This window comes from Schistocerca gregaria, chromosome 9, assembly GCF_023897955.1.
Source record: "Schistocerca gregaria isolate iqSchGreg1 chromosome 9, iqSchGreg1.2, whole genome shotgun sequence".
NCBI classification, from domain to species: Eukaryota; Metazoa; Arthropoda; class Insecta; order Orthoptera; family Acrididae; genus Schistocerca; species Schistocerca gregaria.
Window position 1 is genome coordinate 197,486,635 of NC_064928.1, and position 144,179 is coordinate 197,630,813.

At 41.2% G+C, this 144,179-nt stretch overlaps 1 protein-coding gene and 1 non-coding gene across 2 annotated transcripts; both read right to left on the reverse strand.

The window, feature by feature from the left end:
- Nucleotides 1–52,707: 52,707 nt before the first annotated feature.
- Trnas-cga (transfer RNA serine (anticodon CGA)) lies at nt 52,708–52,782 on the reverse strand. Its single transcript has one exon. It is a non-coding gene; the product is annotated as a tRNA-Ser (tRNA).
- An 11,204-nt stretch (nt 52,783–63,986) lies between these two features.
- LOC126291991 (protein roadkill-like) lies at nt 63,987–92,216 on the reverse strand. Its single transcript, XM_049985763.1, has 3 exons — nt 92,117–92,216; nt 80,127–81,217; nt 63,987–66,705 (listed from the first exon to the last, which is right to left on the reverse strand). The coding sequence occupies exons 2-3, from the start codon at nt 81,143–81,145 to the stop codon at nt 65,640–65,642; spliced, it is 2,085 nt and encodes a 694-aa protein (XP_049841720.1). The 5' UTR covers nt 81,146–81,217; nt 92,117–92,216; the 3' UTR covers nt 63,987–65,639.
- Nucleotides 92,217–144,179: the final 51,963 nt, after the last annotated feature.

Consider the following 144,179-nt stretch of genomic DNA (forward strand, 5'->3'; position numbering starts at 1 on the left):
TACTGAATCATATGCTTTTGTAAAATCTATGAAAAGATTATGAACTGGTTTATTGTATTCCCATTTCTTTTCCAAAATTTGACGCAGGGTGAATATTTGGTCTTTAGTTCATCTGTTCCTCCGAAAGCCGGCTTGGTAATGCCCCACAATTTCATCTGCATATGGTGTAAGCCTGCTTAGCAGAATATTCGAGAAAATTTTGGAACATACTGGTAATAGCGATATCCCTTTATAATTACTACAATCCATTTTGTTGCCTTTCTTAAAAATTGGGATTAGAATCGACTCCTGCGAATCTTCAGGTATCATCTGAGTTCCATACTTTAGTTGTCACTTTGTGAACTACTGCCACCAATTCCTGTCCCCCATTTTTAACTAATTCTGCTGTTATGCAATCTGATCCTGGTGCTTTATGGTTTTTTAATTTGTTGATTGCATCTGTTACTTCCTTTAATGTTGGCTCAGGTATCTGGGGTTCTGCTGTATGTATTTCATATGCCTGCTCATTTCCCGCTTCCTGGTGTAGATTTAATAGATGCTCAAAATACGCCCTCCATTACTTAAATAGCACTGGGGTCTGTCAGTATTCCCAGCATCCCCTAGAAGTGCATTTGTCCTAGCCTTGAAGCCCTTTCTATACCCATTTATGTCTAGGTAAAGTTCCCTATGTTTTTTGTTTTACTGTTTGTTTCCATTTTAGTAATTTGATTGTTCAAATAATCCCTCTTCTTTGCCCATAGCCTATGACAAACTTCCCTTCTCAAGTTCAAGAACTCCTCTCGTTTTCTGTCTCCCATTTGACCCCAATCTAATCGCGCTTTTCTCCTTTCCTCTACCAATTTTTTGCATTCCTCATTAAACCATGGTTTCCTCCTGTTCTTCTTAATTATAGCTATTGTGATCTTTGCTGCCTCTTTGATATTATTCCTCACAGTGATCCACTGTTTATTTACATCTTCATCTTGATCTTCGTGTGTCCTGAGAGCATCAAACCTATTTGAAATTTCTATCATGTACCTTCTTCTAAAGTTTTCATCATTTAGCTTGTCAGTGTCGAACCTAACAAGTTCTGCATTGTGGCACATTGATGTTGCTGTAGATAGCCGTTTGTGAACTTTGGCAACTACAAGAAAATGATCAGAATTGCAGTCTGCTCCCCCCAAAGTCCTAACATTTTCTATACTAGTGTGCCATCTCCAATCTACAAGAACATGATCAATTTGGTTTCGGGTGTTTTTATCCGGAGAGGCCCAAGATGCTTTTATGAATGTCCTTCCTTTTGAAATATGTGCTCTCAACAATTGTCTTTTGAAACCTCAAAATTAACCACCCTTGTGCCATTATCATTCGAAAAGTTATGCAAACTTTCTTTCCCAATTGTAGGCCGGAATGCTTACTCCTTCCCTATCTTCGCATTAAAATCACCTATGATTAATTTTTTGTCATACGAGGGAACTGATCCCACAGTTGATCTAGTTCTTCATAAAAGCTGTCTTTAACAAGTACCTGCCCCACTATCTGATCGATGCTACCTCTCTCGTCTTTATGTTCACAAAATCCATATTCATATTTGCAATACCAAAACCACACACATGTTAAGAAAAAACAGAACAGATAGGATGTTCATCACTTACATTATCATGTTCGGCAGAAATGATTAGCATTTGAACCACGGTGTCCCACAAGTTGAAGGTCTACACTGATATTGTAGCGCAACCCTCTACTGGCAAAATGTGCCTCTGGCTTTCGTTGTTGTTCTAAACCGAAAGTAATAGATCAATGTGACTTTAGCAGACATGCAGGATGCCTCACAGATGTATGTGCAAACCTTATCAAATCGGTGAGATTGAAAAAGGGTGCCTTACTGCCATGAGAGAATGTGATGCATCCATTCAGGAAATTGCTGATCATGTGGGACAAAGTGGGGTCAGGTTGCATCACCCACACCACTGTCCAAGGAAATTGACACATCATGCAAATGGCAGTACAGAACAGATCTGCAACCACCTCAGCTCTAGAGCAACAGTGTAACACACTACATCTACATCTACATCTACATCCGTACTCCGCAAGCCACCTGACGGTGTGTGGCGGAGGGTACCCTGAGTACCTCTATCGGTTCTCCCTTCTATTCCAGTCTCGTATTGTACGTGGAAAGAAGGATTGTCGGTATGCTTCTGTGTGGGCTCTAATCTCTCTGATTTTATCCTCATGGTCTCTTCGCGAGATATACGTAGGAGGGAGCAATATACTGCTTGACTCTTCGGTGAAGGTATGTTCTCGAAACTTCAACAAAAGCCCGTACCGAGCTACTGAGCGTCTCTCCTGCAGAGTCTTCCACTGGAGTTTATCTATCATCTCCGTAACGCTTTCGCAATTACTAAATGATCCTGTAACGAAGCGCGCTGCTCTCCGTTGGATCTTCTCTATCTCTTCTATCAACCCTACCTGGTGCGGATCCCACACTGCTGAGCAGTATTCAAGCATTGGGCGAACAAGCGTACTGTAACCTACTTCCTTTGTTGTCGGATTGCATTTCCTTAGGATTCTTCCAATGAATCTGTCTGGCATCTGCTTTACCGACGATCAACTTTATATGATCATTCCATTTTAAATCACTCCTAATGCGTACTCCCAGATAATTTATGGAATTAACTGCTTCCAGTTGCTGACCTGCTATTTTGTAGCTAAATAAGGGACCTATCTTTCTATGTATTCGCATCACATTACACTTCGCTACATTGAGATTCAATTGCCATTCCGTGCACCATGCGTCAATTCGCTGCAGATCCTCCTGCATTTCAGTACAATTTTCCATTGTTGCAACCTCTCGATACACCACAGCATCATTTGCAAAAAGCCTCAGTGAACTTCCGATGTCATCCACCAGGTCATTTATGTATATTGTGAATAGCAACGGTCCTATGACACTCCCCTGCGGCACACCTGAAATCACTCTTACTTCGGAAGACTTCTCTCCATTGAGAATGACGTGCTGCGTTCTGTTATCTAGGAACTCCTCAATCCAATCACACAATTGATCTGATAGTCCGTATGCTCTTACTTTGTTCATTAAACGACTATGGGGAACTGTGTCAAACGCCTTGCGGAAGTCAAGAAACACGGCATCTACCTGTGAACCCGTGTCTAAGGCCCTCTGAGTCTCGTGGACGAATAGCGCGAGCTGGGTTTCACACGATCGTCTTTTTCGAAACCCATGCTGATTCCTACAGAGTAGATTTCTAGTCTCCAGAAAAGACATTATACTCGAACATAATACGTGTTCCAAAATTCTACAACTGATCGACGTTAGAGATATAGGTCTATAGTTCTGCACATCTGTTCGACGTCCCTTCTTGAGAACGGGGATGACCTGTGCCCTTTTCCAATCCTTTGGAACGCTTCGCTCTTCTAGAGACCTACGGTACACCGCTGCACACTATCAGGTGTGCATCGTCTACTTCTCCGCCTACCTTTGATGAATGAATGAGCTACCAACTGATGGCCTTATGGTGCTATTGGGTACACCCACAAATCATTGTTAGTGCATGTCCAGGACAGTGTGAATGACATCCTGCAACCCATAGTCATACAATTTCTACATAACACCCCAAATGCCATTATTCGGCAAGACAATGCACAACATCATGTTGCTGCACAAACATATGCCTTCTTGGTGTCAAAGGATGTCAGCCTTTTGCCTTGGCCCACCAGATAAGTAGACTTGTCAGCAATCAAGAATGTGTGGGACATGGTGAAATGACGGGTGCAGCACTGTGGTCGAAGATCAACTGCCACAGATGAAGTTTGAAACCAGGTGAAGACAGCAGGAATTGCTACACCACAGAAATCCATTTCTACTTTATCTGCGTCGATCCCATCATGCGTGGAACTAGCTATCCGGGCCCACGGCAGACCCTGTACCTATTGGGTAATAAGACACATGCTGAACCAAAGTGACTGAAATGTTAATCATTTCCGCAGAACATACCAATGCACACGTCCTGTGAATATGAACGTCCTATCTCTAGTCATTCAAGGTGTTCTGTTTTTGCTGAACTGGAGCACAATTATATCTACATCTTTTGAATCCCTTACTGAAACGATCTTTTCTAGTTTGTGTATGGTCACTACACATAATGTCTCTCAAATACTAAAATTGTGTAAATAAATTATCATACATGTGCACTGGACAGCATACAAAATCTTGTTGCCCATTATTTCAGAAACTGCAAATCCTAACTATTCCCTCCACATACACCCATGAAATTATAGCCTTCCTCCAGAGCAGACAAAAATTATTGGAGAATTATTTTAACAACACACATAACATGATAAATAAAAAGAATTTTATGCTGCCAATGCACTAGTTTAAATTATACACACTGACTACACAGTACATGGGGATGACATTATGCAACACGTTAATGGGCAAAAACGTATTTTATAAGAAGAAAGAGATTCTAAAATCAAGGCTACGGCCTATTTTATGGAGAAATGCTCCTATTCAATAAAAGAATTCATAGAGGATGAAATGAGTTTGGGTGAGAGGTAATTAAATATTTTTATTCTATGTATACATAACAATATATTATTATTATTATTTATATTATTATTATTATTCCTTCTGTTACAATCAGTTGTTCTATGTTTTTGGTGAAATTTTACCACAATTTTGATAAACTGTCTCTTGTACCTGAATCAAATGATTAAAATAACAATTAAAATTTATGTAATCATATTCTCTTGAAGCCTGCTTATCAATTCATCTGAGACTGAATTATCTGAGGTCCTATTCACATTTATACCAGAAAAGTACATACCATCCTTACCTTCTATTATTACATCCAAACTTAAATCACGTATGGCTCAGCAGTGTCATAGTTCAAGTTCAGAGCTCCATAGTTCCATCTATGGCCAATCCAAGGATTTCTTTCTGTCATTGATCACTTCTTTTGCCTCTGGCAATGATTTGTTAATGCAATTAACCAGGTCTGGATTTGACATCAAACTGCAAAACTCCCAAAATTTGGCTGGGTAACACAGTTCAAAAGTCAAAGACAAGGACATACCACCTCCAATACAGTCATGTCTAGTAAATCACTGTTGCGTTCAAACCAACCTTAGGATTTGTGGAAGCTTGATCTTTTTTCCATTTACATTTCAATTTCGGGGCAGGAAAACTTATATGCATTTGAAAACATAAATAATAATTTTTCCCAGTTTAGTTGATTAACCCAAAGAAAATCAAAACCAAATTATTAGCATTAAAATTTATTTTGCTGGCACATAAAATTATACACCTTCCACATGACAATTATCAAAACTCTCTAATGATTTGTGGACGGACACACTCTGGAAGATGGAACAGGTTGTTCAAAAATGAGTTCTTAGGGAACCACGCACCAAGAAAAAATCATCTTTTTGGCAAATGCAGGTAAGGTACGTGAAGTTCAGAATGTTGGAGAGAGATGCCAGCGTAAAACTATGAGGGGGTGTCACAAGTTAGATATCATTGTCAGTAAGAGCATTGCCTGTGAATGGCAAAGATCTCAGTTTCGAATTTTGCTCCAGCACACCGTTTTGGTCTGTCAGGAAGTACACTCACTATACTGACAATCACTGTAGTACTTAATACTATTTGTGCTCCTGGTAATTAATTCGAACCACATCATGTGATGATCAAGTAACTTAATTTTTTTTGTATTGCTGCTGTTTATATGATACTAGTAGCTAAACATTTACATGAAAAAAATGTACATCGACCATCCAAAACACTATGCCCATTGCCTCCTGTGATGTTGGAGGGGAGGGGGGAGGGGGAGCAATCACCCTAGTGAAGATATGGCCTGCAAATGAGGAAATCCATTGAGATACGCTATTTTGACAAAGGGTGGATTATTATTACTATTACCATGCAGAGCCCATGAAAGAGTAATTCGAAAACAATAAAGCTGGTCAAATGTTCATATGAGCACCTATGGAAAAAGGTAGGACAACAGCGCACCATCATTAGCCACTGAATGGTTGGATGTCCATGACTCTACATAGACTGTGGGATTTGGAACTTTTCCATTCTGTGAAGTAGGATAGACAGTGATCTGTGGCATCTTTGCTGAAAGAGCACAATGCTTTTGCACGCAAAAGTGTTTGAGTACACCGTTCATCGTATGTTGTTGAACATGCAGCACCTCAGCAGGCCAACCCTACATATTGTCAATTAAAATTGCAGTGGGCATGGGACCATCAGGATTTGACCATCTATCAACGAAAACGTGTCGCCTCTTTGGGCGAATCAAATTTTTGCTACACAGGCTTGACTGTCGGCTTCACCAACACCACCATCGAGGTGATTGGTGGCTCAAAACACGCAGTGTGCCGTGGACGCAAGCTCTTGCGAGCAGTATTATGATGTAGGAGACTTTCTCCTGGGACCTATGGTAGTGACTGACAACATGCTGACAGCTGTGAACCACTTGCATCCCTTCATGCCTGATATGTTCCCCGATGACAGTGTCATATTTCAGCAGTTGTAATTGTCTGTGTCTTACAGACAAAACTGTGCTACAGTGGTTTGAGGAGTGTTATAGTGAATTCACACTGATGTGTTGGTAACCAGATTCGCCTGATGTAAATCCTATGGAACTGAACCGGATCGCCATTGGGCACAATTTCTGTGTATGCGAATCAGCGGCCCGTTGTTAATGAGAGTTACATGAGCTGTGTGTAATGCCACATACTTCCACAAAACTGCCAACAAACTGTCGGATCCCTGACGTGCAGAATCAGTGACGTATTTTGTTCCAAAGATGGACAAACAATGTATTAAAAAGGTGTTCATAATATTTTGGCTCATCCGTGTATACATACTGAACATAAAATGTAAATTATAGTATGGTATAAGTTATAGTATTAGGAAGCATTTTATGGAAATAGTTGTTGGCAGTGTTTCCTGGTACAGAAGCGAAACAATGACGACGAGCAGTAAAAACAAGAAGGAAACAGAAGCTTTTGAAATGGGCTGCAATAGGATGCTAAAGATATCATGGATTGATCTGTTGCACCACAGCCAACCCTGGTGCAACAAACTGCTCCTCCGCTGATTCAGCGGAACACTGTCATAAAGGGAGCAACACATGTCCGTCCAGTTAACTAGGTGCCATGAGACAAGAATGCCTGTTTAGTACACAAGACGACTTACTCAGTACATTGACGATGCTGAAATAACCAGCCAGCATCACAGAAAGCCAAAGATCTGACATCTTACAGCACCAATGGAAGAGCTGACCTGAAGGGAAGTCTTAATTGTCCAACAATTATGCACGGCCACTCCAGCTGCTTCTGACTTTCACACCAAGAATGCCACCATCGAGGAAACACTAGACAGCACAGCTCACATACACTGACTGAAAAAGATCTCAACACCAAAAAATAATTCATCTACAGTGAGAAAATGTCAAGAATAAATTTGTCTACATAACATATTTATCCCCCCCCCCCCATGAACCATAGACCTTGCCGTTGGTGGGGAGGCTTGCGTGCCTCAATGATACAGATAGCCGTACCGTAGGTACAACCAGAACGGAGGGTATCTGTTGAGAGGCCAGACAAATGTGTGGTTCCTGAAGAGGGGCAGCAGCCTTTTCAGTAATTGCAGGGGCAACAGCCTGGATGATTAACTCATCTGGCCTTGTAACATTAACCAAAATGGCCTTGCTGTTGTGGTACTGTGAATGGCTGAAAGCAAGGGGAAACTACAGCTGTAATTTTTCCCGAGGGCATCCAGCTTTGCTGTATGGAATGTTGGAACATGTGAGGCAATACTGACCCTAAGACTAATCTTAGAAGAAAGATTAGGCAGTTATAAGAGTCGAGGGGTATGAAAGGGAAGCAGTGGTTGGGAAGGGAGTGAAACAGGGTTGTAGCCTATCCCCGATGTTATTCAATTGAGCAAGCAATAAAGGAAACAAAAGAAAAGTTCGGAGTAGGTATTAAAATCCATGGAGAAGAAATAAAAACTTTGAGGTTCACACGATGACATTGTAATTCTGTCAGACGGCAAAGGACTTGGAAGAACAGTTGAACGGAATGGACAGTGTCTTGAAAGGAGGATACAAGATGAACATCAACCAAATCAAAACGAGGATAATGGAATGTAGTCCAATTAAGTCGGGTGATGCTGAGGGAATTAGATTAGGAAACGAGACAGTTAAAGTAGTAAAGGAGTTTTGCTATTTGGGGAGCAGAAATAATTGATGATGGTCGAAGTAGAAAGGATATAGAATTTAGACTGGCAATGGCAAGGAAAGCGTTTCTGAAGAAGAGAAATTTGCTAACATCGAGTATTGATTTAAGTGTCAGGAAGTCTTTTCTGAAAGTATTTGTATGGAAGTGAAAGATGGACGATAAATAGTTTGGACAAGAAGAGAATAGAAGTTATTGAAAGGTGGTGCTACAGAAGAGCGCTGAAGATTAGATGGGTAGATCACGTAACTAATGAGGAAGTATTGAGTAGAATTGGGGAGAAGATGAGCTTGTGGCACAACTTGACTAGAAGAAGGGATCGGTTGGTAGGACATGTTCTGAGACATCGAGGGATCATCAATTTAGTATTGGAGGGCAGCGTGGAGGGTGAAAATCGCAGAGGGACACAAAGAGATGAATACACTAAACAGATTCAGAAGGATGTAGGTTGCAGTAGGTACTGGGAGATGAAGCTTGCACAGGATAGAGTAGCATGGGCAGCTGCATCAAAGCAGTCTCAGGACTGAAGACCACAACAGCAGCACAGCATATTTATGTAATTAATATCGCAGCTTAATGTGAATATGATATAAGCCATTAGCAAATGTGATATGCTGGTACACCAGTAACCTGTCAAACCTACGAATACTGAATGCGAGCATGCAAACATGCTTGCATTGCATTGTACAGGTGCCAGATGTCAGTATTCAGGATGGAGTTCCATAGCAGGAGCACTTGGTTGGTCAATAAAGGGACAGTTAATGCAGTTTGTCCTCCTCAGGGGACACCACCTTAATGTAGCACTGTCCGTGCAGGCAAGGTGGTTTGCATGGATCCAGAGGGCTATGCCGGCGGTAGTGTAGCTACCAGTAGGTCCACCAATGCTGGACAGGTCAATGGGGAGGAGGCAGATGAAGTGTGACCTATCTCCTGTCTGATCCTATCCTAAGCCTATCCCTTTCCCTTATCGTACTAACAACATAGGGCAGTGAGGGCTCTAGATGTGTGGTGAAGCCAGTCTCCCTAAGGGAGTAAACCTGATACAAATCACCTGCTGCCTTGCAGTTAGTAGAGGGATCTACAAAGGCTAAGGATGCTCCCCTGAACATGGAGCCAGCTAACCTGCGAGCTGTAAGGGGCAACCCCACAAATGGTTGGGTGGAAGATTCACAATCTCCCCCTGTAAAACATCAATTGTTGTGAATGCTAGCAAAGGAATAAGCCTGACAGATATTTCGGTGACGACCCCAGCCAACAAAAAAAGGATGAGTTATGGACATAGGAACATGGAATGTGCAGAGCCTATACCAAGCTAGAGTTCTACTCAGCTGCTAATGCAAGTAAAGAGCTTCAGTATAAAAATATTGGCCCTCCAGGAAATTAGGTGGAAGGGGAGTGGCATAATGGACACAGGAAATTTCACTATCTTCTATAGTGGCGGGAGGATGAATACCTTTGGAACTGGTTTTGTGGTCGCTAAAGAACTGAAACATTCGGTGATGTGCTTCCAGTCAAGCAATGAACAGATGTCCATATTAATGGGAAAATGTTTCAACGTTACAATGATAAATCTACATGCACCCACAGAGGAGGCAGATGAACAACAAAAGAATGAGTTTTATAGGAAGGTAGAACTGTATTATCAGGCTCCCAAGCATGATCTCAAGATATTAATAGGAGGCCTGAATGCAAAAATAGGAAAAGAGAAGGCCTTTCAGCCAACCATCAGAACACACAGCCTCCATGAAATATCAAATGAGAATGGACTTAGGGCTGCAGATTTTGCTATAAGCAAAAACATGCTGCTGGCAGTACATGTTCCCACCCACACCCACCCACACCCACCCACACCCACCCACACCCACCCACACCCACCCACACCCACCCACACCCACCCACACCCACCCACACCCACCCACACCCACCCACACCCACCCACACCCACCCACACCCACCCACACCCACCCACACCCACCCACACCCACACACACCCACACACACCCACCCACACCCACACACACCCACCCACACCCACACACACCCACACACACCCACACACACCCACACACACCCACACACACCCACACACACCCACACACACCCACACACACCCACACACACCCACACACACCCACACACACCCACACACACCCACACACACCCACACACACCCACACACACCCACACACACCCACACACACCCACACACACCCACACACACCCACACACACCCACACACACCCACACACACCCACACACACCCACACACACCCACACACACCCACCCACACCCACCCACACCCACCCACCCACACCCACCCACACCCACCCACAAACCTCGTGGATTTCACCAGATGGACAAACCAGAAATCCGATAGACCATATATTGATTGATCGGAGAGACAGATCGGACATAATGGATGCTAGGAGCCAATATGGAACTGACTATAATTCAGACCACCATCTAGTGAGAATTAAATATAGACAAAGAATTTCACTATTGAGTAAACAAAAAGGCCACAAACAAAAAAGTTTTGGCATTAAGAAACTGAACTTAGAAGAAATCCGGAAAGCATATCAGACAAAAATAGAAGAGGGATTAAGAATGATACCGACACATCAAATGAACATATAGAAGTGATGTGGAAACGATGTAAGGCTCCAATCCTCGAGGCAAATGAATGGCTTTTAGGACATTGACGAGCTCAAAGGAAGGAAGATTGGTTTGACTAGGAATGTATGAGAAGAATTGAGGAACGTAATACAGCACGAATGAAATTATTGCAGAGCAAATCTGAATGAATATAATGAAAAGTGCCATATAGTGAAGAGGGTCTGCAGACAGAAGAAAAGAGCTCTAGAAAAGGAAAAAAGTGGAAGAAATTGAACAGCTAAGAGCAGAGAAGCAAAGTTGTGAAATGTACCAAAAGATTAAAGAAGGAAAGACCGGGAACCAAGCCAGAACAAATATATGTAGGAACAAAGAAGGGGATTTGACAAGAGCGAGTAATAAGACACTTGAAAGGTGGGAAGAATACTTCCAAGAGTTTCTGAACCTAGAAGTAGAAGGGTTAGAGTGAGAGGAACAGGTGGAACTAACTTAGTATGGACCAGAGGTTTTAAGACCAGAACCTAGCAAGCCATTAAGACCTTACAAAACAATAAGGTGCCTGGAGGAGATCAGATCCAAGTCGAACTTCTCAAATATGGTGGGGAAACGCTGCGGAAAACAATTCATAAAATAATACTGAGTATCTGGCAAGAGGAGAGCATGCCAAGGGAGTGGAAAACAGCTATAATGTGCCACATACATAAAAAAGGAGATAAATTAAACTGCCAGAACTATCGAGGAATCTACCTACTAAATACTATGTAGAATGTTTTCTCCAAGATTCTAACCAACAGGCTTACTCCATATGTGGAAGAGAGAGTTGGAGACTATCAGAGTGGCTTTATGAGAAAAATAGGTCAACAACTGACCAGATATTCACATTGCGCATACTACTTGCAAAATGTTATGAACATCAAATTAACATTCACCAGCTTTATATCGACTTTAAACAAGCCTATGATAGCATCTCAAGAGTGGCACTGCAGAATGTAATGGAAGAGGCTGGAATACCTAAGAAGCTCATTAAACTGTCTATGAAGACCCTCAGTGAATCCAATTGTAAAGCAAAAATACAGGGCAAAATCTTCAGAGAAGTGGAAGTGAAGAAGGGACTTAGACAGGGTGACAATATCTCCTCATTGCTATTCAACCTTTGCCTAGAAAAAGTTGTAAGCCAGATAGTCAAATAAAGGAAGAACCTTCTTAAATCGTTCACTTCAGTACCTAGCCTTCGCTGATGATGCGGCATTACTCGCACGAAACACTGCTGTGCTAGGCGAAGCCTATCAACAACTGAAGAAAGTTGCGAGAGAACTTGGCGTGACAGTTAATGTGAAAAAGACCAAGTATATGGCAATGACCAACCAACAAAACCTACCATATCTCATGATAGCGACAGGGAGTTTGAAAGGGTGAGTGACTTCAAGTACCTTGGGTCGACTATCACTGAGACAAATGGCATTGGCAGTGAAGTGAAAGCCACAATAGCAGCAGGTAACAGATGCTACTTTGCCACTTTACCCATGCTTAAGAACTTGTTCCTATCACCAAAATCCAAAATCCTCATTTACAAAAAACAATTATAAGACCAGTTGTTATGTATGGTGCTGCAACGTGGACCATGACTGTAAATGAGGAAAGGATCCTTAGCAATTGGAAGAGAAAGTTGCTACATAAAATATATGGCTCAATATATGATCAAGAAGGTTGGTGCATTCGCACGAATGCAGAACTACACCTTTTTGAAGAACCTGACATTGTCAGTACCATTAAAATAAGAAGACTTTGGTGGACAGGGCACATGGTCGGAACGGAAAATGACAGAGCATGTAATAGGAGTTTTGATGACAAGGCTGGAGTTGAAGGAGACACGAAAAAGCTGTGTGTCAGAGGATGGAGATGGAAAGCCGTGGATCAGATAGAATATTGTGATGCAGGCCAAGACCCTTCAAGGACTGTAGAGCTGAGGATTAAGTAGTAAGTAATGCAGTTTAAGGATGATGCTAGAGTTGTCATCCAATGATATGCTATATGTAATCGATTGGAGACAAATCGGCCGATTGAACAGACCAAGGCAACGCTATTGCTAGAGCATGTTGGGTTACAACAGCGATATGTGGACCAGCATTCTTTCAGATGCAGAAAAACTATACCAACTTTCATTTATGTCACAGAACTCTTTTTTGCTGTTGTTACTTTTTCCATCAATACACACCACCTAACTTAGACACACTGTCTCAGTGTCCAGTTGTACACAGTATATCCATTGCCCAATAATGCAATTAACGCAAGCCAAAAACTAGGCACAGAAGACCGCTCACAGCCCTAATTCTGCAGCCAGTTGTAGCAAACAGACTCTGATGCCAGTAGCTGTAAGCCTGTGTCTGAGAAAAGTCTGCATGCAGTCAACTTAGTGCTTTGCGACATCACACCCACTGAGCGTCCAGCATCTGCTGAAAGCCACTTCCCCGGTGAGCTGTGGATTCAAGCTACCCGGCAGAACTGTTGCTGTCCATCACCCCATACTGGCCTACACTGTCACTTCCACGCATACCACCGTCATCAGCCCTGGCGGTGTCCACAGTGTGACCTCAATGTTCAGATGTGCTCTAAGCCGCCGCTATGTAAGCGAACCAGCAGCCAGGACTGTCTTCTGTTGTCAGTCACCAATAGCAACTGTAGTTTTGTGCCAGCAGTGTTCTGCTATGCTAACTGCAGCTTGATGAGACAGACCAGTCACCACATGCCACACTCCTGGCGGGCACCTGTTGACCCTGACACACGCCAACTACGGTGGCTAACGAATAGCTCTAGCTTCAGTTCTTCTATAACTATTATAAATAAGACTTTCTTAACCACGGATGTTTTTCTGGTGGACACCATTGAACTCCTGTCACCACAACCATTGTAGAACACACCCCAGAGAACTGTACTTCATCTTGATCTACCAGCAGCCTATTTCACTCATTGCCATAGGAGTCCCAACTTGACCCCTAGATCGGATGACTAGTGGGGTGGTAATAAATCACACTTGGGAGAAAGTAAGTTTATGGTACAACTTTACCAAAAGAAGAGATCAGTTTGAAACTTCCTGGCAGATTAAAACTGTGGGCCAGACCGAGACTCAAACTCGGGACCTTTGCCTTTTGTGGGCAAGTGCTCTACCCACTGAGCTACCCAAGCACGACTCATGCCCCATCCTCACAGCTTTACTTCTGCCAGTACCTCGTCTCCTACCTTCCAAACTTTACAGAAGCTCTCCTGCAAACCTTGCAGAACTAGCATTCCTGAAAGAAAGGATATTGTGGAGACATGGCTTAGCCACAGCCTGGGGGATGTTTCCAGAATGAGATTTTCACTCTGCAGTGGAATGTGCACTGATATGAAACTGTGAGGATGGGGCGTGAGTCGTGCTTTGGCTAGCTCAGTTGGTAAAGCACTTGCCCGCAAAAGGCAAAGGTCCCGAGTTCGAATCTTGGTCTGGCACACAGTTTTAATCTGCCAGGAAGTTTCATATCAGCGCACACTCAGTGTAGAGTGAAAATCTCATTCTGGCCTGCTCAGATGAGTCCCGATTTCAGTTGGTAAGACCTAATGGTAGGGTTTGAGTGTGGCACAGGTACGACAAAGCCATGGACCCAAGTTGTCAACAAGAACTTTGCAAGCTGTTGGTGGCTCCATAATGATGTAGGTTGTGTTTACATGGAATGGATTGCGTTCTGATTGTTTGGCTACTTTGAGACCATTTGCAGCCATTCATGGACTTCATGTTCACAAAAAATGGAGTTTTTATGGATGACAATGCACCATGTCACCAGGCCATGATTGTTCGCAACTTGAGGAACACCCTGGACAGTTTGGGCAAATTATTTGTTCACCCAGATAAATCCCATAGGACATAATCAAGAAGTCACTTTGTGCTCAAAATCCTGTACCAGCAACACCTTTGCAGTTATGGATGGCTATAGAGGCAGTGTGGCTCAATATTTCTGCAAGGGGCTTTCAACAACTAATTTAGTCCACTTTATTTGCTTTACATACACACTCTGGAAGAGAATTTGAACATAAAATATGCAAAGTAAGCAAATGTCCTTCTTATTAGGTTAACATATAACAGATGTGATTTTTCAGTTTCTCTCGGCATAGTTGTTGAGTGAACAGAACACAGATGTGATGCCTGTCCATAGTGTCTGATAGACTTATAATTTCAGTGATCAGACATGTTGCGACCATCAGATGCACTGGCAAAGTAAGCTCCTGAGGGTACATGACTGACTTATATGTCCTCCACCAGTGAGTTGTTTCCTCTGAGGTCTGCAACTGAGGACACTTGTCAGCAGCCATGGAGGTGACTGAATCAGCATCTGTGATAGTGTTGTCACAGTTGCTCTGAGACCTGGCCACAAGGTCATTGTGTTTACTTAGACCCAGTGCTGATTCCCAAGCCTTGATGATTCTATAGCCACAGCTCCTGTTGATAATACTATACCTGGTGTGAATTTTAATTGATTTTCTAATGACACAATCACAGTATTTTGAAGTCTGTGCTGATATCCTCCTATGTTCACAGTCCATCACACGATTCTCTCATTACTGGAAAAAAAAGACTGTTAAAGCCATGAAAGGAATAATAGATGTCATGTCTGTCAGAAATGCAGCATATCTATATGGGATATAATATTGTGGTTTATTTGAGACTAAAAAACAATAACACAGTGGTAATTAAACTGAGTGATAGTAATTAAATAAACATCACTAAAAGGTTGTCACCCTAAGTATAAAAGTCAAGTTCTCACTGCCGAAAGAGAATGTAAGCTTTATGACCCTTAAAAGTTAAAAATAAGAACTAAATGTACAAAATATTGTCACAGAAGAAGCTGAGTATCACAGTGGTGTAGCGGTTATGATACTAAACTGTTGCATGGAGAGTCATGAGTTCAAAACTCACCTGGACTGTACAATTTCAATTTCTATATTCGGTTCGAGTACATTCCAGAAGTATCCACACATGTCAAGAGTCGAGTCGAGTCTGGAGAGGAGAGTGGAATGGGGGAAGCAATGACAGAGTGGCGGAGAGGATTGAGAGGTAGGAGGAGAGGGGGGCGACAGAGTGGGAGAGGGGGGGCGGGCGCGACAGAGTGGGAGAGGGGGGGAGGAGAGAGGAAATATGGGAAGACAGGGGTGAGAGAGGGTGAGAACTTGCAGAGGGGAGAGGCAGATGGGCTAAACTTTACGAATTGCACATCCATGTGAGGTGGTTGTTCGTGTTACAGAGAAGATATTGTCAATGCATCTCCTATCAAGCTGGAGGCAGCCAATGGGAGGGTAGTCTATCGTAGCCCTGAGAACAGTTACTATCCTGATAGAGCTTTACACCTTTATTGTATGAAATAATTACATTTTGTGACCAGCTTTCCCTTCACTTTCTGGATTTATTGCATTCAGAATTTGTATTATGGCAAACTTGCGTATTTTCTCCAAAAAGCTAGTTTGATCACATTCTATCAGTGTTGGTCATCACCTGCTATAAATATTGAGCCACATCGCCTCTATAGCTGTCAACAAGTTGTGAAAGTGTTGCTCGTGCAGGATATTGTGCACAGAGTGACCTCTTAAGTCCCTCAAATGTATGATGGGATTCATGTCGGGTGACCCGGGTGGCCAAATCATAGGTTCAAACTGTCCAGAATGGCCTTCAAACGAATTGTGGTCCAGAGACATGACACTGTCAGCCATAAAAATTCCATCACAGCTGGGAAACATTAAGTCCATGAATGGCTGCAAATGGTCTCACGTCGCCAAATTTAACCATTTTCAGGCAATGATTGGTTCAGTTGGATCAGAGGACTCAATCCATTCAATGCAAACACAGCCCACACAAATATGGAGCCACCGCCAGTTTGCACAGTGCTTTGTTGACACTTGGGTCCACAGCTTTGTGGGGTTTGCACCACACACTAACCCTACCATCACTCAACCCACCAGCCCACAGTTTTCTATTTGCTTAGGGTCCAATCGATAGGGTCGCAAGACCAGGAGAGGCACAGCAGGTGACGTGTTGTAGGCAGTGAATTTCATGTTGCTTGTCTGTGGTCATAGCCCATTAACAGCAAATTTTGGTGCAATATCATAACAGATATGTTTGTATTATGTTGCACATTGATTGGTGTGGTTATTTCACATAGTGGTGCTTGTCGGTTAGCACTGACAACTATGAAAGCTTTGCTGTTCTCTGACACTATGTACCTGTAATCTGGTGTTCTCGGCGCATTCTTGAAACTGTGAATCTTCGAATATTGAATTCTACATTTTTCAAAATGGAATGTTCCACATGTTTAGCTTCAACTACCATTCCGCATTCAAAGTCTTATTACCATCATGTGGCCATAACTGTGTCATTAACCTCTGCACATTAATCGCCCGAATATAAACTACAGCTCCGCCAATGCACTACAGTTTTGTACATTGTGTATGCAATACTACTGCTATCTATCTCACAAGTTGTCACCTCGGTGACTAAACATTTAAATACCTAATTAACATTCCAAATGTCGTGGAAAGTTTGTCGTATGTAAAGGTATCTTTACCTCTCTGATCCTTCGGTGACCGATTCACAGATGGTCTTCGCAGCCTCAGGATACCTGTAAATGATGTCTGCCCAGCCTCTGCTGCGAACCACTAGCTCAAGATTCTGCTTAATGAAAGCCACACACACCTTTTGCAGGAAGCTGCAGGTGTGAGCAATGGCAAGGGCAGCAATATCAGCAGCACTGTCTACTGTAACTTATCTCGCCAACTTCATCTCACACCTCAACTTGGCATCCTGGAGCCCGTACTTGTCAAGGACCACCAAGAGCTGCTCTGTCACATCACTCGGTACACATACTTTGTCTGTGTACATGTAGCGCAACATCTCTCACGACTTGTGGTTCAGTGACAGAGATCTCCACGAGGCCTTCCAGAGCCTCCTTCGTGTCATGACTCAGCATGGCTCTGAAAACAGGGCTACGTGTACACAGTATCGCTCTGTGTTCATCCTGCTGGACCCCTCCAGCACTCAATGTGATATCTGATAAGAATTTAGAGTCCATCAACTGCTCCAGATCCTTGGCCATGGCTGACTTGAGCTCTTCCTCAGTTGTCCCCTGCTACCACTTTTACAATACACACTTGACATTCAAAACTCCAGTTGTCACCCAGTACTTCAGTGTTAATGTTGTCTGTCTGACACTGCAGAGAAGATCTCTTGTTTACTTCAAGATTGTGGTCTTCAAGTGAATACACACTGTGTTTTGTACCATCCTGATATGACACTAAAGCTTCAAGAGCTGCCGTCACAGGCAGAGAATCATCACTAGCCACAAGATGGAAGCACATCATCAGTCTGCCGTTGTCATTTTCAAGTTCCATGCACCATTTACTCAAATTTGGGTGAGAGAACACAGGAGACCCAATCTTTGCAGCATCCTCAGAACAAATATCAAAACCAGAGACTGTCCAGTGGTAGATGGCTGTCAATTTTTTCAGTGTTGTGGTTCCTGGTAGTTGCACTGTCACGTCTACTAACAGGAGATACAGGCAGACTGTGCATCGTAGTTTCTGCAACAGCGTACACTGGAGAACTGAGAATGTTGGCAAAACCTGCCTACTGGCACTTTAAGCCCTGTTGAAAAAGAAAACAGATAAATTAGTACAAAGGGAATAATGAATTTCATACATACACATATAATAAGGACAAAGTAACAAACATTCCTAGCCTCGTACTAGAATTCATTCATGTTTCTATGAAAACTTTATAGTACGAAAAAAATTAAACTCTCCTCACTATTTTAAGAATATTAAATCTACAATCTTTTCAGTTCTGACATCTGACCAAGTGAGATGGCGCAGTAGTTTGCACGCTGGACTCACATTCTGGAGGACGACGGTTCAAAACCACATCTGGACATTCAGATTTAGGATTTCCGTTATTTCCCTAAATCAGTTTAGGCAAATACCGGGAAAGTTTCTCTGGAAGTTCCTTCCCCGTCCTTCACACAATCCAGGCTTGTGCTCCATCTCTAATGACCTTGATATCGATGGGACATTAAACTCAATCTTCCTTCCTTTTGACATCTGCTTTCTGGATAGGCTTCAAATTATGTGGGATCAATACTGGTTTTGTTCAAAGTAAAAGGAAACACCAATTTTTAAAATATTTTTTTTGTATTTATTCACGAATACACCGATAAGCCAGAATATTATGACCACCTGCTTAATAGAATGTCTATCCTTCTTTGGAACATAATACGTCCCTAATTCTGCATATCCGACGGTCTGCTGTTAGGTTTGTGGAGGTATGTGGCAACTGATGTTTAAACATGTCATATAATTCGTGTAAATAACAGGCTATCAGTTTAATAAGTCACAGCCGCAAAATACTAACGTGAATACTTTACAGAAGAATGGAAAAATTAGTAGAAGCCTACCTCGGGGTAGTTCAGTTTGGATTGCATATAAATGTTGGAACACGTGAGGCAATAATGACCCTAGACACATCTTCGAAGCTAGATTAAGCAAGGGCAAACCTACGTTTGTAGCATTTGTAGACTTAGAGAAAGTTTTTGACAATGTTGACTGGAATACTCTTTTTCAAATTCTAAAGGTGGCAGCGGTAAAATACAGGGAGCGAAAGGCTATTTACAATTTGTACACAAACCAGATGGCAGTCATAAGGGTCGAGGGGCATGAAAGGGAAGCAGTGGTTGGGAAGGGAGTGAGACAGGGCTGTAGCCTATCCCCGATCTTATTCAATCTGTATATTGAGCAAGCAGTGAAGGACACAAAAGAAAAATTCAGAGTAGGTATTAAAATCCATGGAGAAGAAATAAAAACTTTGAGGTTCGCTGATGACAATGTAATTCTGTCAGAGACAGCAAAGGACTTCGAAGAGCAGTTGAATGGAATGCATAGTGTCTTGAAAGGAGGATATAAGATGAACATCAACAAAAGCAAAACGAGGATAATTTTAGTCAAATTAAATTGGGTGATGCTGAGTGAATTAGATTAGGAAATGAGACACTTAAAGTAGTAAAGGAGTTTTGCTATTTGGGGAGCAAAATAACTGATGATGGTCGAAGTAGAGAGGATATAAAATGTAGACTGGCAATGGCAAGGAAAGCGTTTCTGAAGAAGAGAAATTTGTTAACATCGAGTATAGCTTTAAGTGTCAGGAAGTCATTTCTGAAAGTATTTGTATGGAGCATAGCAATGTATGGAAAAAAAAGAAACATGGATGATAAATAGTTTGGAGAAGAAGAGAATAGAAGGTTTCGAAATGTGGTGCTACAGAAGAATGTGAAGATTAGATGGGTTGATCACATAACTAATGAGGAGGTATTGAATAGAATTGGGGAGAAGATGAGGTTGTGGCACAACTTGACTAGAAGAAGGGATCGGTTGGTAGGACATGTTCTGAGACATCAAGGGATCACCAATTTAGTATTGGAGGGCAGCGTGGAGGGTAAAAATCGTAGAGGGAGACAAAGAGATGAATACACTAAGCAGATTCAGAAGGATGTAGGTTGCGGTAGGGACTGGGAGATGATGAGGCTTGTACAGGATAGAGTAGCATGGAGATCTGCATCAAACCAGTCTCAGGACTGACGACCACAACAACAGGCTGCTGATTTGTTTACACAGTGATGGCAACTGATAGTGACCCAGATGGATACCATACGATTCACATCAGGCCTATTTGGTCGCTGAGACATCAACACGAGTTTAATGTGATGCTCCTCAAATCACTGTAGAATGGTTCGAGACATGGAAAATAGTACTGCTTGAAGAAAATGACATCAAAGACGAAAGGATGCAGATGGTTCAGTTGTCAACATATCTTTGATCACTACCACAGTTCCCCTGCTTGTGCAGGAAAATGTCTCCCATAGCATAATACTACTCGCACCAGCCTGCATCTTTGATGCGCTGCACAATCTGAGCCACTGTTCACCTCAACAATGATGTTTGTGAAGACAACCTGTGAACCACTGTAGCAAGAATGTGATTCACCCGAAGAGCTGAAATTTCCAATGTTCGACAGTTGAATCCTGAAGGTCGCTCGGTCACTGCAGTCTTAACCGATGAAGTCGTTGGGTCAACAAGTGAACATGTAGGGATGGTCTGCTGCAGTTACAAGCTCAAAATTGTACGATGAATAGTGTGCTCCGAAAGCATTGTGTGTGCACCAGCATTGTGCTCTTTTGGCAAAATTGCTGAAGATCACCATCTAAACTACGTTACAGAGCAGACAAGCCCCAGAACCTCATGTTCTGTGAAGAATCGATCCATTTAGTACGTAGTGATATTTTCACTGCCCTCCTACCTCTTCCCATAGATGCTCACAGCAGCATGTGAACACACGACCAGCCTCACCATTTTCAAGACATTTGTTCACAAGCTCTGCTTAATAATAATCAGCCCCTTGTCAAAGTCACTTATCTCAATGGATTTCCCCATTTACAGCCCATATCTTCGCTAGTGTGATGCCCCGTCTGTATCTGCTCTGCTGACATACTTTTGTTGCCATATCATGTGCCCGTAACGACACCTGGTGGCATCCAACAACAAGGTGGGCAGTGGTCATAATGTTTTGGCTGATCAGTGTATACCAAGGGAAATATCCCCCATGAACTACAGATCTTGCCGAGGCATGGTAGCTTGTGTGCCTCCTCAATATAGATAGCCATACCATACATGCAACCACATTGTAGGGTTATCTATTGAGAGGTTAGACTAAACTTTAGGCCCTGAATAGGGGCACTAGCCTTTTAAGCAGTTACAGAGAGATCTGTCTGGATAATTGACTTGATATGGCCTTGCAACATCAGCCCACAAAGTCTTGCTGTGGTGGTACAGTAAATGGCTGAAATGCAAGGTTGTAGAAGAATGCATAACTAGGGAAAACATAGATGCTGTCTTTAGGGAAATTACAGATCCCTTATGAGAAAAGAGAAGCAGCTGTACCAAGATCAAGAGCCCGGATGGCAAGCCAGTACTGAGCAAAGATTGGAAAGCTGAAAGGCAGAAGGAATATACAGAAGAGCTATATAAGGGGAACAAACTTGAGGACAAAATTATAGCAAGAACTGAGGAAGTAAGTGATGAAGAGATGGAAGATATGATAACGCAAGAAGTATTTTGCAGAGCATTGAAGACTTAAGTGCAAAAAAGGCTCCAGGAGTGGACCACTTTGCCTCCTGGAGTGGACTACATTGCCTCAGAATTATTGAAATCGTTGGAAGAGCCAGTCATAACAAAACCATTCCACCTGATGTTCAAGATACGAGACAGGTGAAACACCTCAGACTTCAAGAAGAATGTAATAAATCCAATTCAAATATATTCAGATGCCGAATGATGTGAATGCTAACAATCAGTTTAACAAGTCTTGCAAAATACTGACACCAAATACTGACACCAATTACTTACTGAAGAATTAAAAATCTGTTAGATGTCAACTCTGGGGAAGATCAGTGGTTCCAGAGAAATGTAGGAACACACAAAACAATACTGAACCTACGACTTAATTTGGTCGAAGAAAGGCAGACCTACATTTTTGACATTTGTAAATATAAAGAAGTTTCTGACAGCGTCGACTGGACTAAAAGCCATTGGCCTACTTATGCGAATACACACGCTGTGCCTCCAACTCGTGCAGGACTTGTTAGGTTAATCTGCCATGAGTAATGGGTGTGATGGGCAAACATCTATTAGGCCATCTATGAATGTAGTGGTGTGGACATGTTGGAAATATGGGTCTCACGGAGAGCATGCAAGGAATAAGTCCCTGCAGGCACACTGTCCTTTGTGCCCTCAGTGGCTTAGATGGATAGAGAGTCTGCCATATAAGCAGGAGAACCTGGGTTCGAGTCCCGGTCGGGGCACACATTTTCAAAATGCCTGTTTTCAGCTAGGGTGTCGATTAATTATAATTTCAGTTGTAGCAAAGACACATTACCAAGCATGGCTAACATTTCTACAAATTAGGTAAACATGTGTTAGATGATACAGTGGGATAAGCTTGGAAAGGTAGAAAGATCTGGATTATGTTCCAAATGAGATGACAAAACTTATAGGCATACCACGTTGGATGTTCCAGTAATGTAAGGGCACAACCCGGCCAACTTTCGTATGTTAACATTAAGTATTGTCAGCTAAGTAAATATGCAAATAAAACAATGCCAAAAGTAAAGTTTAAAGTAGGCTTTCTCAACATTCAGGGTATGGCGGATAAAAACTTAATAGTTAACGAACTTTCAAATGAAAACATGGTGGATATTTTATTTTTATGTGAACACTGGTGTAAAGAGGATGATCTTGGGTACAATGTATTGAATGGTTCACATTACTTAGTTGCTGTAATAAAGGACATTATTGAAACAGTGGGGTAGCAATATAAGTAAAAACAACCTCTTGCATCAAACTGTGGTGGGACAGATCTCAACACTGTGATAAACTGCATTTTGAAATATTGGGTCTAGTAATTGAGTGGCACTAGTAGTGAACAGAAAACCCAGGGGTGACCCTCATATCTTCAATGAGAAACTTTAGGACCTTTTAACACACATCTGCACACCAAAAATGGAAAAATATGATCATTGGAGGGATGTCAATTCAAGTTTTATGTCCTGCTGGACAAATGAAACCTGTGACAGATTTCACAAATTTGCTTAGACAATTTAACCTATACTATGTTTCGTGTAAACTTACAAGAGGCTCTGAAAGTCCTGAAAATATATCTACAAATTCTAAAAAAACTTTTATGTCCACTGATGTAATTAGTTTCACTTTCTCAGATCATGATGCAGTATGTATTATTCTTAAAGAGTATTTCTTAGAATTTCTAAATATATTAGAAAGCAACATCCCTCTGAAAAGACGTACAGTACAGGGAATATTAGTAGTGATTACAAAAAACGGAAAACCAAGGAATGGTATACTCCACAGTTAGGGCAATTGAAAAGTATTATTATGCTGTATTCTATTCTGGTCTGTACAAAATCAGTATATGATAACTGTATAATGCATTATATACTACAGCTAGTGTAAGTATAGGCAAGCCACCAATGAAGCAACATAATACAGTTAACGTTGAAAAGTTTAATAACAAATGCAAAAAAGCCTGAAGTATAATTCAGTCTATTGCACATTTAAAGAAATAGATGATATTGCTATAACCTAAGAAGAATTTAACCAATTTTGCAGCCAATCCATTGAAGAAATTAGTAGTTAAATAAATACCCCCTCCCCCCCAAAAATGCAATTAGTATCATGGACAACTGCATTGTAAAGCCTCCCCAGAGCACTTTCACAGAAGTGTGTCCAAATACTATCCTGAAAACAGTGAAAAATTTCAAACCTTCAGATAGTGTTGGTTAGTATGATTTGTCATGTAATTTATTGAAAGATGTTATTGAGTGTGTAATTTATCCTGATATACTGAAAGTTTCAAGAGTTGTGCCCATATATAAAAAAGGAGAGAAGAATTGTACAGCTAGCTACAGGCCCATGTCCATCAGCAGTGTTTTTTCTAAAAATTTTGAAATGACTATGTATGATCAAGTTAATATTTACTTAGGTAGATCAAACATAATTAAGTGATAAAAAATTTGGATTTAGGAAAGGTAAATCCACAACTGATGCAATTTATTCCTAGTAAAAGACTGGGTGCTACACCCAAATTACATTTTGTGACCTGAACGGAAGTTTTCATTGCGTAGAGCACGATACTTTGTTGAATAAGGAATTTTACTATGGTTTTGATGGCAACAATATAAATATGTCTAAATCTTTCCTAAAGAATCACAAAATTGTGTCCAATGGTAGTGAGAAGTCAAATTTGATACATGTTAGATCTGGAGTGCCACAAGAATCGGTGCTCGGCCCTTTTTAGTTAATATTAATGATTAATGACATGCCACTATTTATAAATTTTAACACGATATTGTATGCCAATGACACAACTTCTCTAAATAACAGCTCATATCTACACATATTGGAAACATTGATCGAAAACACCCTTGCTCAATCTTAGTTACAGTTCAGAGCGGACGGTTTCTTACTAAATGAAAGTAAAATCCAGGCACTCTACTCTAGCTTCTATGAGATTCCTAACCAGCACGAATTAGAAACTGTTAAAATTTAGGTGTTATTATTGACAATAAATTAAATATGCACCTGTTAGACTTTCAAGAGTCATTTATTAAATCAGAAATTTAAAGACGTGTTCCAAATAACTATGTAAGATAAGCATATTATATTTTGTTAGAAAGAATATCATATGGGACTTCTTTTTTTTTTTTTTTTTGTGTGTGTGTGTGTGTGTGTGTGTGTGTGTGTGTGTGTGTGTGTGTGTGTGTGTGTGTGTGTGTGTGTGTGTGTGTGTGTGTGTGTGTGTGTGTGTGGTATAGCCGATGTCACAGAAATGACATTTTATTTTTGCAAAAGAAAGAATTAAAAATAATGTATGATTTCGATACAACAGAAGACTGTAAACTTCTATTTATTAAGCTGCAGTATCTGACAGAAGTAAATTTACTCATTTATAATGTTTTATTACACATTAGAAACTGTTTCTAATTTTGTATTGAGAGGTAATAAAAATAAAAATAATAACAATAATAATAATAATAATAATAATAATTATTATTATTATTATTATTATTATTATTATTATTATTATTATTATTATTATTATTATTTCTAGAACGACGGCTACACCACTGCAATTTCATAACCACTTCTACAACCCTTTAGATCACATAACATCAACAGATACGAAGAAAGTAAATTGGAAAAAGAAAACACTACATGGCAAGCACCTACATCATCTAACACAGCCACACATCAATCAAGACGCATCCAACACATGGCTAAGAAAAGGCAATATATACAGTGAGACGGAAGGATTCATGATTCCAATACAGGGTCAAGCAATAAATACCAGATATTACAAAAAGGATATTATTAAAGATCCCAATACCAAAACAGATAAATGCAGACTTTGCAAACAACAAATAGAAACAGTTGATCACATCACAAGCTGATGAATGTAGCAAAAATAATACATGATGATGAATACAAATTATACTGTAACAGAACCATTATAAAACAACACCACATAACAAACCTTATATCATACTCACCAATAAAAAGAAGAAATTAACACAACTAATCAAAATATCCATACCCAATACAACAAATATACAAAAGAAAACAGGAGAAAAAATTGAAAAATACATCAAACTGGATGAGGAAGTCAAGGACATGTGGCATCAGGATAAAGTTGACATTATACCATCAACTACAGGATTCATACCACACAATATCCATCAGTACATCAATGCAACACAGCTATATCCAAACTTATACATACAACTACAGAAATCTGTAATTATTAATACATGTTCAATTACCCGAAAGTTCCTAAATGCAATATAACATATACCGTACAGTTAAAATGAAGTCACGCTTGATCAAGGTCCGCGTCACTTTCCATTTTTAACCAGACTAATATGATGATAATAATAATAATAGAACATTTATTGATGTGCCATATCATTGATTACTTAAATCACAGAACTCCTACCTAGTCCTTTGACTAAGAATGGTTAATGGGCTAAGAATGTTACACACAGACTTTAAAGAATTGCCTGTAAATATTTTTAAAGTTACATTGCATAATCTGCTAGTTAATAACCATTATTACACTATTAACAAATTTTTTGAAGATGGAAGTACTGATGTTTAACATATGGTTTCTACTTTTACCTATTTCATGTAAATCGAAGTACACTGATATAGCAGTGTCAATTTTATGCTCTTGACTTTGTCTACCGCTGTAATGAGTCAAATGACAATAAAATTTTAGTCGCAAACAAAAAGCAGCTAACACACTGAAGTGGGTACACATTAAGGCACCAATGATCAAAATATCTGTTCCTATAATCCTAACACCCAGTATATCAATAACATACCACTGCCCAGATACAGCATACTTTTAATGAATGACATTATAAAATGCTGGCGACAAAATGAATAATATACCATGATATGTATGTGATAGCTCAGTACCCATTAAGAGGAAAAGTAAATTTTATAAAATTCATTGTTTTCAAGCAATTAGTACAAACATAGTTCAAATAGTGGAACTGTTCCACACTCAACATCTGAAATGTCATATTTCAACCTAGCCCAGTCCTCAGACTAAGATACAGACCAGTCAAACGCCAAAATGATTTCCCCCCCCCCCCCCTCCCCCACATTCACAGACTTCACTAACTCTCAAACACATTGATGCCTTCCAATCTGAGGTATACCTCGGGCTATGCTACAGATCAGTTTTTCACCACAGCCAGTTTGATGGTATCACATTTGTTGGCTTCACCAAACTGCAACCAATCTATTGCATTACAACATAACCAAGACCTCACACCCTAAGCTACTGGTCAGTTTATCACCATAGGCAGGTTTGTTACATTCACATCTGTGTTACTTTCATGCTACTTCCCAGTCCATGAGGTAACCGCAGCATTGTAAATCTACAGTTACATGGATACTCTGCAAACTAGAGTGATGTGTGGCAGAGGGTACCAACCACTGCACCACTTTTAGGGCTTCTTTCTGTTACATTCACATTGGGACTGCAGATAAGATGACTTTTTACATGCCTCTGTATGTGCTGTTCCGTTCACTTATGAAACATGGATATAATGACTGTTTAAATGCCTCTGTAAGAACTGTAATTAATCTAATCTCCTCCTCACTATCGCTACAGAAGCAATACAGGAGTTGTTTTAGTATATTACTAGGCGTATTTTTAAAAGCTAAGTCTTGAAATATTGTTTGTAGGATTTCTCACGATAGTTTGCATCTATCATTAAATTTTTAGTAACTGTAAAACAGCAGTGTTTTCAATTACCAGTGTTTAGTCAGTACCACATTCGGTACCATCTCATTTTCCAACATTGCAAAGCTATGAAAAAGTGTATAATACTTTGGCCACAATTGTCATTTTATCTAACATGATAATTATCACTGTACAATATGTGTAACATATGGTAAAAACACCTTTAGAATTATGACTGTTTTTATTAATTCTGGATGATGTGAAATCAATGCTATTTGAAGTATAATCAGTTTATGTAGCAGATGAGTATTCCACTGGGGTCAAATCATATATATTTTGTTTCAAAAGTTTGCACCCTCTTCACCAGAAGTGCTGCCACTGCAACAAGCTTTTCAAGTTCATGTTTATTCTGCTAAAAGTGCCATGTATGTTAGTTTCTTCCGATGTTTGGCTTTTCCACCTGAATAAAATGTCAAGGTATTCACCACAACCAATTTCATGCTAATCACTTAATAAAATGTTATATTTGGTAGGTGTGCAGCATTAATGACAGTCTTTCACACAAATGAGGACTTGTGATGGGCTCTGACACTAAGTGATGACTGCTCCACAATACCGAGATTGAGTGACTGTTGGATTCTATTTAAAAACTTGGTCCTAGGAAGACAAGAGTACACTGTGAGAGTAGACACCATTTTCAAACGCAATCCTAAATAGTTATTACAAACAGTTATGTTCCATCTTACAAGAAAGTTTTGAGGGAACTCTTCATATCTGGTAGGTTGAAATTTACCTGGTTGGTCTGGTCTAAGTGCCAACTACATCCAGGGTGGCTACTCAAACTTGTGTGTGTGTGTGTGTGTGTGTGTGTGTGTGTGTGTGTGTGTGTGTGTGACAAAATTCCTGAATTCCTGAAATTCAGAGATTTTTCTGATATTAACAGTTAAAAGTAATTACCCAAGTCTAGATTTTCAAGAAGAATCGCCCCCTAACCTCCAACAGTGACATCCCAGCATTCCGGGCCTTGGAAGTGTCAGATTCCAAATGTCTGGTTTGGCCTGTGACATAATGGTGGTGTGGTGTGTGACACCACTATCGCCTGGGGTTTTTGAGGTGTTTATAGATGTCGTACTGTTTTATTTGATAGTGCCCCCTGGTTGTGGATGTCGACATACTGAGTTTAATGGGTGGTAGTGGGTTCTATTGAATCTTGGTTATCATGGCGGCAACGAAAGTTGGTTTGAGTCTGGGTGCTCAGCACTGTGGATTTGGGAGTGCTTGCTTTGTTTTCAGAGAGTTATTGTATTTTTTCCAACTTGTTTATGCATGTGCCATCTTTGTTAGATGTGATTAGTTTGTGTGTGTGTGTGTGTGTGTGTGTGTGTGTGTGTGTGTGTGTGTGTGTGTGTGTGTGTGTGTGTGGGCGCATGCGCCCACTCCCCGACCAACCCAGGTGACTTTGTTGGAGGCATTTTTTTGTGAGTGTATTTTGTTTTGGTTTTATTCGCTAATAATTCTGAAGTTTTGTCTGTAAGTTAATGTTATTTAGATTGTATTTTAATTCATCTAGTGAATATGGTTTTTTGTGTTTTCAAGTTGCTTGAGGTTTTGGTGGTGGTTTTGTGAGTTACGTAGGTGTGTTAAGTTAGTGGTTGTGGTTTGCTAGTAGATATCGAGAGCTGTGTTTGAGGTATATAAGTCAAGGGATTGATTTTATTGGTATCGAGGATTTCGTTTGAGCTGTACAGGTCAAGAGAAGTGTTCAATTACACTTTTTGGAATTCCAGATGTTGGTTGGTTGGTATCATGGGCTTGGTTTGCGCTATAGGATCTCTCTCGTGTGGTGATTTGTATTGTTATATATTTAACTTGTCCCCTTCCCTATACCCACATTTCCCGCAGTTGTCCCATTTGAGTTTCATATTATTGTTGGAGTGAGACATTCTTGCATGATTTTTATTTTTGTTCACATTTGTTGGCATACATATGTAGTGACGATATTGTAACCATTTTTTATATGCTGCAAGTAGGCACATCCAACATACTGATCACGTCATTGGTCAAAGCAGATGGGTAGATTCAGATGCTTCCCTAACGGCAGCACTTCTGCCATCATTTCTTGGATCACTACAGGGATAATAACATCATGTAGAACAAAGAGGATGTTACACAGTTCTCTCAGGATTTGTAATGATCCAAAGAAACGACAACACTACAAACTTTACTGTAGCATTCTCAAGAAGGTTATAAATAAATCTAAAAGTATGTGCATAAAATCAGAAATTGAAAGCTCAGAAAATAAAATTAAAACTATTTGGAATGTAATAAAGAGGGAAACTGGCAGGAAAACAGAGAACATGTCTCAGGTAGAGATTATAGCAGGGGACAGTATCATAAAGAAACCTGAGTTGGTTGCAGAAATATTTATTAACCACTTTTTGAGAGCAGCAGAGAAGACAGGCTGTAATGGTTCTATGGAAGAATCATTGTCCCTCCTACAGAAAGCTATTAGCAACAGAATCCCACAGTTATCTTTACCTCCAGTTACTGTAAGCGAAGTCATAAGAGTAATCAGATCATTAAAAAATAAAAATTCTGCTGGTGTGGACAATATTTCTAGTACAATTTTAAAACACTGTTATAAATTTGTTAGTCCTGTCTTATGCAACATATACAATACATCCCGACAAGATGGGATGGTCCCTTACAGACTAAAATTGGCTGTAGTGATTCCTCTCTTTAAAAAAGGTGATAAAAACGATGTAACAAACTATCGCCCAATATCCCTATTAACTACCTTCTCAAAAATTCTTGAGAAACTCATACACGGGAGGATTGTGGATCATCTCAACTTCCACAGTATCTTAAGCAGAAATCAGTTTGATTTCGTGCTGGTCTTTGTACCGAACAGGCAATATTCTCTTTCAGCAACTAAGTTTTGGAAGCCATTAACAAAAAAATGTATCCAGTGGGTATTTTTTGTGACCTTACAAAAGCCTTTGACTGTGTAAACCACCAAATTCTTTTGAAAAAGGCAGAATACTATGGTTTAGGTGGTACTGTTGGCTTGTGGCTGCAATCATATCTGAAGGATCGGAAGCAGACAGTAATGCTAAATGGCTCTTCTGGAAAACCTGCCTCGTCTGAGTGAGGCACAATAACATGTGGGGTGCCTCAAGGCTCCGTTTTGGGCCCATTGCTGTTCCTCATCTTCATCAATGATCTTCCTCTTTGTTCTGAGACAAACAGCAAATTTACCCTGTTTGCTGATGATACCACAATTCTAATTGATGATTTGATAGATCACAATCTTGAACAAACTACAAATACTGTCTTTAATGACATCTTAAATTGGTTCTCCTCAAATGGTCTCTCACTCAATGCAAATAACTCATTATATGAGGTTCCATACATCACAAAGTAATCTCAATGAAATTAACATAAAATGTAGAGATCAACCAATACAGAAAGTTGAAGATACAAAATTCCTGGGTGCTTATATAGACAGTAAATGTAATTGGTCAGTTCACATTCTACATCTATGTAAGAAACTTAGCTCGGCAACATTTGCATTACGGGTAATTTCTTCAGTGGCTGAAGTTGACGCCATTAAGGTTGCCTACTTTGGCTACTTCCACTCATTGATGTCATATGCTATCATGTTCTGGGGGAACCAACCACTTGCAAAAAAAGTTTTCACCGTCCAAAAAAAAGCAATCAGAATAATGTGTGGGGGTCCATCAAAGACACACTTGCAGGCACTTGTTTCGAAAGATAGTATCCTAACAACTGCCTTACAGTATATTTTTTTCCTTGCTGACCTTTGTGTGCAAAAATTATTCTATCTACCAAGACAACAGTAAATTCCATGGCTATAACACCAGAAACAAAAACAATCTACATGTCGAAATGAAACGTCTCACTTTGGTACAAAAAGGAGTTTACTACTCCAGCATTAAGCTGTTCAATGCTCTCCCACTACATATCAAATGTGTTCATACAGAACTGCCAAAATTTAAATAAGTTCTCAAAGATTACCTGACAGAGAGATCTTTTTATACTGTGGATGAATATTTGAAAGAAAGTGTACATAATTACTAAACTTAATGTGTCTAGAACTAGTTCAATTGATTTTATTGAGCATTTGAGCATAATCAGTTTTTGCAACAACAAATTGGCTGTACTTGAATTTACTCATGTAGGCCTAATGTCTGATTTAACCTTGTGCTCTTATTTGTAACCTTTATTTGAAACTTTTTTCTGTTAAATAGGTATGTTATTTAGCTGACATTGTATATATTACTGTATTTATAGTATGTCTTACTTAGACTATGTACAATTTGGCATTGAATTGCCCTTGTATTTATTGTAAGTTTAAATTGAAACCTGTACAATTTGACACGTTCCATATCCTTGTGATTGACTCACTAACTGGATCTACGGAACATGAAATTAATAAATAAATAAATAAATAAATAAAATAAATACAACATGAGCCTCCATAATGGTCACAGTTATTCTGTTAAAAATTTATTATAGTTTGAAAGGCACTCAAATTGACCTGGCCCAAAATTACTCTCTAACAGAGGTAATGATGGTATGTAATTCCTGTCTCATATCTTGGGGACATTTATAATCAGGGGGCAATGTTGCTTTATTTTACCACTTCATACCCTTACGAGATAAAGGTAGTAAGACAGGTTAATAACAAATGCTGGCATGTCACAAACTCTGTGATTACTGCCACTGATATTCAAATGAATAGCCACAAGTCGCACAATCTTATTTTTACATTTGCTTTCACTCAGCAGATGTCAGTATCACATAAATGCTGCCCTGGTGGCAACATATTAGGGGTTGAAAGTATAATTTGGTATCATATTTAAAAGAAATTAACACTTAATTCTGGTACCGAATAATACTTTCAACCCCTAACATGTTGCCACCAGGGGAATGGTTATCCTATGATGCCCACGTCTGCCTAGCAAAACTGGTTATGAAATGAAATTGTGTGGCACCTGTCTGTTCTATTTGAATACAAATGTCCATGGATTCGTTGAAGTTCTTGAGTGTGTATGTATGGTAAGATTTTTTAGAGAAATCCAAAGCATTTCTCAATTTAATGAGATGTACAGAGACTCCACAGACATCGAAATTGTAACTATTGCAAGAAGGTAAATAATTATGGAAATTAAAAAGTTGGGCTGTTGTGAACATGTTAAAAAAAGAATGGGAGCAATATTATGGAGAGAGAGAGAGAGAGAACTATGAAACAGATTAGCATGAAAGGGTATGACTTACTGACAGCACATTTTATCAGTTGTTGTACTCTGATGGTACAGATACATAAGCAATGTTGAGGAGAGTGTAGAAACAATGAGGAGAGCAGCTGGCCCACACACTTCCACAAGATTTTAACTGATAATCCTCGACATCCACCTGGACACCTCCGTACATTGCTCAAGTGGCTTAAAAAAAAACTATCACTCACGTCACAGGCAGAAGATAGTCACCATAGTTACTAGACTTAAAAACACCCAAAACAGTTACACATACATAGAAATACTATTTTTTTTGTTACCTCCTACGGCACACAATGTATTACTGAATGTCTTCAGAAATATTACAAAAATATGGGTTGAACAAAATGCCTTCTATACAACAGAAGAGTCGAAAATATGTACCAGTAATAAAAATGATCTAATCTACTGAAGCTGCTGTGTATGACATGTTTACTATATCACTTGAGCTTTTCCGAAAATGTTATTGTTTCATATTACTGAGCTTAAATGTCACAATGAATTTATACTTATGATTAACATGTATCAAGCATATATTTTATATTTGTTAAAATATTTTTGCCAGTGTATATGCTGTGTTACAAATACAGTTTCTCCTTTTGTCATTCTGATTGATGCATTTATATTTAATGATTACTAAATGTGTTCAGTATAAACCATATATATTCCTTCAACATCTTAAAAATGTATAAGTTATTATGTACATACATGATGGATGTGAAATGATGGCATCAATTACATGGAAAATGCTTAAAGATGAACCAATAAATCAAATTAAAACCAGTGTACCATTGTAGCCATGAGGGAGTCACAAAATCAGTATACAAAGATCCGTGTTGAACAAATTTAGTCAGGAAATGTTTACACAGCAACCCCAAAACCACACCACTGCCAATGGGAACATACTCCATATACTATTTATGGGACAAAATACCCTAAATGTTAAGTGTAACCTAGTTCTTATGTGGGCAAACAAGACCTTGTAAAATTAAAAAAAAAAAATAGATTTCTTATATCACATCAGATGTTTTTAATGTTATTTTAAAATATGGAATCTTTTAACGACATTGTGTGCTGTAGCTGCACTTAACAAAACACACCTTTTTTGCAATTATCATCCTACTTACACTGCAATGTATTTCAATTCTAGCTGCATACCCGTGACTAAAAGAGATTGAATGTCACATTGCTCATTTCACTGGACTCTAATTAAGGATAAAAATTAATTTTGAAAATTGTTTCTCACAGTGACAGCTTAATGCTTAAGGCCCAGTATGTTTAAATCTTTTGACAAGTCATCACTTTCTTTCCGTTAATTGTGTTCTATAAAAATAAATTACAGCACTACCCTACTATTTCATTTTTCATTAAATACAAACTTATTTTGCACCTGCATTTAGGGACTTCACTGATTTTCAGAAAACTGTTGATGTTACAACAGGATTCCTGTAAGTAGCAATTTGCATGAAAAATTTTAGTTGATAATCATGTACCTTTGGAGAAAATTGCGGAACACTTTAGACATGTCGCAAAGAAACGAAATGAAACGTTTTTCAAATTGTGGTTTACGCATGCGTGGATGGGGTGTTCCTCCTCAGATATAATGGTTATTCGCACCCTCAGTCACTGTACTTAAACAACGTCTCCACAAGTAGTCAAACACTTAGACTTCGTAAACGAACCATTATATACCAGTTACAAAACATGGGCTTTCTAAAGGTTAGGGATAAAGGTACTTGAACTTGGTAGGGGCAAAATTTAATGACAATTTTCTGCATAATTTGGAGCAAACATGACACAAAACAGCACTACAGAGGAGTCCGATTACATCCGTCTGCTTTGACATACGACATCATCCATATGCCGGAAACAGCTAGTTCCACAATACACAATATGACGACAATGACTTTAATACACACACACACACACACACGCCAACAAAGAACAAAAATAAAAATGAAATGATAGTCTCATTCCAAAAATAAAACGAAACTAACGGAACAATCCCGGAAAATTAATGGTGGTTGTCGTTGTTGTCTTCAGTTATGAGACTGGTTTGATGCAGCTCTCCATGCTACTATAACCTGTGCAAGCTTCTTCATCTCCCAGTACCTACTGCAATCTACATCCTTCTGAATCTGCTTAGTGTATTCATCTCTTGGTCTCCCTCTACGATTTTTACCCTCCACGCTGCCCTCCAATGCTAAATTTGTGATCCCTTGATGCCTCAAAACATGTCCTACCAACCGATCCCTTCTTCTAGTCAAGTTGTCCCACAAACTTCTCTTCTCCCCAATCCTATGTAATACCTCCTCATTAGTTACGTGATCAATCCACCTTATCTTCAGCATTCTTCTGTAGCACCACATTTCGAAAGCTTCTATTCCCTTCTTGTCCAAACTAGTTATCATCCATGTTTCACTTCCATACATGGCCACACTCCATACAAATACTTTCAGAAACGACTTCCTGATACATAAATCTATATTTGATATTAACAAATTTCTCTTCTTCAGAAACGCTTTCCTTGCCATTGCCAGTCTACATTTTATATCCTCTCTACTTCGACCATCATCATTTATTTTACTTCCTAAATAGCAAAACTCTTTTACTACTTTAAGTGTCTCATTTCCTAATCTAATTCCCTCAGCATCGCCTGATTTAATTTGACTACATTCCATTATCCTAGTTTTGCTTTTGTTGATGTTCATCTTATATCCTCCTTTCAAGACACTGTCCATTCCGTTCAACTGCTCTTCCAAGTCCTTTGCTTCCTCTGACAGAATTACAGTGTCATTGGCGATCCTCAAAGTTTTTATTTCTTATCCCCGGATTTTAATATCTACTCCAAATTTTTCTTTTGTTTCCTTTGCAGCTTGCTCAATATACAGATTGAATAACATCTGGGAAAGGCTACAACCCTGTATCACTCCCTTCCCAACCACTGCTTCCCTTTCATGCCCCTCGACCCTTATGACTGCCATCTGGTTTCTGTACAAATTGTAAATAGCCTTTCGCTCCCTGTATTTTACCCCTGCCACCTTTAGAATTTGAAAAAGAGTATTCCAGTCAACATTGTCAAAAGCTTTCTCTAAGTCTACAAATGCTAGAAACGTAGGTTTGCCTTTTCTTAATCTTTCTTCTAAGATAAGTCGTAAGGTCAGTATTGCCTCACGTGTTCCAACATTTCTACGGAATCCAAACTGATCCTCCCTGAGGTCCGCATCTACCAGTTTTTCCATTCGTCTGTAAAGAATTCGCGTTAGTATTTTGCAGCTGTGACTTATTAAACTGATAGTTCAGTAATTTTCACATCTGTCAACACCTGCTTTCTTTGGGATTGGAATTATTATATTCTTCTTGAAGTCTGAGGGAATTTCGCCTGTCTCGTACATCTTGCTCACCAGCTGGTAGAGTTTTGTCATGACTGGCTCTCCCAAGGCCGTCAGTAGTTCTAATGGAATGTTGCCTACTCCGTGGGCCTTGTTTCGACTCAGGTCTCTCAGTGCTCTGTCAAACTCTTCACGCAGTATCCCATTTCATCTTCGTATACATCCTCTTCCATTTCCATAATATTGTCCTCAAGTACATCGCCCTTGTATAAACCTTCTATATACTCCTTCCACCTTTCTGCCTTCCCTTCTTTGCTTAGAACTGGGTTGCCATCTGAGCTCTTGATATTCATACACGTGGTTCTCTTCTCTTCAAAGGTCTCTTTAATTTTCCTGTAGGCAGTATCTATCTTACCCCTAGTGAGATAAGCTTCTACATCCTTACATTTGTCCTCTAGCCATCACTGCTTAGCCATTTTGCACTTCCTGTCGATCGCATTTTTGAGACGTTTGTATTCCTTTTTGCCTGCTTCATTTACTGCATTTTTATATTTTCTCCTTTGATCAATTAAATTCAATATTTCGTCTGTTACCCAAGGATTTCTAGCAGCCCTAGTCTTTTTACCTACTTTATCCTATGCTGCCTTCACTACTTCATCCCTCAGAGCTACCCATTCTTCTTCTACTGTGTTTCTTTCCCCCATTCCTGTCAATTGTTCCCTTATACTCTCCTTGAAACTCTTTACAACCTCTGGTTCTTTCTGCTTATCCAGATCCCATGTCCTTACATTCCCATCTTTTTGCAGTTTCTTCAGTTTTAACCTACAGGTCATAACCAATAGATTGTGCTCAGAGTCCACATCTGCCCCTGGAAATGTCCTACAATTTAAAACCTGATTCCTAAATCTCTCTCTTAGCATTATATAATCTATCTGATACCTTTTAGTATCTCCAGGATTCTTCCATGTATACAACCTTCTTTTATGATTCCTGAACCAAGTGTTAGCTATGATTAAGTTATTCTCTGTGCAAAATTCTACCAGACGGCTTCCTCTTTCATTTCTTAGCCCCAATCCATAATCACCTATTACGTTTCCTTCTCTCCCTTTTCCTACTGACGAATTCCAGTCACCCATGACTATTAAATTTTCATCTCCCTTCACTACTTGAATAATCTCTTTTATCTCATCATACATTTCATCAATTTTTTCATCATCTGCAGAGCTAGTTGGCATATAAACTTGTGTCTATCTTGGCCACAATAATGCGTTCACTATGCTGTTTGTAGTAGCTTACCCACACTCCTATTTTTTTTTATTCATTATTAAACCTACTCCTGCATTACCCCTATTTGATTTTGTTTTTATAACCCTGTATTCACCTGACCAAAATTCTTGTTCCTCCTGCCACCAAATTTCACAATTCCCACTATATCTAACTTTAACCTATCCATTTCCCTTTTTAAATTTCTAACCTACCTGCCTGATTAAGGGATCTGACATTCCACACTCCGATCCGTAGAATGCCAGTTTTCTTCCTCCTGATAACGACGTCCTCCTGTAAAAAATTATAAAAAAATAAATTACATTGTTTCGCTACCAGCAAGAAATCATAAGAATCAGACATTTCCAGTGACCTATATAGGTCAACCGCAGCTATGATACCATAAAACCAAAACCTACAATTCCGAAAAAAGGAACAAAACCCCATATTCACTACATGAATTAAAACACAACCAACATACCATAGATGCACACTAGGCAAAACATCACAATTACTACAGAATAAAACCAAAACAAAATTTACTTATCAACAAAAGCCTCCAACAAACCAACTAGAAAATGGTTCAAATGGCTCTGAGCACTATGGGACTTAACATCTGAGGTCATCAGTCCCCTAGAACTTCAAACTAATTAAACCTAATTGACCTAAGGACATCACACACATCCATGCCCGAGGCATGTCACACGGTTCCGGACTGCGCGCCTAGAACCGCGAGACCACCGCGGCCGGCTCAACTACCTTAACTCAAGGGCACATTAGCATGATTACAGTGAATACTCGAATGAACCCAATACCACACACATTAAACTCAGCACTTTCACATCAACCACCAGAGGACACCATCAAATATAGCAACAAGACATCAACAAACACACCACCCTTACGACAAAGTAGACGGGTGGGATCGGAAGCCACCGTTAAAAATTCATACAGGAGTAGTACAAATGAAAAGCTCTTTATTTTTAAAGTGCGTATTGTTTCGGTGAATGCCACATTTATATCAGTTATACAAACATCTATTGTAGAGTCGAGAAATAACGCAATTATCCTGATAAAACCATAACAGGTTTTTGTTCGCACTGTTTCACTTACCGTTTGCATGTTTGCACGTAAAGAAAGTAGCAAATTAAGAGTTACTGACACGACAAATCAGAACACATTACTTCAGGCACAAAAACTTGAGACCCTCGGGGTACTTCCTCCGCGCTGCGACCTGCCGCATTTCAGCACACGGCTGCCAACTATGCAATGTCACATTCGTTCGTCGCTCTTAAGATCACATCATAATTTTCATTTTCATGTTATCCAAATATGACGTCTGTAAAAGCATGACAAACCGTCTTACACCTTCGTGCTGAAGATGCCTCGTTTCAGCACTGTGATGTAAGCAGTGCTTATTTAGCAACTACTCAGAAAAAGACAATACCAATTCCGTATTTAATCAACAAATAAAAAAATTGGTTTTAAGGTTGATGATATAGAATTTTGTAATTTTATTCTACATATCAATAGAGAATAAAATGCAAAATTAATTTTGCCTTACATTTTATTTTTATTTGTTAATTTTTTAAAGTTTGCATAATTGTCTGATATTTTACACGTTTTGAAAGTTTACACCGATCATATTTCAAAAACAATCTGACACAATTCACACTGTCTGTCACTTCACGTCACGCCAAAGGATTCTGCACTGAATTTCAAATGGCGGCATCCACACTAATCTTCACGTTGTGTCACGTTACCGTCAAGGTTTCTCGGAAAGAAAAAGTTTTGACCATTGATGTCAACCATCCGCCGTTGACCACGTGACTCCTAGCTTTTTTTCCAATACAGCGCTATGTTCTAACGTCTTATACTCTGCGGGACCAGGTTGCTGTTCCATATAGTGTTTTGACACCGATAAGGTTGGTTTCAAAGCTATATGTTCTATGATATCACATGCGACAAAAGAAGATTGTATTGTTTTTCGAGAGTTGTAAAAATATATCGTCGCCTGAGCAACACGCCGATCCACGTCTTATAAAATGTTATAATAAAGAAGTTTTAAGTCCTTATTTGTGTGTGTGTTTACCTGTGTTAGACATCACCAACAAATTGGTGACCCCGACGTGATCGGAGAGACAACAAAAGAAACCCTGCAACGTAATTATCGGTGAATTATCCAATGCCGAAATTGCTGGAATTCGGCGCAGGCAGTGTTCAATAAAATACCCAAATTGCAATCAGGAAGTGGACTTGAAGGGGGAAATCCTGTGGGTACTCCAGATATCAATAAGGTAAGCGTTAAGTTTCCTCCCTTTTGGGTAGAAAAGCCCGATATTTGATCTTGCCAAGCCGAAGCTCAGTTTACAGTCGCGGCCATAGCAATGGAAGCAACTAAGTTCAATTATCTGCTGGCCCAGCTTGAACCGAAATGTGTCGGAAAACATCTGGGATCTGGTAACCAGTGATGTAAATAATAAATATTCGCTGGTAAAAGAACGGCTTTTAACAATTTTCAAGGAAAGTGAAGAGCGTAAAATAAATAAAAAAATCGGTTAAGTGGGTTGGAACTTGGCGACATGAAACCTAGTCAGTTACCACGAAAAATGCGAAACAATGGTGGTACCAACTTGTCGGAGGACGCTTTAAAAACATTGTGGTTCGCTTAACTTCCTAGTATAGTGGAAGTATATTAGAGATACTGGAAGAAACGATGGACAATATTGCGCAGATGGCCGATCGTGTAGTGGGGATGCAATATGCTGATGAGCTTCTGTAAAGTTTGGAAGGTAGCAGACGAGATACTGGCAGAAGTAGAGATGTGAGGATGGGATGTGAGTCGTGTTTGAGTAGCTCAGTTGGTAGAGCACTTGCCGGCAAAAGGCAATGGTCCTGAGTTTGAGTCTCGGTCCGGCACACAGTTTTAATCTGCCAGGAAGTTTCATATCAGCGCACACTCCACTGCAGAGAGAAAATCTCATTCTAGTTTCTAATTACCCTGTCCCAATCAGTTCCTTGCACATTCCCATCAGTCCAAGATCTTTTTGTAAAATTTAAAGACGCTCCGAGAGTCAAATACATCCAGGTCGCGCAGCTGAAGGAGAAACAAACAGAATTTTTAAAAAAATGGTAAATATTGTTATTATTACTTCAAATTTGGCTCATGGTGTAAACCTGAAAAGTGTGTACAACCTTGCCAATGGAAAAATAAGGAAAACAAGGAAGGGTAGAGTCAAAAGCTGCTGAATGTTCTACCCTAGTTCCTACAGTAAGCCTCCAATATGGATTATTTGTTAAAGACAGAACTTGTGGACGATCTTACCTGGTAGATAGCGGTGCAGATTTGTCTGTTATACCAGTGGCAAAAACTAAGAAGCCTGAACACTCTGACTTTAGTCTCTGTGCTGAAGTAAAAACTTATGGGTCAAAGCTGTTAACCATTGATTTAGGTCTTAAATTTGAATGGACATTTGCTAGTAGCAGATGTATCAAAAGCAATATTGGGAGCCGATTTTCTTCATCGTTTTGGTTTACTAATGTATCTGAAAAATAAAAATGTTATAGATAACATAACTAAGTTAAAAATTTCTGCAGAGGTAACCGCTGTGGATGCTAACTCTATGTGAAATGTCAGTATGCAAAGCTGTTAGAGAAATTTCCTTTGCTAACAAAACCATCCATAATACCACTTTTAGTGGTCCACCGGTGTCTAGTAAAGCTCGTAGTATTGGACCCACATAAATTGCAAATAGCTAAGAAAGAATCTCCATTTCTGCTGAATAATGGTATTATACGTCCATCACAATCACAATGGGCTAGTCCACTTTATCTTGTTATAAGTCCAATGGCCAGTGGTAAGTTTGTGGAGATTATCATCATCTTAATGGCGGAACTCTCTCAGACCAGTATCCAGTCCCTCGAGTAGATGACGTAAATTTGATGCTTCAGAATAAGAAGATATTCTCCAAGATGGAACTAATAAAAGCGTATATCATATTCCTTTAGTCGAAGAAGACAAACCAAAGTAAGCGGTTATTACTTCTTTTGCCTGTATGAATTTGAAATGCACCAAGCACATTTCAGAGGTTTCTACAAGTGAGAGGGCTGGATTTCTGCTTTCCTTATCTGGATGATATTTTAAGAGCATCGGAATCACCCGAACAACATATTGGGCATCTAAATTTACTCTTTAAACAATTGAATCAGTATGGTCTTCTGACACCGCACGCTGCAGAATATGTATCCCCACCAGATGTCATGGACGTCAAAGACCCCTAGAGGTCTCTTCATCATTGCGCTGTAAGCTGTGGCGGCACTCGTGTACTGGCCTGCATATAGCGTGAGGGCACCACAGTGAAACATGTGGTTCCAGCAGCCAATAGCGGTGCCCCCAATAAGAGTATATAAGATCCCGTCTCTCGCTCTGCCAGCTCTCCTTTCCCAAGCTGGCTTCCATCAACTCCCCCTCCCGGATGATGCCCTCTCTCCCTCCATTTATCCCTCCTATCAACTCTGATCCTAGCCCCCCCCCCTCCTTTCCTCCATCCTTTCCCTGGGCTCGCTCTTCCCCCCTTTCCTTCGTGTATTTTCTCCCCGCCTAACCTCTCCCTACCTCCCTTCTCTCCCCCTCCCCGAGTTCTTTTGTATTCCATCCTCTGCCTTCCCCACTCCCTGTCGCATCTGCTCAGCACCCCCCCCCCCCCCCCCCACCACCACCCCTCTTATGGGTCCTCATCCTCCATTGGCTCCTTTCCCTCATCCCCACTTAGCTTTTCCTCTCCTTCCCCCTTTTTTATTTTCTTATCATCTGTCCAATTTCCCCCCAACTGCTCTCGGCTGTGGTATGCCATATTTGTGCCAACTTTTTAGTGCAGTGTTTAAGTGAGTATTCAGCGTTGTGCGTCTTTCCAAAGTGTTGCAAACAGAAATCATTCTGTCGCTGGGTGTGAATTTTATATCTCTTGTGAACAGAAACCAGACTGTCGCTGTGTTTTTTAATTGTCTGTCTATTATTTTTCTGCTTCCTGTGTATTTTATTAGCATCATCAACCCTTTGTTTTATGTTTTAAGTTCCACAATTTTCCGCCATTTTACCTTTAAGTCACCCATTTTATCGCCAACTTTTATTATTTATTATCTTCATCTATTTAAAAGAAATTCTGTAGGCTGAAGAGCGGCGTAATAAGCTGCTGCCAGCCGCCCCCTTCAGGGGGAATCGAAACTCAATAATGGAAAAAAAAGCTCTGCCAGCGAGTCTAATCGTTGCGTGAGTCTCGACTCATTGCCTTGACAAGACGGCGTGTTTATCATACTTTGATCTTGTTATTCGTGGACGTCTTGGATTCTTTTGGTTGTCTCTGTCAGTCTGTTGCGTCTTGCGTGTTGTCGTCGTAAGGTCTTTCTCCATCGACTGTCATTGTTTTGTGTCCGTCCTATCCGTCCGTTTGTTTGTGCACGGACCGCTCTCCGTTGGTCGCGCCGGGCTATCTTGGCCACTCCGCGATCGTTCCAGTCGCGGTGACAACATGTTACAACAAGTCTAGTAATAAATGTTGCAAAATCCACATTTGGAGTGCAAGAACATTCTTGTGACAATTAATCACACCCTCAGGAACTAAGCCGGATCCAGAAAAAGTGTCAGCGCCAATGAACTATAAGCGGCCTGAAATTGTTCGCGAACTTTGAAAAATTTTACGAATCATGAATTTTTATGGTAGATATTTAGAATATGCTGCAGAAAACCAAGCCTTGTTGAATGATCACCTAAAAGGAACAAGTAAAAGTGACAGAAGACATATTGACTGGACAGAAGAGGCAACTGCTCAGTTCCAAAAATGTAAAGAAGATCTCGCAAATGCAATACTTTTAACATTTCTGGGTTTGCACAGCCATCTCGCATTCTTTGTGGATGCATCCGATTTTGGAGGTGGCGCTTTGTTGCAACAATGGCAAGATGAACAATGGAAACCTATTGGATTCTTTTCAAAAAAAGTTCACTAATGCACAGAAAAAGTATTCCACACATGACAGATAACTACTTAGTATTTATATGGATGTCGAGTATTTCAGATAGAAGGGAGAAGGTTAGAAGGTAGGGACTTGGTTATTTATAATGATCATGCCACTCTAACATATGCATTCAAGCAGAAGAATGAGAAAGCAACATCAATCCAATTACGTTATCTCTAATATATTTCACAGTTTACAACAAATTTGTGACATATTTCTGGTAAAGAAATGCTGTGGCTCATAGCTTTTCAAGGCTTGAGGAATTGGTTCCAATTAACTATGAAGAGATAGCCCAAGCACAGGAAAAGAACGAAGAGCTTCATCAACTGCAATCTGGCAATAATACGTGACTCAGACAAGAAAGTAATTGTGGTGTGACGTCTCAACACAAAGTATTCAACCTTATGTTCCTGAACAATTCTGTTATGCTATTTTTCAACATTATCACAATTTGGCTCACCCAGGTATCAAGACAACTGTAAAAACTATTACATTGAGATGAGTCTGGATGAATATGAAAAAGGACATTGCAAATTGGTCATGAGCATATAAAAAAAAAACCATATGGTATCACGACATGTGCATTCGGCAATAGGACACTTTCCCAACATTGATGAATGTTTTAAAGTAATTCATCTGGATTGGATAGGGCCAATGCCTCCTTCTGATGAAGATATGTATTGCTTAACATACATCAATAGAGTTACGAATTGGACAAAAGTAATAACACTTCGGGATATACAAGCAGAAGCTGTAACTCAAGCTTTCTTCAATTGTTGGATTACTAAATTTGGTACACCTTATCAAATAGTAACCGATCGTGGAAGACAATTTAATTCTGAGCTATTTCAAGCACTATCAAAACTATGTGGTTGTAATCAAACTCAAACTACTGCATATCATCCTCAATCCAATGGAAAAATAGAAAGATTTCATGGCAGCAATCCATTCACATTCAACTTCAAAATGGACTCAAGCAGTACTTGTAATCCTTATTGGACCTTGTTGCTCAGTCAGAGAAAACACAAATGCTGCAATAACAGAAATGGTTTATGGTTCACCCATCAGGATACTTGGTGATATTTTTCAAGAAGTAGGAACAAAAAGGAATTCAGACTTACCCCAATTTGTTTCACAACTAAAAGAATGCATGAACTGGCTGAAACCTGTGCAAATAGCTTACAAAGTAAAAGAGACACCATTTGTATACAAGGACCTCAACACTTCAAGGGCTGACAGAGTTAAAAAGTCGTTAGAACCTTCCTATGAAGGCCCATACGAATTCGTGGAAAGAACACCAAAATCTGTTGGACTCAAAATTATAAACCATGTAAAAAACATTTCCATCGACTGATTGAAACCTGCATATTTGCTGAACAAAGACATTACATTGCCGGAAGATACTTCAGTTTTACCACCACTCCAGGACAAACAACCTGAAGATCAAAAACCACGAACATTAAGGTCGGGTCCCGTAATTCAATTTCATGCAAGACTAGTGGCATTGTACAGTGAATTGTGGCCGTCTTACTTCTAAGGGGGTGATGTGGGAGCAGGTTGCTCTTCCATACAGTGTTTTGACATCGATACGGTTGGCTTCAGAGCTATATGTTTTGCGATATCATATAAGACAAAATAATATTATATTGTTTTTTGAGAGTTGTAAAATGTATCGTCGCCTGAGCAACACGCCGGTTCACGTCTTGTAAAATGTTATTATAATAGAGAAGTTTTAAGTTATTATTTGTGTGTTTACCTGTGTTAGGCACCATCGACAAGTCCATGTTGTGATTGGAAGTGCTGGTATTAGGTCGTAGTTTTCGTGGTTATTCTCTGTCCTTGTTATTCAATCCTTGTTATTGTTTCGTTTGTTATAGTTTTGTTGTAGATTATTTTGTTTTGTTATCCCTTTCGTTAATCTCAATAAAGGAAGAAGATACTTTAATTGAAACAGGAAGGCAACAGCCTGAATCACATGATATGAACGACTGTTCGAATAGAAGTCTTATGGAATAAAATAGGAGAGGCGGTTGGGGTGCCAGGTAAGAGAAATGATATACTTTTTATTATACTGTAACACTGATTTCAAACAAATCATTTAGACATACATGGTTTCGAATTTAACTGCATCACATGGCTCTTCACATGGGAGAGATCCGTGTTGGCTACTGAAAAAGCCGGTGAATATTGTTCTTACAGTTAAAGCAGAGCTCTCAGCACAGCCACATAGCCTGTAGACAGCGTTTATGTTGGTTAGTGTGTCTGAAACAATGTATGGCCATTCAGAGACAAGATGGCCTTTCTTGTAGTTGTGAAATATGCATTAGCCATAATACTTCTATCTACCATTTTGTGGCACGGTATGAATTCTTCAAAAATATATTCGAAATTTTTGTGCCATTAGGCCAAATTCATTCTCTGAAACTCCGTCTCAACTGAAGAACTGGATAAAACCCATTGGCTTTGACCAGTGACGTCGCAGGTCATTCATGTGTGTCAATGGCGTTACTTTAGAGACATAGATAATGAATCAGTTGTCTGCTGTGGATAAGTGCCATCATTGTAAATTGAAAAAAATGAATGTGGTTTTAAAAGAAAGCGCTAGATATCGTGCAAGATTTATTTCGTTTGCATTTGTAACACCATAGCTCTAATGCTCTACTGATTCATTTTGCTTTTTGTTTTATTTAATGCTACATCGTTGAGCTTCTGTAAATGTGTTTGAATTGATAACACAAAATTGTATACCTCTTTCTTTGTTAAAACTTTGATGTCATGGTTTGATTCTATGCAATCTAGTATATCTACCATTTAAATTCTTTGTCCCAATTGGAGGGAGACAAAACTTACTGTATATATTTGGAATTTGTTTAAATAATTTTGTTTAGAACTACCTATATGGTGGTTGTTGGGATGTTTTAGGGGGACTAAACAGCTAAGGTCATCAGTCCCCCATTCCAAAAACAGGCGAGATGGAAATTTACGGAACAGGTAAAACCCCAAGGGGGGAGAAGACGCCCCTCCCCCCAGTCACTGAAAGAACACCAATGCGGCAGCGAACACTAGAGACAAGAAGAGTACAGACGAACACCGGACAGAAAGAAACGGATGAAAAGAAGAGGGCCGGAGACTGGTTGACTGACCATGAGAACAAAAAAGGGAAAGAGTCAACCATCTGAATACACACTAAAATCTGCATCCGATTACGAGAGACTCAAGGACAAGAGACACAGAAAGGGAAAGGTGCAGGACCTCCCTAAATGGAACCATAAAAAAGACTACCACAGATAAAATTTAAAATGTCGTCAGCCATGGAGGCATCGTCGCATAAAACCAAAGGCAATGTGCCTGGGAGATTAAAAGACTGCCGGAGGGTGCGCAGTCGGGAACACTCCAACAAAATGTGGGCGACCGTCAACTGGGACCCACACTGACACAGGGGGGGATCCTCCTGACGCAAAAGATGTCCATGCGTCAGGTAGGTATGGCCGATGCGGAGCCGACACAGTATGACAGAGTCCCTGCAAGAAGCCCGCAGGGAGGACCGCCACACATCGGTCGTCTCCTTAACAGCCCGCAGTTTATTCGGCGAAGTCAGGCTACACCACTCATCATGCCACATCCCAAGCACCTTACGGCGCAACGCCAGCTGCAGATCACGAGCCGGGAGGCCGATCTCCAAAGCGGGGTCGTCGATCACCCCTTTGGCCAGCCTGTTCCCCGGGATGCCAAAGTGACCTGGCGTCCAGACAAAGACCACCGAACGACCAGAGTGGGTAATGGCAAAAACAGACTCCTGAATAAAGGATACCAGAGGAGAAGAGGTATAGCAGCGGTCGATAGCCTAGAGGCTGCTCAGGGAGTCACTGCAGATGACGATGGACGTACCTGAGCAGGAACGCATATGTTCAAGAGCGCTCAATATGGCCACCAGCTCTGCAGTAAAAATACTGCAGCCAGCCGGCAAGGAGTGCTGTTCAATATGGGCAGCGTGAGCAAAAGCTTAGGCAGTATGACCATCTACCAGGGAACCATCAGTGTAGACAGGCTCACAGCCTGAAAATGAGGCGAGGAGCGGAAGAAAACGGCGACAGAGGGCCACAGGCGGAACCGAGTCCTTGGGTTCCTGTGCCAAGTCCAGGCGGACGGATGGCCGGGGCATACACCAGGGAGGCGTGGGTTCGCGGACCCAGAAGGGTGGCAGAAGAGGGAATGACCCCAGTTCCGACAGCAGGGACTGGACCCGGACAGCAATGGAAAGCCCAGACCTAGGTCGCCAGTTGGGCAGAGGGAGGACCATGTCAGGAAAAAGCAGGCGGTGATTGGGATGGCCCGGCGAGCAATGCACATGGACAGCATAGTCGGCGAGCAGTCAGTGGCGGTGAATCCACAGCAGGGGAACCCCGGCCTCCACCACGACTATCCACGGGGCTCGTACGGAAAGCGCCAGTTGCAAGCCGAACCCCACAGTGGTGTATGGGGTCCAACAACGTCAACACTGAGGGCGATGCAGACTCATAGGCCAGGCTCCCATAATCAAGCCTGGACTGCACAAGGGCTCTGTACAATCGCAACAGCGTGCAGCGATCTGCACCCCAAGATGCGTGGTATATGTGCAAATGATATGTTTTGTTTAAAATGATTGTTTGCTGTTATGTAAACTGCTGACCTTCACTTACGATTCTTAGTTATTTCATGTATAAGACGTAGTGTGGTTCCCCTCGGGAACGGAACTGAGTAGCGAGCGTAAATTGTGGTTGGCCTAGGTAGAAAAGGTGGAACAAGACTCAGACGGGCACTAGCTACCAAACTGTGAATTGTGCTGGTTCCGAGAGAGGCTTTTCTTGACGCTTTCGAATGCCTCGGATGGAGGGATGAAAAGCTGGAAATATTCTGGAATTATCATCGCCACCAAGAAATGACAGAGTCCAGCAATTATACCTGCAAATCCACCTACTAACATGCAATCGCCACCACATTGTGCAATCACTGTAACGGAACACTATAATAATGTACTGTGAAGGAACAGCTTATTGGATGTGTTAGTGTGCTCAAATATAAGGTAATTTATAACTGAATTTATGTACCTACGTTGACTTTTTTTCTTATCATAACACCTCTCAAGTTCCTCTCTGTATGAACTGAAGTGATTATCGAGTGTCCTTACTGAAAGAACATTAAAGCCCAGTGTTTTGCTAATTAATGCCTCTTGAACATAGTAAAAAGAAGGTTATAGTTAATGTGACAAGAGAGTGAGTTAAAGTAAATGATGCTTGCTGAAAATAATTTTCCTATTAAAACTGGTTATTAATATGTTGTTGCCAACTTCAAAATTAAGAGCTATTAGGACTGAGGCTTATAAGGTTTTGATTAGTAAATGATCACATTCCTGCCTGTTGTAAATCACAGAAGGTGAGTCGGTATCTTACAAATATGTTAATTTTGTGTCTCACTGTAGTAAAAGTGGAAAACTGCAGTTGTGAAAAGTTGTATACTCATGCTTGCTAAGCACTTGTTTCTTTAGGGTGTTGAAAGTGTATTGATAGTGTAATAAGATCCACAGTTTATCCTTTATGCTCATGATAAATAACAATTAATAGAAAGACTACTATTTATGAAAACAGTAACTTCTTTACTCAAAAAACAGTGATAAGTAATTTGTTAGTGAAATACATTTAACTTTAATTCTAAATAGAAAAGTATTTAGCTGAGAGAGACGCTTAAGAGCAGTTCATAATTTTGCAGTGAACTACATTTATAATTTTTTTATAAGATAGGAAAATGTTTGAAAAGTAATATTGAACCTATGCCTATTTTATGATTCTACTGTCAATATTAATAGTAATGTTATGAAGACCATTCAGTTTGAATAAGCCATGAAAGAAATAATGCGTATTGTTATCTGTTATATTTATGCCAGTAGTTTGTTCTGATCTGTTAACTCCAACCTTAACCTGAACACACTGTATCCAGGTGCCACAGTTCATTGCACTCGCATGTGGTAAAGTATAGATTGTGTGTGTCTGTTGAAGTTACTCATACCTAATTTCTTAAACAAAAATGTTAATCATTCTCTTGCATAATTAGGCTGAAGACAGTTTTCTTTACTCGTTAAACAGTGTAGCTAGGTACAATATTATTTGTTAGTGTTTAAATGTTTACGTAATTCTGACTTTCACTTCCGATAAGCCACCCTGTTAGGTACAACACGGTCAACATAACAAAATTCCTCTCAGAGGGTAACACTGCCCTGTTGCATTATACCATAATTGATTTAACAAGATAGTTTTATTTCACGACCTGCCTTCAACTTTAAGATAACGGTATAGCAGTAGCGGATGGTTATACATTGATTTAAATAATTGGTTCTTTCCAGTGTATTCGGAGTTTAATTCCATTCTTAGTGAGTTTGAGATAATTTGGAAGAATAGTTTTTCATTTAGGCCATGTCCTATGTGAGCAACAGAAGCGAGTGACAGTGAGCGACTTCTGGATATGCGACACTCCAGTGACAAGCAGCAGCAATGGGTGAAAAGCTTAGGTGCCCTGCGTGCTACAAGATGGCTGCTTAGAGCCAACCAGCTGTTTCTATAAAATGGTATCCCTAACATGTAGAATACTGTAGCTGCAGAGTAAGCCTACAGAATTAGGTTTACTTAAGAAAATAAAGTGAAAAGGAGTGCTGTGCATAAAATTTACAATGGGAGGAATCTCCATGGAGAATTTCATAAATATCATCAGCTACAAAGATCACCAGACAAATTCTTCGAATACACATGAATGAGAAGAGGAGTATTTGAGTATCTCATCAATAAATTAAATATGAGCGTCTTTTTACATGATCAAGAACTTTTAATGGCCAATGAATGTGGAGGAATGACTACAAATACTGGGTGATCAAAAAGTCAGTATAAATTTGAAAACTTAATAAACCACAGAATAATGTAGATAGAGAGGTAAAAATTGACACACATGCTTGAAATGACATGGGGTTTCATTAGAACAAAAAAAAAAAAAAAAAAAAAACAATGTTCACAAAATATCAGACAGATGGCGCTGGACAGCTACCGTGACGGTTGAGAGGTACGCTGATATGTTACAGAATCACATCATACCTAGCCTGGCTGCTAAACGCCTGCCGAAACGTAAGATGTTTATGCAGGATAGCGCTCCACCCCATATTGCTAGACGCTTGAAAGATCTCTTTCGCGTTTGGTGATGATCGTGTGCTCAGCTGCCACTTTTGTCATGCTTAGCCTCCCAGGTCCCCAGACCTCAGTCCATGCAGTTATTGATTTTGGGGTTACCTGAAGTTGCAAGTATATCGTGATCGACCAGATGCTGATGACAACATCCGACACCAATGCCTCACCATAACTCCAGACATGCTTTACAGTGCTGTTCACAATATTATTCCTCGACAACAGTTATTGTTGAGGAATGATGGTGGACATACTGAGGATTTCCTGTAAAGAACATCATCTTTGCTTTGTCTTACTTTGTTATGCCAATTATTGCTATTCTGATCAGGTGAAGCGCTATCTGTCGGACATTTTTTGAACTTTTGTATTTTTTTGGTTCTAATAAAACCCCATGTCATTCCAAGCATGTGTGTCAATTTGTACCTCTCTATCTACATTATTCCACTATTTACTCAGTTTTCAAATTTATACTGACTTTTTGATCACTCGGTATTTGTAGTCATTCCTCTGCATTTATTGGCTGTTAAAAGTACTTGATCATGTAAAAAAAAAACGCTCATATTTAATTTATTGATGAGATACTCAAATGCTCCTCTGTTGATTCACGTGTATACAGTTCGTGATTACGTGTTAGGAAAAGGTCTTGGGTTCGATTTGGTGCTTGGCTGGCTGCCCGCCTAGAAACATGTGTGCCACTGCCTATTGTGCATCATAGGTAGAAGAGAACTTCTCAGCCTCGCCGCCGTCACTGGCCAGCCAACGGACCGTCTCCACCTGCTGAGGTGGACGCTGAGCGAGCTGCACCACGCTGCCCTGGTGAGTACAAACTTTTGTTCTTGATTCTGTTTTTGTGTTAATTTGGATCTAAAATGGCTCAACTGAACAGAAGTAACACGGTATCATGCATATTCAACCAAAACTTTGAAAGACCATCCTCTTTTGACGTTCATAACTGGATTATAGATGATGTTGGTGTGCCTCTGGAAAATATAACTGGTGTTCAGCTAGACTTTTTGATAAATACTTTGTTCTTGAAAATAGATAACTCGGGAGTAATTGACTGGATAACAAAGACAAACAGTGGATGTGAGCACGGGGCTCACAACATCACAGCAAGCAGAACAAGAGTGTAAGAAAGTTAGTGGACATGACTTCTACCGCCAACTCAACCCCCAAAGGTAATAATGACCGACTATATTTAAGCTACATACAGTGCATATGAAATAGTAGAACCAGGAAATCCAAATCAATATTGTAACCATCTCGACGAAACCCACCCTTTTGTTAATTGTCAATTGCCCCCCCTCCCCCACCCCAACCTGAAATTAACTAACAAATTTCGGTGGATACATTTACACAAAATGTTTAAGGAAACTCTTAAACAGGCAGTATGTATCGGAAACTCAATGTCTCCATGAATATTCATCTTAATGGCTGTGTAGTGTTGAAATGTGTTGTTTCCCCCTCCCTACAACAGATTTTATGGCTGACCAATAACCTTCTATACTATTGGTACAATCCTCAGCTGAAGATCTGAATTCAATTATGATTGATGAGAAGATGCTGAAAACCCCTATTCCCCAAATCCGTATATGAAGAAATATATCAGAAATAACTACAGAATCCTCTGCAACATGACCTTCAATTAATTTCACCAACACTTCCTTCGTTCAGTTAGGCAATACTTCAAAAGCTACATCATCACATTCTGGTCCTGAAATTACAGCCCATCAAACCCATAATCCCCTCTGTTGTACTTGATTTTTCCAAACTAACAGTATGTAATTTTTGTTATATCCCTCAAGGCCAGCTTCAGTTTCTCAAATCATGAAACTTCCTGACAGATTAAAGCTGTATGCCCGACCGAGACTTGAACTCGGGACCTTTGCCTTTCGCGGGCAAGTGCTCTACCAACTGAGCTACCGAAGCACGACTCACACCTGGTACTCACAGCTTTACTTCTGCCAGCTCCCGAGTTCGAGTCTCGGTCCGGCACACAGCTTTAATCTGCCAAGATGTTTCATATCAGTGCACGCTCTGCTGCAGAGTGAAAATCTCATTCTGTTCTCAAATCATGTTCCTCGTCTAATTGAGTGCCACAGTTGCTCCTTGTTACACCTTGATATGAATAAGTTATGAATACAATGAGTAGACAAGCTTATCATGGGATTATGTTCAGTGCACTCATGATATTGAATTTAATTAGCAAGAAGACCAGACATTTGCAAAAATTGAATGGTTGCCATTCACAGAAAGCCTGCTTTAAGTATTCCTTATTTGTGGGAATAGATAAATTCATACCTACAAACAAAACTAAAAAAACTAAAAATTCTTCTAAATGAAAAACTATTCTCCCAAATTATCTCAAACTCACCAAGACTGAACTTAAGAACCAAGTGGATTGGAAAGAACCAATTATTTATATAAATTCAAATGAAAAAAAAAAAAAAAAAATCTTGCGTGACCTCTACTGCTGTCTTTAAAAAATACGCTCATTTATTTCAATGTACAATGGTGGTGCTTATCCACAGCAGATAACCAATTTATGATCTATGAGCAGATAACCGATTTATGATCTATGAATAACCTATGACTTCATTGGTCAAAGCCAACAGGTTGTATCCCATTCTTCAGTTGACCCTCTACTACCCAGTGCTAGTAGCACAATCGAAAATGTTTGTTTGTAGTAAATGTAAAATAGTAATCCACTGTGTGGCGGCGCCACAATTTCTGTATGTTTGCAATCTATGGCACCCAACCAGTTCGGAAAATGCCACCTGTGCAAGAATTCTTCTGCAGCTCGTGTCCAGCACTTCTCAGTTGGTTTGCGCATTATTTTAGTCATTATAATATCAAGAATAGCTTGGCAAATTTCCTTGACAATATTGTTCAATGATTTTCCAGTTGCGAGATACCTGCAAATTTTGAAGAAATGGTATTCAAGCATACTATTTATTAACATGGATTCTTACAAAACATATTAAGAAATAAGTTACCATTTGGTTTATATAAACTATATTAGGAAATGCAGTAGGTTTCAAGTAGTTTTCATTTTCTCTTATAGTTTCCTATGCGTACTGCAGTTTTGAAAAGTATCTGAGACTGAATTGTACATTTCAGTAATTGTCTTAAGTGTGTTATGGTAATTGGTTGCAAGAAACAATTTTTCCGTCCTGTGCCTTTGATGTGTACTTGTGGTGAATAAAATTACAATTCCTTACTTTTATTTCAGGTTCTGATGCACGTTGAGGTGGACTTAACTAAGGGACCAATACAGATAAATACTGAACAAAAAAATCAAAACTGGACAGGCAGCAAGCAACAAAAGTGAATGGAAATATGAGAATACAATGAACTATATAAAGCCATGTTTTAGGGCGAAGGAGAGGGTGAGACAAAATCCAAAGCAATACTGATGATAAGCCAACTTTTGAAGAAGAAAGGGTGCAAAAAAGGGCAGCTCATTTTGTATTATCACGTAATAGGGGAGAGAGTGTGGCAGATATGATACACGAGTTGGGATGGAAGTCATTAAAGCAAAGACGTTTTTCATCACGGCGAGATCTTTTTACGAAATTTCAGTCACCAACTTTCTCTTCTGAATGCAAAAATATTTTGTTGAGCCCAACCTACATAGGTAGGAATGATCATCAAAATAAAATAAGAGGAATCAGAGCTCGAACAGAAAGGTTTATGAGTTCGTTTTTCCCGCGCGCTGTTCGGGAGTGGAATGGTAGTGAGGTAGTATGATTGTGGTTCGATGAACCCTCTGCCAAGCACTTAAATGTGAATTGCAGAGTAATCATGTAGATGTAGATGTAGATAACTTCTGAATGGCTTGTGTTAGGACGTTCAAACTGGTCTGTTGGACATGGGGCTTGTTAGGGATTAGTATGCGCTGTATGGTTTGGTTTAGCGAAGGATCTAACTTTCACTTGCATGGGTTCGTCTATATGCAAAATTGGCGCATTTTGGTGACTGAGAATCCGCATTTCGCAATTTGTACCGGAACACGAGAACAATATTCGGGGAAATCAGACTCAAAATGGCAAGGTTTGCTGGACATGTAGTTAGGATGAGTATGGACAGAATGATGAAGAGAGTGTGGGAAACAACAGGGGAAAGACAGGAACCAAGCGGGTTGTTGAACTTCGGAAGAACTGAAACATCCTGACAGATTAAAACTGTCCATCACGCTGATAAACGCAGATTACAAAACAGCAGCGTGATGCGTGATGGAAACTAAAAACAGTCATGGCAAAAATAATAAGCCATCATCAGACATGTGCCTTACCGGGGAGAACAATATTCAAGGCCATAGGTGAATACAGAGACTTCATCGGCATTACTGTAGTAAATTCTTTACAGACGAATGGAAAAACTGGTAGAAGCCGACCTCAGGGAAGTTCAGTTTGGATTCCGTGGAAATACTGGAACATCTGAGGCAATACTGACCTTATGACTTATCTTAGAAGAAAGATTAAGGAGAGGCAAACCTACGTTCCTAGCATTTGTAGACTTAGAGAAAGCTTTTGACAATGTTGACAGGAATACTCTTTTTCAAATTCTAAAGGTGGCAGGGGTACAATACAGGGAGTGAAAGGCTATTTACAATTTGTACAGTAACCAGATGGCAGTTATAAGAGTCAGGGGGTATGAAAGCGAAGCAGTTGTTGGGAAGGGAGTGAGACAGGGTTGTAGCCTCTCCCCGATGTTATTCAATCTGTATATTGAGCAAGCAGTATAGGAAACAAAAGAAAAATTGGAGTAGCTATTAAAATCCATGGAGAAGAAATAAAAACTTTGAGGCTCGCCAATGACATTGTAATTCTGTCAGAGACAGCAAAGGACTTGGAAGAGCAGTTGAATGGAATGGATAGGTTCTTGAAAGGCGGATATAAGATGAACATCAACAAAAGCAAAATGAGGATAATGGAATGTAGTCGAATTAAGTTGGGTGAAGCTGTGGGAATTAGATTAGGAAATGAGACACTTAAAGTAGTAAAGGAGTTTTGCCATTTGGGTAGCAAAATTACTGATGATGGTCGAAGTAGAGAGGATATAAAATGTAGACTGGCAATGGCAAGGAAAGTGTTTCTGAAGAAGAGAAATTTGTTGACATCGAGTATAGATTTAAGTGTCAGGAAGTCATTTCTGAAAGTATTTGTATGGAGTGTAGCCATGTATGGAAGTGAAACGTGGACGATAAATAGTCTAGACAAGAAGAGAATAGAAGCTTTCGAAATGTGGTGCTACAGAAGAATGCTGAAGATTAGATGGGTAGATCACATAACTAATGAGGAGGTATTTAATAGAATTGGGGAGAAGAGGAGCTTGTGGCACAACTTGACTAGAAGAAGGGACTGGTTGGTAGGACCTGTTCTGAGGCATCAAAGGATCACCAATTTAGTATTGGAGGGCAGCGTGGAGGGTAAAAATCGTAGAGGGAGACCAAGAGATGAATACACATAGCAGATTCAGAAGGATGTAGGTTGCCGTAGGTACTGGGAGATGAAGAAGCTTGCACAGGATAGAGTAGCATGGAGAGCTGCATCAAACCAGTCTCTGGACTGAAGACCACAACAACAAACAACATAATATAACAACCATTTTTAACTCTACAATGTAATATCAAGGTGTAATTGCCAGCATGTGGTCATTTTTTATGTGGTTTCACTAATTATCCCTAATGCTGATAAAGCATTTATAACATTATTTGGCAAACAAAAGCTTGAAGGGAACATAATATGTACAGTGCACAGCAGCAGCCTAATTTATTGTTAATTAGCTCCTTGCATTGTCTGTGGAACAGTTTTAAAAAAATCAGTTGTCAATGTGTGTTTTGACTAGCTAATTCCCGTACAGGAAAATCACTTGCAACATTTAGCAGCGAAACACAAAGCTACACAGTACCAAGCTTATTTGTTAAGCAGTTATCTGAATTCTGTGTGGAACAGTTTTCCAAACATCTGTGGTAAGCCTGTGTTTCAAGAGATAATCCAAGTACATGTGAGACATTTGGCAACATTTATCAAGTACAAACAAAACTTGAAAGGAAATGAATATGTACATTACACAGTAGCAAGCTTATTTATTGCTAAGCAGCTCTCTGCATTGTGCGTGAAACAGTTTTTCAAACATCAGAGGTCAATATGTGGTTTCACTAGCTGACCCCACCACAGGTGAGCCACTTGATCTTTACTGAGGGAGACATGACTCTTAAGTAAAGAATTGCCATGGACTGGTGACCAAACTTACCTTAAACAAATGATCAATTTCTCACGAGGCGTGATGGCACCTCATAATACTGTGTCCATTTTGATAGTTCAGTGTTCAGTTTCACATAACAAATGGAAGTGTTTTGACATTCTTAAATATTTATAAAATGTTATTTATAAAAATTAATTCTTCGTTGAGCTCCTTATAGAGCACATGAAATTCCCCTTCTGTACCACACAATGACACCATTTTTCACTTCCACTCTCTTCTTTTGCGTTGTTTCTCATTTCTTTCTTCCTTTTCCAGTGTATAAGCTATTGCCACAAGCTGCACCCTGTTGAGTCCGATAAATGACATTTTATTGCAAATGTGGACCAAACACACACATAGCAACTGTCTCTTGTCTGTATTTCACTCACAGAAACAGTTGAGAATCATTCTGCAAACTCCACAGTTCTGATGAAACAACACAGTTGAAACGAGGCATGCGAATTGTGATCACATAACTTGACATGATTAACAGTGTGAATACACCTTGACAGGATTGCGCCATAATATAATGAACAGTGTGAATTGGCCTTTACAGACCTGAAGTTTGTACCGTTTTATTCAGTTTCTTATAAGATTTAATTCTTGAAATTTCGCAACCGAAAATTATTTTTGTTTTGAAAAATATAGCCCAGTGACGTGTCAGTCATGTGCTGTTTGTTAATCTGTGCGCCAAATTTCATGATGGTGTATGAAGGGGAACATGCTGAAGTAAATTTTGTTTAACTGGAATTTACTTTGCCAACTATAGAAATGTATGCTATTGAGCCATGATTTAAGTTTTGCTTAAAAGGTTTTTCTGAATTCTTCTTGCAGCTCTCTAACATCATTTTCAGTGAAGAACTAGGATTTTACTGATGTATTGAATTTCATTCAATATAATTAAGATTTTTTGTTGTTAACTTTGGTATTGATGGTGCCATTGTATCTTAACTTTATGTTAATATTAACGAGTATATTTGTGTTGAACTTATGTTCATTATTTAGTTACAGCTGTTTTTTAATGTTTTGACTAATAATCATTTGCATGTAAAGTTGGGTAATATCAGGGTGCAATAATAATAAACTTAAGTACTTCCAGGCTCAAGGCAGGTTGCACATTAAAGAAAATTTGGTGAAAACTGAGAATACAATACAATACCACAGTCCCTGTGTTATTCTGAATTACAATGCAAGCTTCCTTTGGACATGCATGCATGTCTGAAAGAACATTGCATCATAATCCATATTAACACAGGCACTGCAATATTGTATTTATCTGCCGACACTGGGCAAGCGACTTACAAATAAAATGCCTCACCTGTACAGGAATATATGTAATGGATGTAAAAGTACAGGTTGTAGACACTTGGTTGATGACATGTGGAAGTTTCAGTTTGGCTGGGAGTCATGCATGGATAGCCAAGTGATAAGCAGGAAATCCACATTTGGGTCCCAGTGTGGCACAAATTTTCATTGTTGTCATTTCATCATTCAGCTGATAGTTGTCCATACTCAAAACTGTGAATACACTTCATGTCGCAGTGAGAATGGTCTTTCATACTGTGTGTTGTGATGTATGAAGGGCATTAAATAAGTGATGGAACACTTTTTTTTCTGAAAATAATTTGGTTTTATTCTGGATTCTAACACACCACATTATTCCCCACTCTTTTGGCTACAAAACCCTAATTTTCAACATAATCTCTGTTCAATTTGCTGACTGTGTACCATGTTACTGGAAGAGCCTGTAAGTCTGTGTGGTAGCACTCTACTGGTCAGCTTCAGAACAACTGCATCAATTACCTTATCCACGCACTGATTCCTGCAAAGTTCATTCTTCATTGGGCCAAACAGATGGAAGTTGGAAGGTGCAAAATCCGGGGCTGTAAAATGGTTGAGGAAAAACAGTTCAGTGTAGTTCTGTGAGCTCCTCTTGGGAGTGTAGACTTGTGTGAGGCCTTGTATTGTCATGGAGAAGGAGAAGATCATTTGCATTTTTGTGACAACCAACACGCTGAATGCATTTCTTCAATTTCCTGAGGTCAGCACAGTATACTTCCCAGTTGATCGTTACAATTTAAGGGAGGACATCAAACAGAATAATCCCTTCAGAAGATGTTTTCCATGTCTTTACCAAGTGGGGGTGTGGCTTTGAACATTTTCTTTGGAGAAGAAGTGGTGTGCATCACTCTCTGGATTGCTGTCTTGTTTCTGGTCAAAGTGACAAACTGATATTTCAATGACTGTGATGATGTTAGACAAAAAATTGAAAAAATTGTCACGATTAACCTTGTAATGTGCAAGCAATTCTGCACAGATTGCCTGTCATTGGCTATTTATTGTCTTCTGTTAGGCAGTGAAGAACCCAGTGGGTACACACCACTGAGAACCCTAACTGGTAGATGAGTGTGCCAACACTACCAACAGACATCCAGTTGTACAGCAAGGAGTTTGAGTGTGATCAGTCAATCACCTCAAATGAGAGTGTCCATACACTCCAACATTGCAGGAGTCAGAGCTGTGTGTGTTCGGCCAGGATGTGGGTAGATCTGACAGGTCTGGGTGAGCCAGGTGCGATGATGACAGACACCTCATGCAATGACTTGCTGTACTTTTGTTCACTACCCAGTCTGCACAGACATTCTGCAAGCACCTATGAATGTCTGATGGTCTGGGTTTTCACCAAAACAAACTCGATGACAGCTGTCTGCTGGAACTCAGCTCCATTACAGACATTATTCTGAAGGCTATGTATAGTGACACTGTAGGGTAGACAACATTCCATTAGAACTACTGACAGCCTTGGGAGAGCCAGTCCTGACAAAACTCTACTGTCTGGTGAGCAGTATGTATGAGACAGGCAAAATACCCTCAGACTTCAAGAAGAATATAATAATTCCAATCCCAAAGAAAGCAGTTGTTGACAGAATATCAAGACCTCAGATGGAAACCCAGTTCTAAGCAAGGAAGGGAAAGCAAAGAGGTGGAAGGCGTATATAGAGGGCCTATACAAGGGTGATGTACTTGAGGACAATATTATGGAAATGGAAGAGGATGTAGATGAAGATGAAATGGGAGATATGATACTGCATGAAGAGCTTGACAGAGCACTGAAAGACCTGAGTCGAAACAAGGCCCCCGGAGTAGACAACATTCCATTAAAACTACTGACAGCTTTGGGACAGCCAGTCATCACAAAACTCTACTGTCTGGTGAGCAGGATATATGAGACAGGTGAAGTACCCTCAGACTTCAAGCAGAATATAATAATTCCAATCCCAAAGGAAGCAGGTGTTGACAGATGTGAAAATTACTGAACTATCAGTTTAATAAGTCACGGCATCTTAGAAGAAAGATTAAGGAAAGGCAAACCTACATTTCTAGCATTTGTAGACTTAAAGAAAGTTTTTGACAATGTTGATTGGAATACTCTCTTTCAAATTCTGAAGGTGGCAGGGGTAAAATACAGGGAGCTAAAGGCTATTTACAATTTGTACAGATAGCAGATGGCAGTTACAAGAGTCGAGGGGTATGAAAGGGAAGCAGTGGTTGGGGAGGGAGTGAGACAGGGTTGTAGCCTATCCCCAATGTTATTCAATCTATATATTGAGCAAGAAATAAAAGAAACAAAAAAAGTTTGGAGTAGGTATTAAAATCCATGGAGAAGAAATAAAAACTTTGAGGTTTGCCGATGACAATGTAATTCTGTTAGAGACAGCAAAGGACTTGGAAGAGCAGTTGAATGGAATGGACACTGTCTTGAAAGTAGGATATAAGATGAACATCAACAAAAGCAAAACAAGGATAATGGAATGTAGTCAAATTAAGTTGGGTGATGCTGAGGGAAATAGATTAGGAAATGAGACACTTAAAGAAGTAAAGGAGTTTTGCTATTTGGGGAGCAAAATAACTGATGATGGTCGAAGTAGAGAGGATATAAAATGTAGACTGGCAATGGCAAGGAAAGCGTTTCTGAAGAAGAAAAATTTGTTAACATCGAGTATAGATTTAAATCTCAGGAAGTCGGTTCTTAAAGTATTTGTATGGAGTGTAGCCATGTATGGAAGTGAAACGTGGACGATAAATAGTCTAGACAAGAAGAGAATAGAAGCTTTCGAAATGTGGTGCTACAGAAGAATGCTGAAGATTAGATGGGTAGATCACATAACTAATGAGGAGGTATTTAATAGAATTGGGGAGAAGAGGAGCTTGTGGCACAACTTGACTAGAAGAAGGGACTGGTTGGTAGGACCTGTTCTGAGGCATCAAAGGATCACCAATTTAGTATTGGAGGGCAGTGTGGAGGGTAAAAATCGTAGAGGGAGACCAAGAGATGAATACACTAAGCAGATTCAGAAGGATGTAGGTTGCCATAGGTACTGGGAGATGAAGAAGCTTGCACAGGATAGAGTAGCATGGAGAGATGCATCAAACAAGTCTCAGGACTGGAGACCACAACAACAACAACAACAACAACAACATGTATAGTGCTGCCACCTACTGGAATGCCATGAAACTATAGGGGCAGAATGCCCCACAACAAATTCCACAATTGTTTTAAATTATTTTTTTAATGGAAATTTGCCAAGAAAAAGGATGTTTTGCACTAGTCACTTAACATTCCTTGTACTTGTGTTACATAGAGAAGCATTTTCAAGCAATACTATTTTTTGTCATCTCAAAATAAGTTATTTCTTGTTACATCAAAACAGAGGAGCTCAGTGGGTAAAAGACCCTATGAATCCAAAAATATAGGGTTTGATCCTAGAGTTTTTTGTGTTACCTATCAACTTTTTTCAACTCTGGCAATGATTTCATGAAGAAGTAATTCTATGTTTTCATGATGAAATGAAGATGAGGTTTGTCAGTTTTATATAAAAATTGAGAACCGAAAGATCCCGCTCCCCAAAAAAAAGGCCCTGCATTGTTATAGAGAAATCCTGGACAGGTATCTGGCCTATGTACGGTTTGAAAAGTAATTTGTACAGTATTTAGCAATGCCTGAGATATTCCCCAGGAAGTAACTGAGCATTGCTTCTCATGTTTGCATAAATTTTCATTTTAAGTGAATAACTTAGGATGTCATTGACAAGAGAAACTGACAGGCAATATTTTTGCTCTTCATTTCTGAATAATGTATGTGCATTTTGAGTCTATTGTGATACACAGGAGGAAGATGCTTAATGCTGTCCCTACAATAAGTAGAGAATGTCCAAGTGGGGAAAGCCATTTGAAGGGTATGACTACAACTTGTTTACTGTCAGAAAAAAGGGAACTTTAAGTTGGATGAGTACAAATGGCATGTCTGTTGATATCCTGAGAGAGAGAGACAGACACTTTTGCTGTAGTTTACACAGTTAAAATAGTGTACCTTCAATTACCTTTCACTTTGATGAGTTTGCAGCCAGTATCATTCTATTATACAATCTAGGTGTGTGGAGTAATGGGGTAATATAACTGAAACAGCCCCTCTCTCTTTCTCAATTCCAATTTTTATGAAGAAACTAAGGACTGTTGTAATGCATTTAGTAACTCAACCATGTAATGCAATATTTGTTCTTCTGTGAATAACAATCAAACACACAAGTGAAATATTGTCAAACCAAAAACACAGTTAATAACTTTACTGCCAAGGGTCTTCAGGTATTGCTTTAAGGAGCAAGAATGGCACTAATGCAGTCAGTCAGCAAATGGTGGTAGTCTGGCAAATTGGAAAGTCCTTCCACATCATTTTGTTGTCAGATACAAGCAGATTACGAAAATGCAAGGGGAAAAACAGCTGTCCACTGCTCACCTACAAAAATGGTTCACTGGAAAATCTTCAAAAAATTTAAAAGAGCTCACAAGCATTGCAACAGTGACAGTGGTAAAACAATGTACTCTAGGCATAAGTCCACAAAACTGACTTCAATGAAACAGGAATTGGTCTGATTTTATAAAGTATTCTGTTGAATGACAGGAACTGTTTGCCATATCTCCAACCAATAAAACTGATGCCCAATGTGCTTACATTACTTTTCACATTCTGAAGTCAGATTTGAGGCTTTGGATGCATCCTTTTTGTACTTACTTCATTGTGTAATAGCAAATGTTTGCACGAATTGAGGACTGTAGCTCAGTCTGTATTTTTGGAGATTTAATTTGTGTGAAGTTCATTTGGAATTTTAACTCTGAGTGGGCTCTTCTTCCACTTGGAAAAAGTGTGAATGCAACATTGCAACAAGGCTATTATAAAAAAGATAAGACCTTTTCTCACTTGATTCAGAAGAAGAATTTATTTAATTAGGCTTGCTCCAGGAAGATTCTGCAGTCATTATTTAAAAAATGAATTTCCCAACTGTGTATTCTGTCATGAAGTCTGTCTGACAACATGAAACACAAAGTGTTCATATAGAAGTTTAAGTAGCGTTTCTGGCATCTGGTTTTTGCAGTTTAAGAAAACTATTTGCTCTGAGAACCACAGAGTATATGCCAAAACTATCTTGAAGATGAGGTAGCTCAAACAAATGACAGAACTTCAAAACACTGACTCCCATTGGATCTGAATGGCCACAGTGCACACTGCCAGAATATTCTTTCCTATGCATCTGTGTTTAACATTATATCTAGGAAAAATGAAGTCATATAGAAGGTTTGTTGGCAAAGTGTCATGATATTTTTCATTAAATTGTAAAGAACCAATCCTTTCAATACTAAATTATAATGCTACATTGTAAGTTGAAATGGATGACTTCTGTACCATTCAACTCAAACAAAAGCAGAAAATAGAATAAATAAAGGCAAGGTGTGACAATTTTGCTATCCAACAGCTGGGACTAATGTGTACAGCTTTATAACTGGTTGCAATAACCGAAAAAGGTGTTTCACTAAACAAACAAACAAAAATTTGTTTAATATGTGACAAATTTATCTTAATATGCAACATAATGACAGTACTAACATTTTTCAGGACATTGAATTGGTCCAACTTAACAAAATACTAGACACATTTTCAGTTTTCATTGCTATATTCAACAATATTTCTTCCTAATTACTGGGTTTGAATATAATATTAATGTCTCAGATGTTGCTTAAATGTTTGTCTAAAATTCATTTACAATATTTAAAAAAATTCATGTCCATAGTTTTCAAGAAAATCTATAGTTCACTATATCTCTAAGTTTCAGCATGCACAGAGGTGCAAAACCATAAGGTATAAATATCAGACATGCAGAACAAGAATTCTGTCCACAACATCTCCTGCAGCTCAAATCACTTGAGTTTGAGATGGTGTATTTCAGCCTGTGTAGTGCTTAGTGTGTTTTGAGTGTTACTACTTTGCTGCTATGGACAGATCATTTTCAAAAGTACTGTGAAACTTTGTATAACTGTTTTATAGACATCTTAACAATTTGATACCAGTAACTGAAGTTGGCTTCAAGATGTGAAGCACAATGGTACTGTGCTTTTGCGTTACAGTATTAATTCATATTCTACTTCTTTGTTTGTTTTGGTAACATGATAAGAAGTGACAGCATACACAATAACTTTTACATTTTCTATTGCACTTATTCATATTGTCAAATGTGTGCTCTAATTAATTATGTTATAATGACAATGTAGAAGCCTTTGACGGGTCATGAAGAAACTACAAATTTGAAATTACAAAACTGATAGAGTAAATGTGGTAAGTGATCTGAACTACCTGCTTGTACATCATTATTTTAAGTTTTTCTTTATTTACCATCCTGCTTTTACAGACAAGTAAAATATCTATGACATTTTTTCACTGTCTCATCAGCAAAATAACACCATACAACATGAAAAAAAGTTCAAATTTTGGAGAAATAAAACAAGTGATAGCTTTTTTTAAAGGTTTTCATATTGTTGATTCTGTTCCAATTAATTATGTTCCAGTGAGACTCTGTAGGAAAGCTTCTCATGCAGAAATACTTATATACATACGAGGGTTTGAAAACCTGCATAAATAGGAAGAAATTAAACAGAACTGTGCATAAACTTTATCTGCATGTTAACATAGCACCTATGTATATACACTGACTGGCAGTTTACTCAAAAACACTTGCAAATTTATCTAGCACTTGTCTTGTAAACACCTGGCCAAAAAATCACAGAAATTATCTCTACAAAACAAGACTTTATAAAACCAAGTCTCGATAGTTTTCAAAATATAAATTATTTCATATCAATATGAAATTTATATTTATACATTCGTTTCACATATTTTTGAAAGAAACTGATTCGCCTTTGATGTACATCTCTTTACATCCACAGCTTCAACAATACCGCAGCACTACTGTTACTAAAACTCAAATGTGCAGAAATGTATATAACACAAAGCGAATACATATAATATTCAAGTTTCACTATTACCTCAAATTGTAGACAAGCAGCATCATCCCTAAATCATGTGACTAGCCAGGTTTGATGTTGAGAAAATACACAGTAGACTATACTTACTCCATAAATATACATACTCTATGGGCAAAACACATATTCACACACATAGTGAATCCAAAACATTTTTAATGCCAGAGTCTACTTTCCAGCTTTTGCTACCATTTGACTGATTTTCTTGATAGCTTCAGGGTGCCTGCGAATGGCTTCAATCCACTCGGTAGTCCCCATCACCTGCTTGAAATGTGATCGGATGAACTCCACAGATGAGTTTAACAATGCATCGCACTGGTTTTCCACAGCACAGACAGCTGTTGTGACGGCATTACCCACAGTGAGCTGCCTGTTGGACAGATGTGCAAGGCACTCCCTCTTCAGGTCACACAGTTCAAATCTGTGGGCTGCTGCCAGTAACTCCACTGTGAAGTCACTCAGATTTTTCACACCCCCAGTGTATATGTAGTGCAGAACGTCAGCCAACACTTCAGGCTTCACATCCAGAACATCCAACTGGCCCATCTTTAACATCTTTGATCCCGGCCGCAGTTTACAGGCGAAGAAGGGACTACGGGCTGCCAGTATCGCTCTGTGTACTCTCATCTCGACAGTCCCGGCACTCAGTTTAAAATCTGCAAAATTTCCTGACTCTAGTAGGGAATGCAGATCCTGTCTGAGATGAGACTGCAGCACTGGCTTAACTGCCACAACGCACTGCTGCACGACACACACAGTACCAATTTCACACTCTACTTTCAACATGTCATTAGTTAAACACCCACATTCAAATTTATCTGACTCTGAACCTTCCTGAAACCAGCAGCTCGGTGATGTTTTGATTATGCATCTCTCTCCTTCTGGGGAAATTACAGAAACACTCAAATCCACCATTACACTCCCACCACCATTATTTTCCAACAGTTGGAAGCACACTTTGTATTCTGTTCCCAATTTATAGAGCCTTACCTCCCACTGAATTGACTCAGGATGGCAGAAACGAGGTGATGCGATAAAATCTCTGTTCTCAGGCCAGTTTGTTAAGCCTGAAATGGTCCAGACATAGACCACTTTCTTTCTTTCACAGCTTGTGTAGCCCAAGTCCCACACAGTATCTGAACTTCCAACACATGCTGATGTGGACTCTGTGACTAGAGAATTCACTGTGCTGGAATCTGATTGTGACCCAGATGTAGCAGGCTGTGAGGAACACCTGTATAGAAAGATAAATAAGCAACCTAACTTTGTGGCCCAGTGATACCACACACATAACAGAGGAATTATCAAACTGAGGCAGTTTTTAAATTCAACATAAGACCGAACAACTTTCCAATAACACATGACTGAATTGTTACTGATATTTACCACAGTTAACAAAACTGTATTTCACTCTCCAAACTTATCTATAACTAGGTAAACAGGTTGCAAGTCAATGTAGAGGGCACAATGGATGGTCCACTGTACAAATATTATCAATTTTCATTCCTATGCCATTTGCATCAAATGTGAGGTTAACATGATGCCATATGCCCAACCACTCATTGCTTACATTCTGAATAAAAACCATCTACAATAGAGGTTTCAGACTTTTATCAAAGAGGAGAGGGGGTACCCTACTGCCCTTGGGGTGGGAAACTACCCCAAAAAGGCAGAAGAATGAGAAACAATCAACGGAGTGTGGTTGCAGACGTCATGTAAACCACTGCATTAAAGGCACAGTGTGTACCATGGTGAGATTTCTCTATTGGCAAAAGAATTTGGATTTGTTCCCCATTTGTATGCCTGGGATGGGAGTGCAAAGTGAGAGGTGAGCATAAGAAAAAGATTTAACAATCAACAGGAGGGGAACATTCTACAAGTTGAAGCATGGAATATTAAAAGCATGTATAAAAGTGAGAAACTTTGAAAAGGGAAATGCAAGGTCTCAGTCAGTTGTGCGTTGATTTTAAATGGTTGATGTATAGTGAGATGCCAAGTCTACACTGGTTCCCTATAACAACAGTTACTTTCTGAAATTTCTGGCCACTGTTTTGTTTTCTCTTGATGATGTGGTCCTGCTATGCAGTGCCACATATTTGACTGCAGACTCCTTTTCCGACTGTAGAGGGCAAAGGCTATAGGAGAGATTCTACATTTTAAACAAATCACTGTGAAATCACAAAAGACAGTTTCTGTAATTCTTCTATATTCAAATAAGTTCTCAACTTGCAACTGCTAATTAACAAAGCTTTTCAGACAACATGTTCATACATGATGACTCAATGCTTCTCCAAAACTACGAGTTCATACTTACTTGAGATAGCATAGCATAGAGTCTATACAGGGTGAAAAGTATTTAAACCGACAAACTCTGGGAAGTGGTAGGGGGCATCAAAACAAATATTTTTCCCTAATGTCATTTTTTCCTATGATGAGTATTTAAACCAGTGGAGGCCATATTACACTCTTCAGTTGTTAGAGGCCGTATTATGTTCTTCAGTTGTTAGAGGGCATATTACACTCTTCAGTTGTAGACAACTGCTGTCCACCAGTGTAGTAGTGAATTGTCTCTGTTTACTAACGGAGCGATACACCTGGAGTGAGTACACTGATATGGTTGGTGTGTACTTCATAGCGCACCACAACGGACGAGCTGCACAGCAGGTTTATCAACAACAATGTCCTAATTGCCGTATCCCACATCATATGACCTTCGCTGCTGTGTACCAATGCCTGTGCGAGACCGGGTCATTTAGCAGATACCTGGACAGGGACACCATCGCACGGTAAGAATGTTGCAATTTGAGGAAGCTGTCGTACAGCATGTGGAGTGGGATCCTTCAATCAGCACTCGTGCAATTGCACGTAACATGGGGATGAATCAGATGAATGTAAGAACATCCTTTGAGAGCATTGTTACATCCATTTCACTTACAGCATGTCCACGACCTAGAACCTGTTTATTATCCACCCAGAGCACAGTTTTCGCAGTAGTACCTGGGACACTGTGAAATGCACCCTACATTTCCATCCTCTGTGTTGTTTATCGATGAAGCAACGTTTGGGCATGATGGAGTCTTCAACATGCACAATTCGCATGTTTGGAGTGAGGATAATCCACATGCCACAGGTACCAGTGCTTATCAAGTGCATTTCTTTATTAACGCGTGGGGCGGTGTTGTTGGGGCCTGTTTAACTGGACCGTATCTGCTACCTAGACCATTAAATGGCAGGCACTATTACAATTTTCTCACCAGAGCATTGCCAGAATTGCTGGAAAATGTCTCGCTCCCTACAAGACAACGCATGTGGTTCCAACATGATGGGGCGCCGGCACATTTAAGTCGCCGTGTGCGTCAGTTCCTGGACTGACAGTTCCCAGAAACATGGATTGGCAGAGGTGGTCCTGTACCGTGGCCTGCTCGATCCCCAGTTATGTCCCCTATAGACTTTTTTGTTGGTTTAATTAATTTGTCGCCAGAGAAATCTTCCTCTACTGGTTTAAATACTCCTCATAGGAAAAAATGACATTAGGGAAAAATACTTGTTTTGATGTCCCCTACAACCTCCCAGAGTTTGTCAGTTTAAATTCTTTTCATCCTGTATAACATCATTCATTTTTCTTTAGTGCTCAACAACTGCCATCAGGTCCCTTTCTTCTTTGGAGTCCACAGCCCCCCAAAGCACAACTGCAAAATGCAAGTGACCCCTCACTCGCCAGTCCTAATCACACATCCATCATCGCTTTCTGTGTTGAACCTGCGTTTTTTGTCCTCATATCTGCACATAAATTCCAACAAACCCAGGCACAGTAGGCACTCTTTATGCTACTACTAATTAAAGTCATGCTTTTCACACACAACTTTCTTCAGTCTAGTAAAAGGGAAGTGAGACGTGTTGCTCTACTTTGTAGCAATATGTACCACTACAAAGGGCATGCTGTAAAGTAATTCCTCCAAACTTTTTATCTGAAAACTTGAAAAGCTTATTAAATAAAACAAATGGTGTTGACATTCTACATCTTTATTCCTAATGTCTACATACTTGCAGGCCTATATTTGCAGGACTCCAAATTGTAGCATGTAACATGGCGGCGTGTAACATATCTGTGTCAGTGTGTGATGAACAGCTAGCTGTAACTGTAGTAAACTTCATCCACACATGTACTACCCTCTCCTTCAGCATGAGAATACCAGACCACACACAGGCGCTGTGATATTTGTGACAATCCTATGCCTTTGTCTCACTGTCATCGATCATCCTCTGTACAGTCCTGACTTGGCCCCATCCAATATTCATCTGTTTCCAAAACTTGATGAACACCTTCAAGGACTTCACTTTGATAATGAGGAAGTGGTGCAAGTGAAGTGGAATGCATGTGAAGTGGAATGGACAGAAGGTAAGAAATACTGGTCAGATGACTGTAAGGGTATATCTAATGCAGCAGAAAATGGTGCAATGCAAGTATGATTTGTCATGAATAGGAAGTTGGGGCACAGAGTGTGTTACTGTGAATAATTTAGTGGTAGGATTATCCTCATCAGAACCAACAGCAAACTAATGCCAACAACAGTAGTTTACTTATGCACACAGATATTAAGTACAGAAGATGAAGATATTGAGATAGTATATGAGGATACTGAATGGGTAACTCAATGGGTAATTCAGTATGTGAAGAGAGATGAAATTTTAATAATCATGGCTGTTTGGGAAGCTTTAGGATATAGGGGATAGAGCAGTGATTGTCAACCTGAGGTTAATTATCACCTGAGGGGTAAATTTTCTGATGGGTACAAACTAAATGATTTGATTCTGTTTCAGCCACAAAAATAAATTATTTTTGAAAGATCATTACTATTACCACAATTTTTTAGTACTGTAATACTGATTATATAAGTTAACAATAGTTAATTTTTCTCAGTTAGTAGCATTAATGTGGCAGAGGTTACAGATTCCTCAAGTAGTCCAACCACTACACACATATGTTGCGCTTTGTCCTGTACATCGCTGATGGCAAAAGTGAGACACATATGTCACAACTGATAATTATCTCAAGAAAATGTCTTCTCCAAGTTGTAGATAGTACCTACAGTAGCCCGAAAATTGCTTCATTACTCACTTTGAAACAGATAAATGAATGAATTGACAGCATGACACAGCAGTAACTATGGAAGGGATACTATAGTGGCATACACAGTATTATCATCATCATCATTATTATTATAGTGCTATACACATTATTATTATTATTATTACTACTACTATTAGTGGCTGCAGTCAGACACAAACCATTAACAACATGAAGTCTTCCAATTTCTGCTAGTTCAGAAATAAGAAGTGCAGCAGTCAAGTGATTTATGAACATTAGGTATAGAAGACACATTTTAACTTGGCACGATTTTAAATGAGATTTCAATGTTCAGGTCAAGCAAGGGCTGCAATGAAGAGCAGGATGAGTATGTTTTGTAACATGTGTCTACCCTCACTGTGGATAATTAGCTTTCTTATCTGAGAAGGAGCTGTGAGTAGCACTAGTGATGCATGACAAATTCCTCCCTCATTCAAACATGCGCGCACCACACACACACACACACACACACACACACACACACACACACACACACACACACACACACACAAACTACATATCATTCATCATTTTAAAAATAAAAAGCGTTCCAAGAAAAGTCTTTCATTCTACAGTTTAGTTAGGTGTTAATAATTTGGGAGAGGGGAGGGAGAGGGTACTAGCTAATATCTAATTGCACTCAGGGGTAATTGTCTAAGAGAGGTTGCAAACCACTGAGATAGAGTTACATGAGACTACAGGCTCAGTAGACAGAATACAACAAGAGAAAGACCCATTGACTTTGTAACAGAGCAGGTGGACCTTTTTGCTTTGCTTTCCCCAAAAATTAGTATTAATTTTTTCAAATTTAGTGAAATCTTCAATATGCTCGTCTATATGGCATGTGCACAGTACATAAAAATCTCAAATATTGACTCTGGGCTTATCTAATTTCACTTTAGTACCTATTACAATTTTTTGGTTATTTAGAATCCATAAGTGTAAGTAGTTTACTTAAAAACCACGCTAATTACAAAACATTGGTAATTTCAGATTTCATTATAACTTCATTTGTAAACATGTACCTGATTAATGACTTCCAGATAAAGTAGATAAGAAAGACATATAAATAAAGGAAGTACTGCAACAACCAATGACAAAACTATGTTAGCAACTCTTGCACCCATTTAGTTTCAGAGTAATTAGCTTGCTTAGTAAAAACATTGTTGTATTGTACTGTATTGTACTGTATGTTAACCGGGGACCTAGAAACTACAGAGAGGCTCTATCCCTGCCGCAGCTGCAGTGGTCTACAACCCCATGACGACTACCACAGTCCACTTCATCCCTCTGTCACCGAACCCAGGGTTATTGTGCGGTTCGGCCTCGGTGGACCCTCCAGGGAACATCCCACACCAAATGAATGTAACCCCTATGTTTGCGTGGTAGAGTAATGGTGGTGTATGTGTACATGGAGAACTTGTTTGCGCAGCAATCACCGACATAGTGTAATTGAGGCGGAATAAGGGGAATCAACCTGCATTCGCTGAGACAGATGGAAAACCTCCTAAAAACCATCCACAGACTGGCCGGTTCACCGGACCTCGACACAAATCCACCGAATAGATTTGTGCTGGGGACCAGGCGCCCCTTCCCACCTGGAAAGACTTAAGTTAGACCGCACGGCCAACCCGGCAGGCAAAAAACATTGTTACTAGGATAGAAGCCAAAACTTAGACAAACTAACCAGTATAATTCAGTAATAGTCATGTCTGTACCTAAAAGTCCTCATTCAAACAAATCTTCTTCCACTATTCAGTTACTCTGAACTGTACATCTTTATGGTAATTTATGAAAAACTAGAAAACAACAATAGTTAACTTTGGTTTAAAAAAATTACAAATCAGAAAATGTACTTTGATTCATCAAAGTTTTGTATCTAGGAGTTCAGTCCATGATTAATTGACTGTTTTGAATCATTCGCTGTGAGGTTGTAATTAATTTCATGAATTGTGTTGATCTTTCAGTACTGATCATCTATTGTGGCAATAGTATCAGACTGTAAACTGTGTTATTTATAAATGACAGTTACTGGGCACATAATTTTTGTACTGATATGGCTGTTAGACATTGATTTAAAAACTTTAATTAGTGACTGTGTTTGCCACATGTATACTTTTGTGTCACTTCAGTGTTAGGTTATTGCAATTGAACAACCACACTATAGGACAATTACTGAGTGTAGTATGTGACCTGTTTATCTGTGAATAATTTAAGCAGATGAGGCTCGATCTGGTCATAAACAGTAGTTCATATCCATGTCTAAGTGCAAGTAAACTGTTTGAACTGGAAATCAGGTGTGAACATTTTCCCTTTGACTGCTACAGATGAGCTGTTTGCATTCCACACTGAGGCTGCATTAATTATGGCTGTACTGCTCACCAAATGCTGGTGACTGTGCTCAAAGACAGCATTTGTGACAATATGAAATACTTATTATCTGATATGTTATAAATTATTAAGTGAAAAAATTTGCACATCTTATGAACTGATAGCATCACTTGATTAAGAATTGAATCTCTTTTTGTTGTGTGTCACTGCTAAATTTTTAGCTTTGATGTTGGCTGCAAAGCTGAAACAAATGATAAATTTTGGTCAAATATTATGTGACCAAGGTATTGACTTTTATGACCTAACTTCTATCAAACTTGAGGGAGCTGCAGTAGATAAAAACTGTAGGGAAAGACAGAGATTGGTATATATTCAACAAATAATTGACGATGTTGGGTGAAAATGCTACTCTAAGATAAAGAAGAAGGCACAGAAGAGAAATTCGTGACAAGCTGCATGAAGACAATCAGAGCACTGGAAACCCTTTACAAAAAGTATGCACTCTAATCTCTCTCATATTCTTCTCCTCACAGAGATTCATCGGAACTATGTCAACTTTCTACCAAGGATTCCCCCTGAAAGTTTCCGTAGCATTTCCATTACTCTTTCATATGGGTTATGCCAATCTGTTACAATCCTAGCAGGATGTCTCTGAATTCTTCTGATGTCTGTTGTTGTGCATCCTTGATAAGGACTCCAAATACTGGAATAATATATATTTGGAGTTCTGTATAAGTATTTAGGGGTAATTCTAAGAAGTCGTGTGGAAACTTCATGTCAAATCATATAAATATGGTGTGAAGTTTCCACATCACTTCTTAGAAATACCCCTAAATATTTAGACAGTTTGGTGTGTCAATATTTTAATTGGAAGCTACTGAGTTCTTCCTCTCCATTAAGGGCATTATCTTGGAGTTACCAACATTTCAGTGAGAACTGCCACTCATTACATCAAGGGGAAACTGTGTCAAATTCTTTCTGCAATCCCTTACACTGCAGGTGGTGTTATGCTGTTAGCAAAGGCACTCGCACTGGTTGTCTGCTGCCATAGCTCTTTAACACCAAATTTAATTGCACTGTCCTAATGGATATGCTTGTCATATGTCCCACATTGATTTCTGCAGTTATTTCAGTATTGCTTGTAAGTTAACACTGACAGCTCTATGCAAACACTGCTACACTCTGTCATTAAGTGGAGGCCGTCGGTCACTGCATTGTCTGTGGTGAGGGGTAATGCCTGAAATCTGGCATTCTCAGCAAACTCTTGATGCTGCAGATCTCATAATACTGAATTCTTTAACAATTTCCAAAGCGGAATGTCTCGTGTCTAGTTCCAACTACCATTCTGTGTTCAAAGTCTAAAATTAACTCAAACTTATTTATGAAAATTCTGTCAAACATTTAACTGTATAAATTTGTTCATATTATGTCAAAGAGTAGGAACAACACTAGTAATAAAAATAACTGTGGAATTAAATGAAAATTATCTTTTCCCATACTAACCGTTTATGAAATGTATTTCTTCAATTCTAGATCTAGAAATGCATCGGTATTGAAATTCTGCTTTACGGCACTAGGATATACTAAAATTGTCAAAAGTTTATAATTATTAATTCTAATTATGCAATTATTAAACATTTCTATTAACTATGGAAATTGTAATGTGTTGTTTGTACTCTGACAGCAGCACCTGCCAGTTCAGCACAGCTCTATGAGGTGTGTGTGTGTGTTTGGGGGGGGGGGGGGGGGGGGGTTGTTCATGTGGGTAGTTAGTTGGTGCAAAATAATGTATTTCTTTGTCTGGTGACATTTAAAGCAATAAATAAAAGGTAATTTGAAACAGTGTTGGTTTAATTAATATATTTACCACATAACCTGGCACACAATTGAGCTTTACTCCCAACAAATGAGTGGGTGGTGGAGTCAAACATACTAGACAAAATTCCTGTCATTATTAAATTCAAAGGGGAACATTTTTAACATTAGAGTTAGGTTACGGACAGACAGTATTGAAACAAATTGGTGCAGAACAAGACCGTAATATATGCAGCAGTTTCTAGAAAAACAAAGTTAATTTGCTTCATCAGAACATTAAGAGATTGAAAGACAAGATAGATGAGCCTGTTGTATGCCTAGAAAATGTGCAAAATTCTGAAATGATTCTGACAGATGTTCTGTGTCTCACTGAACATCGTGTATCTGCAGGAATGGAGAAATTAAATATCAAGGATTACAGACTACCACCATTTTTGTGTGGGGTTAACATGGAAAAAGAAGGCAATGCAACATATATAAAAATTAGATACAAAATCAAAAAATTGAAATACAATCTAGAAGCATGTGCTTGTGAGTTGTTACTACCCAATACTCCTCTAATAATTTTAACAGTATACAAAAACCTTGCAGCTATTTATGAGAAATCTGGAAGTGTTATTGAGCTAATTGTCATGCAAGAAGAAACAGTAGTTTGTGAAGATTTCAACGATTTCTTGTCCATGTACAAGATACCATAACAATTTGCAAGTTGCAAGTACTTCTAATAATCGCTTTCTAAATGCTGCAGAAACAACAGCATTAAATGGTTCAGTTGAAGAAGCAAGGGAATATATTAAAAAGTCATTCAACAAAACTTTAAGAAACTAGAAGTACCACCAACATACTTCACTGAAATTAAGAGAACTATACAAATTCTAAAATGCAAAAGCTTGAGCAGTGTTGATGGAACTTCAAACAGAATTATGAGAATTTGTTTCAACTTAATACGTAATGTTCTTAGTGATTATGTAATGCTTCATGGGAATAGCAATTTTTTTTCAGACAGGTTAAAATATGCAATTGTTAAAGAGCTTCATAAGAAAGCTGACAAGAAAGACTTGTTTAGATATCATCAGATTTCCTTACTGACATCTTTTGCCAACCTACATGAAAAACTAATGTTCTGCAAAGTAGTCTCTCACTTAAGTACAAACAATTTAGTTAGCATATCACAGTTTGACTTCCAAAAGGGTAGCTCAACTAAGAATGCTGTTTATACATTCACTCATCAAATAGTGCAAGCTGTAAATAATAAAATACTGCCAGTTCATATTTTTTCTGATATTTTCAATGTGTTTGTGAAGATCAGATTACACTCTTAGAAAAACTCATGTTTGATGGAACTGAGGGCTTTACATACAGCTGCTGTGGACCATGATAAACAAACAGAATGCAAAAAGTTGTGCAGAATAGTTTAATCAATGTCGTAAGGTTAACAAATTTTAATGACTGGGGAGAAATCACAAAGGGGTCCCACAGGGTTCAATTTTTGATCCGCTCCTATTCCTACACCACACAGTACTAGTATCATAATAAAACCCATTAGAGAGAATGCAACAGAAGAGATAGTAAATGATGTTTTCCACAGAATTATTCAAGTGGTTCTCAGAACATTGATTCCCCCTGACTCTTTGGGGGGAAAATTAGGGAAGAATGCTCCAAATTTTTGGACGTACAAACAGGTGAAAACTCGAGCTGAAAGAAAAACAACATTACTTAGCTTCTCAAACAATGAAGTTCAACTATTTTACTTCTTCAGATAATTGCTAGTCCTTGCAACAAATGAATCTACCTCCTGACATTTTTGGATATTTCCATTCAATATCATCTTGTGGAGTATTTTTCTGGGATAATCATCACTTAGGAAGAAAGTACCAACTGCACGGAAGTGAGAAGTATGAATAAAATATAGTTTTCACCCAGGGACAGCTAGGCATTTTAACTGCACCATCACAACACATATTTTCACTAACAAAATTCATCATAAATAATCCATCACAATTTGAGAAGAACAGTGAGGTCAATACCTACAACACTAGAGGTAAAATGACCATTATTACATACATCATAGCTCTGAAAGGAGTTCAACGTGGAGCAACAAAAATCTTTGATCATTTGGCCAATAACATGAAAGTCCATAAAGTAACAAAGCAAATTTTAAATCTGACTTACAATTATTTCTCCTGTACAAGTCTCCCTATTCCATGGACAAATTTCTATTTAAAAACTGATTGCCTCAAAAAAGAAAAAAAACTAACAAACTTGTTTTGAAGTGCAGTTAAATGAGTAAGACTAAAACAGTGATATGCTCATTACATAATATGTTTATAACTGATTCCACATCAATTTGATAAAAGAATCATTCAAATGATCTGTGAAACACATGACTAACTAACTAACCAACTAACTACCAACTAACTAATTTTGCCATTTGAACCTTTACATTTCATTGAAGTACACTTTCAGTTGTTCCAATAAAACCATCTTAGTGTTTCAAAGTTTACTATTTGCAATTATTATGATGCTTATAAATTTATCAATGTTCAAAGATGATTGTTACATACCCTATTATGACTTCTATGAACAGGAGTGGCCTGTGCTATATCTCAGTCCATTTGGCACTATTTGCTGTGCAAGTGTTTTTCAATAAATATGAGCTAGAACAGGAGCTAATTGCATGACATACACAATGTAAAAGCTGACTGAAATTCTGCCAGGGCCTGGTACCTAGTTTGTCTTAAGCAACCTTATTTTTTTTCAGGATCTGGGCTGGTGATATGTATACACTTTAATTACAGTGTGAAGCACGAAAAAACTGGACCCGGGTACAGACTGCTCACCAATTATGCATAAATTGTTGTCTGCTACTAGCAGATACAGCGACAGGATTAGCTTATTTGTTATTTCTTAATTATCTAATTATTATATGTTTATGGTTTATTGTGGTAGGCAATAATTTATGCATAATTGGCGAGCAGTCTGTAAATGGGGCCAGATTTTTGTTAGCAATGCTGTATTAAAACATATATCCACATTACGTTACCTAATTAATGTTTGAAAACAACTTTTCAGCAATCATCATGAAAACAATGTACCAACAAAAATATTGTATAAACTCATCTACAGCCTAAAAAATCAATAAAATTGTGTGTGAAATCTTATGAGACTTAACTGCTAAGGTCATCAGTCCCTAAGGTTACACACTACTTAACCTAAATTATCCTATGGACAAACACATACACGCATGCCTAAGGGAGGACTCAAACCTCCACCGGGACCAGCCACACAGTCCATGACTGCAGCGCCTTAGACTGCTTGGCTAATCCCGTGCGGCTAAAAAAATCAATATATGTAACATGAATTTACATATCAGGCATCATTGTGAGAGTACACAGGGTGACTGATAAGATATAAAAGGAGGTGACACTTAAACGTGGGAGGAGTAAGATGGACAGTAGACGGGAGAGAGGAAAGCAGACAGAGGCAAGTGATGATACAAAAATTGATAATATGCTTTAAAATTAAAATAAAATACAGAACAGTATAGTATATAAAAGACAGACAAAGATACATAAAATACACATAAAAAGTATTATTACAAAGAAAGTAAAGACACAGATGACACAGAACCTAAGACAAACACAAGATTGATCTAGGAAGCTATTGATGGCAAGTAAATAGAAGCACCAAAGGGCATCCTTATATATGAACACAATGTTTATACTATATGCATTCTGAGGGAATGAGCATGGTTGTTGTTTATAGTAATAAATATATTGACACTAAGATTGAGAACATGATTTAAAATACATAAAGAAAATATGCTCATAAAATGGTCATTAATGCTATTAAGAAACCATATTATTTAATGTCTAAAAAAAATACACTGCTGCACACACCACCTTTTTTAAAAAAAGTTACTCTGTCAAGAATCGCTACAAGTTAGCTGCAACCCTTTCACAGGGAGCTGGACTTACATCTTTTGATATTACCAATCTTAACATTACCATCCCTGAGGGTGAAACCACCGAGATACTAAGATAATTAAAAATAATCTCCTCACTTACAAAAAAATTATCAAAGAGCATAACAGCCAAACTTTCTGAATTATTAATATCAGTATTTCATTATAACTACTTCTCCTTTAACAACAAAAGTTTGATTCAGGAAGGACTATCTATGGGCTCTCCACTTGCTGGTACTTTTGCCAGCTTCTTGATCAGTTATCTTGAAAACCAGTTTTTTGGTATACATTTACAAGAGCCACAGAGAATAATTTATTGAGAAAGACATGATGATGACATTCTGTTGTATCGAGTACCTAAGGATGACACTGATCTGTTAGCTCATAAGATGTGCAAACTTCATTCTACTATTCACTTTACTGTAGACAAAATGTGTCAATTTTCTGGGTTTATGCATCATTGGTTGGCATTTATTGTAAGTCTACAACAACCAATATCACTATTTCTTAGAATTCTTTTCATTCAGTGCAACATAAAAAAAGATTTCTTTCAAGTAATGATAAGCAGATTACTTAAATTTTGCCTTAATAATACAGAAACTACAAAGAGTTAATTACATTGCCTCCAAAAATGGCTGTCATTATTCGGCGACAGTGTGGTTTACTGCAAACTGCTTCCCCATGGTGGCCTATATGCAACTGTTAGTGCTGACACTGAATGTCAACAACTGAGATGTCTCACATACACAATGACTAGGAAGACTGAGTGAAATGATGCTACTCCATGATAACACCCACCAACATTTTGCTAGACTGACAAAAACACTATACAGAGGTGGGTTGGAAGTCATTCTGCACTCAGATTATTCACTTTCTCTTGCACCCTCACATTGTCACCTTTTCTGCTCACTATCAAAGAACCTTTTCTGCACCAAAATGTGCTCCAAACATGGCTCGATTAGTTCTTTGCCTCTAAACCACGATTTCTGCAGTTGCACGACTGAAATGTTACCCTGACGATAAAAGTCTCTGGTATGTGTATCTGTTGTGTTTATTAAACTCACTGAAAAATGCTACAAATGTATGCACCAACCTAATAAATTATTTATTAGACCATTGTGTGTATTTACCTCCAAAAATGAAGTGTTAGCTCCAAAACTACAGTTGATCGTATTATTAACACCTAGAACGTTAAGGTAGTTAACACGTAATATACTGAACATTTCCTCACCTCTAAAATGAATATATTGCCACAAATTAGTTACACAAATCAGTTGCTCTGTCATTGTAACTTCCCACAATCGTTTGTGACAGGTGTTAACAACATATACTTTAAGGTTTTAGGGCATGCATGGCCCCTTGAAAATTTAACAAGCTAATTGACATTTAAATTTCACAGAGTGTTGCACTCATTTACCTCTCTGATCCTTCAGTGAGCAATTTGCTGATTGTCTCCACAGCTGCAGGATACCTGTCAATGATGTTTGCCCAGCCTCTGCTCCCGACCACCTGCTCAAGATTCTGCTTAATGAAATCCACACACACCTTCTGCAGGAAGCTGCACGAGTGAATGACGGCATAGACAGCAATATCAGCAGCACTGTCTATTGTAAGATGCCTCACTAGCTCCAACTCACACTTCAACTTGGGATCCTGGAGCCCGTATTTGTCGAAGACCACCAAGAGTTGCTCTGTCATGTCACTCGGTACCTGTATTCTGTCTGTGTACATGTAGCGCAGCATCTCTGACACGACCTGTGGTTCAGCATCAGAGATCTCCACAAGCCCTTCCAGAGCCTCCTTGGTGTCATGACTAAGCATGGCTCTGAACACGGGGCTACGTGCACACAGTATCGCTCTGTGCGCATCCAGCTGGACTCCTCCAGCACTCAGCTTGATATCTGTGAGGTTTTTCGATTTCAGCAACTGCTCCAGATCCTCAGCTAAGGCCGAATGTAGTTCTTCTTCGTCTGCATCTCTAGTGTTTTCCGTTACCACTTCTACAGTGCACACTTCACATTCAAAAGTCCAGGGCTCACCCAGTTCTTTCACATCGAAGTTGTCCTTCACACATACTAGACTAGATATCCCATATCTTTCGAGACTGCAGAATACAGGTGGATACACACAGTGTTTTGATCCTTCCTGATCCAACACGGTAGCTTTAAGGGTTGCATTTACAGGCTCAGAATTGCTGCTAGTCACAAGGCAGAAGCACATCATCGGGTTGCCTTCACTCTTTTCAAGTTGCACGCACCATTTACTCGAATTTGGGTGAGAGAATACGGGAGATCTAATGTTATCAGCACCCTCGGGGCAAATATCAAAGCCAGAAACTGTCCAGTTGTAGACAGCTTTCAGTGCTTTCAGTGTTGTGCTTCCTGACAGTTGCACTGTTTCAGGTCTACTAACGTGCACTAAAGGCAGACAGGGCATTGTAACTTATGCAATAGTGTCCAGCTGTGAATTGACACTGTTAGCAAAATATGCCCACTAGCAGTTGACGTCCTGTTAAGAAAGAAAATACAAATAAATTAGTGAAAAGGGAACTATGGACATCTTAGAAATGTATAATTAGAACTAGATAACAGAAACATTCCAATACTTGTAAGTGAATTATTCATTCATGTTTCATAGAACACATTACTATTCAGTGAAAAAATCTCCTCGTTCTGTTAAAAGTCTTAAATCTTTACATTCCTGCTAACTGCTTTTTTCTAGACGAGCTTGGACACATACCCTGAGATGACAAAAATCTTGGGATAGTGATACACACACATGAAGCCGGTAGTATCGTGAACACGAGGTGTAAAAGGACAGTGCATTGGCGGAGCTGTCATTTGCATTCAGTGATTCGTATGCAAAAGTCTCCAACACAATTATGGCTGCAGGACGGGAATAGCAGACTCTGAACGGGGAATGGTTGTCGGAGCTAGACGCATGGGACACTGCATTTTAGAAATCGTTAGGGAATTCGACACTCTGACATTCAGTGTCGAGAGTGTGCTGCCAGTATCAAATTTCAGGCATTACCTCTCACCACGGACAATGCAGTGGCTGGTGCCATCACTTAATGGTTGAGAGCAGTGCCATTTGTGTAAAGTTGTCAGTGCTAACAGACAAGCAACACTGCACTGCAAAAACCAATGTGGGATGTATGGTGAACATACAGTATCTGTTAGGACAGTGTGGTGACAGCTGGTGTAAATGGGCTATGGCGGCAGACAAACAACGGGAGAGCCTCTACTAACACCATGACTTCGCCTGCAGTGTCTTGACCCAATGAATCCTTTGGCCCAAGGAGTCAACAAGACACTGCCCAAACTGGTAGTGCCTCCGTAATGGCGTGGTCTGTGTTTACGTGGAATGGACTGGGTCCTGGTTAGGGTTGGCTAGTTGGAGACACTTTGCAGCCATTCATGCCATCATGTTCCCTAACAATGATGGAATTTTTATGGCTGACAAGGTGCCATCTCACCATGCCACAACTGTTCACGATTGGTTTGAATAATATTGCCCAACATGAATTCCACTGAACATTTATGGGGCATAATCAAGACATCAGATCATACACAAAATCCTGCACTGGCGTCATCTACATATGCATCCACACTGCGCAAGCCACTTGACGGTGTGTGGCAGAGGGTAGCTTGAGTACCTCTGTCGGTTCTCCCTTCTATTCCAGTCTCGTATTGTTTGTGGAAATAAAGATTGTCAGTATGCCTCTGTGTGGGCTCTAATCTCTCTGATTTTATCCTCACTGTCTCTTCACGAGATATACGTTGGAGTGAGCAATACTGCTTGACTCCTTGGTGAAGGTATGTTCTCGAAACTTCATCAAAAGCCTGTACCGAGTCACTGAGTGTGTCTCTTGCAGAGTCTTCCACTGGACTTTATCTATCATCTCTGTAACGCTTTTGTGATTACTAAATGATCCTGTAACGAAGCGTGCTGCTCTCCGTTAGATCTTCTCTATTTCTTCTATCAATCCTATCTGGCACGGATCCCACACTGCTGAGCAGTATTCGAGCAGTGGGCGAACAAGTGTACTGTAACCTACTTCCTTTGTTTTCGGACTGCATTTCCTTAGGATTCTTCGAATGAATCTCAGTCTGGCATCTGCTTTACCGACTATTAATTTTATATGGCCATTCCATTTTAAAATCACACCTAATGCCTACTCCCAGATAATTTATGGAATTAACTGCTTCCAGTTGCTGACCTGCTATATTGTTGCTAAACGATAAAGGATCTTTCTTTCTATGTATTCGTAGAGAGATTCAATTGCCATTCCCTGCACCATGTGTCAATTTGTTGAAGATCCTCTTGTGTTTCAGTACAATTTTCCATTGTTACAACTTCTCGATATACTACAGCATCATCCACAAAAAGTCTCAGTGAACTTCCGATGTTATCCACAAGGTTCATTTATATGTATTGTGAATAGCGACGGTCCTATAACACTCCCCTGTGGCACACCTGAAATCAATCTTACTTCGGAAGAAATCTCTCCATTAAGAATGACATACTGCGTTCTGTTATCTAGGAACTCTTCAATCCAATCACACAATTGGTCTGATAGTCCATATGCTCTTACTTTGTTCATTAAATGATTGTGTGGAACTGTATCAAACGCCTTGCGGAAGTCAAGAAACACGACATCTACCTGGCAACCCGTGTCTATGGCCCTCTGAGTCTCGTGGACGAATAGCGTGAGCTGGGTTTCACACGATCGTCTTTTTCGAAACCCATGTTGATTCCTACAGAGTAGATTTTTAGTCTCCAGAAAAGTCATTATACTCGAACATAATATGTGTTCCAAAATTCTACAACTGATCGACGTTAGAGATATAGGTCTATAGTTCTGCACATCTGTTTGACATCCCTCCTTGAAAATGGGGATGACCTGAGCCCTTTTCCAATCCTTTGGAACGCTACGCTCTTCTAGAGACCCACGGTACACCGCTGCAATAAGGGGGCAAGTTCCTTCGCATATTCTGTGTAAAATTGAAGTGGTATCCCATCAGGTCCAGCGGCCTTTCCTATTTTGAGCGACTTTAATTGTTTTTCTATCCCTCTGTCATCTACTTCGATATCTACCATTTTGACATCTACGCGACAATCTAGAACTACAGTGCAGTCTTCCTCTGTGAAACAGCTGTGGAAAAAGACATTTAGTATTTCAGCCTTTAGTCTGTCATCCTCTGTTTCAGTACCATTTTGGTCACAGAGTGTCTGGACATTTTGTTTTGATCCACTTACCACTTTGACATAAGACCAAAATTACTTAGGATTTCTGCCAAGTCCGTGCATAGTGTGGTGTCACCGCCAGACACCACACTTGCTAGGTGGTAGCCTTTAAATCGGCCGCGGTCCGGTAATATACGTCGGACCCGCGTGTCGCCACTATCAGTGATTGCAGACCGAGCGCCGCCACACGGCAGGTCTAGAGAGACTTCCTAGTACTCGCCCCAGTTGTACAGCCGACTTTGCTAGCGATGGTTGACTGACTTCTACGGTCTCATTTGCCGAGACGATAGTTAGCATAGCCTTCAGCTACGTTATTTGCTACGACCTAGCAAGGCGCCAGTATCCGTACTATTGATATTGTGAATCATGTACCATAAACAGCGACGTTCTCCATTAATGGATTAAAGTTAAGTATTCCACCAGCTACGTCCGTTTTTCTCAATTCTAATTCCCTTGTCATGTTCCAGACCTCACGCCAGCCTGCGTGAGCTAAAACGCGTGCATTTCGGCCTCCTTTAGCAATTCGGTGTAGGCTCTCCTGCCAACCACAACACATAGAACTATACTTTCAAATTCATTGAACACCTCTCGCATAGCCCTCTTCACACTACATTTCGCTTCGTGTAATTTTTGCTTGTCTGCAAGGTTTTGCCTACGTTTATGTTTGCTGAGAAGTTCTCTTTGCTTCTGTAGCAGTTTTCTAACTCGATTGTTGTACCGCGGTGGTTCTTTTGCATCTCTTGCGATATTGCTTGGCACATACTCATCTAATGATATTCTATGGTGGTTTTGAACTTTGTCCAGTGATCCTCAACACTATCTGAACTTGAGATAAAACTTTTGTGTTGAGCTGTGAAGTACTCTGAAATCTGCTTTTTGCCACTTTTGCTAAACAGAAAAATCTTCCTACCTTTTTCAAAAATTTCTATTTAAGGCTACAGAGGTAGCGTGGCTCAGTATTTCTGCTGGGGACTTTCAATGATTTGTTGAGTCCATGCCATGTTGAGATGTTGCAGTATACCAAGTGAAAGGAGGTCTGACAAGATGTTAGGAGGTATCCCATGACTTTTGTCACCTCAGTATAACTGGAACTAGATGACAGAAACTTCCAAATAATTGTACTAGAATGATTCATTCATTCATATTTGATAAAACATATTATGATACAAAAAAAAGCATTTCCTCGTTCTGACATGAGCCTTAAATCTGTGCATTTTTGTCTATTGCTTTCTTCTGGAAGAAGTTAAATGTATGTATATAGGTTTAATAATTGTTGTTCTCACAGGCAAAACCAACTTTTTTCATCAACCTGCCGGTATATTCCTGGACATTGTCCACTCCCCTTTCCCAACGAACCATGACCCATCCTTAGATGGGGGTGGCTTGTGTGCATTAACGATACAGATAGCTGTGCTGTAGGCACAATCATGTTGGAGGAGTAGCAAGGGACGGGCTACCCTGTGCTTCCTGAAGAGTGCCAGCAGCTTTCTCAGTAGTTGCAGAGGGAATAGTCTGCATGACTGACTGAACTGGCTTTGTAACATTAGCCAACATGGTCTCACTATACTGGAGAAGTGAATCATTGAAAGAAAGGGGGAAACTTTAGCTGTCTTTTTCCCCCTTGAGAACATGCAGCTCCATTCTATCATAGTGTAAAAATTTCCAGGATGACAATATTATAAAAGGGTAGTTGCTACTCAGCATATAGTGGAGATGCTAAGTCACAAATAGGCACAACAAGAAGACTGTCGCAAAGTGATCTTTCAGCCAACAAAGTAATCTTTGAAATTAGAGAAACATACACACACGCACACTCATGCAAACACAACTCACACACAAATGACCACAGTCTCTCACAGCTGACTGGCCTCAGCTGCCAGAGACTGAAGTCGTGTGTGTGTGTGTGTGTGTGTGTTTTGTCTAATTTTGGAGGAGGCCTTCTCGGCCAAAGGCTCGGTTTCCAACAGTCTTTTTGTTGTGCCTATACACTACTCAGCATCTCTGCTAAATGGTGAGTAGCAACTATCCTTTTCATAATATTGTTACATTCCATCCCGGACTTTCTATTGTTTAATTTCCAGGGTAAGATATTCTAAAGGCAAAATAGTCCCCCATTCAGATCTATGGACAGGTATTTGCCAAGAAAAAAAACCTGGCAAACTATATCCAGGCGAGTGAAATGCGTCATTCGACAGCTCACATGTAATTGGCTGTACTGTAATTGTGAGATTGTAATACAAGTCACGATAAACACTCACCGCTAGTAGTACCCAAGTACATTTTGTAAATGTAGGTTGCCATCACCACACATAAAGGGTGTTACAAAAAGGTATGGCCAAACTTTCAGGAAACATTCCTCACACACAAAGAAAGAAAATATTTTATGTGGACATGTGTCCGGAAATGCTTACTTCCTATGTTAGAGCTTATTTTATTACTTCTCTTCAAATCACATTACTCGTGGAATGGAAACACACAGCAACAGAACGTACCAGCATGCCTTCAAACACTTTGTTACAGGAAATGTTCAAAATGTCCTCCGTTAGCGAGGATACACGCATCCACCCCCCGTCGCATGGAATCCTTGATGCGCTGATGCAGCCCTGGAGAATGGCGTATTGTATCACAGCCGTCCACAATACGAGCACGAAGAGTCTCTACATTTGGTACCGGGGTTGCGCAGACAAGAGCTTTCAAATGCCCCCATAAATGAAAGTCAAGAGGGTTGAGGTCAGGAGAGCGTGGAGGCCATGGAATTGGTCCGCCTCTACCAATCCATCGGTCACCGAATCTGTTGTTGAGAAGCGTACGAACACTTCGACTGAAATGTGCAGGAGCTCCATCGTGCATGAACCACATGTTGTGTCGTACTTGTAAAGGCACATGTTCTAACAGCACAGGTAGAGTATCCCATATGAAATCATGATAACGTGCTCCACTGAGCATAGGTGGAAGAATATGGGGACCAATCGAGACATCACCAACAATGCCTGCCCAAACGTTAACAGAAAATCTGTGTTGATGACGTCATTACACAATTGCGTTCGGATTCTCTTCAGCCCACACATGTTGATTGGGAAAATTTACAATTTGATCACGTTGTAGTACATACTGACGAAACTAAAATGAGCTCTAACATGGAAATTAAGCGATTTCAGACACATGGTCCACATAACATCTTTTCTTTATTTGTGTGTGAGGAATGTTTCCTGAAAGTTTGGCCGTACCTTTTTGTAACACCCTGTATAAGCTGTGACACAACGTGTATTTAAATACAACAAAGAACCTTTTCTGACAATGACAAAAAAAATACATAGAAAAAGTGTTTAATAATAAATGAAACCACAAAATAAATAAATAACAACTGAAGTTAATGTCAGTGTCTTTGAGAAGCCATGCTGATTGTTACCGTGGTGACAGCACATAAAACTTGGTATGATAATGTGAACCTAAACACAACAAAGAACACGCTATTGACATTTGTAGGGCAAAATAAAGAAACAGGTGAGTAACCAGATGCAGAGTGAAGGAATTAATTCCACATACATTTACACTCACCAATTTATGGTTCAATGGCACAGTTCCATCCAGTTCTCCAAACTCACTGTCATTCAAACTGACACCAAAACCACCGTCATAATAATTGCTATATTACATTCATAGTGCCACCTATAGTTTGTGCTTCAATGTTAATCTTACCAGCATGATCTATTTTCTTCCTCAATGAGGTGGCATCTATAGTAGCAAGACATTCACATAATATATTTTCAATTCTGTTATGTTAAAAGACTTGTTATTATTTTTAATGTAGGTGTTAATATCACTCCAAACCAATTCAATTGGTTACATTAGTAAAGTGTCTGTATTTGCCTGTGTTTGTGAAGTTTGATGTAATGTTTGTTTGGAAACAGACACTTCTGACGATGATAGCTGTATTAAATCACGAAATGTATTCACAAACTGAGAATGTGGTACCACCATAGCTACACAATTTACTGGAAACAAATGAAAATTTGTGTCAAATGAGAACTCAGAGCTGGATTTCCCACTTTCCACGAGTGGTCACTTAATTTGTCTGGCATAAATTTTCATGTTCCCAGTTAAAGGTATAGTTATGGTGGTACCGTATTCACATTTTGGCAATACATTTTATGATTTAACATGGCTCTCAATTGTCAGCAGTGTCTGTTCCTTTGGGCACACATGCATACCCGAAGGAACATTGCATAAAAATTTACAGACAATGTGAAATAAAGACATTGCACTGATGTACAGGCTGGAACAAATGAAAGTGGCCCAGAGAATAGAGTTTCAGGGTACAAAGAATAGCAGCAGAGGAAAGGAAATACAGGTGCTATAGCAGATGTTGAGAGTGACCATCTTTCATTCCTTGGCACTTCTGTGCCCTAGTCCTCAAGTTGCTGAAAGTGGATCAAAGCTGGACTGCTGGAATTGCTGCAGTCTCATCCAACATGTTCTGCTGCAGTTCTTGAGGACTATGAGGGTTGTTGCAATACACCGTATACTCGAGGGCTCCCCACACAAAGTAATCGGACACTGACAAGTCAGGTGACCTGGGTGAGCAGAGTGACCTCTGCTAACAAGTCTATTAGCTGTGAAGAATGTGTAAATGTGCTCCAAGGTTTGTTCAGCTATATGGGTAGTTGCTCCATCCAGTTGGAAATAACTATAGGTCTTTTCCTCCTCCATTAATGCTGCCACTAATGGTTTCAAAATGTTGGCAATGTAATGTGCCAAAGTCAGCATCTGATGAAAGAAGATGGGGCCAATAATGCAGAGTGCATACACTGCACTTTAAACCCCAACCTTCTGATCACACAATGGTGTTTAGTGGAAGTTACGTGGATTCTCCACTGTCCAGAACCTGTGATTCTGTGAACTGATATAACCACTCAGGTGAAACCAGGCTTCATCAGCCATAAAGAACAGATCCATGTCCAAGCCATTCATAGTTACCTCAGCGAACAGTCAGTCACAAAACTGGAGGCACTGAGTGGAATCTGCTTGTTTTAATGCATGAACAACAGACACTCAGTAGAGAAACAGGTGCACGTCCAGGTGGAGTATTCATTCACATGTTCGATGTGATATGGTGATCTCTCGTGACATGTTGATCTCTTGTGACAGGCATCGGGATGATTTCTTAGGACTCAGAACTGTAGCCACATTTTCTGGTCTGTGGGCACGTTTCGGAATGTTTTTGGACTTGTTCAAAACAGATCCTGTTTGATGCCATTTTTAGTCTAAGTGTTGTGTGGGACTCTTTTCTGGTACTTTGACACCATTAAACTTCTCAGCAAACAACTGACCGCACTGTTTCCATGACTTTGTTGTCATGTAACTTTCCACAACAAACAATTGTGCATACCAATGTAACTTTTCACAACAAACAATTGTGCATACCAATTTAACTTTCCACAACAAACAATTGTACATACCATCATCCCTTTGCACTGATCCACACACACTGAAACAGCCTGTGCTATTCTCTAAATGGGTGTAGAATACGTGGCAGACATACACAGAGTGTGCACATCATGGGGTGTGATTTTACACTACTGGTCATTAAAATTGCTACACCAAGAAGAAATGCAGATGATAAACGGGTATTCATTAGACAAATATATTATACTAGAACTGACATGTAATTACATTTTCACGCAATTTGGCATCATAGATCCTGAGAAATCAGTACCCAACAACGGCCTTGATACGCCTGGGCATTGAGTCAAACAGAGCTTGGATGGTGTATACAGGTACAGTTGCCCATGCAGCTTCAACATGATACCACAGTTCATCAAGAGTAGTGACTGGCGTATTGTGACGAGCCAGTTGCTCGGCCACCATTGACCAGACGTTTTCAATTGGAGATCTGGAGAAAGTGCTGGCCAGGGCAGCAGTCGAATATTTTCTGTATCCAGAAAGACCCGTACAAAACCTGCAACGTGCGGTAGTGGATTAACCTGCTGAAATGTGGGGTTTCGCAGGGATCGAATGAAGGGTAGAGCCGGCCTTGTGACCGAGCAGTTCTAGGCGCTTCAGTCTGGAACCACGCGACCGATATGGTTGCAGGTTCGAATCCTGCCTCGGGCATGGATGTGTGTGGTGTCCTTAGGTTAGTTAGGTTTAAGTAGTTCGAAGTTCTAGGGGACAGCTGTTAAGTCCCATAGTGCTCAGAGGCATTTGCACCATTTTGAAGGGTAGGGCCATTGTAATAGCTACACCACGAAGATGACGTGCTACAGACGCATAATTTAACCGACAGGAAGAAGATGCTGTGATATGCAAATGATTAGCTCTTCAGAGCATACACACAAGGTTGGCGCCATTGGCGACACCTACAACGTGCTGACTTGAGGAAAGTTTCCAACCGATTTCTCATACACAAACATCAGTTGACCGGCGTTGCCTGGTGAAACCTTGTTGTGATGCCTCGTCTAAGGAGGAGGAATGCGTACCATCACGTTTCCGACTCTCATAAAGGTCGGATTCTAGCCTACATCGATAGCGGTTTATCGCATCGCGATACTGCTGCTCGCGATGGTCGAGATTCAATGACTGTTACCAGAATATGGAACGCCGTACTGGATCCCAACGGCCTCGTATCACTAGCAGTCGAGATGACAGGCATCTTATCCGCACGGCTGTAACAGATCGTGCAGCCACGTCTCGATCCCTGAGTCAACAGATGGGGACATTTGCAAGACAACAACCATCTGCACGAACAGTTCGACGACGTTTGCAGCAGCATGGACTATCAGCTCCGAGACCATGGCTGTGGTTACCCTTGACGCTGCATCACAGACAGGAGCGCCTGCGATGGTGAACTCAAGGACGAACCTGGGCGCACGAATGGCAAATCGTCATTTTTTTGGATAAATCCAGATACTGTTTACAGCATCATGATGGTCGCATCCGTGTTTGGCGACATCGCGGTGAACGCACATTGGAAGCGTGTATTCGTCATCGCCATACTGGCGTATCACCCGCCGTGATGGTATGGGGTGCCATTGGTTACACGTCTCGGTCACCTCTTGTTCGCATTGACGGCACTTTGAACAGTGGACGTTATATTTCAGATATGTTACGACCTGTGGCTCTACCCATCATTCGATCCTTGCGAATCCCTACATTTCAGCAGGATAATGCACGACCGCATGTTTCAGGTCCTGTACGGGCCTTTCTGGATACAGAAAATGTTGGACTGCTGCCCTGGCTAGCACATTCTCTTACCAACTGAAAACGTCTGGTCAATGGTGGCCGAGCAACTGGCTCGTCACAATACGCCAGTCACTACTCTTGGTGAACTGTGGTATCGTGCTGAAGCTGCATGGGCAGCTGTACCTGTACACGCCATCCTAGGCGTATCAAAGCCGTTTTTAAGGCCAGAGGTGGTTGTTCTGGGTACTGATTTCTCAGGATCTATTCCCCCAAATTGCGTGACAATGTAATTACATGTCCGTTCTAGTATAATATATTTGACCAATGAATAGCCGTTTATCATCTGCATTTCTTCTTGGTGTAGCAATTTTAATGGCCTGTATTATAATTACATATTGTACCACAAATGTATAATACACACTGGACCACAGTTTGGGGAAACTGCGATATCGGTATTAAAATTTATGCGCTAGAAATGCATCTTCTTCGGGTAGTTTAGAAAACATTCACACAAAATTGGAAAACCTTAACGTGGACCATCTCTGGAACTAGGCCACTTGACGTGGGTTTACCGTACAATGTTTCAATATGCTAATGTTTCAAAAGAGCAGTTTATGTCGCTAGGCACGCGCATACAAAGTTAAAACAACACTCACAATCGTACAAGAGTGTACTGTAACAGGCTAGTGGCAATATTAGCAGTTGGCTAGACCACTTATTATTTCAGTAGACATCTAAAGCTGAACAGAAACCGCAAGACAACGCCAAGGCCCAAATTTCAGACTTACCTCTGTAATAATGAAGATCACATTGTGGGCCTATACAACATACGCAAATCCTTTATTTTACAGGGGAGACAAATGCCATATTTGTATGGTTTTTACCAGAACAAGGTACGTATGGACACCTATCGAAATTTCGTGAAACAATGTCATTACCGTAATGAAATCATGAGAGCTTTTTGTTTGCACTTACCGAATTGTAGGCGTTTTTTGCACTCATGTAAAGAGACAGAGATGAAGGGAGACTGACTAGCAAGACGGCTGAGAACATATAACGCCAACCAGGAAATGTGATAGCTGAGCTAATCTCGCCATACAGGAAACGTCTCAGTTCTCGCTGCCAGAGAAACACGTACTTCCCCGTACGCCCAGAGCTCCTCGTTTCATCTTCAAAATGTTCAAATGTGTGTGAATTCTTGTGGCACTTTACTGCTAAGGTCATCAGTCCCTAAGCTTACACAGTACTTAACCTAAATTACCCCAAGGACAAACACACATACCCATACCCGAGGGAGGACTCGAACCTCCGCCGGGACCAGCCGCAGAGTCCATGACCGCAGCGCCACATACCGCACGGCTAATCCCGCAGTGCCGTTTCATCTTCCTGCTGCCAACTGCGCAAAGTCACACTCAAGCGTTCCTTTGAACACTTCGTAATTTTCATTTTCGTATTACCGAACACGATACCTGTGAAAGGTATGATGAAGGATGACGAGACGGCCAGCCGCTGTGGACGAGCGGTTCTAGGCGCTTCATTCCAGAGCCGCGCTGCTGCTACGGTTGCAGGTTCGAATCCTGCCTCGGGCATGGATGTGTGTGATGTCCTTAGGTTAGTTAGGCTTAAGTAGTTCTAAGTCTAGGGGACTGATGACTTCAGATGGTTCAAATGGCTCTGAGCACTATGGGACTTAACTTCTGAAGTCATCAGTCCCCTAGAACTTAGAATGACTTAAACCTAACTAACCTAAGGACATCCCACACATCCATGCCCGAGACAGGATTCGAACCTGCGACCGTAGCGTGCGCGGTTCCTAACTGTAGCGCCTAGAACCGCTCGGCCACTCCGGCCGGCACTTCAGATGTTAAGTCCTATAGTGCTTAGAGCCATTTGAACTATGACGAGACTTTTCCACATTTGTGCTGAATATGCCTCAATCAACAGTGTGAAAAGGCAGTACTTTACCGGAGTAAAGGAGTACCAGTAAGTTTTCGTTATTATAACACACCAAAAATAAGAACAAAATCTGTTGATAGCTTATTATTTACCATGCGACATTCACAACATAATTGGCTTTGTAAATCGGTGAAGTGGGAACTGTTATCGATGTTTCAATCAGTTGCAATATTGCCTTATCATGCGGAACTTCAAACAATCACTGTCACTTTAAAAACACTCTCAAAAAGTGGTTCAAATGGCTCTGAGCATTATGGGACTTAACTTCTGAGGTCATGAGTCCCCTAGAACTTAGAACTACTTAAACCTAACTATCCTAAGGACATCACACACATCCATGCCCGAAGCAGGATTCGAACTTGCGACCGTAGCGGTCGCGCGGTTCCCGACTATAGAGCCCAGAGCCGCTCGGCCACATCTGCCGGCAAAAACACTCTCATTTCGCGTCTATTTATTTACTGCTGACCGATAAACCAAATACTAGTTTTTATAGGCTAGCTTCAAAATTGCCTTAATAGCGACATATTTCAACAATCCCTTCATCCCCTATTTCACCCCATTAGAGTTGGAATTTGGAAAAATATTTTCTTAAACGACACCTACAATATAAGATCCACACCTTATTAAAATTTCAAGTTTCTGTCCTTAGCAGGGGACTGATGACCATAGATGTTAAGTTCCATAGTGCTCAGAGCCATTTGAACCATTTTTCTGTCCTTAGCGTTTTGTGCTGCGTGACGGAGAGTCAATCAGTCAGCCAGGACACTGCCTTTTATACACTGAAGCGCCAAAGAAACTGGTACAGGCACGCGTATTCAAATACCGAAATATGTAAACAGGCAGGCGCTGTGGTCAGTAACGACTATATAAATCGACAAGCGTCTGGCTCAGTTAGATCGGTTACTGCTGCTACAATGGCAGTTTATCAAGACGTGAGTGAGTTTGAACGTGGTGCTATAGTCGGCGAACGAGCGATGGGACACAGCGTCTCCGAGGTAGCGATGAAGTGGGGATTTCCCTGTACGACCACTTCACGAGTGTGCTGTGAATATCAGGAATCCGGTAAAACATCAAATCTCCGACATCACTGCTGCCGGAGAAAGATCATGCAAGAGCGGGACCAACGACGACTGAAGAGAATCATTCAATTTGGCAGAAGTCCAACCCTTCCGCAAATTGTTGCAGATTTCAATGCTGAACTATCAAGAACTGCCGCCGTGGGAACCATTCGACGAAACGTCATCGACATGGGCTTTCGGAGCCGAAGGCCCAATCGTGTACCCTTGATGACTGCACGACACAAAGCTTTCCGCCTCGCCTGGGCCCGTCAACACCGACATTGCATTGGACTGTTGATGACAGGAAACATGTTGCTCGAACAGTCCATGGGTATACTGCCGGTTCATAGTGTCCAACGGGCACAAATTTCAGCGATCAGACATGTCGCCATCGTGAGGTGCGCTGACGAAATGAGCTCCTGAGGGCGGGCGGCCGATTTAAATACCCTCTTCCCGCGGGCCGCTTTCTTCGCCGTCCGCGCCCGCGCCGGCGGTCGCGAAGACGTGGGCGTCGGAATCTGTCGTAGTGTCGATGTGCTTGCTACGTCTGCCCTAGTCGCCAGTTCGTACTTCTTGCAGAGAATCTTCTTAATTACATTCAATGCCGGGTCCCAAGTCTTGCTGAGATTGTAGCCTCAATCTCGGTTGATAAGATCTTCCCTAGTGCGAATTTCGATAGCCTCCCTTAGAACGCTGTCCCAATATTTAGAGGTCTGAGCCAGGATCTTGGTACGCTCATGATCCATCTCGTTTTTCTCGGACAAACAGTGCTCTGTTACCGCCGACTTATTAAGATCTTATCAACCGCAGCGTCAAGGGTAACCGCAGGCATGCTCTCCAAGCAGATAGTTCATGCCGCTGCAAACGTCGTCGAACTGTTCGTTCAGATGGTTGTTGTCTTGAAAACGTGCCCATCTGTTGACTCAGGGATCGAGATGTGGCTGCACGATCCGTTACAGCCATGCGGATAAGCTGCCTGTCATCTCGACTGCTAGTGATACGAGGCTGTTTGGGATTCAGCACGGCGTCCTGTATTACCCTCCTGAACCCACCGATTCCATATTCTACTAACAGACATTGGATGTCGACCAACGCGAGCAGCAATGTCGCGATACGATAAACCGCAATCGATTTAGGCTACAATCCGACCTTTATCAAAGTCGGAAACGCGATGGTAACATTTCTCCTCCTTACACTAGACATCACAACAATGTTTCACCAGGCAACAACGGTCATCTGCTGTTTGTGTATGAGAAATCGGTTGGAAACTTTCCTCGTGTCAGCACGTTGTAGGTGTCGCCACCGGCGCCAACCTTGTGTGAATGCCCTGAAAAGCTAATCATTTGCATATCACAGCATCTTCTTCCTGTCGGTTAAATTTCGCGTCTGTAACACGTCATCTTTGTGGTGTAGCAATTTTAATGGACAGTAGTGTATGTACTGCACTCCTTGCAATGAATTCATAAACTTCCCGGTCCACATATCCTCCGTAGGTTAAAGTCGTCACCAACTTCATTGTTGAAAAAAAAATCGCATCAGCAAAAAATAGTTGATGTAGAGTAATGATTCTTCGGTAATATATTTTTGGTTACATACGTGATTAATATTGCAAGATCACAGGTTAATGTAAGTGTGAAACAGGCTATTGCTGGTACGTAAATAACCGCTGTAGCCGCCAGAACATTGAATGCATGCATGCAAACTTGCATGCTTTGTGTCGTGCAGGTGACGGTTATCTATTACGATAGCACTTAATCATGAGGAAGGCTATATCGTTGATGCATTTTTAAGTGACATTTAATGATAATGGTGTCGTGTTTGTAATACATTTTCAATACTACGTTAACTCTAAACAGCATACTGCAAATTATAAAACAAGCGCGTTTCATGCTTAATTGGTATATTATTGACGGTAATAACTCACTCCTGAGAGAGCTCTCTTATATGATGGCATTAACCGTGGATGAATCATTATGTGGCATTTTAACGTGGCAATAACAAATCATATCAGGAATGACGTTCTTTTGTAAACCTTCAGTAAGATCTTGTGAAAGACCCGTATCGACCGTTAAGCTGGGCCGGCCGCTGTGGCCGAGCGGTTCTAGGTGCGTCAGACTGGAACCGCGCGACCGCTACGGTCGCAGGTTCGAATCCTGCCTAGGGCATGGATGTGTGTGTTGTCATTAGGTTAGTTAGGTTTAAGAAGTTCTAAATTCTAGGGGACTGATGACCTCAGATGTTAAATCCCATAGTGCTCAGAGCCATGTGAACCATAAAAAATCTCAAAGTCTCTCACATGTCAATATTTCGGCTTTTGATTGCGTAAATCATGAAATGCTGCTAGACAAGCTCAAGTATTGTGGCGTGAGTGGGACAGTGCACAAATGGTTGAATTCGTACCTAATTGGAAGAGTGCACAAAACTGAAATAAGCAGTTCTCATTATATGCAAAGATCAGCACATTCGTCAAACTGGGGAACTATCAAGAAATGGGTTCCACAAGGGTCGGTCTTGGGTCCTTTGTTGATCTTAATACACTCCTGGAAATGGAAAAAAGAACACATTGACACCGGTGTGTCAGACCCACCATACTTGCTCCGGACACTGCGAGAGGGCTGTACAAGCAATGATCACACGCACGGCACAGCGGACACACCAGGAACCGCGGTGTTGGCCGTCGAATGGCGCTAGCTGCGCAGCATTTGTGCACCGCCGCCGTCAGTGTCAGCCAGTTTGCCGTGTCATACGGAGCTCCATCGCAGTATTTAACACTGGTAGCATGCCGCGACAGCGTGGACGTGAACCGTATGTGCAGTTGACGGACTTTGAGCGAGGGCGTATAGTGGGCATGCGGGAGGCCGGGTGGACGTACCGCCGAATTGCTCAACACGTGGGGCGTGAGGTCTCCACAGTACATCGATGTTGTCGCCAGTGGTCGGCGGAAGGTGCACGTGCTCGTCGACCTGGGACCGGACCGCAGCGACGCATGGATGCACGCCAAGACCGTAGGATCCTACGCAGTGCCGTAGGGGACCGCACCGCCACTTCCCAGCAAATTAGGGACACTGTTGCTCCTGGGGTATCGGCGAGGACCATTCGCAACCGTCTCCATGAAGCTGGGCTACGGTCCCGCACACCGTTAGGCCGTCTTCCGCTCACGCCCCAACATCGTGCAGCCCGCCTCCAGTGGTGTCGCGACAGGCGTGAATGGAGGGACGAATGGAGACGTGTCGTCTTCAGCGATGAGAGTCGCTTCTGCCTTGGTGCCAATGATGGTCGTATGCGTGTTTGGCGCCGTGCAGGTGTGCGCCACAATCAGGACTGCATACGACCGAGGCACACAGGGCCAACACCCGGCATCATGGTGTGGGGAGCGATCTCCTACACTGGCCATACACCTCTGGTGATCGTCGAGGGGACACTGAATAGTGCACGGTACATCCAAACCGTCATCGAACCCATCGTTCTACCATTCCTAGACCGGCAAGGAAACTTGCTGTTCCAATAGGACAATGCACGTCCGCATGTATCCCGTGCCACCCAACGTGCTCTAGAAGGTGTAAGTCAACTACCCTGGCCAGCAAGATCTCCGGATCTGTCCCCCATTGAGCATGTTTGGGACTGGATGAAGCGTCGTCTCGCGCGGTCTGCACGTCCAGCACGAACGCTGGTCCAACTGAGGCGCCAGGTGGAAATGGTATGGCAAGCCGTTCCACAGGACTACATCCAGTATCTCTACGATCGTCTCCATGGGAGAATAGCAGCCTGCATTGCTGCGAAAGGTGGATATACACTGTACTAGTGCCGACATTGTGCGTGCTCTGTTGCCTGTGTCTATGTGCCTGTGGTTCTGTCAGTGTGATCATGTGATGTATCTGACCCCAGGAATGTGTCAATAAAGTTTCCCCTTCCTGGGACAATGAATTCACGGTGTTCTTATTTCAATTTACAGGAGTGTATATATCAATGACTTGCGATTGTATATTCATGAAGAGGCAAAGTTAGTTCTTTTTGCTGATGATACAAGTATAGTAATTACACCTGACAAACAAGAATTAACTGATGAAATTGTCAATAATGTCTTCCAGAAAATTACTAAGTGGTTCCTTGTAAACGGACTCTCACTGAATTGTGATAAGACACACTACATACAGTTCCGTACAGTAAATGATATGACGCCATTAATAAATATAGACCTCAATCAGAAGCATATAGCTAAGGTAGAATATTAAAAAATTTTAGGTGTGTCCATTGATGAGAGATTAAATTGGAAGAAACACATTGATGATCTGCTGAAAGGTTTGAGTTCAGCTACTTATGCAATAAGGGTCATTGCAAATTTTGGTGATAAACATCTTAGTAAATTAGCTTACTACGCCTATTTTCACTCATTGCTTTCATATGGCATCATATTTTGGGGTAATTCATCACTGAGGAATAAAGTATTTGTTGCACAAAAGCGTGTAATCAGAATAATAGCTGGAGTCCACCCACGATCATCCTGCAGACATTTATTTAAGGATCTAGAGATATTCACAGTAGCTTCTCAGTATATATACTCTCTTATGAAATTTGTTATTAACAACCAAACCCAATTCAAAAGTAATAGCAATGTGCATAACCAGAATACTAGGAGGAAGGATTATCTTCACTATTCAAGATTAAATCTAACTTTGGCACAGAAAGGGGTGAATTATACTGCCACTAAAGTCTTTGGTCACTTACCAAATAGTATCAAAAGTCTGACAGATAACCAACAAGTATTTAAGAAGAAGTTAAAAGAAATCCTGAATGACAACGCCTTCTACTCCATAGAGGAATTTTTAGATATAAATTAAGAAAAAAAGAAAAAAAACAAACAAAAAAATTATAAAAAATTAAAAAAAAAACAAAAATAAAAAAGAATTGTTATATTAATTTAATTATGTTGTTAAATTAACTCAATTATGTCACGTATTGAAAATTTTGACTGTTTCCACATCATTACGAAATATGGTATTCATGATCCATGGAAGTAGTATTAATCTAATCTAATCTAATCTAACGAAATTCGATAGACGACCATGCGGACGTCGATATTGTGTGTGACGCGAAAATGACTTCTTTTTCGCGGGAACTAGTGTGAAACGAGCGCGTCCTTAACAATTTTCACACCAGGGATCGCTACTGCATATAGAAACAACTGCCGGTGTATTAAAGAATGTAAGTTCTCTGACGCGCCTCCAAGGCGGCAAGTGTTGTTTGTGCGCTGCAGCGTAGTCTGTTCTCGGGGAGCCGTCAGGTTCGTGTGACATGTACCCATTTTCGTCGTCCATCTCGGGCCGGGCGCTTGGAATGCCGTGACAATGCTTTGGCAATTGCTGACGTGCTCCGCAGCGTTAGCTCTCGCGCTAAACACTGAATACGAGGTCGGGAAAGCGATTCAGTTCCTCCGAGACGTCGACGAGAAACAACTGCCATGTCCTTATGGAAGGGTAGTCGACAATAAGAACTATACGGCGGTGCCATTGGGCGAGCACACTTATGCAGTGCTAACCATAATCAAATCGGACGCGGTGGGAACCGTATGTAGTGGGACCATTGTGGCGAGGCGTTACGTACTAACGGCTGCTTCGTGTGTCCCAGGCGACACTACCAGATTTCATGAAGGTAAGTGGCAGTGACCTAAAAACTACAGCCAACAACATTTTTTCACATATTACATAGAAAGGACCGTTGTAGCTAACGCCCTGGGATAATTCGCAATACTGTCCGTCGCTCTGAAGCTCTTCGCTTTCAGCGTGTCGTAAATACGAGACGTGGAACTGGTCTTTAATCTGCTTACAGAACCATTGTAACGCCAAAGAGAAATATTGAAGAATCAAGAGACAGGCACCAATACTTTCCTTACCTTCTGCAAGGTTATTTGAGGGATAAACAGACTGCTGATGGCCTGGAACTCAAGAGGTTAAGCAGCGGCCTAGTGGGTGTGTTCGCTGTGACGTCACGTCATGGTATTTGTTTTCGAATTTCTGCCTAAGCAGTGGTTTTTGTTATTGTGCAAACCCCAGATTCCTTAAAGAGTCGAACGCAAAGCTTCAAACTTCTGATTACTTACTTTAGAAATGGGCTAAAGTGTTAAATATTTGCCGGCCGGGGTCTAGTTTAGCAGGGGATACAACCCGTCAGCTTTGACCAAAGACGTTGGAATTGTCTAGAGAGCATGTATTACAAAGATGAAGGAACTGAGAAGAATGTCAGAAACAAAGGAATGCAAGAGAGAAAAACTGTACTTTACATATACAGGGTGTTACAAAAATGTACGGCCAAATTTTCAGGAAACTTTCCTCACACACATATAAAGAAAAGATGTTGTGTGGACATGTCTCCGGAACGCTTAATTTCCATGTTAGAGCTCATTTTAGTTCCGTCAGTATGTACTGTACTTCCTCGATTCACCGCCAGTTGGCCCAATTGAAGGAAGGTAATGTTGACTACGGTGCTTGTGTTGACATGCGACTCATTGCTGTACAGTACTAGCGTCAAGCATCAACAGCTTAGTGTTCATCACGAACGTGGTTTTGCAGTCAGTGCAATGTTAACAAATGCGGAGTAGGCAGATGCCCATTTGATGTATGGATTAGCACGGGGCAATAGCCGTGGCGCGGTACGTTTGTATCGAGACAGATTTCCAGAACGAAGGTGTCCCAGGAAGACGTTCGAAGCAATTGATCGGCGTCTTAGGGAGCTCGGAACATTCCAGCCTATGACTCGCGACTGGGGAAGACCTAGAACGACGAGAACACCTGCAATGGACGAGGCAATGTCAGCGTCAGAGAAGTTGCTGCTGTACAAGGTAACGTTGACCACGTCACTGTATGGACAATGCTACGGGAGAACCAGTTGTTTCCGTTCAATGTACAGCGTGTGCAGGCACTATCAGCAGCTGATTGGCCTCCACCGGTAGACTTCTGCGAATGGTTCGTCCAACAATGTACCAATCCTCATTTCAGTGCAAATGTTCTCTTTACGGATGAGGCTTCATTCCAACGTGATCAAATTGTAAATGTTCACAATCAACATGTGTGGGCTGACGAGAATCTTCACGCAATTGTGCAATCACGTCATCAACACAGATTTTCTGTGAACGTTTGGGCAGGCATTGTTGGTGATGTCTTGATTGGGCCTCATGTTGTTCCACCTACGTTCAATGGAGCACGTTATCATGATTTCATACGGGATACTCTACCTGTGCTGCTAGAACATGTGCCTTTACAAGTACGACACAACATGTGGTTCATGCACGATGGAGCTCCTGCACATTTCAGTCGAAGTGTTCGTACGCTTCTCAACAACAGATTCGGTGACCGATGGATTGGTAGAGGCGGACCAATTCCATGGCCTCCACGCTCTCCTGACCTCAACCCTCTTGACTTTCATTTATGGGGGCATTTGAAAGCTCTTGTCTGCGCAACCCCGGTACCAAATGTAGAGACTCTTCGTGCTCGTTTTGTGGACGGCTGTGATACAATACGCCATTCTCCAGTGCTGCATCAGCGCATCAGGGATTACATGCGACGGAGGGTGGATACATGTATCCTCGGTAACGGAGGACATTTTGAACATTTCCTGTAACAAAGTGTTTGAAGTCACGCTGGTACGTTCTGTTGCTGTGTGTTTCCATTCCATGATTAATGTGATTTGAAGAGAAGTAATAAAATGAGCTCTAACATGGAAAGTAAGCGTTTCCGTACACATGTCCACATAACATTTTCTTTCTTTGTGTGTGAGGAATGTTTCCTGAAATTTTGGCTGTACCTTTTTGTAACACCCTGTATAAGGGCCAGAACTATTTTCACGTTAGCGATATCGCGTGTTTGTATCTTAGTATTTCTCCGCAAAATACAACGGAAAGAAATGAATGAAATATATTACTAGCAAAGAATACATCACGTTACATGTATGTCAGTTGTATCTCGAAACTCTTTAGAACTGTATTGCGTAGCCGGCCGCGGTGGTCTCGCGGTTCTAGGCGCGCAGTCCGGAACCGTGCGACTGCTACGGTCGCAGGTTCGAATCCTGCCTCGGGCATGGATGTGTGTGATGTCCTTAGGTTAGTTAGGTTTAAGTAGTTCTAAGTTCTAGGGGACTAATGACCACAGCAGTTGAGTCCCATAGTGCTCAGAGCCATTTGAACCATTTTGTATTGCGTAAGTGCAGTACGGGATACAAGTTCAGCGTACGTCGATTTCTTAGTTTCAACTAGAATTTCTGTCCTGTTGTTCACATGAACTACGTATCCCCAGCTTCACTAAACCGTAAATGAAACACCGGATACAAATTAAAAGCTCACTCGAAGTGTGTTGCTTAAGTACAGTTCGGAATACGAGTTTGTCGTAAGTCGATTTCTTCGTTTTCACTAGAATTACTGTCCTGTTCTTCACTTGAACGATGTATCCTCCGCTTCAGTAAACCGTAAGTGGAACACGGGATAAAAATTGTATATGTGTTGTTTATTTCGTCTCCGCTATTACTAACAGTCCTTTCTTACGTACATATCGGCACTAATGATGACAACAGAAGGACCAACGTATGTAATATATGTATACCAGACTTCCGTTGACCTCTATATATGTACACGGGTAACGAAAAGGTGGAAATAGGCGTACGTTACATTTGCAACCTGTACCAGAACTGAACTACACGGAGACAAGAAGACGACACATGTAGAATTTGTATCCCGTACTTCAATATGGGGTAGAGTTTTCTTGTTGCTTTGGACGTAATAGTATCCCATTCGTTACTTGAGCTATATAGCTATACTCAACATTTGTATCTCGCTCGCCAATTGATATATATAGTGTCGGTTTAAAAGCGAAGTGAAGGACGACATACAAATTTTAGTTGTGTCGTCAGTGTAAAGGGGAAGTGAAGGACGGGATACAAATTTTAGTTGTGTCAGGTGTTTCGCCTGTGATTCGAAAATGTCGTACTGATACTAGTGCTGGGAAACGAAAGAAGATCGACAGCTGAGAAATTTCCATTACGTACTTCACAACACGAAAATACACATATTGGTGGAATAAAACAGTGAAATATGTCAAAATAGTGAAATACAGTACAGAAGCAAATGGAAAAGTGAACTTACCACATGAAAATATCGAGGAATAACCGAAGCTCCCCTAGACAGACAGTAACGAAAATTACATACCCATAAACAAACAAATCCATTCCTATAAACGAAAATAAGAAAATATAAATTATTCTACAGTAACAAACTAATACTCCAAATTACCTCAATATCATTGCGAACAATTTTAATGTACAATGATAGCGCTTATCCGGAACGGAACTGTTTTATTATCTATGCGTCGAAGTGAAGACATTACTATCTATGACTAATGTATGACGTCGTTGGTCAAAGCCGACGGGTTGTATCCCCTGCTTCACTAGCGGTTCTAGGCTCTACAGTCCGGAACCGTGCGACCGCTACGATCGCAGGTTCGAATCCTGCCTCGGGCATGGATGTGTCTAATATCCTTAGGTTGGTTAGGTTTAAGTAGTTCTAAGTCTAGGGGACTGATGACCTCAGAAGTTAAGTCCCATAGTGCTCAGAGCCATTCGAACCATTTTTGTTAAATACACTCCTGGAAATTGAAATAAGAACACCGTGAATTCATTGTCCCAGGAAGGGGAAACTTTATTGACACATTCCTGGGGTCAGATACATCACATGATCACACTGACAGAACTACAGGCACATAGACACAGGCAACAGAGCATGCACAATGTCGGCACTAGTACAGTGTATATCCACCTTTCGCAGCAATGCAGGCTGCTATTCTCCCATGGAGACGATCGTAAAGATGCTGGATGTAGTCCTGTGGAACGGCTTGCCATGCCATTTCCACCTGGCGCCTCAGTTGGACCAGCGTTCGTGCTGGACGTGCAGACCGCGTGAGACGACGCTTCATCCAGTCCCAAACATGCTCAAAGGGGGACAGATCCGGAGATCTTGCTGGCCAGGGTAGTTGACTTACACCTTCTCGAGCACGTTGGGTGGCACGGGATACATTCGGACGTGCATTGTCCTGTTGGAACAGCAAGTTCCCTTGCCGGTCTAGGAATGGTAGAACGATGGGTTCGATGACGGTTTGGATGTACCGTGCACTATTCAGTGTCCCCTCGACGATCACCAGAGGTGTATGGCCAGTGTAGGAGATCGCTCCCCACACCATGATGCCGGGTGTTAGCCCTGTGTGCCTCGGTCGTATGCAGTCCTGATTGTGGCGCTCACCTGCACGGCGCCAAACACGCATACGACCATCATTGGCACCAAGGCAGAAGCGACTCTCATCGCTGAAGACGACACGTCTCCATTCGTCCCTCCATTCACGCCTGTCGCGACACCACTGGAGGCGGGCTGCACGATGTTGGGGCGTGAGCGGAAGACGGCCTAACGGTGTGCGGGACCGTAGCCCAGCTTCATGGAGACGGTTGCGAATGGTTCTCGCCGATACCCCAGGAGCAACAGTGTCCCTAATTTGCTGGGAAGTGGCGGTGCGGTCCCCTACGGCACTGCGTAGGATCCTACGGTCTTGGCGTGCATCCATGCGTCGCTGCGGTCCGGTCCCAGGTCGACGAGCACGTGCACCTTCCGCCGACCACTGGCGACAACATCGATGTACTGTGGCGACCTCACGCCCCACGTGTTGAGCAATTCGGCGGTACGTCCACCCGGCCTCCCGCATGCCCACTATACGCCCTCGCTCAAAGTCCGTCAACTGCACATACGGTTCACGTCCACGCTGTCGCGGCATGCTACCAGTGTTAAAGACTGCGTTGGAGCTCCGTATGCCACGGCAAACTGGCTGACACTGAAGGCGGCGGTGCACAAATGCTGCGCAGCTAGCGCCATTCGACGGCCAACACCGCGGTTCCTGGTGTGTCCGCTGTGCCGTGTGTGTGATCATTGCTTGTACAGCCCTCTCGCAGTGTCCGGAGCAAGTATGGTGTGTCTGACACACCGGTGTCAATGTGTTCTTTTTTCCATTTCCAGGAGTGAATTTGACGTTTTGCATGTAAGCGAGAAAAACGTTTGAAAGAAATTTCCGCCGTTTAACTATAAGTTACTGTTAATTTATTTCATACAATCATGATTTCGGCTTTATAGCAATTTGAAATGGCCTAATATGTTCAATCTGCCTGAATAACATGTATCGTCGAAATAACGTATACTTGGTCTGATAATCGTCTTCATAATACAGGGTCTGAGTACCAATCAAAGACACACAATATGGGGTAATTTCCAAGAATGATTGTTTATTGAAGTCGCTAGGTCCAAACGATACATAACGAACGTGCTATCGGAAATCGACCATGAGACTCTAATGGCGAGCGTTATGAGTATGTTTACGTTGGTCACTACAGCTACGACAAAAGAAGAGAGTTATAAAAATACTTGTAATTGCAAAGGAGACGACTTATCTTACTCGTCGTCGTTGTGGTCGCCATGTGAAAGTCCATTACGGTGGTCTGGATAGATGATTTGGAAGAGTCTAACTATGTATTCTTCCTGATACTCTTTCTCCGCAATGAAATTGTAACGGTATTTCAGCATCGAAACTGTTCTTACGAAGTTTTACGCACTTCGCATCACGACGCTCTACACAGTCCCTTCTTTCCTCGTCCGGTAGTACTCCATATTTACGATAAAAAGTCGAACTATTTTCGACGCTGGTAAAACATGAAATTAGATTCTTCCATGTGAGAGAATCCGCCGAAGAAACGTCAAGAACACCAAACATTCCACTCACTAACGACATAAATAGCCTGGGTTTCCCTAGTAACTCACAAATAATTCGCGGAGGTATATAATTTAGAGCAAGTAAGGGAACGATCGAAAACAGATACAAATGACGGTCACAAATAATTCATTACAACGCCCGCCACCCGAGTCGCATGATCGATTTCCGATCGCACGTTCGATATGTTTCATTTGGACCCAGCGACTTCGATAGGCAATCATTCTTGGAAATTACCCAATATGGATAACAATGTACACAGCGTATAATCATTAACAAGCTGTGTTGCGTATTAGACAGCTATCACATTACTGTGACCTTATTCGTCACGTCCGTATGTCAACCGATTTCTACAACTACATCTACATCTCATTTGTCGTGATTGAGTAATAAAGTTAGTAATTTACAGTGAAGTGGCGGGAATTTCTGTTAAAGAGGTTGAAATTGTTTAAACTTTGGTGGAAATCGCTAATGCTGTCATTGTGAAACACTGGATGTGAGCAGTCCGAGTAATTTGCGCTCCAGCTTAAGCAGAGGCTAGTTTTTCATGCATCGCAGTCTTCAAACTGTGTGTCGTTCAGTGATATAATTTTGTAGGTACATTCAGTAGTATATTGGGATACTGTGTGCAAAATGCTACGCGAATATAACAGTACAGCAGTAATAAATTGAAGCGTTACGTCTGATGCTGAGTTTTACCACATGAACAGCAGCAATATAGTAAATCATTTTCAAGAGTATGCCAACAGGAAACAGTTTCGTTAAGGTTTGAAATTATGTGTGAAGTTTGTTGGAAGTCGCTAAGTGCACTCACTCTCGAATACTTGAAATGAGTGTGAGTGACTGACTCAGTCCGCACGGGCCCCAGAGGGTTCAGTGGTGCCGACCGACCACCGTGTCATCCTCAACGATGGACGTAACTGGATGCGGATATGGAAGGGCATGTGGTCAGCTCACTGCTCTCTCTGCCGTTGTCAGTTTTCGTGACAAATACACAAATCGTAACTTTAATATTTGGCTTATTGTGTTAAATATTTGACTTAAGATTATACCTCTTAATGAGTAGATCATAACAGCATTTGAAATTTTTAAATTCGGCTAGTTGTTATTCGAAATACTGGAAATCAAATCTTTGCTGCCACTGGAAGACTTTCGACAGACAATCTGCCACTGGGATGTTCGCTTCTTTGGAAACAATTTATTTCGATAATTTCTGTTGAGTATGAACAACAAAATACTGCATTTCTGTGTTGGCTGTGGAAACTTCGTTCCCATACTTGTCTGAACTGCAAGATGGACTAAGATACCTGCTGAAATTGATATAATTTGTTGATAATAGTGGTCATTTAAAGAGTTTGATGGTGTGCTCTCTCACCAGCATGTGAGCGTCATCAGTTTGAAGGTAATGGTAAAATAACTTGCAGGAAAGGAAATTGGTTCAAAACTGGTTCTAATGGCTCTGAGCACTATGGGACTGAGGTCATCAGTCCCCTAGAACTTAGAACTACTTAAACCTAACTAACCTAAGGACATCACACACATCCATGCCCTAGGCAGCATTCGAACCTGCGACCGTAGCGGTCGCATGGTTCCAAACTGTAGCGCCTAGAACCGCTCGCGTAAGGTGAGAGAAACTGTGCGTAATTTATGGTAAGGTCAAGACTCAATTAGAGTCGCTATATGTTGCTTGGCAGTTTAATGTTGACATGGATGGTCTCTCAATTCTATTTAAAGAAATGGAAACTTTTTCGCTTAAGAAGCGAGACATATTTTTACACTGAACATGAGAATTATGAGAATATAAAATTATTAACCGAATTTAAAGTAGATACAGTAAAGAAACTTTGCTAAAAATTGAGACTGTATTTAGGCCAACAAAAGTAGAAGGTATATATTGAGAAATGAAATTGTGAATCCTTCATGCCTACAATGTGCAGTGCCCTAAGCTCATCCATACATATTCCTTCTATTGCACGCTCCCAGCTATGTAATTTACACATTAATGTACAAACTTTCATACAACGCAAAGCACAAGACATAGATTTTCGTGTTATTTACGAATAGTATTCCGAAAAAAGTTATCAGTGCTATCACCTTAAAAGGAGGCAAAGGTCAGCATATAACTACAGTGGACAGATTTATATATATATATATATATATATATATATATATATATATATATATATATATATCTGACGATGCTGGTGCTGATTCCGCACTTAACATTTGGCGATGCCACTATGGCTGCAGTGCATTAGGACTTTGTTTTTATGAAACAGATCTGATGATGGTCATTAAAGAGTTTTTAAGTCATCAGTAGTAATTGTGCAGCTGAACTAAAACGCTTTATTAACTCTAGGAAATATTTTTTTCAATTAAGGTTGTGCTCTATCTATAGTACCAAAGACGTAAACAGTTTCTGCTTATTATTTCAGTACTTGAGGTGACTATTTTTAACGGTTCTGGAGTTATATCAAAGTACTGAATCGTGTATACTGTGTCTTATCGTAATTTGATGGTAACCATTTTTCCTTTAACCGTCTGTTCGGTACTTGGCTTATCAGAAAAGGGACTGATAGGCTACAAACTTTACACTCCTGCCAGTGCAAGTGAAAGAGCAGATGTTCGACATAAATAATCTTTAACCAGCGACTTGCAACACTTAACCCTCTTTTCTTTCTCTAGCAGACGTAATACGTGAATGGTTTGAAGGTGTCAGATTTAAGAACTTAACTACGAGTGACAAGATGTACGTTTGACATCGGCTAGTTGCGAAACCCCCCTGACAGATTCTTTATTTCTAATTGCCAATAATTTTCTACGTAATTTTTGCAACAACTCCCGCTGTTGGAACTGAAGGCTAACGGTTACGTTTAGAATTACAGGTATCAACCACTGTACCACCATTTCGTTATTAACGTCTGAACATTACTTTTAGGAGGAGTAATGGAGATCAAGATTTTTTCAATAAAAAATTTCAGGAGTTTTCTTAAATGATTCAGTACAGATGTAAGCTTCAACTACACGCACCCATTCATTCACAGATTGGATGGGGCATACTTTATTTGAATAACCCAGAGAACGAAGAAAAGACATAACACTTTCGAACAATAAACAACTGCTGCTATGACCATAGAGTATATGCAGGGTGAGCACAAAGTCTTGCCCTGATGAAAACAATTTATTACAGAATAATTGTTTGACATAATAATTTACATTTGATGTCGTTACATAGGTTAGTGTTACTAGTTTTTTTAAGGCCAGTTACGTTAGTAAACCTCAACGTGTGCTCCCTTGGTAGCTCGGAGAATGTCGAGGCGGTTTTCCAGTTCCTGCCAGGTGTTTCGTAACATGTGTTCTGTGACAGTACCCACAACAGCTTGTATCCTAGCCTTCAGTTCGTCGACGTCAGCAACTGATGTGGCGAAGACTCTGTCCTTGATATAGCCCCCCACCCCGCCCTCCACACTGAGCTTTGATAGTGCGTGGTTTCCTAGATGAAACATTTCCGGATCGGTGGATTGGAAAGAACAGTCCAACACCCTGGCCACCCCGCTCTCCAGACATTACGCCCCTTGACTTCGTCACACCAGTTGCTGACGTCGACGAACTGAAGGCTAGGATACAAGCTGCTGTGGGTACTGTGACAGAACACTTGTTACGAAACGCCTGGCGGAAACTGGAATACCGCCTCGACATTCTCCGATATACCAAGGGAGCACACGTTGAGGTTTACCAACGTAACTGGCCTTAAAAAAAACTGGTAACACTAACCTATGTAATGGCACCAAATGTAGATTATTATGTCAAACCGTTATTCTCTGTTAGATTGTTATAATCAGGGCAAGACTTTGTGCTCACCCTGTATATGTATGGAGTGAGCATTCGGGCGCGAAGAACTAGAATTCTGTCCGCAGCACCTCCTGTAGCTAAAGTAAAGAGATTTTGGGACGCCGCATTTTAGCCCGTACAGCGCTTAGTGTATTTTGATTGTTATTACTTCGCTGCTACAAATACGTTCAGGTTTCCACGAAACTTTGAAGAAGCGTTTTACAGCCATCTTAACAACTTGATACCAGGACCGAAGTTGACCAAGGATGTGAAGAGCAGTGGTATCGTGCTTATTCGCTACAGTATCATAGCTCAGATCCCACGGGGTAAGAACTGACAGCCAATAGTAAGACGGACGGTAGATCAGCATGGTTGGTCAGGGAATTGGACACTGAATGCAGGAAAAAAAAGTAAAGAAAAACTGAGTGACCTTCTCATCGACAGAATTGAAAGCTCTCACGTGGCATCTTCACAGATCCACTAAAGAAAAACGACTAAGAAACAGATAGAAAGAAAGACCACAAAAGAGAAAGTGATTAGCGTCGCTGCCTTTCGTGCGCAAGGAGCCGTTTTCGATACCTGGTACGTCCCCTATGATAGGGAGGTGTTGTACCATGTCTACCCAGACTTCTTGAAGCTCAGAGGCTTGAATATAGAAACAGCGACATCACCAGGATTCACCTCCTGGCAATAATGGCTCAAGGGACTGACGACATGCTGATCACATATCCCATGATCACAGATCGCTCCTTGTACTGCCTTACAGGCAGCAGTTGGCCAGTCGAATGTAATTTCGGGAATACATTTTTCTAGGAAACATATTGAAGCGGTTAATATTGCAAGATCACAGGTTAATGTAACTGCGAGATAAGCCATTGCAGAAGTGAACTATTGGTACAATAATAACAGATGTAAAAAAAAGCTCCTCCCGAACAGGCCATGAAGGCCCAATGGTACCGACCGGCCGCCGTGTCATCCTCAGCCCACAGGCATCACTGGATGTGGATTTGGAGGGGCATGTTGGCCAGCACACCGCTCTCCCGGCCGTATCTCAGTTTCCGAGACCGGAGTGCACCCCGCTTGCCAACAGCGCTCGGCAGACCGGGTGGTCACCCATCCAAGTGCTAGCCCAGCCCGACAGCGCTTAACTAAGGTGATCTGACGGAAACCAATGTTACCACTGCGGCAAGACCGTTGACAATTATAACAGATGTAGTTCACAAAATGTTGAATGCAAGCATGCAAACGTTGTTGTTGTTGTTGTTGTCTTCAGTCCTGAGACTGGTTTGATGCAGCTCTCCATGCTACTCTATCCTGTGCAAGCTTCTTCATCTCCCAGTACCTACTGCAACCTACATCCTTCTGAATCTGCTTAGTGTATTCATCTCTTGGTCTCCCTCTACAATTTTTACCTTCCACGCTGCCCTCCAATACTAAATTGGTGATCCCTTGATGCCTCAGAACATGTCCTACCAACCGATCCCTTCTTCTGGTCAAGTTGTGCCACAAACTTCTCTTCTCCCCAATCCTGTTCAATACTTCCTCATTAGTTATGTGATGTACCCATCTAATCTTCAGCATTCTTCTGTAGCACCACATTTCGAAAGCTTCTATTCTCTTCTTGTCCAAACTATTTATCGTCCATGTTTCACTTTCATACAGGGCTACACTCCATACAAATATTTTCAGAAAAGACTTCCTGACACTTAAATCTGTAGTCGATGTTAACAAATTTCTCTTCTTCAGAAACGCTTTCCTTGCCATTGCCAGTCTACATTTTATATCCTGCCTACTTCAATCATCATCAGTTATTTTGCTCCCCAAATAGAAAACTCCTATACTACTTTAAGTGTCTCCTTTCCTAATCTAATTCCCTCAGCATCACCCGATTTAATTTGACTACATTCCATTATCCTCGTTTTGCTTTTGTTAATGTTCATCTTATATCCTCCTTTCAAGGCACTGTCCATTCCGTTCAACTGCTCTTCCAAGTCCTTTTGCTGTATCTGACAGAATTACGATGTCATCGGAGAACCTCAAAGTTTTTTTCTTCTTCTCAATGGATTTTAATACCTACTCCGAATTTTTCTTTTGTTTCCTTTACAGCTTGCTCAATATACAGATTGAATAACATCGGGGAGAGGCTACAACCCTGTCTCACTCCCTTCACAACCACTGCTTCCCTTTCATGTCCCTCGACTCTTATGACTGCCATCTGGTTTCTGCACAAATTGTAAATAGCCTTTCGCTCCCTGTATTTTACCCCTGCCACCTTCAGAATTTGAAAGAGAGTATTCCACTCAACATTTTCAAAAGCGTTCTCTAAGTCTACAAATGCTAGAAACGTAGGTTTGTCTTTCCTTAATCTTTCTTCTAAGATAAGTCGTAGGGTCGGTATTGCCTCACATGTTCCAGTATTTCTACGGAATCCAAACTGATCTTCCCCGAGGTCGGCTTCTACTAGTTTTTCCATTCGTCTGTAAGGAATTCATGTTAGTATTTTGCAGCTGTGACGTATTAAACTGATAGTTGGGTAATTTTCACATCTGGCAACACCTGCTATCTTTGGGATTGGAACTATTATATTCTTCTTGAAGTCTGAGGGTATTTCGCCTGTTTCATACATGCAACGTATTATATAGGTGTCAGTTGTCAGTTTGCGGGGTGGAATACCATGCCTGTTGCACTTGGTTGGTCAGTACAGGGACGGGTAATGCTGTTTGTGGATGACGCTGGAATTGTCGTCCGATGATGCTTCAAGTGTGCTCGAATGGAGACAGATCTGGTGATCGAGCAGGCCAAAGCAACTTGTCGACACTCCGTAGAGCATGTCGCCTTAAAACAGCGGCATGTGGGTGAGCGTTATCCTGTTGGAAAACACGCCCAGCTATACCGTTCGTGAATGCCAACACAACAGGTCGAATCAACAGACTGGCGTACAATTTTGCAGTCAGGATACCTAGGATAACCAGGAGAGTGCTTCTGATGTCATACAATACCATAATTCCAGCTGTAGATCCAGTGTGGCTATCACGCAAACAGTTTGGTTTCAGGCGTTCAGTTGGCATCCTTCCAAAAAAAAAAAAAAAAAAAAAAAAAAAAAAAAAAAACTGAAGTTGAAAACCGCGGTGGTTTGATGTCAGCGGAATGCACGCTACAGGACGTCTGGTACTAAGCTGTCTTTGAAATAACCGATTTGTAATAGTTCCTAGTGTCACTGTGGTACCAATTACTGCAGGTTCTAGGCGCTACAGTCCGGAACCGCGCGACGCGACGGTGGCAGGTTCGAATCCTTCCTCGGGCATGGATGTGTGTGATGTCCTTAGGTTAGTTAGGTCTAAGTACAGTGGAAACTCGATTGACCGTCATCTTCAGGACCGTGGTCGTGTCGGTTGAGCGAATAGACGGATAACAGAAACACTGTATTCCTCCAAAACATAACCTCAATCAATTATTTTATGTACAGACACATATAACTCTCACAGTAATATAATAATATTTCTGAGCGAAAACAAACTAAACACGATTATAATAGCAAATAAAACTATTTATTATATGATAAAAGCCGGCCGGTGTGGCCGTGCTGTTCTAGGCGCTTCAGTCTGGAACCGCGTGACCGCTACGGTCGCAGCTTCGAATCCTGCCTCGGGCATGGATGTGTGTGATGTCCTTAGGTTAGTTAGGTTTAAGTAGTTCTAAGTTCTAGGGGACTGATGACGACAGATGTTAAGTCCCATAGTGCTCAGAGCCATTTGAACATTTTTGAACATGATAAAAACATCCGTACAGTAGCTACAAAAGTTGCAAAATGTAATGTACAGTACTGTACTGTACTATAAACTTACAGGTGAAATAGTTTATCTAGCTTGGAAATAGTCAGTCAATTTCTTGTGCCTTTTTGATGTTCGAGCTTTCACCGCGGCAATATTTCGTATTTTTCGGAGCAGTAGTGCCTGCGTTGCATTAGCCTCTTCTTGACTTTCAAACCATTATATACACTTGGACAGCATTGTTTCGGCCTCTGAATGGCTAATAGTTCGTTTTTCTTCATGGTTTGAACACTCGTCTTCATCAGCCCCTTCTTCTTCTTCTTTGGTGGCACTTACGCTGGCAACAATTTCGTCATCATTCAAAATTTACGAACCCCCGTCGACTTTGTCACACTCTAACCACTCTGATACTTCTTCTGACGTCAGATTTGTGCTGATTTGTAAATTATTGCACAAATTGACCGTCTCGTCAACTGTCACACACACAGGTTCCTCCGATGCTTCACCTCTCCGTTGAGGCCAAAGTTTATTCCATCCGTTCTTGAGATTTGACACTGACAAATCACTCCATGCACTGGCAACATTGAAAATGGCATCTTTAATATTGTAAGACCTCCAAAACTGTTTTACGGATGTTGATTCATCAGATGAGAGCAAACTTTCGATAAATATTTTTCTATAACGACGTTTCATGCTTTCGATGATTCCCTGATCCATGGGCTGTATAAGTGAAGTTGTGTTTGCTGGAAGGAAGAGACATGTTATGTTGCCGTCAACACTTTTCATTTCACAAGTAGGTTGCGTTGGGGCATTGTCTAATAGCAATAGCACTTTCTGTGGCAACGTTTTCTTAAGCCAAATGTGCTCTAACTTGAGGTACAAATTGTTTGTGAAATCAGCCAGAAAAAATTGATTGATCCATCCAAGCACTCTTCTGGGCGTAGTATTGTGCAGGGAGAGCATTCAAATTCTTGAATGCACGAGGTTTTCTTGATTTCCCAATCACAAGTGGGGGTAGCCTATGATTGCCGGTCGCATTTGCGCAAACCATAGCAGCGATGCGATCTTTTTGTACTTTGAAACCTGGAGCAGCTTTTTCAGAGAGTGATGCTAGTGTCTTTTGTGGTAAAGCCTTCCCATGAAGCCCAGTTTCATCACAATTGTAATCTTGCTCCCTAACAAGATTCATTTCAGCCATTTTTTCTTTAAATTGTTCCCGGAACTCAGCCATTACAGAGCTATCCGCGCAGAGGTTTTCTCCACTGATATGAAGTTGACGAATGCCATGACGAAATTTAAACTTGTCGAGCCATCCGATACTTGATTTAAAAGACAGGTCACCATCAAGTTTGTTGTTCATTTCAACAGCCTTGGCCATTATTATAGGCCCTGAAAATGGAATCCCCTGACTTCTTGCTTGTACCATCGGTACATTGCAGTGTCCAATTCATCGTATTTCGCAGGTTTCATTGCCTTTCTTGTTCGCACATCTCCATCCATGTTGTTCCATTTTATCAGCATCGCGTTTTATATCGTTAACTGTTATTCTTCCAATACCATAAATCAGCGCTACACTTGTCGCAGTTTTGTCCTTTCTTAAGCGTTATATAATTTCAAGTTTTTGATTAAGTCCTAAAACAACACGTTTGCGTTTTTCAGACAATTTATCAAGTCACTGTGTCACACACACCTGCACTAAATACGGTAGTGTAAAATATTAGTCAATAAAGCTTTTTCAAGTGGAAAACACGTAACACGGCACAACCCGCTAAATACACTGCGACAATTACTGTTTTCTCGCCACAACTGGAAACCGATCCAGTGGTGATTGTTGACTCACAAGTGAGACAAAGACAAGAAAAGGGGGAGATGTGTTAGCACGTCAACTGAAGGTCATATTTTATGTACCATTCTACGGCGGGCGGGTACATTCACTTCCCACTAAAATAGAGTAAATAAACAAAGCGAACGCGTCACTGCAGCTTAGAGCATTCTGTTATTACAGTATTATTATGCTGTTACAGCAGTGATGGTTAACAGAAACTGACGGTTTAGAGAGTGACGGTTAATCGAGTTTTTACTGCAGTTCTTAGTTCTAGGGGACTGATGACCTCAGAAGCAACTGGAATCACTCAACCTGACGGGATACCAATTCGATTCTACACAGAGCGAAAGAACTTGTCCCCCTTCTAACAGCCGTGAACCGCAAGTCTCTAGAGGAACGGAAGGTTCCAAATGATTGGAAAAGAGCACAGGTAGTCCCAGTCTTCAAGAAGGGTCGTCGAGCAGATGCACAAAACTGTAGATCTCTGACGTCGATCTGTTGTAGAATTTTAGAGCCGGCCGGAGTGGCCGAGCGGTTCTAGACGCTACAGTCTGGAGCCGCACGACCGCTACGGTCGCAGGTTCTAATCCTGCCTCGGGCATGGATGTGTGTGATGTCCTTAGGTTAGTTAGGTTTAAGTAGTTTTAAGTTCTAGGGGACAGATGGCCTCAGCATTTAAGTCCCATAGTGCTCAGAGCCATTTGAACCATTTTGTAGAATTTTAGAACATGTTTTTTTGCGCGAGTATCATGTCGTTTTTGGAAACCCAGAATCTACTCTGTAGGAATCAACATGGATTCCGGAAACAGCGATCGTGTGAGACCCAACTCGCTTAGTTGTTCATGAGACCCAGAAAATATTAGATACAGGCTCCCAGGTAGATGCTATTTTCCTTGACCTCCAGAAGGCGTTCGATACAGTTCCGCACTGTTGCCTGATAACGTAAGAGCCTACGGAATGTCAGACCAGCTGTGTGGCTGGATTGAAGAGTTCTTAGCAAACAGATCACAGCGTGTTGTTCTCAATGGAGAGACGTCTACAGACGTTAAAGTAACCTCTGGCGTGCCACAGGGGAGTGTTATGGGACCATTGCTTTTCACAATATATATAAATGACCTAGTAGATAGTGTCGGAAGTTCGATGCGGATGATGCTATAGTATACAGAGAAGTTGCAGCATTAGAAAATTGCAGCGAAATGCAGGAAGATCTGCAGCGGATAGGCACTTGGTGCAGGGAGTGGCAACTGACCCTTAACATAGACAAATGTAATGTATTGCGAATACATAGAAAGAAGGATCCTTTATTGTATGATTATATGATAGCGGAACAAACACTGGTAGCAGTTATTTCTGTAAAATATCTGGGAGTAAGTGTGCGGAACAGTTTGAAGTGGAGTGATCATATAAAATTAATTGTTGGTAAGGCGGGTGCCAGGTTGAGATTCATTGGGAGAGTCCTTACAAAATGTAGTCCATCAACAAAGGAGGTGGCTTACAAAGCACTCGTTAGACCTATACTTGAGTATTGCTCATCAGTGTGGGATCCGTACCAGATCGGGTTGACGGAGGAGATAGAGAAGATCCAAAGAAAAGCGGCGCGTTTCGTCACAGGGTTATTTGGTAACCTTGATAGCGTTACGGAGATGTTTAACAAACTCAAGTGGCAGACTCTGCAAGAGAGGCGCTCTGCATCGCGGTGTAGCTTGCTCGCCAGGTTTCGAGAGGGTGTGTTTCTGGATGAGGTATCGAATATATTGCTTCCCCCTACTTATACCTCCCGAGGAGATTACGAATGTAAAATTAGAGAGATTCGAGCGCACACGGAGGCTTTCAGACAGTCGTTCTTCCCGCGATCCATACGCGACTGGAACAGAAAAGGGAGGTAATGAAAGTGGCACGTAAAGTGCTCTCCGCCACACAGCGTTGGATGGCTTGCGGTGTATAAATGTAGATGTAGATGTAAAAGTAGTCCAATAGTCATCAGAGCCATTTGTACAATTTTTGAACCAATTGATGCTGAAATTTCTGCTGTAGATGCAGTACGATGCGCCACAACCAAACAGCGAAAACGATGATCTCTCTCGGTAGCAACACGTGGCCATCCGGAGCACGCTCTCCTTGCTCTCGGTCTCCCTTGACCACCGCTGCCAGTAATCATGTACAGTGGCCACGTTCCTACCAAGTCTTTCTGCAGTATCACAGAAGGGACACCCAGCTTCTCGTAACTTTACTACACTACCTCGTTCAAACTCAGTGAGGTGTTCATAATGGCGTCTGCCTTAGAGGCATTGTTGACTAACGTCCAGTTCCAAAGATCACTAAAGTTCACGACCATTTAAAGCAAACCTGATCTGTTTCCTCATAGTATAGCGTCACTCTCACGCGACTGGTGCGAAATCTGAAGAGACATCTTTCAGATGTAGAAACAGGCCTACCAACTTCTGTTTATGTCTCACAACTCTTGTTGTTGCCATTTTTTTCCGGCAAGGATACGAAAATTGTATTTCATATGAAAGCTGAGATGTAACTAACGTTCTTGAAAACAGTATAATCAACTTTCGAAAAAAAAGTAAAAATTGCAATTTATCTCACCACCATAAATGAATTTTTCAAAATGGAAATGTAAGAAGGTTTTGCGCCACACTTATCCATGTGCAGTAAAGATAGTGCCTGCAATAGCACTTTATGGGAAATAAGTTGTGTTGGAGCATGTGGAACATACCTAATTAAAACATCTAAACTTTCATCATTATTATTCTACTTATTTGTTGCGCATATTTTTGTTGTATTGGGATAATTTTTACTTTACGTTTTCTATTTATGCGTTTGTTTCTTTATTTTACTGTTTCACAAATGTGTATTCTGTTAATTTAAAATAAAAGTAGCTCAAAATGGCTCTGAGCACTATGCGACTTAACTTCTGAGGTCATCAGTCGCCTAGAACTTAGAACTAATTAAACCTAACTAACATAAGGACATCACACACATCCATGCCCGAGACAGAATTCGAACCTGCGACCGAAGCTGCCGCTTGGCTCCAGACTATAGCGCCTAGAACAGCACGGCCACTCTTGCCGGCAATAAGTAACTCATTATTATGATACAAATTCGTTACAATAATGATAATCTGCAAAGAAGTTCTTATAAGATAACATTTTTGTACGTCATGCACACAAAATGAGCGACATTTCTTCACATAAAACACACTATGTACAAGACAATAAAAAAAAATTCAGCAAGAGTAGCAAATTGTGGCAGGCGATACTCTAAACATCCTGATTTGTGCCAGAGGGATTTCAATACGCTGGAAAATCTCGGTGAAGAGAACGGGCTATCTACTAGTAACTGCAGCTTTCTTATACTGTTTCTCAAGTAGTGATTGATATAATCATGCATCAGAACTGCACTACTGGCCATTAAAATTGCTACACCAAGAAGAAATGCAGATGATAGATGGGTATTCATTGGACAAATGTATTATACTAGAACTGACATGTGATTACATTTTCACGCAATTTGGGTGCAACGGCCTTGTTACACCTGGGCATTGAGTCAAACAGAGCTTGGATGGCGTGTACAGGTACAGTAGCCCATGCAGCTTCAACATGATACCACAGTTCATCAAGAGTAGTGACTGGCGTATTGTGACGAGCCAGTTGCTCGGCCACCATTGACCAGACGTTTTCAGTTGGTGAGACATCTGGAGAATGTGTTCGCCAGAGCAGCAGTCGAGCATCTGCTGTATCAAGAAAATCCCGTACAGGACCTGCAACATGCGGTCGTGCACTAACCTGCTGAAATGTAGGGTTTCGCAGGGATCGAATGAAGGGTAGAGCCACAGGTCGTAACACATCTTAAGTGTAACGTCCGCTGTTCATAGTGCCGTCAGCGCGAACAAGAGGTGACCGAGATGTGTAACCAATGGCACCCCATGCCATCACGCCGGGTGACACGCCAGTACGGCGATGACGAATACACGCTTCCAATGTGCGTTCACCGCGATGTCGCCAAACACGGATGCGACCATCATGATGCTGTAAACAAAACCTGGATTCATCCGAAAAAATGACGTTCTGCCATTCGTGCACCCAGCTTCGTCGTTGAGTACACCGTCGCAGGCGCTCCTGTCTGTGGTGCAGCCATAGTCTCCGAGCTGATAGTCTATGCTCCCGCAAATGTCGTCGAACTGTTCGTGTAGGTGGTTGTTGTCTTGCAAACGTTCCCATCTGTTGACTCAGGGATTGGGACGTGGCTGCACAATCCGTTACAGCCATGCGGATAAGATGCCTATTATCTCGACTGCTAGTGATACGAGGCCGTTGGGATCCAGCACGGCGTTCCGTATTACCCTCCTGAGCCCACCGATTCCATATTCTACTAACAGACATTGGACGTCGACCAACGCGAGCAGCAATGTCGCGATACGATATACCGCAATCGTGATAGGCTACAATCCGACCTTTATCAAAGTCGGAAACGTGATGGTACGCATTTCTCCTTACTACACGAGGCATTACAACAAAGTTTCACCGGGCAACGCCGGTCAACTGCTGTTTGTGGATGAGAAATCGGTTGGTAACTTTACTCGTGTCAGCACGTTGTAGGTTTCGCCACCGGCGCCAACTTTGTGTGAATGCTCTGAAAGGCTAATCATTTGCATATCACAGCAGCTTCTTCCTGTCGGTTAAATTACGCGTATGTAGCACGTCATCTTCGTGGTGTAGCAATTTTAATGGCCAGTATTGTAGATCTGAAAATTTTCTCACACATTTCTTCCGACACGGAGAGCCGTATCCGTCCAGTGGCTGTACCTGCGCACACGAACCTTTTGGGGTCACCAGATGAGCAAGTTTTACATCCTCAGTTACGACACTCAAAACAGTTCTTTCACATTGACTACCCTAGGAATTTACCAATAATACAGATTTTTCTCCCGCAATGGGAACGAAAACTTCTGTCAAATATCTTTTGACGAGATGAGACGTTAGTTTTCGATGCCGTAACATTTGGGTCTTCAAAAAGAGATTATCTATTCTTGCTTCATACTCTCCGTTAGTTTTTTTTTATAACTATTAAAAAGGGGGGTAGGAAGTTTGCCAGTTGCAGAGATTGTAGGCCGAATTGAGTAATTGCGAGTAACTGATGTCAATATCTGCACCATAGATTCATTTCTATTTGCACCCTTTCTTTGTACGTAAAGAGTGCAACTACAGGTTGAATCCGCTCTAATCAGAGTCGCACACATTCTTAGTCCCCAAAACGCTGATATGCTCCTTACGTGCACTACTACTCGTAAAATGACTCGTAAGGATACTTTGTATCGTTTATATAGAGTCTGGAAATAAAATTTTCTGCTTTCCAAGATATAATTTCGTGCTTCTTTTTAAAATTCAATAGCCATTTGGGGCTTGCCTTCAAATTATGTAACTTCACTTCCCTGCTTATTTTCAAGGCCCACTTTTGAAGGTCAGTATCATGGATAAACAGTTGATGATCCATAGCCTCCAGTTTTGTAACGTCCAGCACTGCATTACCTTAATCTTATAACGCACCGAGCCATCATGAGGAACATCCTTTACCCAGCTATACAGCTATTTCATTGACGTAACTTTGTGATAGTTATGCTGCATGGATGAATGTGACCTTTTCCCCTTCTTTCTGTTTCTCCAAAATTCAGCTGTGTAGTTATGTTCGAAATTTGAGCCGGCCGGGGCGGCCGAGCGGTTCTAGGCGCTACAGTCTGGAACCGCGCGACCGCTACGGTCGCAGGTTCGAATCCTGCCTCGGGCATGGATGCGTGTGATGTCCTTAGGGTAGTTAGGTTTAAGTAGTTCTAAGTTCTAGGGGACTGATGACCTTAGAAGTTAAGCCCCATAGTGCTCAGAGCCATTCTTCGAAATTTGATTCGCTTTCTGAAGAAAAGACATTGCCTGGGATGAAGGACTCCACATGTGCTTCAAATACACAATCATTGTTAATCATTGCTATATCATGGGCCTCAGGTCGTGCAAAACATAGCCCATTATCCTGTTGCATAACAGTCGGATATTCATCCATGCTGTCACAAATGAATGCTACAACGGCGTCTTCCAGTTCCGCTTCCTGCGAATTGATAGAACTCTCAGGGAATTCCATACTGCTGAAATGATCGATTAGCATTCGACAAATATTAACTGATTTAACGGTTGCCATATTCCCTTTTTGCCGGCCGGAGTGGCCGAGCGGTTCTAGGCGCTACAGTCTGGAACCGCGCGACGGCTACGGTCGCAGGTTCGAATCCTGCCTCGGGCATGGATTTTTGTGATGTCTTAGATTAGTTACGTTTAAGTAGTTCTAAGTTCTAGGGGACTGATGACCTCAGAAGTTAAGTTCCATAGTGCTCAGAGCCATTTGAACCATATTCCCTTTTTGCACAGATATGTACTTTATAGACAGTAAAATGACTCATGTCAGTTCGGCAACAAGTTTGTTCCACATCACAGGTACAGAGAAAACTGAAAATCACAGGCTGTCCGAAGAAGAATCTACAGAAACTTTCTTGTTGATGACCACGTCCAGAGATCCGTGTGATGCGTAGTAATCCAAAGAGCGTTTCGTGAGAGAGAAGTCCTGAGGTGTGTAGCGAGGTCCATAGATCGTGCAGCGATGTGTAGTTCTGTAGTAGTAGCAGGAAGGGCTTTTTTATGGTTGTGACGAAACATTACCAAATTAGTGGCTGGACTTCCCCTGTGGATGGTCAATGTGTAACTTTATCTTTATTACAATCTTGATAAACACACGGGGATTTGTCTTTTAGCCCTTAGAGCGCGTAGGTGAAAGGTGAGGTGGTTAGTTACTGTGGGACTTTGATAATCGCCACAGATACCTGGGGCCATTGTCACTGGTCAGGAGCTATTCATGCAACACATTCGACGTGATGTGACGTGTGTCGTAGGACTTCTGTTTTGTCCATAAAGACATCAATTTTGTAAAGTCTGGATGGTTTTCGAATTAGAACGGCTGGTTGTCTCCTATGTGGAACAACCACATAAAACAGCTGAGAGCACTGTTGCCCTGTAAAGACAAAGTTTCATATTGAAGTTCATCTGCGAGCTGGCCAGTTGGTAGATGACTTGTGAAATCTTGATCGTCTTATCACGTACGTGTTGCTTGACAAGTAATTTAATGTCGAATATGACCCTAAGGTACTTGAAACAGTTGCGCTACGGGATTTCCCGGTAGTGGGTAATCAGCCTGTCTCTCATATCGGGGTGGCATTGGGTAAACATCGCAGCTCTCGTCTTGTCTGCATTGATAGTAATTGTATTTTCCTTAGACCAATCTCCTACCACCGTGAGCTAACGTTGTAGGTGAGTGATGACTGCGTTGACCCTCCATCTACTTGTCACCAAGATGGCGTCGTCCGTGAACTGAGCAAGCACCACCCGAGGCAATAGCGGAATGCCATTGACATAGATGATAAAGAGCAGTGGGGACAATACAGAACCATGAGGGATGCCGTCTGTGAGGAGTCTGGGGCTAGACTGCTGCCCCTCGATGTTCACTATAACATGCCTGTTGTGCAAAAAGCTGTCGATGGTCTTGAGGCTGTAGCCCAGGAGTAGTTACAAATTCGCCAGTTTGAGCAGTAATTTCTCCCATCAGACTCGAGTCCAAAAAACTGCCGCTGAATAAATGGACATATTAAGGTTGTATGTGATAAGTTCGCAGACCCAGATGAGTTGAGTTGCAGTTCTGCAGACAATGAAGGTTGAAAGGCAAATTGGTCTGGAGGTAAAATATCGTTGTCGATTTTTGATTTCCGAATTCTCTTCAATAATAGCCTTTTGAGGATATTGGAAACGGTCGAGAGTAAACTTATTGGATGGTAATTTTCTGGATGTGTTAAGTCCTTCCCTGGCTTTGGTACTGGCATCAACTGGGCTATCTTGCATGCAGTAGGAGTAGTTACAAGTTCGCCAGTTTGAGCAGTAATTTCTCCCATCAGACTCGAGTCCAAAAAACTGCCGCTGAATAAATGGACATATTAAGGTTGTATGTGATAAGTTCGCAGACCCAGATGAGTTGAGTTGCAGTTCTGCAGACAATGAAGGTTGAAAGGCAAATTGGTCTGGAGGTAAAATATCGTTGTCGATTTTTGATTTCCGAATTCTCTTCAATAATAGCCTTTTGAGGATATTGGAAACGGTCGAGAGTAAACTTATTGGATGGTAATTTTCTGGATGTGTTAAGTCCTTCCCTGGCTTTGGTACTGGCATCAACTGGGCTATCTTGCATGCAGTAGGGAAATATCTTTCCAGCATATTCAGCATTATTTCAGATGCGGAGGATGTTTAAGTTGTTGACTGGTAATTCCATCTGGATCTGGCGATGTGTGATTCTCAAAGGGAGCGATGATTTGTCGTACTTCTGCCAGGGTAGTAAGGCCTGGTGCTAGCTGTCGGACTTCATCTCGGAGTGCATGTGCTTGGTGTTTAGTCCGAGACATCGAGTCCTCACCATTATCCAGGTCTAAGGTGTTTTGAGTCTCATATGCTGCCGCAGAAACTTGCCCAGAGGAATGTTAGCAATGACTGTAAAAACTAAAGTAAAAACCAGGTTCGCTCAATTTTCTCACAAAACACCTGTTATTTTTACGTAATTAGGAGTGAAGAACAGCATGGGTTTAGGAAAGGAAGAAGCACGATCGACCTGATATTTTGTATCCGCCAAATGATGGAAAAAAGTTGTGAGTATAACAAAAGCGTCATAATGGTTTTTATAGACATAGAAAAGGCATATGACTCAGTTGACAGGGAAATACTCTGGGAAGAAATGAAGAAGATAGATATAGAAGAAGGATACATTAATGTTATAAAGACAATGTACAGAGGACACAATTGTAGAATTAGAACACCATTGGGGAACTCTGAATACTTCGAAACAAGACAAGGACTTAAGCAAGGAAGTATTCTATCTCCTGCACTTTTTAATATTGTGACGGAAGGAATGAATAGGGCAGTTAATGATATAGTAAAAGAAAAAGACAAAAAGATGATATGGTAATATGGGGTGATAAAGAGGTAGATGTACAGTTACAGCTTGATGTGTGGAATGAAATAATGAAAAGGTATGGATTAAAAATAAATAAAGATAAGAGTGAAGTAATGGTATTTGGAAGAGAGAAAGGGATCAACGGAAATTTTACCGTGAATAGAGAACCCCTCAAAGTGGTAGAAAGTTTCACTTATTTAGGGAGTGAAATATCTAGGGATGGAAGAATAACTAACGAAATTAATAGGAGGTTACAGAAGGGAGGCAATTTCTACCAAACAATAAAACACCTGATTTGGAATAATGAAGTTTCAGAAAGAGCAAAACTCCTTATGTATAAGAATTATTACATCCCTATTGTCACCTATGGTGGAGAAACATGGACAATGACAGAAAGGGACTGGAGCAGACTGCAAGTAGGGGAAATGAAATTTCTCAGAGCAGTTAAGGGAAAAACAAGAATGGACAGAGTAAGGAATGTAGAGATTAGAAAGGACCTTACATAAGAAAGTATGAGAGAAGAAATTGAAAGAAAGAGATTAAGATGGTATGGGCGTGTTAAGAGGATGCATGGGCAGAGACTCCCCAAAATTATGGAAGGTCTAAAGATGGATGGGAAAAGACCTAGAGAGCGCCCAAGAACACGGTGGAAAATGGGAGTGAGTATATCTGTAGAAAGGAGAGGTGTCACCTGGCAGCAAGAGGAGGAAGAAAAGTGGTGGGAGGACCAAGCCAAATGGAGAAAACTCGTCAGCACCCAGACCCGGCAGTAGCTGCAGCGGGATTCGGATATAGATAGATAGAAGAGTTAAAAAACTCATTAAATTTCAAAAGTTCGGCTCTGCTCACGTATATCGCATGAGTGTTAGCTGAAATTATTAGTGACTTCGCGTACTTTTTTCCTCAAATGGTTTACTTATTAACTACCGAAACAAGTTTAAAGCTGTTAAGTAAGAATGCAGAGAAATGTTGTGACGCCTGATAGAGGAAACTTTCCAAAATTTCATGCATTTACGGCTTACGCCCACATCATTCGTCAACGAAGTCAGCCTGTGCCTCTTTTGACTGGAATTATACGAAATAAAGCACTCCAATCCAGCGAGTTGTAGCGGCACAGTGAGTAAGGCAACGAGCTGCCGTGTCGAACGCCGTGGGTTCACCCACTGCTGGGTAACAAAATAATTTTTCTCCTCTTCGTGTTTGCAACACATTTTTCTGATACAATCGTTGTTATTTACACTTAAGAACGCGCTTTCTCAGTAATTAGTATCTTCGATTTCGTGACTTCCATACGTATAAGAAATGCAAGATGAAATTGCAGTCGTGAAACATCTGACAGTGACATTTATACTTCTTCTTGTCACAAATAATTCACCATTTCTTTCGAAATACGTAACGATTTCCGAGTGTTTGGTCAGACAGGAATCTAAGAGCACAGCTTAAATTACTGCGAATGAAAGTAGAAGCAACCGTCTTTATACTTAGCTTCTCAGAAGTATTTATCTGCGATCGAATCCTTAACAACAGTAGACAGAGATGAAAGATTCCCGCCACAATATTTTTAGACTATACCACCATATATGAAACATTTTGATTCCTCAGATGCATGTTATAAACTTCAACGAACTTCTATAGCTACACACGCCACACACTCTCAACAAGAACATTATTTTTTTAAAAAAAAAATTTATGAACCAAATTGTTGATGTATCATATAGGAAAGTAGGCTACTTCATCATTTGATCTCTAGGAGCGAGTTACAACCACATTCTATGCATGTTCTTATTTTTTGACTCTCTCTTAAGCAATTTTCGGGTTGTGGAGATGAATTCCATCTATACAACTAACTGAAGGCAACTTGTTTATTGCCATTTGCGTTTAGTTTCTTTTAGTTGCGAAGCATCTTCATGAATAAAAGAAGTGAAACGCGTATGGCACTAAAGAAACTGCCTTCAATTTAGTAGCTTGGACGGAATGTGCCTCCATGAATTTTGAAGCAACTAAGGAAAGATGGAAAACAGGAAAATGACGATTTTTTCGAGTGTTTCTTAACATGTATATGTACAATGTGGTACTACACTCCATTCCTAACTCAAATTCCGAAACGTAAAATCAAAAACAAGACGTCGATGTGAATGAGAATAAAATGACATAATGTGACGTTTATGACAGTTTCCAGAACACAGTCAATATTCTATCGTTATCATCCATTCATGGAAGTATTATGCACTCTACTCACACTTTTTGGTACTGCGAAGAATGGCGTGCCTGTGTCTACTGCTAGCCACTTCGGGTTCGTGCCGCTGTGGCGCTGCAGTGCGCATGCGCGGATCTGAGGCAGATTGCTTTTGATTGGTTGGCGCGAGGAGAAGTGACAACAGCATTTCGGTTCGCTGGGACCGTTTGGCATCGCTTGCGGAATGATTACGGAATAATGTTACCGATCGGTAAAATGGCGGAAAGGTACAGACTAGAGCCCCAGCCAACTCCTGTGCGACCGAGGCGATTATCTCGGCCGCGCGCGCACAACGGCTCACTCTCGTATGAACAGTGCACCCAACCGTGTGCCGCGTTAGATTCGTGCTGCAGTGTTCTCAGCGCCAACTTATACACTGAAGTGCCAGAGAAACTGGTATAGGCATCCGTATTCAAATACAGAGTTACGTAAAGAGGCAGAATATGGCGCTGCGGTCGGCAACGTCTGTATAAGACAACTGTCTGGCGCAGCTGTTAGATCAGTTACTGCTGCTACAATGGCAGGTTATCAAGATTTAAGTGAGTTTGAACGTTGTGTTATAGTCGGGGCGTGAGCGATGGGACACCGCATGTCCAAGGTGCAACGTGTGCTGGAGTCGCTAGGTATGGAGCCCGTACAGCCCCAAATCCAGGGTTTTAACCGCCTGCCACCCTGGTTACTGGAGAGGGCCAGAGTGATTTTAGATTTGGTGCGGTAGAAGAGGGATTGCACTCCTGCTTCCGTTTTTAATGCAACATTTTCTGCCATTTTATCTGAGCACCACGGCTAAGTAGCTGTTTTTATGGATAGGTCGAAACAGGAGGATTCTGTTGGTTGATCTGTTGTTTTTCTGGATCGTGTCCTCAAGGTCTGACTGTCTCAAGCGTTTACTATCTTTGATGCAGAATTGTCTGCGATCTTGCGGGCACTGGAGCAGATGGGACGCTCTTCCCATCCTAAATTTCTTGTCTGTTCTGATTCACTAAGTGCCCTTCAGTCATTACAACGTTTTTATCCAGCAGATAGAATAATCCAGACCATCCAGGATGCCGTCCTCCAGCTACAACGACTGGGAAAGGAGATGGCTTTGTGCTGGGTTCCAGGACTCGTCGTCATTGCTGGGAACGAAAGGGCAGATCTCGCAGCCAAGGAGCCATGACTCGATCCGCAAGTATTTCAGTGTCCAACCCTCTGCACGCACTCACTTCACTGTTGAGCTCACGAGTCATGTGTCGGTGGGAGGATGAGTGGCTGGAAAAGACCGACAATAAGCTCCGTTTAGTCAAGCCCACAACGATTGTATGGCATAGTTCCTTTCAGCCACGTAGAGGGGGTGACGTTTTGCTCACTTGGCTTTGGATAGGCCACAGCCCTATGACGCATGGCTTCCTGCTCCGGCGGGACGACCCTCCAATGTGTGGTGCTTGTGGCGTGCAGTTCACTGTGCACCACATTGTGTTGGATTGAGTTTTATTTTCTGACCAGCGGGCCACGGATGACTGACCGGCGGATCTGCCACCTCTTTTAGGAAATACTCAAACGAATGTGGTGAAAGTTTTAAAGTTCTATTTCTTGTCCAATGTTTTCACCAAGGTTTTAGGGAGAGAGTCTTAATTTGTTCTCAGGGTGACTGGGTCGCCCATAGTTTACGTAAGTGGCCAGCCAGTGACAATTTCCTGTAGCATCCTTGACGCTCCTTTCTTGTTTTCCTTACGTTTTATTTTCTTACACAGCATTTTTATCTTTTCCCGCTTTTTTGCGTGTATGCTTCCATTTTGCTTTTGTCCAGATTTGTTTCTTTTAATGTGAGTCAGGGCGCTGATGACCTCGATGTGCAAGTCAGTGTGGCCGAGCGGTTCTAGGCGCTTCAGTGTGGAACCGCGCGACCGCTACGGTAGCAGGTTCGAATAGTGCCTCAGGCATGGATGTGTGTGATGTCCTCAGGTTAGTTATGTTTAAGTAGTTCTAAGTTCTAGGAGACTGATGAGTTCAGATGTTAATTCCCATAGTGCTCAGAGCCATTTGCACCGTCTGACCTCGATGTTGAATAGCCTGTAAGCCAGAACCCACCCATCCACGCACCCACCCACCCTCACACACACCCACCCACCCACCCACCCACCCACCCACCCACCCACACACACACACACACACACACACACACACACACACACACACACACACACACACCGAGGTAGTGACGAAGTCGGGATTTTCCGGTACTACCACTTCACGAGTGTACTGTGAATATCGGGAATCCTGTAAAACATCAAATCTCCGACAGCGCTGCGGCTGGATAAAGCTCCTGGAAGAACAAGAGCTATGACTATTGAAGAATTCGTGCAACGTGACAGAAGTGCAACCTTTCGGCAAATTGCTGCTGATTTCAATGCTGGTCCATCAACAAGTGTCAGTGTGCGAATGATTCAATGAAACATCAATGATGTGGGCTTTCGGTGTCGAGGGTCCACTCGTGTACTCTTGATGACTGCATGACACAAAGGTTTACGCCTCGTCTCGGTCCGTCAACACCGATGTTGGACTGGTGATGACTGGAAACCTGTTACCTGGTCGGGCGAATCTCGTTTCAAATTGTAGCGAGTGGATGGGCGTGCATGGGTATGGAGACAGCCTTATGAATCCATGGACCTCCCATGTCAGCCGGCCGCGGTGGTCTCGCGGTTCTAGGCGCGCAGTCCGGAACCGTGCGACTGCTACGGTCGCAGGTTCGAATCCTGCCTCGGGCATGGACGTGTGTGATGTCCTTAGGTTAGTTAGGTTTAAGTAGTTCTAAGTTCTAGGGGACTAATGACCACAGCAGTTGAGTCCCATAGTGCTCAGAGCCATTTGAACCATTTTGAACCCATGTCAGCAGGGGACTGTTCAAGCTGGTGGAGGCTCTGTAATGGTGTGCGGCCTGCGCAGTTGTAGTGGTATGGGACTCCTGATACGTCTAGATACGACTCTGACAGGTGACACGTACGTAAGCATCACCTGCATCCATTCACGTCCAATGACCATTCCGACGGACTTGGGCAATTCCAGCAGGACAATGCGACAGCCCACACGCCCAGAATTGCTACAGAGTGGCTCCAGGAACACTCTTCTGTGTTTAAACAATTCGGCTGGCCACCAAACTCCGCAGACATGAATAATATTGAGCATATCCTGGATGTCTTGCATGTGCTGTTCAGAAGGAATCTCCGCACCCTCATACTCTTACGGATTTTGGGCAGCCCTACAGGATTCATCGTGTCAGTTCCCTCCAGCACTACTTCAGACATTAGTCGAGGCCATGCCATGTCGTGCTGAGGCGCTTCTGCGTGCTCGCAGTTGCCACACACGATATTAGGCGGGTGACCACTTTCTTTGCCTCTACAGCCTATAAGGCCGGTATTACACTATCAAATTCTTTGTCAAATATCTTTGTCAAAAATCATTGTCAAAGATATTTGATGGTGTAATAGGGAACTTTGTCAAATGTCGTCCAATATTTGATCAAATCTAGGGACTCGCTGTAGATTTGATCAGAGAAGTCGCTTGTCTTCTGTTCACTGCAGTGTGACATGTTACTGCATGGAGCGCTAGCATCGCTGCAGCGTTCTGTCATCTGTAGTGTTTTTATAAACATTGCCAGTAAATACAATTGGTGCGTGCCGACAACTACAAAATTAATAGAGATGTATGACGCTGATGAGGAGCTTTACAGCGTGAGACACCCTGAATACAAAAAGAGACGAAGAAGATTGGAGACCTGCCCTGACCTAACCTAACCTAACCCTCTCCTGTAGCAACGAATCGGACTGTTACAGTGAGCCTGTCTTCTGCAAATGTAGCAGTTCTTAAGTGAATATTGCGCTTTGTGATATGAGGATACACTTTACTGAGTACATACAGAAGTGTATGCTCATCCATTCTCAAGTAATTGATATACGACTTGACGTCATCCACTATAAGCTCATGTAACAAGTTTATCGTGTCGTCGTCAAACCCATGGCTTCACCCAGGTATATTTCCATTTTTCCCCCGCTTCTCTTCCGTATGTGCACACAGTGCAATTGTGGTACATGCAACTGCTGCGGTGAATAACAAGTTGTTGTCAGCCATCTTGAACTTTGACGAAAAGTATGATGACAGTGTAATACCCTTTCTAGCGCTACATCAGAGATCTTTGCCAAATATATTGGACGGAATATTTGACCACATCTTTGATCATATCTTTGACAAAGAAATTTGATAGTTTTTTTTGTGGTTTTAGCGCGCACAACTACAATGGAGCCCAGAACGAAACTATAAGGTTGCCCCGATAAACGAATGTATAAAACTGGATATGTAACTATTCGTCTGTTATTTTTAAAGGAGCGCACGAACAGGACAGTGACGCACTGCATATCAGTAAATAGTCAGAAGTAGCGTCAATCGGCAAATTAGTGTCACGAAAATTAAAGTCGCGAAAACTTTGTTAATCGGCAAAGTACAGTCAGTAAAATCAGTTACGTGTGTTAACTTCACAGACAGTAGAGTTTTTACCCGTTACCAAAGGATTCTATCAAGTCACAATTGGTAAGTCTTGTCAGAGGATCATGTTAACTACGCTTCTGGTCGATTTAAACTAGATTTAATATTAAAGTCAAAGAAATTGTATGTAGTAGCAACTGGATAGGAAATTAAACCGACAGGAGGAGAAAATGATCAACATGTAAAAGCTTGGATTGGGAAAGATATTGAGGCACAATTTTTTATACGTTTAAATGTCAGGAGCAACATAGCCAGGAAAATAGCAAATTGCAACTCTGCTAGTCAAATTCTTAAAAAAATTAGAAACTCTATATGGCAAGAAATCGGATTTGACAATTGAAGGTTTGCAGAGAAATTTCTTCAGTTACAAATACGATACGAGTAAGTCTGCTATTCAAAACTGTATGCATATTCAAGAATATGCGGAAGATTTAACAGCGGAAGGTGAAGCCGTGAAAGAGAGCTGGATTATATATCTAATTCTTGGCATGTTACCGCCGAAACTTTTTTTGAGTGGGGATTTGCACATGAGACGGTGTTGCTGCTAAATTTGTTCAGCGCCTTCTCACACAGGAGCAAAAGAACCATGCGCATGAATGTGTGTCAGGACTTGAAAACAGAGATTGCATGTGATCCAATCTTGTTGAACAAAATGATTACAGGGGCGAAACTTAGTGTTACGGGTATGACCAACTCTCCCACACCAAAAAAAGCAAGGCAAGTGAGGTCAAATCTGAAGACGATGATCATTGTCTTTTTTGATGTTCGTGGAATTGTGCATCGGGAATTCGTACCCCCTGGCCAGACTGTTAACCAGCACTTTTACTTGGATGTTTTAAGGCGTCTGCGAGAGGATGTGAGGAGGAAACGCCCGAAACTTTGGCGATCAGGTGGCTGGTTTCTGCATCAAGACAACGCTCCAGCACACATTGCCTTACGAGTGAGCCACTATTTGGCATCTCAGAGGTGGTCTGTCGTTCCCCACGCTCCGTATTCGCTGGACCTAGCCCCGTGCGACTTTTTCCTATTTCCACGAATGAAAAAAATGCTAAAAGGGGAGCGTTGTGACGATGTGAAGGCGGTAGAAACAGCTTCGCAAAGGCACTGGACAATATCAAACTTGAAGAGTTCCAAACAATCGTACGACAGTGGGAAAAGAGACTTGACAAGTGCATCGTATGTAATGGAGTGTATTTTGAAGGTGACTGAAGTAATTTTGTAAAAAGGTTCATCAATAAAAAATTTTATGACAACAAACCGGTTTCTTTTGGGTCCTCCCTGGTAGATCTCGCTGTAAAAAAAAACTGCCTTTGTTTCAATGACTACCACCTCAACTCGCGTATCATATCAGTGACACTCTCACCCGTATTGCGCGATAACACGAAACAAGTCGCCCTTCTTTGCACCGTTTCGATGTCCTCCGTCAATCCTCCCTCGTAAGGATCACACACCGCGCAGCAGTATTCCAGCAGACGACGGACAAATGTAATGTAGGCTGTCTCTTTAGTGGGTTTGTCGCATCTTCTAAGTGTTCTGCCAACAAAGCGCAGTCTTTGTTTAGCCATCCCCACAATATTCTCTATGTGGTCTTTCCAATTTAAGTTGCTCGTAATTGTAATTCCTAGGTATTTGTGCGATTTATCGTATTTATCAGATTTCTTTTAGTACCCATGTGGATGACCTCACACTTTTCTTTGTTTAGTGCCAATTGCCACTTTCCACACCATATAGAAATTAGATCATTTTGTAATTGGAACTGGTCGTCTGATGATTTTACTACATGGTAAATTACAGCGTCACCTGCAAACAGATTATCACCTAGATCATTTATGTAAATCAGGAACAGCAGAGGGCCTATGACACTACCTTGCGGAACGCCAGATATCACCTTTGTTCTACTCGATGATTTACCGTTTATCACTACGAACTGTGACCTCTCTGAGAGGAAATCACGAATCCAGTCATACAACTGAGATGATACTCCATATGCACGCAATTTGATTAATAGTCGCTTGGGAGGAACGGTATCAAAAGCCTTCTGGAAATCTAGGAATATGGAATCGATCTGAGATCCCTTGTCGACAGCACTCATTACTTCATGGGAATAAAGAGCTAGCTGCGTTGCACAAGAACGATATTTTCTGAATCCATGTTGGTTATGTATCAATAAGTTATTTTCTTCAAGGTGATTCATAATGTTCGAGAACAGCATATGCTCCAAAATCCTACTGCAAATTGAAGTCAGTGATATGGATCTGTAATTCAATGGGTTACTCTATATTTCCTTTCTTGTATATTGATGTGACCTGTGCTACTTTCCAGTCTTTAGGAACAGACTTTTCATCAAGTGTGCGGTTGTATGTGACTGCTAAAAAAGGCCCTACTGTGTCTGCGTACTCTGAAAGGAATCTGACTGGTATACCATCTGGACCGAAAGACTTGCCTTTCTTAGGTGGTTTGAGTTGGTTCGGAACATCTAAGATATCTACTTTTGTGTCACTCATGCTAACAGCTGTTCTGGTTTCTAATTCTGGAATATTTACTTCGTCTTCTTTCGTGAAGAAATTACGGTAAACTGTAATTAGTAACTCCGCTTTAGTGGCACCATCATCGGTAACATTTCCATCGCCATCGCACAGTGACGGTGTTGACTGTTTTTCGCCACTGGTGCACTTTACCTACGACCAGAATCTATTTAGGTTTTGTACCATATTTTGAGAAAATGTTTCATTGTGGAAATTATTAAAAGCATCTCGCATTGACGTCTGCACTGAATTTCGAGCTTCCGTGAAACTTAGCCAGTCTTGGGGATTTTGCGTTCTTCTGAAATTGGCACGCTTTATTCGTTGCTTCTGCAACAGCGTTCTGGCGTGTTTTGTGGTCCATGTTGGATCAGTCCCGTCTCTTATTAACTTATGCCATATGAATCTATGTCCATATTGTATCTTTGAATTTGAGCCATATCTGGTCTGTTGTTGTTGTTGTTGTGGTCTTCAGTCCTGAGAGTGGTTTGATGCAGCTCTCGATGCTAGTTTATCCTGTGCAAGCTTTTTCATCTCCCAGTACCTACTGCAGCCTCCATCCTTCTGAATCTGCTTAGTGTACTCATCTCTTGGTCTCCCTCTACCATTTTTACCCTCCACGCTGCCCTTCAGTCCTAAATTGGTGATCCGTTGATGCCTCAGAACATGTCCTGCCAACCGATCCCTTCTTCTAGTCAAGTTGTGCCACAAACTCCTCTTCTCCCCAATTCTATTCAATACTTCCTCATTAGTTATGCGATCTACCCATCTAATCTTCAGCATTCTTCTGTAGCACCACATTTCGAAACCTTCTATTCTCTTTTTTTCCAAACTATTTATCGTCCATGATTCACTTCCATACATGGCTACGTTCCATACAAATACTTTCAGAAACGACTTCCTAACACTTAAATCAATACTCCATGTTAACAAATTTCTCTTCTTCAGAAACGCTTTCGTTGCCATTGCCAGTCTACATTTTATATCTTCTCTACTTCGACCATCATCAGTTATTTTGCTCCCCAAATAGCAAAACTCCTTTACTACTTTAAGTGTCTTATTTCCTAAGCTAATTCCCTCAGCATCACCTGACTTAATTCGACTACATTCCATTATACTCATTTTGCTTTTGTTGATGTTCATCTTATATCCTCCTTACAAGACACTATTCAATCCGTTCAACTGCTCTTCCAAGTCCTTTACTGTCTCTGACAGAATTAAATGTCATCGGCAAACCTCAAAGGTTTTGTTTCATCTCCATGGATTTTAATTCCTACTCCGCACTTTCCTTTTGTTTCCTTTACTGCTTGGTCAATATACAGATTGAATAACATTGGGGAGAGGCTACAACCCTGTCTCACTCCCTTCCCAACCACTGCTTCCCTTTCATGTCCCTCGACTCTTATAACTGCCATATGGTTTCTGTACAAATTGTAAATAGCCTTTCGCTCCCTGTATTTTACCCCTGCCACCTTCAGAATTTGAAAGAGAGTAATCCAGTCAACATTGTCAAAAGCTTTTTCTAAGTCTACAAGTGCTAGAAACGTAGGTTTGCCTTTTCTTAATCTTTCTTCTAAGATAAGTCGTAGGGTCAGTGTTTCCTGACGTGTTGCAACATTTCTACGGAATCCAAGCTGATCTTCTCCGAGGTCGGCTTCTACCAGTGTTTCCATTCGTCTGCAAAGAATTCGCGTTACTATTTTGCAGCTGTGACTTATTAAACTGATAGTTCGGTAATTTTCACATCTGACAAAACCTGCTTTCTTTGGAATTGTAATTACTTTATTCTTCTTGAAGTCTGAGGGAATTTCGCCTGTCTCATACATCTTGCTCACCAGATGGTAGAGATTTGTCAGGACTGGTTCTCCCAAGGTTGTCATTAGTTCCAATGGCATGTTGTCTACTCCCGGGGCCTACTCCCTGGTCTACACTAACATAATTAGCTTGGAAGGCCGACCAAGTGCAACAGGGACAGACAGACATCTGGCTCTTGAGCAGCACAGTACATGCGCGTTTGCATGCTCGCGTTCAACATTCTGGCGGTTACACCGGTTATTGATGAACCAGCGTTACACATCTGCAACGGCTTATCTCGTCCTCACATGAACCTGTGATCTTGAAATGTTAATCACTTAAATATGCTACCTAGGCAAATGTATTCCCGAAATTTCATAACTCTGCGGTTTTTGAAACTTCCTGGCAGATTAAAACTGTGTGCCCGACCGAGACTCGAACTCAGGACCTTTGCCTTTCGCGGGCAAGTGCTCTACCATCTGAGCTACCGAAGCACGACTCACGCCCGGCACTCACAGCTTTACTTCTGCCAGTATCTCGTCTCCTACCTTCCAAACATTACAGAAGCCCTACTGCAAACCTAGCAGAACCAGCACTCCTGAAAGAAAGGATATAGCGGAGACATGGCTCAGCCACAGCCTGGGGGATGTTTCAAGAATGAGATTTTCACTCTGCAGCGGAGTGTGCGCTGATATGAAACTTCCTGGCACATTAAAACTGTGTGCCCGACCGAGACTCCAGTTTTTTCTCGTCAGTGTAATTTTTGGTAAGTAATGAACCACTATCGACAGACTCATCACTGTCTTGTTTCCGCAGGTATCGTGCTGGCCGGCGATGTGAACTACATCGGAAACAAGACCTTCGAAAGAACAAACGTCCAAATTCGCACTGTGTCGCAGTACTATTACTCAAGTCCACCGGAGATGGTGGTGCTGCTGAAGACGCATCGTCCCTTCATTTTCTATAGACGCTATGTCAGTTTCGGCAGACTGACACCAGACCGCTCGTGAGTACCTTCCACAGTTACACCAGCTTTAAAATAGCACGACGAAAATTTGTATTTTTTAAAAAAATGCTGTTACATGCTACCCAATTCTGTAAGTCAATGGACGACACAACCATTACGCTCCTTGTTATTTACCACGTACAACACTTTTCTGGGTATATCGTATTAAGTTCATACGCTACCTGGAAAATGATTTGTGGGTCACCCTTTGCCTTTATGACGGCTTGAACCTTGCTGCGGGCGCTTTCAGTGATGCATCGGGATGTCTGTGGGGGAACGACAGCCTATTTCACAGAAGATAGTGACTTCAGACGTGGGTATCTGCACAGAAGTCGACGTTCTGACTCATTCCAAAGGTGCTCCATTTGGTTCACATACTGACTTTGGGCAGGTCTGTTCGTTTCAACTACGTTATTGTCCACAAGCCATTGCCTCACAGATACCGCTTTGCGACAGGGTGCATTGTCATGCTGACACAAGGAATCGTCTTAGAACTGTTTATCTCCTTTACACAGTATACAATGAAGAAAAATGTTTTCTCATCCTTACAGCTTCACTGTTTTTTAAGCGTAATATGACATGAACCGTAGACCTTGCCGTTGGTGGGGAGGCTTGCGTGCCTCAGCGATACAGATAGCCGTACCGTAGGTGCAACCACAACGAAGGGGTATCTGTTGAGAGGCCAGACAAACGTGTGGTTCCCTGAAGAGGGACAGCAGCCTTTTCAGTAGTTGCACGGGCAACAGTCTGGATGATTGACTCATCTAGCCTTGTAACACTAACCAAAACGGCCTTGCTGTGCTGGTACTGCTGTAAGCAGGGGGAATCTACAGGCGTAATTTTTCCCGAGGGCATGCAGCTTTACTGTATGGTTAAATGATGATGGCGTCCTCTTGGGTAAAATATTCCTGAGGTAAAATAGTCCCCCATTCGGATCTCCGGGCGGGGACTACTCAGGAGGACGTCGTTATCAGGAGAAAGAAAACTGACGTTCTACAGATCGGAGCATGGAATGTCAGATCCCTTAATCGGGCAGGTAGGTTAGAAAATTTAAAGAGGGAAATGGATAGGTTAAAGTTAGATATAGTGGGAATTAGCGAAGTTAGGTGGCAGGAGGAACAATACTTTTGGTTTGGTGAATACAGGGTTATAAATTCAAAATCAAATAGGGGTAATGCAGGAGTAGCTTTAATAATAAATAAAAAAATAAAGAGTGCGGATAAGCTACTACAAACAGCATAGTGAACGCATTAGTGGCCAAGATAGACACGAAGCCCACGCCTAGTACAGTAGTACAAGTTTATATGCCAAATAGCTCTGCAGATGACGAAGAAATTGAAGAAATATATGATAAGATAAAAGAAATTATTCAGACAGTGAAGGTAGACGAAAATTTAATAGTCATGGGTGACTGGAATTCGATAGTAGGAAAAGGAAGAGAAGGAAACGTAGTAGGTGAATAAATGAACAAGGAAGCCACCTGGTAGAATTTTGCACAGACCACAACTTAATAATAGCTAACACTTGGTTCAAGAAGCATAGAAGAATGTTGTATACATGGAGATACTGACAGGTTTCAGATAGATTATATAATGGTAAGACAGAGATTTAGGAACCAGGTTTTAAATTGTAAGATATTTGCAGGGACAGATGTGGACTCTGACCAGAATCTGTTGGTTATGAACTGTAGATTAAAACTGAAGAAACTGTAAAAAGGTGGGAATATAAGGAGATGGGACCTGGGTAAACTGAAAGAACCAGGGGTTGTACAGAGTTTCAGGGAAAGCATAAGGGGACAACTGACACGAATGGGGGAAAGAAATACAGTAGAAGAAGAATGGGCAGCTCTGAGGGATGAAGTAGTGAAGGCAGAAGAGGATCAAGTAGGTGAAAAGATGAGGGCTAGTAGAAATCCTTGGTTAACAGAAGAAATATTGAATTTAATTGATGAAAGGAGAAAATATAAAAATGCAGTAAATGAAGCAGGCAAAAAGGAATACAAACGTCACATAAATGACATCGACAGAAAGTGCAAAATGGCAGAGCAGGGATGGCTAGAGGACAAATGCAAGGATGTAGAGGCTTATCTCACTAGGGATAAGATAAATATTACTTACAGGAAAATTAAAGAGAACTTTGGAGAAAAGAGAACCACTTGCATGAATATCAAGAACTCAGATGGAAACCCAGTTCTAAGCAAAGAAGGAAGTGCAGAAAGGTAGAAGTAGTATATAGAGTGTGTATACAAGGAAGATGTTCTTGAGGACAATTTTATGGAAATGGAAGAGGAGATAGATGAAGATGAAATGGGAAATATGACACTGCGTGAAGAGTTTGACAGAACACTGGAAGACCTAAGTCGAAACAAGGTCCCTGGAGTAAACAACATTCCATTAGAACTACTGACAGCCTTGGGAGAGCCAGTCCAGATAAAACTCTACCATCTGGTTCAAATCGTTCAAATGGCTCTGAGCACTATGGGACTTAACTACTGTGGTCATCAGTCCCCTAGAACTTCGAACTACTTAAAACTAACTAACCTAAGGACATCACACACATCCATGCCCGAGGCAGGATGCGAACCTGCGACCGTAGCGGTCACGCGGTTACAGACTGAAGTGCCTAGAACCGCTCGGCGACAGCGGCCGGCAGGTTGTAGCCTATCCCAGATGCTATTCAATCTGTATATTGAGAAAGCAGTAAAGGAAACAAAAGAAAAATTCGGATTAGGTATTAAAATCCATGGAGAAGAAATAAAAACCTTGAGGTTCGCCGATGACATTGTAATTCTGTCAGAAACAGGAAAGGACTTGGAAGAGCAGTTGAACGGAATGGACTGTGTCTTGAAAGGAGGAACAAAAGCAAAACGAGGATGATGGAATGTAGTCGAATTAAGTCGGGTGATGCTGAGGAAATTAGATTAGGTAATGAGACAGTTAAAGTAGTAAAGTATTTGGGGAGCAAAATAACTGATGATGGTGACAGTAGAGAGGATATAAAATGTAGACTGGTAATGGCAAGGAAAGCGTTTCTGAAGAAGAGAAATTTGTTAACATCTAGTATTGATTTAAGTGTCAGGAAGTCGTTTCTGAAATTATTCGTATGGAGCGTAGCCATGTATGGAAGTGAAACATGGACGATAAATAGTTTGGACAAGAAGAGAATAGAAGCTTTCGAAATGTGGTGCTACAGAAGAATGCTGAAGATTAGATGGGTACATCACATAACTAATGAGGAGGTACTGAATAGAACTGGAGAGAAGAGGAGTTTGTGGCACAACTTGACAAGAAGAAGGGATCGGTTGGTACGACGTGTTCTGAGGCATCAAGGGATCACAAATTTAGCATTGGAGGGTAGCGTGGAGGGTACAAATAGTAGATGGAGACCAAGAGATGAATACACTAAGCAGATTCAGAAGGGTGTAGGTTGCAGTAGGTACTGGGAGATGAAGAAGCTTGCACAGGATAGAGTAGCATGGAGAGCAGCATCAAACCAGTCTTAGGACTGAAGGCCACAACAACAACAACATTGAACGTTATATGTAGAGCTGATGATAAATTATATTTTGTTCGAGTGTGGGTATGACAGTGAAAACCGAATCGATTCCTGGAACTGAATTTGTAGCTGCCTCTGCATATAGGTGTGAGAAACTTTCATTGACACTGATCTTTGATCTGCGACTTTTGACTACTTCCAGAGGTTCACACTTGGACTATGATCAAACAGTAGCACTGGGTTAACGCGCTTTAGGAATCGCCTTGCCTTTTATCATTATAAAATTGAAGATGTAGTGTGTATAAGCTAGAGCTGGTGTTAGAACTGGCTTTCACAAGTGTCAATGGGTGACTATTTCAGACAGCCATGATATAAAGCGCTTACTTCAATAGTGGTATAAGTCCATTTTTTTTCATATTGAGATACAGAGTCGTAAAGTTAAATCTGCAGTTGAGATAACAGAAATATTCAATTATATGGGTTCTTGCTAGAGATGAGCCTTTCTTTCTGTTTGTTTGGATCATTAATTTAAGAAGCATTATAGGCAGAAAAGTGGAGATATTGGTCTTGTACCTGTATTGAAATAAGGCCTTCATACATTTGCGGGAAACTGTGGGAAGGATTCTCCAGTATGAAAGCGAGCACGGCGTCAGGAATGCTTTCTTAGCACGAACATTCTCTTTTTATCAGTTGCCCCTCATACAGCAGCTGGAAGCTGGGCTCTCTAGTAGGCAGCAAAAGACACATGCTAAGGCAGCAGAATATTGTGACAGAACAACAGTGCCTGGTGTCGACGGCGTCCTTGCTGAAGAAAGTCAGGTTTTAGCTTTCTGGCATGGCAAACCTTTGCACCCAGGCTAATGTACACAGAATGCAGCAACAGGTGGTTGGCGGGAAAGTGGAACTGCCCCAAAATGAACCCAGGGCCCTTGGAGACTGACTGGAGTATCAGTCAGGTGATGCCACCCATGGGGTGGCTCGTTTTGACGGGTCCAGTTTGAAGACCAGGACGGCTCTTCAATAAGTGGCTTGACGTAGCTGGTGACGCTACTCGATGAGGCTGTAATGCCTTAGCCACGCTTTGGATCAATGACCAGCGCGAGACTGGACTGGCTGAGTGAGCGGTGCCCAAGAATGCTGCTACCAGCTGAGCTAGGGGCACTTACATTCGCTTCAACTGGATTAGAGTCTGATCATAAAGCCAGGTGTGGAATCACGGTGTAGAGCTCCACCGTCTAGTAACCATGTCCACCACTAAGGGTAGAACGCCGCGTTGCAGGGTACCGAGCTAGTACTAAACTGAGGTGACAAAAGTCATTGGATACCTCCTAATATCGTCTCGGATCTCTTTTGCCTGGCGTAGTGCAGCAAACCGACGTCGCGTGGACTCAACAAACCGTTGGAAGTTCCCTGCAGAAATACTCGGTCATGCTACACTACTGGCCATTAAAATTGCTACACGACGAAGAAGTGCAGATGATAAACGGATATTCATTGGACAAATATATATTATACTAGAACTGACATGTGATTATATTTTCACGCAATTTGGGTGCATTGATCCTGAGAAATCAGTACCCAGACAACCACCTCTGGCAGTAATAACGGCCCTGATAGTCTGGGCATTGAGTCAAACAGAGCTTGGATGGCGTTTACATGTACAGGTGCCCATACAGCTTCAACACGATACCACAGTTCATCAAGAGTAGTGACTGGCGTATTGTGACGAGCCAGTTGCTCGACCACCATTGACCAGACGTTTTCAATTGCTGAGAGATCTGGAGAATGTGCTGGCCAGGGCAGCAGTCGAACAATTTCTGTATCCAGAAAGGCCAGTGCAGGACATGCGGTCGTGCATTATCCTGCTGAAATGTAGGGTTTTGCAGGGATCCAATGGAAGGTAGAGCCACTGGTCGTAACACATCTGAAATGTAACGTCCACTGTTCAAAGCGCCGTCAATACGAACAAGAGGTGACCGAGACGTGTAATCAATGGCACCCCCTACCATCACGCCGGGTGATACGCCAGTATGGCGATGACGAATACACGCTTCCAATGTGCGTTCTCCGCATATCACCAAACACGGATGCGAACATCATGATGCTGTAAACAGAACCTGGATTCATCCAAAAAAAATGACGTTTTGCCTTTCGTGCACCTAGGTTCGTCGTTGAGTACACCATCGTAGGCGCTCCTGTCTGTGATGCAGCGTCAAGGGTAACCGAAGCCACGGTCTCCGAGCTTATAGTCCATGCTGCTGCAAACGTCGTCGAACTGTTCGTGCAGATGGTTGGTATCTTGCAAACGTCCCCATGTGTTGACTCACGGATCGATACATGGCTGCACGATCCGTTACAGCCATGAGGATGAGATGCCTGTCATCTCGACTGCTAGTGATACGAGGCCGTTGGGATCCAGCACGGCGTTCCGTATTACCCTCCTGAACCCACCGATTCCATATTCTGGTAACAGTTATTGGATCTCGAGCAACGCGAGCAGCAATGTCGCGATACTATAAACCGCAATCGCGATAGGCTACAATCCGACCTTTATCAAAGTCGGAAACGTGATGGTACGCATTTCTCCTCCTTACATGATCCATCACAACAACGTTTCACCAGGCAACGCCAGTCAACTGCTGTTTGTGAATGAGAAATCGTTTGGTAACTTTCCTCATTTCAGCACGTTATAGGTGTCGCCACCGGCGCCAACCTTGTGTGAATGCTCTGAAAAGCTAATCATTTGCATATCACAGCAGCTTCTTCCTGTCGGTTAAATTTCGCATCTGTAGCACATAATCTTCGTGGTGTACAATTTTAAGGGCCGGTAGTGTATCTCTATAGCCGTCCATAATGGCGAAAGTGTTTCTGGTGCCATATTTTATGCACAAACTGACTTCTCGATTGCGTCTCATAAATGTTCAGTGTGATTCACTGTCGGTCGATCTAGGTGGCCAAATCATTTGCTCGGACTGTCCAGAATATTCTTCAAACCACTCGTGAACAGTTGTGGCCCGGTGATGTAGCGCATTATCGGCCATAAAAATTTCGTCGTTGTTCGGGAGCATGATGTCCATGAATGGCTGCGAATGGTCTTAAGGTTAGGTTTACTGTCTTTGGCCCGAAAAAATCATGTTCTTTGAAAATTTTTTCTCGGATGTGTTATAGATATCAATGTCAAATTTGGTCAAAATGTTTATTGATATTTCCTCTACAAAATGAAGTTTTTTGGACCGAAAATATCGAAGAGCAAAGGTGGAAGTGCCGTCGGAACGAAACAAAATTTCGATGTAGACCTCCACGCGCGGTGTGTCACATGTCAGCCGGCTCGTCTGAAAACAAAATTGGGTTGACGTTAGGGAAGTATGTAAGATTCTTTAGGACTTGTACCTCGCTGAAGTTATTTGGACCATAGGAAACAAAATGGCGGCCATTTGAAAGAAATAGGGCTTTTTTTCATAGATTTTTCGACTTAGTCGGTCAAGTAAAAATATTTATAGCTGATGGATCGGAATAAAAGTGGTACAACTACTAGAAAATTTAGTTAGCTTCGTCGGAAACAAAGGTCCATGCCAATCGATTCAGTAGGTTAGAAGTCACCATATTCACCATACCGCACGTTAAAAAAAAAAAAAGTCATTTCGAGAAAAACGCGTTTGAAGTTTTGACTACATAGAATTGAAGTAATATGCAACTTACGTTCAATCTACTTTTCCGCGTCCATAAACTAGTCCTTCCTCTTCCTCACAGAGGGCGTTCTGCTCGATCTGGGCCATCCTGCGGTGCTCCAGAGCCGCTCGTACGGCCGGTGACAAGCGGTTTTCGGCCGCTTGAATCCGGTGGGTCGTCCGAATGCTTGGCGAACTGAGTCCGATAGACTCCCAGGCCGACATTCATCGTTGTCATGGTCTTCAGAATTGCTGAATACCCTTCGTTGAATCTGCTCACTGCCAGGAAAGTCGAAATCTTCATTGCCTCCGCATCAGAATGCAAATGCTTGTGGTCTAACTTACAAAGACACGAGTTCAAACATTCATTTGAATTTTGTGTGTTTTCTCACAAGCACCGGTACGATAATTCGTCCTCCGAAAGAGAAAAAAAATGGTGCGTGAAAAAGGCCGATTTCTGGTAGCTGTATTTTTTCGTTCAACTACGAATAGCAAACATTTCCGTTCCGTATTCGGAAAACCAGTTTCAGGGGTGGATCCTAA

What these genes read in the sequence shown, in the direction of transcription:
- LOC126291991 (XM_049985763.1), bottom strand. Translation starts at nt 81,145, where the DNA reads ATGCCCTGTCTGCCTTTAGTGCACGTTAGTAGACCTGAAACAGTGCAA. An exon ending in CTCACTGAAGGATCAGAGAG is followed by an intron (nt 66,706 to 80,126) that starts GTAAATGAGTGC and finishes CTTTCTATACAG; the next exon opens with GTGTTCCTCACAGCCTGCTA.